This window comes from Panthera tigris, chromosome D3 (assembly GCF_018350195.1).
Source record: "Panthera tigris isolate Pti1 chromosome D3, P.tigris_Pti1_mat1.1, whole genome shotgun sequence".
Classification (NCBI taxonomy): domain Eukaryota; kingdom Metazoa; phylum Chordata; class Mammalia; order Carnivora; family Felidae; genus Panthera; species Panthera tigris.
In genome coordinates this window covers 68,904,591-69,048,769 of record NC_056671.1, presented here as the reverse complement: position 1 = coordinate 69,048,769, position 144,179 = coordinate 68,904,591, and the positions used below count along the sequence as shown (strand labels likewise).

At 47.0% G+C, this 144,179-nt stretch overlaps 1 protein-coding gene and 2 long non-coding RNA genes across 4 annotated transcripts; 1 reads left to right on the top strand and 2 right to left on the bottom strand.

Annotated features, from left to right (window-relative positions):
- Window positions 1-93,727: 93,727 nt before the first annotated feature.
- LOC122232777 lies at window positions 93,728-95,524 on the bottom strand. Its single transcript, XR_006210173.1, has 3 exons — window positions 95,411-95,524; window positions 94,630-94,764; window positions 93,728-93,873 (listed from the first exon to the last, which is right to left on the bottom strand). It is a non-coding gene; the product is annotated as an uncharacterized LOC122232777 (long non-coding RNA).
- A 195-nt stretch (window positions 95,525-95,719) lies between these two features.
- Window positions 95,720-99,595, top strand: LOC122232622. The gene is made up of 3 exons (XR_006209981.1): window positions 95,720-95,823; window positions 97,069-97,268; window positions 99,281-99,595. It is a non-coding gene; the product is annotated as an uncharacterized LOC122232622 (long non-coding RNA).
- Window positions 99,596-121,018: 21,423 nt separating this feature from the next.
- Window positions 121,019-143,457, bottom strand: LIPG (lipase G, endothelial type). Of its 2 annotated transcripts, XM_007080535.3 has the most exons (11): window positions 143,165-143,232; window positions 141,996-142,126; window positions 139,007-139,188; window positions 137,188-137,367; window positions 135,967-136,078; window positions 130,779-131,000; window positions 128,998-129,240; window positions 128,161-128,281; window positions 127,247-127,465; window positions 125,145-125,249; window positions 121,019-122,990 (listed from the first exon to the last, which is right to left on the bottom strand). In XM_007080535.3, exons 2-11 carry the CDS (start codon window positions 142,090-142,092, stop codon window positions 122,969-122,971), a joined length of 1,503 nt encoding a protein of 500 aa, XP_007080597.1. In that variant the 5' UTR covers window positions 142,093-142,126; window positions 143,165-143,232; the 3' UTR covers window positions 121,019-122,968. The 2 variants fall into 2 exon arrangements, with proteins under 2 accessions (XP_007080597.1, XP_042818723.1); XM_042962789.1 differs by lacking the exon at window positions 141,996-142,126 and having other exon boundaries at window positions 143,165-143,457.
- Between the last annotated feature and the right edge of the window lie 722 nt (window positions 143,458-144,179).

Sequence of the window (144,179 nt, the reverse complement as noted above, 5' to 3'; positions counted from 1 at the left end):
GAGACCTATAAGACTCGTGACTGATCTCTCTTTTGAAACTTGGCAGGCCAGAAAGGATTGGCACGATATCTTCAGTGTGCTAAACAGAAAAAATATGCAGCTGAGAATCCTTTATCCAGCAAGTCTGTCATTTAGAATAGAAGGAGAGATAAAGGTCTTCCCAAACAAACAAAAACTGAAGGAATTTGTCACCACTAAACCAGCCCTACAAGAGATCCTAAGGGGGATCCTGAGAGACAAAGTACCAGAGACATCACTACAAGCATAAAACATACAGACATCACAATGACTCTAAACCCATATCTTTCTATAATAACACTGAATGTAAATGGATTAAACGCACCAACCAAAAGACATAGGGTATCAGAATGGATAAAAAAACAAGACCCATCTATTTGCTGTCTACAAGAGACTCATTTTAGACCTGAGGACACCTTTAGATTGAGAGTGAGGGGATGGAGAACTATTTATCATGCTACTGGAAGCCAAAAGAAAGCTGGAGTAGCCATACTTATATCAGACAAACTAGACTTTAAAGGCTGTAACAAGAGATGAAGAAGGGCATTATATAATAATTACAGGGTCTATCCACCAGGAAGAGCTAACAATTATAAATGTCTATGCGCCGAATACCGGAGCCCCCAAATATATAAAACAATTACTCATAAACATAAGCAACCTTATTGATAAGAATGTGGTCATTGCAGGGGACTTTAACACCCCACTTACAGAAATGGATAGATCATCTAGACACACGGTCAATAAAGAAACAAGGGCCCTGAATGATACATTGGATCAGATGGACTTGACGGATATATTTAGAACTCTGCATCCCAAAGCAACAGAATATACTTTCTTCTCGAGTGCACATGGAACATTCTCCAAGATAGATCATATACTGGGTCACAAAACAGCCCTTCATAAGTTTACAAGAATTGAAATCATACCATGCATACTTTCAGACCACAATGCTATGAAGCTTGAAATCAACCAGAGGAAAAAGTCTGGAAAACCTCCAAAAGCATGGAGGTTAAAGAATACCCTACTAACGAATGAGTGGGTCAACCAGGCAATTAGAGAAGAAATTAAAAAATATATGGAAACAAACGAAAATGAAAATACAACAATCCAAACGCTTTGGGATGCAGCGAAGGCAGTCCTGAGAGGAAAATACATTGCAATCCAGGCCTATCTCAAGAAACAAGAAAAATCCCAAATACAAAATCTAACAGCACACCTAAAGGAAATAGAAGCAGAACAGCCAAGCAGCCTAAACCCAGCAGAAGAAGAGAAATAATAAAGATCAGAGAAGAAATAAACAATATAGAATCTAAAAAAACTGTAGAGCAGATCAACGAAACCAAGAGTTGGTTTTTTGAAAAAATAAGCAAAATTGACAAACCTCTAGCCAGGCTTCTCAAAAAGAAAAGGGAGATGACCCAGATAGATAAAATCATGAATGAAAATGGAATTATTACAACCAATCCCTCAGAGATACAAACAATTATCAGGGAATACTATGAAAAATTATATGCCAACAAATTGGACAACCTGGAAGAAATGGACAAATTCCTAAACACCCACACTCTTCCAAAACTCAATCAGGAGGAAATAGAAAGCTTGAACAGACCCATAACCAGAGAAGAAATTGAATCGGTTATCAAAAATCTCCCAACAAATAAGAGTCCAGGACCAGATGGCTTCTCAGGGGAGTTCTATCAGACGTTTATAGCAGAGATAATACCTATCCTTCTCAAGCTATTCCAAGAAATAGAAAGGGAAGGAAAACTTCCAGACTCATTCTATGAAGCCAGTATTACTTTGATTCCTAAACCAGACAGAGACCCAGTAAAAAAAGAGAACTACAGGCCAATATCCCTGATGAATATGGATGCAAAAATTCTCAATAAGATACTAGCAAATCGAATTCAACGGCATATAAAAAGAATTATTCACCATGATCAAGTGGGATTCATTCCTGGGATGCAGGGCTGGTTCAGCATTCGCAAATCAATCAACGTGATACATAACATTAACAAGAAAAAAAGAGAAGAACCATATGATCCTGTCAATCGATGCAGAAAAGACCTTTGACAAAATCCAGCACCCTTTCTTAATAAAAACCCTTGAGAAAGTCGGGATAGAAGGAACATACTTAAAGATCATAAAAGCCATTTATGAAAAGCCCACAGCTAACGTCATCCTCAACGGGGAAAAACTGAGAGCTTTTTCCCTGAGATCAGGAACACGACAGGGATGCCCACTCTCACCGCTGTTGTTTAACATAGTGCTGGAAGTTCTAGCATCAGCAATCAGACAACAAAAGGAAATCAAAGGCATCAAAATTGGCAAAGATGAAGTCAAGTTTTCACTTTTTGCAGACGACATGATATTATACATGGAAAACCCGATAGACTCCACCAAAAGTCTGCTAGAACTGATACATGAATTCAGCAAAGTTGCAGGATACAAAATCAATGTACAGAAATCAGTTGCATTCTTATACACTAACAATGAAGCAACAGAAAGACAAAGAAACTGATCCCATTCACAATTGCACCAAGAAGCATAAAATACCTAGGAATAAATCTAACCAAAGATGTAAAAGATCTGTATGCTGAAAACTATAGAAAGCTTATGAAGGTAATTGAAGAAGATATAAAGAAATGGAAAGACATTCCCTGCTCATGGATTAGAAGAATAAATATCGTCAAAATGTCAATACTACCCAAAGCTATCTACACATTCAATGCAATCCCAATCAAAATTGCACCAGCATTCTTCTCGAAACTAGAACAAGCAATCCTAAAATTCATATGGAACCACAAAAGGCCCCGAATAGCCAAAGTAATTTTGAAGAAGACCAAAGCAGGAGGCATCACAATCCCAGACTTTAGCCTCTACTACAAAGCTGTCATCATCAAGACAGCATGGTATTGGCACACAAACAGACACATCGACCAATGGAATAGAATAGAAACCCCAGAACTAGACCCACAAACGTATGGCCAATTCATCTTTGACAAAGCAGGAAAGAACATCCAATGGAAAAAAGACAGTCTCTTTAACAAATGGTACTGGGAGAACTGGACAGCAACATGCAGAAGGTTGAAACTAGACCACTTTCTCACACCATTCACAAAAATAAACTCAAAATGGATAAAGGACCTGAATGTGAGACAGGAAACCATCAAAACCTTAGAGGAGAAAGCAGGAAAAGACCTCTCTGACCTCAGCCGTAGCAATCTCTTACTCGACACATCCCCAAAGGCAAGGGAATTAAAAGCAAAAGTGAATTACTGGGACCTTATGAAGATAAAAAGCTTCTGCACAGCAAAGGAAACAACCAACAAAACGAAAAGGCAACCAACGGAATGGGAAAAGATATTTGCAAATGACATATCGGACAAAGGGCTAGTATCCAAAATCTATAAAGAGCTCACCAAACTCCACACCTGAAAAACAAATAACCCAGTGAAGAAATGGGCAGAAAACATGAATAGATACTTCTCTAAAGAAGACATCCAGATGGCCAACAGGCACATGAAAAGATGTTCAACGTCGCTCCTTATCAGGGAAATACAAATCAAAACCACACTCAGATATCACCTCACGCCAGTCAGAGTGGCCAAAATGAACAAATCAGGAGACTATAGATGCTGGCGAGGATGTGGAGAAACGGGAACCCTCTTGCACTGTTGGTGGGAATGCAAATTGGTGCAGCCGCTCTGGAAAGCAGTGTGGAGGTTCCTCAGAAAATTAAAAATAGACCTACCCTATGACCCAGCAATAGCACTGCTAGGAATTTACCCAAGGGATACAGGAGTACTGATGCATAGGGGCACTTGTACCCCAATGTTTATAGCAGCACTCTCAACAATAGCCAAATTATGGAAAGAGCCTAAATGTCCATCAACTGATGAATGGATAAAGAAATTGTGGTTTATATACACAATGGAATACTACGTGGCAATGAGAAAGAATGAAATATGGCCTTTTGTAGCAACGTGGATGGAATTGGAGAGTGTGATGCTAAGTGAAATAAGCCATACAGAGAAAGACAGATACCATATATTTTCACTCTTATGTGGATCCTGAGAAACTTAACAGAAACCCATGGGCGAGGGGAAGGAAAAAAAAAAAAAAGAGGTTAGAGTGGGAGAGAACCAAAGCATAAGAGACTGTTAAAAACTGAGAACAAACTGAGGGTTGATGGGGGGTGGGAGGGAGGGGAGGGTGGGTGATGGGTATTGAGGAGGGCACCTTTTGGGATGAGCACTGGGGGTTGTATGGAAACCAATTTGACAATAAATTTCATATATTAAAAAAAAATTTTAAAAAAATAAATAAAGCGGTTTGAGTGATCAAGATGTCTTTTGTTATGTTAATGAGGCTACTTTTACCTCCGGGCCACCAAAGGTTGGGAACAATTGTGATTGGAGAGTTGGAACCTTCAGTCCCACCCTGATTCCTGGTGAGAGGAGAGGGGCTGGAGGTGGAATCGGGTCACGAATGGCTGAAGATTTAATCAACTGTGCCTATGTAATGAAGCGGTCCGGAGAGCTTCTGAGTTGTCGAGCCCTTGGGAATTCTGGGAGTGGCTCAGAGAGGGCATGGAAGCTCTCTGCACCCTCTTTCCACATACCTTGTCCTATGTGTCTCTTCCATCTGGCTGTTCTGGGTCCTACCCTTTTATATGAATTGGTCATCCAGTAAGTAAAATGTTGCTTTGAGCTCTGGGAATCGCTCTGGCAAATTAATTGACTCCTAGGAGGGGGTCGTTGGAACTATGACGTATAGCCAGTCCATCAGAACCACAAGTAACAGCCTGGTTTTTTGACTGGCATCTGAAGGGCGGGGACAGGGGGAGGAGGCAGTTTCCAAGGACTGAACCCTGAACTTTGGCATTTGATATTATATCCAGGTAGGTAGTGTTAACATTGAGTTAAGTTGTAGGACATCTATCTTGCAATCGGGGTGCAGGGGTGCTAGAGCGCCTGGCTCTGGGGTCCCAAACAGACCAAGTTCGGCCACGCCCCGCTGACCAAATCCGAAGGCAGAGAAACCAGTGGAGGTGAAACAGGAAAGGAATTTCTCTCAGTGAGACCAACATCAGGAAGACAGCAAATTAGCATCTCAAAGACCGTCTCCCACGTGTTGAAATACTTCCAGGTTTATAAAAGAATGTGGGACAAAGGTCGATGGGTACGTGCAGCGGGGGCAGTGAAGTCAGGTCAGTTGCTGTCAATTGCGGTTGTGGGGGGGGACGAAGGGGGGGGTCTTGCTGGCGTCAGGACAGCCCTTATTACTTGAGGGGGCAGTTTCAGTTCCCATCACAGACACTTCGTCCGCTGGGTCTTTTACCTGAGTGAAGAGATAAGCTGGAAAGAACTTCATCAATTAGAAAGTGCAGGCTGAGGTCAAAATGGAGGTTGTTCACATCCTCTTTCAATCTGATGTCAAAGAATTGCAGGTTGGTGTGGGGAACCCCCTCCCCCTGCTCCCACAACACCCATACCGACAGGCTGAAATTGGTGACCAGAACCTTTAGCTGGCATCAGAGAAGTGGGATGCTAGTGATGTGGGAAATAAAGGCAAATGAAAAATTAAATTTCCTTGTAACTTACAGCCCATTGACAAGTCCTTGAGACAGGTAGGGTGACCTCCCTCTAGGAGCTCAGCTGCCTTGATGTCGACACTTTGCTAAGACCAAAGGCAATCTTAGCCCGATCCCCCAGGATCCCATACGTCTACTTTAACATATAAAAATTCCTTTGGAAAGTTCCTTTATCTCTACCCGCCCCAAGATATATGCTGGCAATCATACTCCGACCTTATGGCCCCCTGATACGCATCTGAAGGGTCTCATGACTGAGCTTTTGCTAAACAGTAATACATGACCTTTTCCTAACAGCAGCCAGTCCCTCAAGGTCCTGGAAACCTTGTTTCCAAAATACCTCAGAGACTTACACTGCCCCTAACCCCCCTCCCAACTTGGAAATATACAATCAGTCACAGTCACAACCCCAGTGCAGCTCTTTCTGCCCACGGGTCCTGTCCCCATGCTTTAATAAAAGCATCTTTTATTGTATAAAAAAGACATCTTTTTGCACCGAAGATGTCTCAAGAACTCTTTCTTGGCCATAGGCTCTGAACCCCAACATTTTCCACATCACTAGAGTGACCCTGGTTCACGGAAACAGGTGGTTTGGGAAAAGAAAGAGTGAGGGATAAAGCACCCTTGATCCGGGGGTGGCCATGTGGTCACCTGTGGTATGGAGGAGCTGCTGGGCTACAGTCGGTTGCTCTGTGACAGCTAAAGTGAAATTAAAAGTGTGCTGGCTCAGGCCTGGATGCTAGACCTGGCTTCGATTTTGGTCCATCTGAGCTTTGGCCACTAGCCTCACAGCTGCCCCCCCCCCCACCCCACCAACGTAAAAATTGTGGGAGACAACCTCTGGTCACCCAGAAGGTAGTCAGTAGTGGGAAGGGCAAAACCAAGAAACCATCGAAACCAGGGCATACGGTGTGAAGGAATTGTTTCATTCTGTGGCTCAGTGCCAGCTTCCTAAAGAACCTTTACTACAATGGACCATAAGAGTAATGAATGTGGGTTCAGTGTCGTGGCTCCGAATGGCGCAGAGTAGAGGAGCATGTTGGAATTGACTCAGGACCCACACATCACTGCTGAACAATCACAGATGGCTATACGTGGTCCAGACACACAAGACGTTACTGCCAAAAGAACAGCCACTGTCAAGTCCATTAACCTTAGAGGGGGTCCGTCCGTCTCCCCCTATACATGCTAAATCAAGTGCCAAGTCCCAATGCCAAGTGGAGTACCCCAGACAAAGCAGCTGATATGCTTTGTATGCAAGGTATGTGGGACTGTTTTATGGTGACCGGAATAGCCACCCATTGAATATGCCCGTGACCCCCTGTCACGGTCATGCTGTGGGTAAAGAAGCCCCTTTTACATGGCGGCTATATAACCCTATTATTGCAAAACCAAGTAACCGTCCAGGAAGCCTTACTGGTGTCTCATTTCTCCTCAGGGGCCTTCCAGATGCTAATAAAAATGCTAGGTTAATTAACAAGAGAACAGGAAGAGGCTGAAGGGACAGTCAAGAGACTCCCATTAAGTGGAAATTCTTAAACTGCTGTAAGGAAAAAAGGTGAATAAAGCAAAATTTGATAGGAATGAAAAAAAGAGGAAACAGAAAGGGGAGAGTCGTGAGACTTGTCCCTTCAGGTTACTAAAAAAAAAAAATGGGATGAATAAATGGATATTGAATAAAATGAATGAAATGGGATGAATAAAATGGATATCCAAAGGTTGGATAGACCAAAAAATCCCCCAGGTGGTCCCACCCCCTAAACCTTAAAGGGCCCCAAACAAGTCTTTTCTATTTACCCTATTCAGGAGAATTTTGAAAAGCCAGAAGGCAGAGATTACAAAGAGAAATCTGGCCAGTAAGTTCTTGGGGTAGCAGTTTTGCTGATTAATCAATAATGATTGACAAAAGGGTAAGGGTCCCTTCATTCAAACGATGCCTCACTGGAGACCTAAACCCTTTCGCACGAAAGTGAGTAAAATGGCCAGGGGTGGGGAAGTTTCCAGGACTTCTTGATACAGGAGTCCTGTGCACCGTGGTACCAAAACCAAATGACGAAGCCCTGACTCAGGCTGTAATCACTCTGAGAAAACGTAAAAATGGAAGGGTGGCTAGGACCATGAAATGTGGAATGGTTAAGCAGGTATGATGTAAAGAAATATGTCTCCTTTACCTGAATGTTTTATGGAAACGGATATGTCTGTCTGTCCAGGGAACACTTCCCCCACCCCGCTTTGAAAAACCAAAACCTGTTGATGAAATTCTGATGGAGGGTACAGGTAGAAACATTGGTGGAATGAAGGGAAAAGGCTGGACGAGAACTGCTGTGTCCGAACAGGCTTTATGGGAAGTGGTAACATCTCTTTCTCTTTGTATCTGGGGGATGTCCATGTCTGGCTGGGGAATGTTTCCCCTACCTAGTATTATGATTGCTTTTTAATGTTTATTTTTTGAGAGAGAGAGAGAGAGAGAGAGAGAGCACACCTGTGCGAGCGAGCAAGCAAGCAGGGGAAGAACGGAGAGAGAGGTGGACAGAGGATCTGACATGGGGGCTCGACTCAGGAACCATGTGAGATCATGACCTAAGCCGAAGTTAGCTGCTGAACTGACGGAGACACCCAGGTGCCTCTCCCTTACCTGGTATTATCAAACTATAATATGCAGTTTTGTACAAAACTATACAAGAAGGCTTGCACACCTGCCCTGGTAGCAATATTAGACATGCTAAATGGGAACCTGTAAGACCCCCTGCACGCCCACGATGTAGGGTAGAGCCAAGTGCCCGTAGGGACGAGCTCCTGTGCCACAGCCCTATCTGTGCGGCGTGTAGATGGGGGCTTACAGTGAGGACCACTGGGACTTGGGTCTAGAGAATTTCCATTGGAGGAATGTTTACTACCTTTTGCTATCGGACGTCATTAACTGAAGCTACTCCTATAGATGGAAAAACGTAAAATGATCTTGCGACTTAAAATACCCACAATGTCAGAGAAACGCCCTCATGGTGATGGCAGTTGCCCAGAAAAGTTCCATAGTAACATGGAAATGGTTTACACGGGATCCCGTTGTCTGCAGGATTCAAGGGGGAGATACTCAGAAGCAGGATGTCTCGGCTCCTCTAGGACTAACTCTGGAGCCACCTGAGGAGCTTCCAGAACTAACTGCCACGTGGACAGTGCTCCGTGAACAGCTCTTGACTGAACTACAAGGAGCAGATAGTGTCTTCTGCTGGTCTTGAAGAAGGAAGGTGCCCCACCGTGGGCCGCCTACGGAGCGGGTCCTTTGGCCAGAACGATGGGCGGCCCGTAGGAACGTAGGGCCCAGTCCCACGAGCACCAGGAACTGGATTCTGCCAACAACCAACCACGTGGACTTGGAAGAGGGCCCAGGCCTCAGGTGAAGCAGAGCTGGCCACCTGGCTATGGCTGCCGTATGACACCGACCTAGAGCAGAACAGCTAAACTGAGCTGATTTCTCTTTATTGTTTATTTTTTAAGTTTATGTATTTTGAGAGAGAGAGAGAATCCTAAGCAGCTTCCGTGCCGTCAGCACAGGGCCCAACTCAGCGCTCACAAACCACGAGATCATGATCTGAGCCAAAATCAAGACTCAGACACTTAACTGAGCCACCCCGGTGCCCCTATTGTATTGATTTCTGACCCATGGAAGCTGAGACATGTGCGTGTCATCTAAAATGCTGCATTTGTGCTCGTTGTTACCCAGCACTAGAAAACAAACAACTGGGCAAGTGCCAGCTTCCAGTATAAGGCTCCAGCTGGTAGGCTGGTTTGGGTATATGGGGTCTAGGGCTAATGGAGTTAAGGCTTTCCCGTGTGCCCCGCCCATTTTTCTGCTAGGATACTTTTCTTCCAATAAAGATGTTCTAACCTAACAAGCTCTTTACATATAAAACCCTCAAAAAATGGAACAGCTCCAAACACACGCTGTTCTCTCATGAGTGTCATCACCTTTGAGTCCTTAGAAATGCCAAGTTGCCCCAAATGGACAGTTCATTCCACGTTTCATCCAGTTGGACAGAAACTGGCTTTCCTCACCGGGAGACGTGGTTCTTAGAGACGGTTTGGCCCTTCAGTGTGGAGAAGCTGGTTTCCTGCTGTTTTGGTTATCTATCATCCTTCTCTGTCCTCATTTGACATTCAAAATATATGCCTTCCTATGAAATTTCCAGAAGAACAGCGAGGTGAGAGAGAAGAAATTATACTTGCCAATCTATGTAATGGTAACATCATCATGGAGGTGACACCCCATAATTTTTGCATATACTACTGGTTAGAAGCAAGTTGCACGTCATGCCTACCCCAAAAGGGAAGTGATTAAACAAGGCATGAACGTGGCAGGTGCCCTAGGGTCTGTCTGTCTGTCATACCACGCCTGTGATCCCCTAGCCCAGAGTTTCTCAAAGAGTATACCCGAAACACTAGTCCCACAAAAGTTAGTTTTAAAAAAAATTGTACTTCAGGTAAACAAGTTTGCAATTGCTGCCTATTCTGTTCTCCTCTTGGAGATTTAGAATACACACAAGCATATGAAATCTACTAAGAAGTCCTGGGTATCAGGTATGATTGCATTCAACTGCAAAAAGCAGAAAACTCAAATACAGGGCTTCTTCTTCTCCTCCTCCTCCTTCTTCTTCTTCTTCTTCTTCTTCTTCTTCTTCTTCTTCTTCTTCTTCTTCTTCTTCTTCTTCTTCTTCTTCTTTTCATAAGAAGCCTGGAGAGAGGTGGTTGTGGCCTTGGTTCAGTGGACTGGTCACACCAGAGCAGATGTCACTGAAATTTTCTTGGTCTTCCCTCACAATTACATGATGGCTGCTGCAGTTCCAGGCATCCCATCTGTATTTACAGCAGATAGAGGAGGAGCTCTCTGTTTTGTTTACCATAAAGGCATAAGATTTCTCAGAACCCCACAGTGTCTACCTTCCTAGGCTTCTTTTTATATCTCATGGGTTAGAACAAGGTCATATGCTCACCCTTATCTGGAAGAAAGACCACGGAAGTGAATATTTAACACATTTAGCATTGATAGTGAGAAATAACCAGGCAGAAGGGAGTTGGGAGAGCCTTGTGGGTAGCCAACTAATGGAATCTGCCACATGCAGCCTTAAAGAAATGTGCTTACCCTCTCCACTTGAAGTTCTAGCATCTAGCCACAGAAATACCCCTTCAAAAACATTGCTGTAGCCAAAATCTCTTGAGGAAAAAAAAACCAAAACAGGTAAGCTAAACTCCTCAGTTTTGAGCATGAACATCTATGTGACACTCAAGTCTTCTCTGGTTCTCCCCATTCTTTTTTAAAATTTTTTAAAAAATGTTTTTGTTTATTTTTAAAGAAAGAGAGAGAGAGCACAAGCAGGGGAGGGGCAGAGAGAGAGGGAGACACAGAATCCCAAGCAGGCTCCAGGCTCTGAGCTGTCAGCACAGAGCCCGACATGGGGCTCGAACCCACAGACCGTGAGATCATGACTTGAGCCGAGGTCGGACGCTCAACCGACTGAGCCACCCAGGCACCCCTGGTTCTCCCCATTCTTGAGAATAGCTCCTGGTCCCAACCATGAGGTGAAGAGCAGGACTCTTGGGACGCTGAAACTTATCCTGCATCAGCTGTCCACTGACATATTCTAGAATCTTTCCAGGGCAGCCAGACTTCCTCTTCCACCAGTTCTTCAACAGGGTGCAACGGAATTATGAATTCACATCGCCCGAGGCATAGCTTCCTTCCCTCTTTGAAACACAAGGACCCCAGACCCTCTAAGCCCAGCCTCCCTTCCTCTTGCGTTCAGCCAAGCAAGCCTCCTCAGCCAAGAGTCACTTTGTGCCATTGTTGCTGGCAAGAAACTGAGCAGGAAATTGACCCAGAGTCCAACTGGCCGGTTTCTAATAATAACCTCTTTTCAAACTCCTCCTATCTTTCATTTCCATTTCCCACATTCTCTCACTTCTTCTCACCCAAAATGGGTTCCAAGAAGTCTCAGGAGTCTCTTTCTTGGTTTTACATTTTCAATGAGCTCCATCGACTTCCCTTTATCCCCTCCAGTTATGGTCTCGTCTGTTGGTTGGCAATGGCACCAGTTTCTATGGAGTCATATGTGGCATGTTTTAAATGTCTGCAGCCCTCCAAGTATCATCATTGTAATGGGGCAATGTGCTCTTCTAGAATGAGGAATGGATGCAGTGTCCAGCTCTGCCCTAATTAGCGTGGGATCCTTAATACAAGGAGCGTTTGCATTAAGAAGGGTCTTGGGCAGGGGGCACCTGATTCTCCCGCCGCTGCACGATTCTGATGGGAATCCTCAGACAAAGGACCATTTCAAGAGGCAGCAGATTTCACTTGGGGAAACTTGACATTGTAAGAAAGTTCAGTGCTCTTAGGACTGACATTTTTGAGCATGGATGCGGGTGTCCACTATCCTCATTTTTTCAGATGGAAAAGGCAAGGCTTCTAAAGCCCATTGTTATGCTGATTGAAACCTTGTGTTCTCCTTTCTATCGCCACTCCCCATCCGTGGGAAGGATTTATTCATTCATTCATTCCTGCATTTATGCACTCACTGACTCATTCAGGATGCTTTTATTGAATGCTGCCTATGAGCTAAGCTCTGTGCCCTGCATCTAGGACAGAAAGATGAAAATACATAGTCCCGCTCCCAAGGAATTTATAAGCCAGAGGGGAGACATCCCTGATGCCAGTAACAACACAATCTAATGATGACCATGATGTTGGGGTGGCGGGTGGCTTACAGGTGGTTTCAGCAGTTAGGCAGGGGTTATCCAACTGGGCTAAGTCCTTCCAGAAGGGTTTTGACATCATCTCAGAGCACAGATAATGTCATTGTAAATAGGGCCCTCAATGGGTGACAGAGTTGACCACTGTCTCAATGGCAACAGAGAAAAGCACAATTCTATCTGACTGAGCGTCCCTGGCCTCGGCCCTGCAAAGCCTCCTATGTTCTCAATTTCACATTTTCCTGACTTTAGGTGTCACCTCCTCTTTACCTAACCACCCCCCGACACACACACACAGGGCGTGTATAATGGATTGTGGGAACAGAAGAGAAGGAATACATAGGTGTCCCAGGAAGGGGTGGGATGATTCTAGGTGGGGAGTAAAGGATGAGAAGTCACCATGTTGGTTAACAAGAAGGAGGCATTTCTGGAAGAGGGAGATGTGAAGGTAAGGGGGTCAGTGTATTCTGGAAACAGGAAGCAGTTAAGTACCATTCAAGCTCCATGTGTGGCTGGGATGGGGGAGCAGGGATGACAGGAGGGAAGGTGAAGCAGCTCACCAGGGTCTCAGGAAGGATCGAGTAAAGGCTACCATGCTTGGTCCTGTCTCAGTTCCTGAGACCCCCTCCCCCAGATAAATGCAATGCTTTCTTATTTTCCATGGATGAATCCTCAAGTACACTCACATAAATATCAAAGCTCCCCAAATATACATTGTAAAGTATTCACCAACCCGAAAACCCCAGAATGGTTCATATGGCCAAGGGGCTCTTAGCAAAGCACTGAGGCACTTGATCCAAACTTTTCTACAGGAGGCATCATGAGTTGGAAACAACTGACCCATTAGGAGGGGTGCTAATGACCCACAGTCCCTCACAGCTGCACCACGAGGACCTTGCCTCATTCGGAGTAGAAGACCCCCTCTGCTTCCCACGCAGAATTCCTACTCTCTAGGTACTGTTTCCAAGCCTTGCATGGACTTGCCTGAGTACACATATTACTGTGTGTTGTGGTTCCCTTAATAACAAGTTCTGAGTCTATAAATTTCTGGAAAGCAGGAACCGTGTCCTAATCGCTGTGTCTCTCCCAAAGCATAACACAGGGCCTGGCATACAGTAAAAGTCCAGGAAATGTTTGTCAAACTAAGCTGAACTTTGAGAGCATCACAGGAGGGCACTGGTGGGAGTACAAACCAGCATGAGTACTATGATCAAAAGAACCACAGCCAAAGAACGATGGTAGAAAATACCAGCATAGAGATGGCCAGTTTGGCACCCTAGTGCATGCTTAAAAGGATGGAAAAGCTGACTCAAAGTTGTTACGTGCAAAAGGGCTATTCCAGGAGAACTTCAGGTAAAACTGGATCCAGGAGCTCAAACAGTAGTACCGGGATTCAGTCTCTATCTCTTGTTCTCTGGCTGAATTCATTCACAGTCTGTATGTGAGGGAAGGGATTGATGGCAGGTCGAGACTCCCGCCGTCCAGGTCTGTGTACAGTTAGAAAGAACACACACTCTCAACTCTTCCAGCAAAAGTGGTGTTGATTATCATCAACTCTGACGGCACACTTCTCGCCCTGAACCAGTCACTGTGGCTGGGGAATAAGGTGCTTAGATTTTATAGTTATAAGATAAAGATAACTTCAGGGGTGCCTGGGTGGTTCAGTTGGTTGGGTGTCCAACTTCAGCTCAAGTCATGATCTCACAGCTCATGGCTTCACGCCCTGCGTCAGGATCTGTGCTAATGGCTCAGAGCCTGGAGCCGGCTTCGGATTCTGTGTCTCCCTCTCTCTCTGCCCCTCCCCCACTCACACTCTGTCTCTCTCTCTCTCTCTCTTTCTCTGTCAATTTCCTTTTCTGTAAAATGAAATTTTACATTAATTCTGTAAAATGAGATTTACATTCATCTCTGTGGGCCCCTCCAGCTCCAGCTCTCCCTCTTCAATCATCTCTCTTGGGTAAATTACCTCCCAAGTTTCGACCTTATGGTGACAGCACCCTGGAGACCTGTCCGCCCTGGTCCGTACCCCGGGCACAGCCATCCCCACCTCTAGGCACACGAATGTGATCCCAGGTGCCGTGACAAGCCTGAAGCCTGGATGTTTGGGTTGAGTTGGGTTGGGGGTTTTGCCCCCAGGGTTTCCCGGAAGCTGCTGCCAGTCCTGGGGGCCTTGAGGCCCAAGGAAGCATGGCTCCAAGTAGAGAATTTCCAGACTAAGGAGGTTTGCTGATGTTTGCACAAACATTGAAGCTGAGCCATTGGAAAATGTCTGAGGTTTTCTGACTCAGGAGCAGGCTGAGTAACTGGTAAGTTGGAGGATTTCAGGGTTGATCAAGGAAGACACAGGACCACAAGGGGCAGTGACACACAACAAGCCTTACTAGATGGCCCTGGGACAATGCTGAATGAGGAGGAGAGGTCATCCCAGCAAGAGACCTTCCAGAGACGGAGGCAAGAAGCGACCACCCAGAAGGGGACCAGACCATGAAAACTCCCAGGGGCAGAAGGGGTGCTTACATACCCAGATGACCTTACTCAGCAGTAAGGTGGGGGATGGCTCTGGGTGAGGGAGTTCCAGAAGGCAGCAGCGATGTGCTGGTCTTTCATAGGGTTTGTCTAATCTGTGGTGACCTGATGTTGAGTGCAGTTTCGAGGGGTATGCAAAGTAAGTAGGCCCTAAATAGCTAAAAATAGATGTATTTGGGTTATATTTTAAGCAATTGGATGTATAAAAATTTAAGTTTGGCATTGGCAGGCTCTGGGCTAACAGTCTTAGTCTGCTGTGAATAAACAACCAACTGGAAACATTTGGGGCCAATACGCTAAGGCCGTATTTGGCCCATTTACACAACAGTGAGATCCAGCTGAAAACGTCTCCTGGACCAGGATGTACTGACTAGCTAGGCCAGGCATAAAAGTCCCACTGGTTGATGTTGAAAGTATCCCCAGAAAACCTAGTCCTCCGGGGATAGTGAAAGTTCTCACTGTGATTTTCTTTCAAGGAATTAAGTAAATAATAATCCTTTAAGTAGGAGTGGAACTTTATCCTTTTCAAAGCGCTGGCATATTTGATTCTTGCAATACCCTCAGAAAGAATTAGAATAGGAATGCTCCCCTCTGTCCCCCCACCCCCACCCCTACCCCCAGGCATTTCACATGTGAGGACACAGGCTCAGACAGACTTGGGGACAGAGTGCCGTAATAGCCAGGACTGATCTCAGAACCCCTAAACTCCTGCCCACTCTGTTTTGCCAGAATGACAGGTTAGCACCCGGAAGACTGCTCATGGAGGCTGAGAGGGCAGCTCCGGACCTTTCTGCCCGGGGTTCCTGCCTTGCACAGACGGACAGATTCATCTCATGACTGTGGGCCATTTTGTCCACTGATCCGCCTGTTTTCCTGATAGAAATGAGCAATTTTACAACAGAAGTTGAAGGGAAAGTACCAGTGACACCTTTGCTTTGTCTCATTGAAGTTCTCGGCTGGACGAGTTCTTAAGATCAGTTAGGCACTTTACAGATGGGGACACTGAGGACCAAGAGAGGAAGCGTCCTGCCCAAGGCCAGGCGGCTCAGGGCCCTACAAAGCCTTTCCACGGCAGGCCACGATCCAGCCTTGAGCCCCGCCCTCGCTGAGCTGCTTTGGGACCTGCCTGCCAGGCCCAAGTTTTAAGATCCAAACCAGGAAGGGACTGCTTGCTACCTTGGAAAGGGAGATTTTATTGTGGGATTAAGAAGCCGGTCACACTTTTTCAATCACAATCAGGACTGACACCCCAGGATTGCCGGCTCATTTAAACCAGGTGCAGGCTTTGTGACCAGTTCTCCCAAGGAGCAGACACGCCCGGGCTATCCTATGACTGCCTTTCTCATTTTCCCAACCTCTTTCAAGCTTAGAAGTTTTAGGAGGCCATCCACACTGCCAGGGGCCAGGGAGAAGCGGAGAGGCCACGGGGGTAGCAATGCGCTGCGGCATCATCCGAGCCATGCAATTGCTGACGGCCCTGGGTCTGTTCCCTTCCAATGGGAGAAAGACCAGTTTTCCTCCAGCATCAGGAGATTCTCGCAGCCAATGCGAGGCCAGACCCCAGTGACTCACCCCACAGTGTGTAGTTTCTCAAGCAGATGTTCCGGGACCACATGAAAGCTGGCAGGGTATTACTATCTGGTTTAATGTTCCTTCTTTTGTTACCATTCCTGATATAAGGGGCGGGGGGGGGGGGGGGGACTGGGGCGGGGGTTGGGGATTGAAGGAAGCATCCGTTTACAGTCGGGGGTGGGGGGGGGCCTTCTCCCAGGCAGCTCGGCCCTTGTTGGCCCTCCTGGGGTGGCAGGAGACGGCAGTGCTTCCCAGGAGCAAATCTGGGGGCTCCCCCTCTTCTTCTTGCTTTTCCATCCAGAAGGTTAATTTTACTGGAACTCACTGCAGTTCAGTGTATGGGGCCAGCAGTGGAGAGGAAGGGAACAACTCCATGGCAACTAGCTTATAAACCTTCAGGCCCCCAGCGGCCTCCTGGGGACTCCTTGCCCTCTCAGGACCCTGAACATGAACCAAGTCTCACACTTCCAACCCCTGGGATGGAGACTCAGCCGGGAAATGTGGGTTAAGTCAGGAAATAGGATGGACCCTCTTTCCTCCACTTCAAGATACACTTCATAAGTTTTTCAAATTATTTTGTATATTCTTACTAAACTTTCAGATGTTAAAAAAAAAGAACAGTACAATGAATCTCCACATACACATCACCCAGCTTGCATAATTATCCATATTAAGCATTTCTGAAATTGGGACACATTTAGAGTCAGTAGATATGTTTAATGTACCTTTCCCCCCAACCAAAGTTATTTTTTAAATCAACGGAGGTGTTTGACAGCTGGTCAAGGACGAAGGAGTTGATGCAAATGAACGGGGAAGGAAGTCAATGGGGAAACAACCTTGCCCTTGAGCAAGTTTCCTTATACTATTAACCACCCAAGAGCCTTTTTGCTATTTTCTTCCCATTGGCTTTGGGCTTTGAAGGGTTTTTTCTACTAAATGGCATTTATTATCGTGCTCCCCGGTTTAAAAATAATTAAAAACGAATTGCAACATATACACAAATGTTCATAGCAATAGTGTGCACAATAGCCAGAAGCATAGTAACAACCCAAATGTCTGCTGACAGACGAATGGATAAAGGAAATGTGGTGAAGTCGTGCAATGGAAGAGGCTTAGAAAGGAAGGCCATTCTGACACATGCTAGAACAGAGATGAACCTCATTCAGGGAACCTCTGTTTCCCTCATTCAGAGAGAAACAAGCCAGACACAAAAGGAAATATATTGCATGATTCCACTTATGTGAGGTTTCCAGTATAGTTAAGTTCGTAGAGACAGAGGTGGGGTAGGGGCCCCTAGGGGCTGGGGGCAGGGGAGGATGGGGAGTTACTGGGTACAGAATTTCTGGTTGGGGTCACGAAAATATTCTGGAAATGGATAATGATGATCGCCATACAACATTGTGAATGTACTTAATGCTACTAAATATCCACTTAAAAATGGTAAATTTTATGTTCTGTGTGTTTTATCACAACACATTTCTTTTTTTTTTTTAATTTTTTTTAATGTTTATTCATTTTTTGAGAGACAGAGAGACACAGCATGAGTTGGGGAGGGGCAGAGAGAGAGGGAGACACAGAACCCAAAGCAAGTTCCAGACTTTGAACTGACAGTGCAGAGCCAGACGCAGGGCTCAAACCCAACCGTGAGATCATGACCTGAGCCGAAGTCGGACGCTTAACCGACTGAGGCACCCAGGCACCCCAATACATTTCCTTTTTTTTGTTTTTAAAGGCAAACTTATGGGGTGCCTGGGTGTCTCAGTCGGTTAAGCGTCCGACTTCGGCTCAGGTCATGATCTCACGGTCCGTGAGTTCAAGCCCCTCCCCGTTGCGCTCTGTGCTGACAGCTCAGAGCCTGGAGCCTGTTCAGATGCTGTGCACCCTCTCGGTCTGCCCCTACCCCTCTCACGCTCTGTCTCTGTCTCTGAAAAATGAATAAATCTTAAAAAAATTAAAATAAAAAAAGGGAAAATTATGAAGGATTTCTAAGTGGTGACAGCAGAGCGTTAAACCAAATGTGGGCCTTTCTGAGCACGTGACTGTGTGACCGCCCAGGTCATATGCCTGGGAAGCCGCTCTGACAGACTGGCACTGGAGACACAGAGGCAGATAGAACTGGGGTCTGCCGGCCAGGAGCGTGGGCAGCCTCAGACCCCGAGACTCCTCACTCTGACACTGGCGGCTAGAAGAGCTCCTGATGGGCATGTCCTAACTTGGGTTCGAGGCCTGGTTCCATCTCCTGTTCTAGGTCTTGTCCTTCCCTGCAGTGAAGGTCATCACGTTCAGCTGGCTTAACTTCCTCCCCGTTGATGCAAGAATCAAAAGAGAAAATGCCACGTCCTGGTCCCTACGAGAGCATCAGGGTGGCACAAATAGAAGCCATTGCGATCAGAGTGCAAATGGCACAGGGAGGTGTGCCCTGGTGCCCCTGCCCTTTGCAGGGTGACAACCGCTCTGGGCTGAGAGTGTTGGCGGTAGGAGAGTCAGAAGCAGAAATACTGATAAGGAGCAACGATCTCGGGATCAGCCCACCCCCTTCCCAGGAAGAGGGTCTGGAGTTTCTCGTTCCGGAATTACCCACGGTAAGGAAGAGCCTCTCGACTTCCAGACTTTTGTTTTCAGTCTCTGCTTGTAGACAGAGATGTCAGCTCTGTGGGCTGTCACAGCTCTGCCCAGACTGCCATTCGACCAGCCTTCCTCAAGGTGCCTAGCATGGGACAGGTTGCTGGCCGTTCCCTTTCAGCAATGGCCCTGAGAAAACCCCCCCAGCTGCAGGGGCCGATCCCTCTTGGCTTTCAATTTCTTTTTCTTCCTTTCGTTGTCCCTGGACCTTCTTGGGTGTGTATAGACACTCCTTGAGAAACTGTCAGGAAATATCACTATGTAAATAAAAACAAAAAACAGAGGCGCCTGGGTGGCTCAGTGGGTTAAGCGTCCGACTTTGGCTCAGGTCGTGATCTCGCGGTCCGTGAGTTCGAGCCCCGCGTTAGGCTCTGTGCTGACAGCTCAGAGCCTGGAGCCTGTTTCTGTGTCTCTCTCTCTCTCTCTCTGACCTTCCCCCGTTCATGCCCTGTCTCTCCCTGTCTCAAAAATAAATAAACGTTAAAAAAAATTTTTTTTAATAAATAAAAATAAAAACAAAAAACAAGGACAATGATAGCTCTTGTCCTAACTAAATGTAGAAATAGGTAAATTCCTAACAGACCATAGCCTTTGCTCATGTGACAGTGACATGCACATCACTGTCATCAAATAACTTTAATCTAATCACGTGCGTGGCTTTTGAGCCCTGGTTTCTCCTTGTGTCAAGCAGGGATAATATTTACTATTTGCTCAGAGGTGTTGTAGAGACCAAATGAAATTTGCTTTAGAAAATCCAAAAACCCCAGGCAGATGAAACTCACAAAGATGGACCCTGACAGCATATTGGGCACAGAGATCCCCTGAGTGTTGCTTATGCCACCCCACAGGACTGAAGGTTAACGGCTGAATGGATGCAGCAAGTCAGGAGGGCTCTTGGCAAAGCTACATTCTACTCCAGAATATTCTCAGTCTGTTTTCCTTCTAGATCTTCCAGCAAGATGTTTGTCCTATGGTTTTGAGCACCTGGCCCCCTGGTTTGAGAAGCCCTGCCTTCAAGTCACATCAGGATTGAGGGCCGCTGTCATACTGCCTGTGTTGGAATTGACTTTAAAATACTTTGGTGTAGGGGTACCTGGGTGGCCCAGTTGGTTAAGTGTCTGGCTCTTCATTTCAGCTCAGGTCACGATCTCACTGTTCATGGGTTCAGGCCCCGCGTCGGGCTCTGCGCTGACAGCTCAGAGCCCGGAGCCTGCTTCGGATTCTGTGTCTCCCTCTCTCTCTGCCCGCCCCCCCCCCCCCACTCATGCTCTGTCTCTCTGTCTCTCGAAAATGAATAAACTTTAAAAATAAAACAAAAAAAACCTTTGGTATAAACAGTATGCTGTATGTATGTGAAAATTAAGTTATATATGTATTTGCTTAGAATAGGTAATAGATTCACGTGGTTAAAAATCAAAACGGTAGGGGCGCCTGGGTGGCTCAGTTGGTTGAATGTCTGACTCTTGATATCAGCTCAGGTCATGATCAAGGTCATGGGATTAAGTCCCAAGACGGGCTCTTTGAAGAGCATAGAGCCTGCTTAAGATTCTTCCCAGGGGCACCCGGGTAGCTCAGTCGGTTAAGTGTCTGACTCTTAATTTCAGCTGAGGTCCTGATCTCACAGTTCATGGGTTCAAGCCCCAAAGCCAGGCTCTGCACTGACACAGAGGAGCCTGCATAGAATTCTCTCTCTCCTCTCTTTCTGCCCCTCCCATGGATATACACATGCTCTCTGTCAAAATAAATAAGTAAACATTAAAAAAAAAAAAAAGAGTCTCTCTCTCTCTCTCTCTCTCTCTCTCCCTCTGCCCCTCTTTCTTGCTGGCACCACTCTCCCCACCCACGCCCCCCCCCCCAAAAAAAATCAAAACACATTATAGTAAAAAGTTTATCTTCCACTCCTATCCTATTGGCCGCATTTCCAATCCCATTTCCCACCCCTACCTCTAGAGGTAACTCATTCGTGTCCGGTGTTTCCTTCCAAAGACTTTTTGCAATTAGAAGCAAGTGCACATATTAACTCTTATTCCGCTCTACCTCCATGTACACAAAACGTGGGCTACTAATGCCTCATACATCTGCACCTTGCTGCTTGCACTGAATCCTCCATCCTGGAAATTTTGCTTCACCAATTCCCAGACAGCGTCCTTATTTTTTTTATTTCGGCAGCAGAGGGGTTCGTTACACAATGGGGCCAAACTTTATGAAAACGGTCCCGTGCTGGTGGGTGTTTTGGTTGTTTCCAGGTGTAAGCAAGATTCAGAGGCTCAATCATTAACACATGAGATGTTAGAAATAAGTTTTAACTTTTCCTTGGGTAATTGAGCGTTGCTCAGTGTGGTTAGCTAGAAAGATGTTAGGGCATCCACCACCCTTGCAAGACCAGGCTTGGCCCCTCTGGAATACAGCCTGGGTGTTGAGTTCCACCCGGTCCTGGGTTTCCCCACTTCACGGAGGGCTCTGTTGCCGGACTCATGGAACGTCGGCCGATTCCATCCTTGACTTTACAAGAACAGGTTACCTAGACTGCTTTTATGCAGGCTTGCTCCTGGCAGAATTTGGTGGAAGACTTGCTTTTGTTGGAACACGCCGTCACACGGAGAAGTTGGAGGAACGGGTCGAATGACCTCTATCTTTTCCCCTTTCCTGGAGTTCACTGACAGAACATGACAGATGCTAGCAAAGCGACCAAATTAGCTTCAGCCGTTCCCAACAGTCATGGAGTCATGTCTTGCCCAAGAGTCAGAGTGCAAGTTAAAAATCAAATAAAAATTACCCTTGAAAATCCCTTAAACATTCCCAAAATTACCTCCCACGTGGTTTTGTGTATATAGCCCTTAATCAGTTCCTGTATTTGTTAGTCAAGAACGCTCTAAGACCCTTAGTTTATCCTTTCCTTTCCTCTTCAAGGACCTTGGCAAAAACCGTCATCCACCTACCTGGTCACACGCAGACAGGTTACGCTTTCTCTGCCACTGCTCAGAAACCACATAAAGTGGCCCACGCGTTGATCCCATGGGTCCGGCTGGCTCTGTTCCAGGCCGGACCACCTTCATCACTGCGCACCACGGCCGCCCAAGAGCAGGGAGGCCTACAGGGTTAGGGTGTAAGTCCCAGCAGTTACGTGGCACAAATTCTGTGCCTTCCATGCAGATTGGCAGGGACTCTCCAGGGACCTAGATACTAAAACCGAAATAAAGACAACTGAATGGGACATCCGGAGCTGGGAATGGGGAAAGAAAGCCAACACTCTAACTCTGCGAGAAGTAAAATTAAAAAAAAAATAAAGGTAAGGGACAGTTTCAAAGGTATGGCCATCTTTTAATATTCTAAAAATTCTAAAATGATGTGTGGGGAACATAGAGTTTCAAGGAAAAACTGCTAATGTAATGGCACAGTGTTAAGGGAGACAAAAACCCACAACGGATCACACAGTGTTTTATGTTCACTGACTTTAGCTAACCAAGACGCTCACCTAAGAGAGAACACACCGAAACAGTTATTACAATGATGGGATTACACGTAAGCAGGTTTCTTTCTCTTTTCTGTGCTTTCCAATTTTCTGGGTCCAGTTCTATTGCTCTGGTAGTTACAAAAAACTATAAAAGCATGAAAGGTACACGAACGAGTTAGACAAAAGATATAAAGAATAACAATGGCTGAATCAAAATTACTTAAAGGTACCACTGGACTTGTTAAAAGTTTTTGCTGAGGGGTGCCTGGGTGGCTCAGTCGGTTAAACGTCTTGATTTCAGCTCCAGTCATGACCTCACGGTGTGTGAGTTCGAGTCCCGCACGTCTCAGTCTCTGAGCTGACAGGGTGGAGCCTGCTTGGGATTCTCTCTCCCATTCTCTCTCTCTCTCTCTCTCTCTCTCTGCCCCTCCCCCATGCTCTCCCTCTCTCTCTCTCTCTCTCTCTCTCTCTCTCTCTGACTCTCTCTCTCTCTCTCTCTCAAAATAAATAAACTTAAGAAAAGTAAATTTTTTGCTGAATCTCTGTTCCAAATGCAGAGAGAGGGGGTGGGGTGGGGATCTTAGCCCTTTATATTCAAGCAAATGCATTGGAAGGAAACTAAAAGGGCCCAGGCTGCTGCCTCTTGGGCAGAAGGCTTGCCAACAGCTCCTGGTGGCCCAAGGCGCAGGAAACGGGCAGACCTCGGGGCAGACAGCCAGCAGGCATTCCACACGTGGGTGTTTCCTCCACCATCTGAACAGGGAAGGAGCTTGCACTTCAGCCGCTCCTCGGCCCCTTGGCAGTTTCCAGACCATGAGGCCCTGGCACCGGCAGCAGGGAGTCAGGAAGCCCCCAGGAAGTGCCAAGACTGGCTCTGGCCCCAGGGAAGCTTGGCAGGGTGCTATCCTGGGGTCAGGCTCAAGTTTCTGGGAAAGTGCCTAGAACTGCAGGTCTGTGGTTTTTCTCAGTAGAAAGCCCACACTTCCCTTCTGAGTATGGGAAGCCAAACGCGGCTGGCTGTGGGAGCAAGCATCTTCCTGAGGACTGGGGGCCGGAATACCCTGGGTCCCCTCCGTGACATTGCCGGTGGCCTCTCTCCGGTCTCCTGTGCTCAATAGAAACCAGGGTTGAAAACCGTGGAGCCCGGTCCAGCCTGGTTCCTACCTAAATGGGAAGCCATGGCATGAAGTGAAAATCTTCACAGGTTCCCGAAAGCCTGTCATGTGCCAGACTTTGCAAGGTTCAAGAACCTTGCAAGAACACTTTGCAAGGTTCTAGGCTAATGGGAGAGAGGAAATGTCTACACGGGACGTCACATGGATGTACTAAGTATCCTCAAAGGGGGGGCCTCTTCCAGCCTCTTTAATTGAATTGCAATCACATCAAGATTTTGAATAAGACTGTCTTTCAGGTCATTTTCCCCAGTTGCGAACCGCCCAGTACAGTGACATGCTTTTTCTAGGAACTTCAAGGAGACTTCGTCTATTTTTAAATTTTTTTTTAATGTTTATTTATTTTTGAGAGAGACAGAGACAGAATGCGAGTGGGTTAAGGGCAGAGAGAGAGGGAGACACAGAATCCGAAGCAGGCTCCAGGCTCTGAGCTGTCAGCACAGAGCCTGACGTGGGGCTCGAACTCACGAGCTGTGCGATCATGACCTGAGCCGAAGTCGGACGCTCAACCGACTGAGCCACCCAGGCGCCTCTACTTTGTCTATTTTTAAACTAATATACACTGCAATACCCCCAGGAAGATGAATTAGGCTTCAAAACAATGAGACAGGAAGGAGTGCCGGTGACAAATATTCTGGGTCAGAAAGCACATGACTGGAGCTAACAGAGATGAAGATGGGTGGATGTGCAGAAAAAACCATTGAGCTCACTCGGCAAATGGGAAGCTCGAGAAGGTGAAGACAGCCAGGCGGCCACAGCCTTTCAGAAACTCTTTTTAAGCTGTTCTGGATTAATTAACAACTGTTTGGGGGCATTTCCAGAAACTGTCCAGAGGTCAAACAAGTGTGAACCCAGCCACGACTGTGTCTTCACCACTACTTGGGACTGAGCAGGGTTTCTGCCTGCAAATTGCCCTTCACTTGTGCAGAGGCTGCCTTTCAACCACAAGGCAACTGGCCAGCCCTGTCTGGGGGCTATTTTCCGACCCATCCAGAAGCAAAATAGCTGTGTATTGCTCAGAGGGGGTGTAACTTCTTGATCTAATAAGCTGATTGGTAGGACTTTCCTTCCCTCTCTCCTCTACCTCCCCATGTCCCTGACCCCTACACTTCTGTCTGGCTACCAGCACAGACAGCCTCAAAGTCGTGCAGAAAGGTCGCATCTCAGGCTGACATCTTTTAAATGTTATATGACTTAAAACTTCACAGATTCACATGATGGGGTGCCCGGCTGGCTCAGTCAGAATTGCATGCAGCTCTTGATCTCAGGGTCATGAGTTCGAGCACCATGTTGGGTGTTTTATGGAAACGGATTACCATATGATCCAGCAATTCCACTTCTGGGTATATGCCTTAAAGAATTGAAAGCAAGATCTCAAAGAGATATGTGTACACCCACGTTCATAGCATTATTCATAGCGGCCAAAACGTGGCAACTACCCCAATGTCCCGGACGGATGAATGGGTAAACCAAACGTGGTCTATCCATTCAACATCATCTTAAAAGGGAATAAAATTTGGACTGGTGTTACAACTTGGACAACCTTCGGAAATATGCTCAGTGAGGGGCGCCAGCGTGGCTCAGTCAGTTGAGCGGCCCGCCTCAGCTCAGGTCATGATCTCACGGTTCGTGAGTTTGAGCCCCACATCGGGCTCACTGCTGTCAATGCTGAGCCCGCTTTGGATCCTCTGTCCCGCTCTGTCTCTGCTCCTCCCCTGCTCATTTTCTCTCCCACTCACTCATAAATAAATAAACATAAAGAAAGATGTTTTTGTTTTTAAAAGAAAATACGCTCAGTGAAATAAGCCAGACACAAAAGGACCACCATGGTATGATTCCACTTAAACACGGTACCTGGAGAGGTCAAATTCATGGAGACAGAAAATAGAACGGTGGCTACCGTGGCCTGGGAGATGTTATTGTTTAATGCATACGGAATTTCTGTTTGGGGATTTTAATGCATTTTTATGCATTTTAATGCATACAGAACTTCTGTTCTGGAGAAGGATGGTTACACAACAATGCGAATGCACTTAACGCTGTTCGAACTGCACACTTAGAAATAGCTAAGTTGATCAATTTTATGTTATGTATATTTTACTACCACAATAAAAAAAATGTTGAAAAACAAGTAACGAAAGAAAAATTCACAGACCTCTTGGGAACAGTGAATTATAAAATATTTAAACAATGTAGAAAACTCCCCCTTGATCACTCTGCACTCTAGTTGACGTTACCGTTGTTTGAGGTGTCTCTCCCTCCACACAGATTATGTGCATTTTCAGTGGTGTACAGAAACCTATGAATGAACATATTTCTGGGTTTTGTTTAATTTTTGCATAATTATCGTCATGTTCGGCATTGTGTCCAATCAAATTAAATTCCACTCTTTTTCTACATTTATCTTGTTTTATCATGGGACTTTCTCGCCATTTTTTCCTCTCTCTCCTGGTTTCCCCATTTCTTAAACCTCATTTCCTCCTTGCCTGACAATTCTGGGCCCAAAGAATCTCCCCTTTCTTTAATTCCTAACCATTTAGAGGCACAAAGAAATTTGGAGAGTCTCTGGTGTGGTCTCAAAGTAGTACATGACCGCTCTCACCCCCACACTGTACCTCATTCGACCTGTCTTGTCTCTGAGTGGATCATTGATCCCCTCATTTATAGCTTCCCGGTCATTTCCCAGCACTAACAGGTACTGAAAAAGCAGTAAAAAGCAAAGAATAAAACAATCAAAACAGAAAATTCTTGATTCGTACTTTTCTGGTCCATTTCTGAGGCCTGTCAGACCCTCAGAGGCCCTTGGCAGAGAAGGACATAAATAAGTGTCTGCTTTCTTCTCTATTTTGCACCTTGTGGTAGCACATGTGTGTTTTTTTAATTTCATTCCCATGTTTGGAAAATCCGTGAGCCTGCACCACACTCCACTGTGGACCACACGGTGATCCCTTTCCTGGGGGAGCGGCTCCCAGGATACAGGTCCTCACAAACCTGATGCCTGTCTTCAGCAAGCCCCCCGTGGGAAAGAGTCCTTCCAAGAAGATGATTTGAAGATAATCCAAGCTACAGCTCAGCAGCAGGGGGGGGGGGGGCCAGGGTTTTTTGGGAAAGGGTCTTTACGGGAGGCTCCCGGGCCTGCCCGTGAAGGCAGAGCAGGCAAGACTCTGGAACTCTACCTGGTGGCTACTTGCAAAACGAAAGTTGCAGGTTCTAATGTCATTTTCCAGCAAAAAGACAAACAGGTTTTCTCACGTGTCCTCCTGGAAACCTCTAGAGCCTCTCCCCAGCTGGGCCATTGAACACTAACATGATAGAGGTTGGGTTCAACATTGATCATGGGGCTCTGGAGAGAACAAGGTGCCAGGACTAGCGCTGGTGAGAATTTGGTGAGAATTTTTTTGCTTTTTAAGCTAGTTCTCTGAGGCACAACAATCTGATGGCTTTCCCCGCCACCCTCCCACCCCACCCATTTATAACTATATTGAGGTATAATCAACATACAATAAACTGTGCATATTTTTTAAGTTTATCTTTTATGTTTTTAAAAGGCATGTCCTTTCTGATGATTTTTTTTTTAAGTTTATTTACTTATTTTGAGATGGGGGAGGGGCAGAGAGAGAAGGAGAGAGAGAGAATCCCAAGCAGACCCTGCACTGTCAACACAGAGCCCGATGCAGGGCTCGAACCCATGAACTGTGAGATCATGACCTGGGCCAAAATCAACAGTCTGTCACTTAACCGACCGAGCCACCCAGGGGCCCCTATTTATTTATTTTGAATTAGAGAACACATGAGCAGGGGAGGAGCAGAGAGAGAGAGAGAATCCCAAGCTGGCTTCATGCTATCAACTCAGAGCTGGACTCTCATGAACCATGAAATCATGACCTGAGCCAAAACTAAGAGTTGGGCACTTAATGGACTGAGTCACCAAGGCGCCCCTAAACTGTACCTATTTAAAGTGTCCTATCTGATATGTCCTGATACATACAACATATATACCAATAAACCATCCCTTAATCAAGATCATGAACATTTCCATCACCCCTAAAAACTTGCTACTGCCCTTTGGGCCCCTTCCGTCCCTCTCCACCCCCACCCCCACCCCCAGGCACCCACCGATCTGCTCTTCATCAGATTAGTTTGCATTTTCTAGAGTTTCATACAAACAGAATTGTACAGGATATACTTTTTTTGGTCTGGCCTCTTTCGCCTCAGCATGATGATTTTGAGACTCATTCATGCTGCCGCACGTATCAATGGTTCGTTCATTCCTTTTCGTTGAAGCTTCCAGGTTGAAGCTGTTACCCACAAGGCCGCAAGGAACATTTGTGTACTAGGTTTTGTCGGGGCCTATTTGTGTTTCCCCTCGGGTAATACTTAGGAGTAGGATGGCGGAGTCATAGTAATGGTTTTTTGAACAGAGCCCTGGGGCTTCCGCTCTGGTACGGGGGGGGGGGGGGGGGGGGGGGGGGGGGGGAGTGTGGGAACAGAGGCCCAGTCCCCCATTTCAAATGCTCCAAGGGTATCTGCACACAGTCAGCTTCCTCCAACAGCCTTCCTTCAAAGATGCGTTGCCAGAGCCATGAGGAAGAAGTTTGAAAATCCAGCTCTCCTTTTAACTATGTTTTAGGTATTATTATTTACTCCATTAGTGTGTAGATGAAGAAACCGAAGTGGTAACAAGCACATGGCCAAGGTGCCACTAAAGTCTTCGTACTTACTTTCCTGGGCCTGGGATTCCAGACCAGTGATTACATCCGCTTCCAATTCATGACTTCCACCTCCCTGGGGACTGTGGACGCTGCTAGAAATATCAGGTTAGCATCAGATAGAATCATAACCCAAATATGTGAACATCTCCCTTTAGAAGCCTGTGAAGCCCAGACACAGCAGACCGTTTCCACCAAGGGTCCAGGAAGCATTACTAAGGGGACTTTCCACAGCTGCGGCGTGTTCTTCCAGAGAGTTCCTCTCAGAGGCCCTCCAGCCCATCTGAGCCACACAAAGCTGGAGGGGGAGGGTTTATTACGCCTGTGTGTCTTCCATACTCCAGGAAGTGGGGAGAGGAGAGACTTCTGTAGGGGCCCATCCTCAGCTCACTACTCCTGCAAGGAAAGTGCAAGTCTGTCCCTCCAGGCCACACCAGCCTAGCAGAGCAGGTACCCCGTGCAAAGGCCGGGGGCTGAGCTTGGTCATCTCTGTCTGCCCAGCTGTTTGGGATGAGTTACACACACTGTGGCCTCCTCTGGTCCCAGCTCTCATGGGGTTTACGGACAAGGTGGGAGAGGGAGGCCGGATCACATGGAGCCTCACAGGCTCGGATTTGATCTCCAGAGCAAAAGGGGGCCACAGAGGGGTTTCCGTAAGAAAGGCCTGGTCGTGTTTCAACAAACTGAGCACACCTGGGATTCAGGAAGAACAGTGATAATCCATTCTTCAAGAGCTGCCTCTAGTGAAAACAGACCCAACCAGGTTAAGTATGGAACAAAGGCACAAGCAATTCGATACGCGAGCCAAGAGACTAACATGGTTAATTCGATTAGAGGATTCAGAGAAGGCTTACTGGAGGAGGGGGCCTTTAAGGTGGACTTTGAAGGGCATGGTGGGTTTGGATGGGCAAAGGGGAGGAAGGAAGGCTTGGATGCCTGGAAGTGGAAGGCCAGTCTCAGGAATAGGGGGCCCAGCAGAGTGCCCCCCCCCCCCACCACCCGGGGTGGGGGGAGGCAGGAGAAACCGGTTAGGACAGAACCTCACAGTGTATTTAACAGCACGCTGAGGAACTGTGGCTTTTCATGGAGGGAGAAGTAGGCTCAAAGGCGAACCTTGCTCATGCCTCCAGCAGGGATCTGGTGCCAGGCCAGGCGCCCAGATAATATCAGGGCATTACTTCTCACTGGGGGCTCCAGAAAGCTGAGCCTCACTCACTTCTCACATGCAGGTCTTACTGGGGGTCGTCTCTGAGGAACTGAGGGCCACTCAGCTGCAGGCTTTGCCCACCCCCACCCCTTGCATTAAGGAAAATCAGGTTACAGGGTAGGGGGTGGCAATACCATCTATTGATAAAGAAATGAATGAATGAGTATGTAATTAAACTTTCTAGGGGAAGGAAGGCACAAAAGTGTGTGTGTGTGTGTGTGTGTGTGTGTGTGTGTAAAAGAACAGAGGTGCAAGCCCCCCCTCCCCCCGCACTTCTTGGAGTAACAGGCCTGGGGCACTTTCAAAGAAGAGGAGAGAGTTCTGCGTGGGCAGAGGTCTCAGAGCTGTTGTCCTGTGACCCGATTTTCATTACTGCCCTTCCCACGCACCCGCCCCCAACCCCGATCCCCAAGGCCTAGATTCCCCAACATTAGGACAAGCTCCACTCCTGCCCCAGTATAGGACCCACATTCCAAGGGCGTGAAGACTCCACTCTCTCTCATGTGGGCAGTAAAGGGAAAGCTCTTCCATATGTCTCCAGCCATTAGTACTCTTTCCCCCAAGACCTGCTTCTCACTGCACTGGACGTGTGAAGTCCGGCAGCTAGAGCCTCAGCCCACCCCAAGCCATGCCAGATCTTTCCTCTCGCCCCAAATGCCTTTGTCACTCCCCCTAGCCCCCTCAGTCCTTAATAGCTTTCCTTAGTACAGGCTGAGGACATGGGCAGTGCTGCCTCCTGATCCCCAATCTCACACTCATACTTTGCAGTCAGAAGGCAGCCCAGAGTTACAGTCGCAGCAATTAGGGAGGACCCAAATGGTACCCTGGCTCCTCTCCTCGTCTCTGAGTCTCATCTGTAAATGGGAATGGTAGTTACTTACCTCGCAGGATTACAAGAACCCAATGGCAATATGCTATATGAGAAGTGGTTATGAATTCAGTCCACAAGCATGAGTGCACAAAATGATTTCTTTTTCCCTTTTATCAGAAACCATGCAAGCGAGAAGATAATGGAGAGGCAGCTTTACTGAAGTGCTTAAAGGAAGGGAGAAAAAAAACCCAACATCAACCCAGGGCTCTACATCCAGCGAAACTATTTTTCAAAAATGAAGGAGAAATAAAGAATTTCTCAGACAAACAAAATGGAGAGAATTAATTGTCAGCAGACCTATACGACAAGACATTTTAAAAGAAGTTCTTCGGGCACAGAAATGTGATATTGAACTGAAACTTGGATTTACACAAAAGGTGTAGAGCAAGGAAATGGAATAAGTGATGGTTAAATAAAAGTATTTTTTCATGTGTAATTACTCTAAAAAAGAGATGACTGTCTAAAGCAAAAATAGTATCAATATATTTTATTTCTAGCATAACATTTAATATATGGCAACCCATGGGGGAGGGGAAGAAAAAAAAAAAGAGGTTGGGAGGTTTGGGAGAGAGCCAAGGAAAGACTCTTAAAAACTGACAACAAACTGAGGGTTGATGGGGGGTGGGAGGGAGGGGAAAGTTGGTGATGGGTACTGAGGAGGGCACCTGTTGGGATGAGCACTGGGGGTTGTATGGAAACCAATTTGACAATAAATTTCATATATTGAAAAAAAAATTTTTTTAATAAAAAAAATATATATATGGCAACAATAGCACAAAATTGGGAGGGAGGAATTAGGAATTAGGAATGTATTGTTATGAGGTCCTTTTACCACACACGAAGCAATATAATATTATTTGAAGGTACACTCTGACTAATTAAAAATGTATATTATAAATGCTAAAGCAACCACATAGGAAAATTTAAGAGATAAATAATGTCAATACATTATTAGACAAAATGGAAACATAAAATAGGTTCAATTAACCCAAAAGAAGACAGATAAAGGCAAAAAATAAATAACAGACAAAATAGAAATCTCTGAGCTATAAGGTAGATTTTAATCTAATCACGTAATCATCAATAACCAATTTCTGTATTTTAATTGGTATGGTTAGATAGTTCATTAAAAGACATAGATTGACAGGCTGAACATTAAGGCAAGGCCCAAATATATGCCTTCTACAAGAAATCTCCTGTAGGTATAAAGACATATATAAATTTAAAAATATGCCATGTGAACACTAACCAAAAGAAAGCTGGAATAGCTATATTAATACCAAACAAAGTAGACTTCAGAACAAGTAACATTATCAGGGATAAAAAGAGACCTTATATGATAACAAATGGGCCAAGTCTCCAAAAAGACATAACAGTTCTAAATAAATGTATATGTACCAAACGACAGAATGATACAACATGAAGCAAAAACTAATAGAACTAAAGGAGAAATAGAGAAATCTACAGTTAGAATTAAAAACCTCAGTACTTCTCAATCAGTAATTAAAAGAACAAGAAGAGAGAAAGCCAGTAAGAATATAAAAGATCTGAACAACACTATCAATCAACTTCACCTAAATGACATCCAAAATTAGCAGAATGCATTTTCTTCTCAAGTACACATAGGACAGTCACCAAAATAGATGATATTCTGGGTCATAAGATACACATTAACAAATTTAAAAGACTAGAAATCATACAAAAGATGTTTCAGACAAAAACAGAATTAACCAGACACCAAAAACCAAAAACTCTGGAAAATCCCTCAGATTTTTTAATTATACAGCATACTTCTCACAACTCATGAGTTAACCAGGAAGTCTTAAGGGAAATTACAAAATATTGTGACCTGAGTAAAAATTAAAATATAATATCACAATTTGTAGGATGCAACCAAAGCAATGCTTACAGGGATATTTATAAAACTAAATGCATGTACTAGAAAATCAACAGATTTCAAGTTAGTAGTCTAAGCTTCTTTTTTTTTTTTTTTAAGAAGTTTTCTGTTCTTTTTTCTTTTTTTTTTTAATGTTTATTTATTTTTGAGACAGAGAGAGACAGAGCATGAACGGGGGAGGGTCAGAGAGAGAGGGAGACACAGAATCGGAAGCAGGCTCCAGGCTCTGAGCCATCAGCCCAGAGCCCGACGCGGGGCTCGAACCCACGTACCGCGAGATCGTGACCTGAGCTGAAGTTGGACGCTCAACTGACTGAGCCACCCAGGCACCCCAAAGCTTCTATCTTAATAAACGGCAAAGAAAAAATTAAGCCCAAGGCAAGTATAAAAAAAGGAAATAATAAAGATCAGAGCATAAACAATGAAAATGAAAACAGAAAGACAATAAGAGAAACAAGATGAAACCAAAAGCTGTTTCTTTAAAGAGATCAGTAAAATTAATAAAACTTTAAGTCAGGCTGACCAAGAACAAAAGAGAAGAAACAAGGAACCAATATCAGGAATGAAAGAGGAGACATCACTACAGACCCCATGGACATTAAAAGGATAAAAGAGAATTCTACAAATAACTCTATTCTCATAAATTCAATAACTTTACAAAAAATAAAGCAATTCTTTGGAAAATGCAAATTACCAAAATTCACTCAATTCTATACAATCTCTTCCAGAAAACAGATGAGACAAGAACTCTTCCCAATTCATTTTGCAGGGTCAGTATTACCCTAATGTCAAAACCAGACAAAGATGTTGCAATAATATAGGCCAATATCAATCATAAACATAGAGTGCAAATAGTTGTCAAAAATATTAGCAAATAGAATCCAGCGCTATACAAAGTGGACAATATATTAGGGCTGAGGGAAGTTTAGTCAAGGAATAACTGGCTGTTTCAACATTTGAAAAACAATCAATGTATTTCACCATATTAACAGGACAAAACTATACGATCATCTGAAGAGATGCAGAAAAAGCATTTGGCAAAATTTGATGTTCATTCATGATAAAAACTTGGAAACTGGGGGAGAAGTATGGGCAGGAAAGTTCTTTAACCTAATAAAGGGCATGTATAAAAGACCTATACAGCAAATATCATTTTCAATGGTGAAAAATGAATATTTTTCCTCAAGATCAGGAATAAGGTAAGAATGTCTTCTCTTACCTCCATCATTCGACATCATACTGGAAGTTGTAGTCAATGCAATAAGGAAAGAGTGGGTGAGGAAGGAGGCAGGGGCGGGGGGGGGAGGGAAAAAGGAAGGAAGGAAGGAAAGAAAGAGAAAAGAAAGAAAAGGAAAGAAGAAATGAAAAGGCATATGATGAAAAGGAAGAAATAAATGAACTCAACTCTGAGTTCTCACTGAATTATAACAATAATCCAATTTCACTCATTACTGGATCTCTCCCCACACTTCCCTGCAGATTTTGCATAACTCCTGGGGTCTTAGGCTGCACGAGGACATCAGGGAGACCCCTCCCTTCATAAGTAATCTGTCTCCATGGATGACTGCCTAGACATCTATTATCATAGCTCACACATTCCCTTAAGGTCTAGCAGCACTTGTTCACTTGGGTGCATTAAACTCTAGAAAGGCTGGAGCTCTCAGTGCTTGCAGATCCACTTCCCTAGAGCACCATATTGCCAATTCAGTTCAGGCTTCACCACCTCCCTGAGCTTTTCTGAGTGGTGTGTGTTTCTGCTCTTAGACTCACTTCCACTCCCATTTTTGACCACTCTTATTCTGGGTAAAATACCTCTCTCTCCTCTGCTTAATCTCAAGGGCACTATCTTCTTTCACTTTTTCTTAAACAGCCACTCTCCATGGCTCATTAAATTCTAATGCGGAAAAATTAGCAATAGAAAAAAATTATTTCCCTACCTTGAGGGCAAGGAGATATTTAATCTTCCAATTGTTCAAGGAGGTGAGAGAAAATGAATTACATCCAGTCTTCCACTGCTGTAGGAAAAATAAAACAAAGTTGTGAACTTTCCAACTGATTGTGGATTTGTCTTTTTCTCCTTCAGTTCTATCAATTTAATCATATATTTTGAAGTTCTGTTGTTAGGTACACATCTACTTAGGATAGATCCTCCTGGGCAGACATCTGGTTCCCCTTCTTTTGGTAATAGTACCCCTCCTCCATGCCTCGTCTCTTTTGTTGAGTGGGTCTAATCCCTCCTCCTGACTACCAGACTGGTTCATGACCCAAGCATGGCCACGGGGAATACCACCACCACTACTCACATCCTGGTGGCAATGACTGGCTTAGGAGTATACCCATGGCACCAGATGGACTGATCAGAGCCAGTAAGCACATCTCAGGGACTCTCACTGAACTCTTCAACCAAGTCTGAATTCCTTTGAGCATGAGGGGATAGAAAGACCTATACAACTCTACCCAACTCAACATACATCACAGAGGAAAAAGATAGAAAATAAAGAAAAAGTGGGTAGTAAACAGAAAACAAAAATAATAAAAGAATATACAATAAATGTAATGGATTTAGTCCAATTACATTTAAAGACAGAATGATCCAATTGAACAAAAAAGAAAACAATCCAGCTACATGCTATGGCCAAGAGACTTGGTTTAAACAAACCCATTCAGAAAAGTTTGAAAAGAAAGAATGGGAAAAGTATGTCATGCAAATGCTAACCAAAAGACATTTAGTACAACAATATTAATATTAAAACAAAATAAAATTTGTAGCAAAAATAGTGATAAAAACCACTCTTCCACAACAAAGGGAAGCATGCTATTTTTTTCCATAGTAATTGATATTTTTAGCAGAACACATGGCCACCCAGATGAAACACTATATCCCAGACTCTCACACAGACAAGTGTGGTCTAAGTTTGGGTGAATGGGATGTTATCCAAACCATCATGTGGCAGATATCAGAAACTTTCCTTGAGAGGCAGGTGGTATATACCTTTGGCCCCTTCCTAGTCTCGTGTGTGTGCGTGTGTGTGCGTGTGTTCTTGGGATGGTGCAGATCTGGAGGTCACTATTATTAATATCGATATGGCCACATAATGCATCTCTCTCCTGCTTAGCCTTTACACATGTGCTTAAAACTGAGCTCATTTACAACATGAATGCCTATATAGGATGGTAATCAGGGCGCTGTGCTAATTTAGATACTATGTTTTAGAGAAAACAAAAAAAATGTCAATATTTTATTCATTTTCCAATTAACAGTAAACTGGGCATCCTCCTGTGGCTCCCCTTCAGGCAAATGAGGAGATCTCAGATGTTAAAATTAATGTATAAAAATCAGTATGCATTTTTTTTTTCCTGGCACCCTGCTTGATGTCACACAGTTACAATCAATGGCAAAATCACCCTTAAACACAAGTTTTTATTTCCTTCCACTGGATGGTCAGAACCTATGTGAGCATTTGCTTTCACCCCTTCGAACTTCCCACTTCCTTTCTCTTGTTCCCTCTCCCTCTGATTCTCATGCCCATGCAAATATTTCAGTTGCCCTGATCACTTTCACTTCTGCTGGGAAATTACAACAGGCTTCCTTTCTTTTTTTAATATGAAATTTATTGGCAAATTGGTTTCCAATTTGGCTGGTGTTGTAACACCCAGTGCTCATCCCAACAGGTGCCCTCCTCAATGCCCATCACCCACTTTCCCCTCCCTCCCACCCCTCACCAACCTTCAGTTTATCCTCAGTTTTTAAGAGTCTCTTATGGTTTGCCTCCTTCCCTCTCTGTAACTTTTTTCCCCCTTCCCCTCCCCCATGGTCTTCTGTTAAGTTTCTCAGGATCCACATAAGAGTGAAAACATATGGTATCTGTCTTTCTCTGTATGACTTATTTCACTTAGCATCACACTCTCCAGTTCCATCCACGTTGCTACAAAAGGCCATATTTCATTCTTTCTCATTGCCAAGTAGTATTCCATTGTATATATAAACCACAACTTCTTTATCCATTCATCAGTTGATGGACATTTAGGCTCTTTCCATAATTTGGCTATTGTTGAACATGCTACTATAAACATTGGGGGACAAATGTCCCTCTGCATCAGCACTCCTGTATCCCTTGGGTAAATTCCTAACAACATGCTTCCTTAAAAGAGAAAGGAGAGGCGCCTGGGTTGCCCAGTTGGTTAAGCATCCAACTTTGGCCCAGGTCATGATCTCACCGTTCCTGAGTTCGAGCCCCACGTCCGAGCTCTGTGGTGACAGCTCAGAGCCTGGAGTCGCTTCAGATTCCGTGTCTCCCTCTCTCTCTGCTCCTCCCCCACTCACGCTCTGTCTCTCTGTCTCTCTCAAAAATAAATAAACATTAAAAAAAATTTAAAAGATAAAGGAGAAAACTTAGATTTTCTGATACCAAGTCATTGGGCTTTGGAATCTTTCAAGCCCAGCGGGACCATAAAACGCCCATGTGTCTGAGAAAGAACTGGGCATAAGTGGGGAAGGAAGAAGAAGGAGTCAGAAAGGGAATCAGGGAAGAAAAAGAAAGAGGTGGAGACAGAAACACTGCTTACTGTGAATATTCATGCATTCATCTATTCTATAGATTCTCGTTGAGCATTGGAAAGTGCCCAGTGTTTTCATTTTCTTCAGATAAATACCCAGAAATGGAATTGCTAGAGGATATGACAGTTCACAGTGTATGCAAGTTCCCTCTTCTCCACATCCTCGCCAACACTTGCTGTTTCTTGTGTTTTTAATAATAGCCACAATACTCATTCCTAGTTTCTTCCTCTTTCTTGCTGCTTCCATTGCAGCTGTGCCTTGGGCCAAGAGGATGGGGGCCACACCCTAGAGATGGCGGCAGGCTAAGTGGCCTATGGAACAGAGCTGCCCACCAGCTGCAGGAGGCATACCTGTGGGCTTTCTATCTTGTCTTGAGGTTTTTAGTTACCCTCAGCTGAACCTAATCTCCCGTATATGCCCTCATGCTGTGCTATCTTCTCATGGACACATCTCCTTTTTTAGCCAGATTATAGGTCTCTTGAGGGGGAAGTGATGTCTTAGAACTCGACACCTAGCTCAACCTATGCCCAGTCTAGGGCCAAGGACTGACAGAATGCGAGTGGGGAAGGGGCAGAGAGAGAGAGAGACACAGAATACGAAGCAGGCTCTGGGCTCCAAGCTGTCAGCACAGAGCCCGACGCGGGGCTCGAACTCACGAGCCGCGAGATCATGACCTGAGCCGAAGTCGGATGCTCAACAGACTGAGCCACCCAGGCGCCCCAAAAAGACTAAGTGTTTGTATTCTAAGTCCCCAGTGGCTACTTAAGGCTGGAATAATTTACCCCTGTCAAAGCCACCAGGTCTAATTTAGAAAGAGCTTGCAGTGTGTGGAAGCCTAATCCCTTTTGAGGACTCTGACACAGTTCAGCACTATCCAAAACTCCCAAGTCCGCTGCTCGACATCCTAGATCGCCTCTTCCCTTCCTAGCCCTTTACCTCCTGCCTGGGACTCTGGGCATTCCCAGAAATAGACAATTCACTCGCACCGAGGATCTGTCTGCAATGGGTTACTGTTAGCAAAAGTTGTCACTCTGAGGGGGAAATCACATTTATTTGGAGACTGAAAATAGTACCTGTCCACTGGCAGTTACCCAGAATTCTCACCATTAAACCCATTCCTCTTATTCTTCCTCTCTCTTTTGTTGACCTCCACCCCCCAAAGTGTCCTCAGTGATGGCTCTATTTTCGGTCCCCGTGTGGAGGGATTAGTGCTCACAGAAATGATGTGACTTCTCCAGACGCCTGGGTGGCTCAGTTGGTTGAGCACCCGGCCTTGGGTCAGGTCATGATCTCACGGCTGGTGAGTTCGAGCCCCACGTCCGGCTCTGTGCTGACAGCTCAGAGCCTGGAGCCTGCTTCAGATTCTGTGTCCCCCCACCCCCACCCTCCCGCCTCTCTGCCCCACCCCTACTTGTGCTCTGTCTCTCTTTCAAAAATGAATAAACATTAAAAAAATGTAAAAATAAAAAAAAAAGAAATGATGTGACTTCTTGGGAGCTGGAAGAAAATGTGGAGTCTTGGTCATTAGACTCTACCCAACAGTCAAAACAGAATCCAGGCTCGGTGGGGGAGTTGGGTGTCTCAGTCCGTTAAGCATCTGACTTGGTTTCAGCTCAGGTCATGATCTCACAGATGTCACAGGCTCTGCCTGCTTAGGATTCTCTCTCTCTCTGCCCCTCCCCAACCCTCGTGGTCTCTCTCAAAATAAATAAACTTAGAAAAATACCAGAATCGGAAGTATCTTCTGAGATATCTGAGAATCTGAGGTATCTAAGGGGGGGCGGGTTCTTTTGAGAGGGCGTTTTATCTTTTTAGAAAGCACAGACAGAACCCAATATGTCCTGGACCAGGGGCCAGGAGCCAGCACAGCTTTCCTATAAAGACCCAGATGATAAATATTATAACCTCTGCAGGCCATGCAGTCTCTGTCACAACTACTTCACAGCCACTGAAGGACGAAACCAGCCACAGACAGCACACACAAGAATAGGTGTGACTGAGTGCCAGTAAAACTATCTACAAACACAGGCAGGGAGGCGAAATAGGCCTGTGGAGCTATGTTGTTGCTGAACCCTGCCCACCAGTTTCCAGAACCTCTCGGCCTCCCCTGTAATTAAACGGCACTTTCTATTTCCTTTGCCCAAGCTGGTAGTCTGGCTCTGCTGTGCCACCCTACCCCGCCCCGCAGAGGCATCCTGGCTGGAAAAGCCTGCCAGCGTCTGACAATTTTAACTGTCACAGACCTGGGCCAATTTGTCCTTGTCAGCACCCTCCCTCCCAGTCCAGCTCCTTCCTGAAGGTCTCTTGCCTGCAGGCTGCCCAGGTATGCACTTCAGGGCTCACCCAGGATGCACCCCCCTCTCCCGGACAGCCCTTGTGTTCCACTGACCTTGTCCCCCTCTCCCACTAAAACTGACCTATTAGAAGGAAAGATACCTTAGCCACCTCGTAACCCAGAATAGCCATCATCCATCATCCATCCGTGCCCTACTGGACAAAGCCGTAATATGGAATCTCAGGTTTTCTGATGAGCAAGAGAAGCACGTAGCTGGCCACCTCGAGTGCTGTGCGTAAGGCTGGTGGGCCTGACTTGTATTAGGAGACAGACTTGGGCTGGGTTGCTGTGACCTGCCTTTGAGAGCAAAACAGAGGCTCCCCTCAGGCTGGAGCTCATTTAATGGCCCCATCCGTGGTGACTTTTTTTTTTTTTTTTGCCTTGTAAAGCTCCTGGTCGGTTCCTTATCAGACCAATCCCCAGGTAGGACACTGACACCCTCTGTCTGTCTGGCTCAAGAGCCATTAGTAAAGGTACATGAAATGCTGACCAGAAATGCTCCAGAAAAACAGGCTTACGTGTGCCCAAAGTTTTGTTTTCTTCAAAGACATCCTTGACCAGCTGGTGGCAGCCCCTCCATCCCACCCCTTCCCGCCATCCCTCCAGTCCACAGAACTTCTGCAGGAGGGGTTAAGGACCTTGCCAGGTTCCCGTGAGGGAGTCTGCCAGCACCATCAACTCTCCATCAGGTCCTTCTGGTTCTCTACCCTGGCTCTTCTCTGACTTTACTTCCCACCCTAGCTACAGCCAACTGATTCTGACAAAGCTGCTCTCCGTGTGATGTGGATAGTAAATTCACCAGGGGAGGTGAGGCCACGGGGCGGGGTTGGAGTAATTATTTAGCTCAGGAAGCAGGGATTGGTTATGCAAAAGGGTTTGGGAAACCAAGCTCATTCAGATGATTCAGAAGGGATTCCTTTCTTCTCATTCCATGTCTCTTGGTTTTCTAAAGCACTGTAGCCCTGAAATGCAGAAGCCCTTTTTCTTTTTATGCTGACCTTCAAAGAAGTTAAAAGTCACTTTTTCCCCCAAATTTCTTATTCTGCTTTCCTTCAGGGTGTTTTCACTGCTAATGGGTAAAATCTTTTCATGCGGGATCATATCTTAGCTTTTGTCTTCTAGGACTGGGTCCATAGAGGGTACAAACTGGACATATAATCAAAAAATGAACTAAATGTGCAGTAGTTCAGCAAAGCTATGATAGGAACAGGTCTAAGGGGAGCCATGGGGCGTCTATCTTTCTTTGACTCTGGATTTTTGGTATAGCAAATATATAGGAGGCAAATCTCTTTTTTTTTTTTTAAGTTTATTTATTTATATTGAAAGAGAGAGAGAGCAAGCTGGGGAGGGGCAGAGAGAGAAGGAGAGAGAAATCCCAAGCAGGCTCTGCACTGTCAACACAGAGCCCGATGCGGGGCTTGAACTCACAAACTGTGAGATCATGACCTGAGCTGAAATCAAGAGTTGGACACTTAAACAACTGAGCCACCCAGGCGCCCCTCAAAACTTCTTCTTTTTTTTTTTTTTTTTTTTTTTTTTGAGTAATTTCAGGTTATGGAAAACTTGTAAAAATAACATAGCATCCATATACCCTTCACCCAGCTTCCTCTGATGCTAATAATTTACGTAGGACAAACACTCCTATTAGCAAAAGCAGGAAACAGACAGTGGTTCCTTACTATTAACTGATCTATAGTTGAATCGCAACACGTGTCTCACTAATGTCCTTGTGCTCCTGTCCGGGATTCCATTCAGAGTCCCACAATGCATGTAATCAATCATGGTGCCTGCACAAGTCTGGGACAGTTCTTCAGCCTGGGGGTTTGTCTGATGCTTTCTTACGATTGGATGGAGATTACGCATTTGGGGCAAGAACCCCACAGAAACGATGCCATGCCTTTCTCTGTGCATGATGTCAAAGATACATGATGTCAATATGTGTCATCACTGGTGATGTTAACCTTGACCACTTGGTTAAGGTAGTAAGTTGCTGCACTATGAAGTTACCATTTTCTCCTTTGCAATTAATGGATATCCTATGGGGAGATACTTACAGACTATGTAAACATTCTGTTTCTCATTACACTTGCCCACTGATTTAAGCACCCACTAATGGTTCTTGCTTTTAACAGTTATTAGTGTGATGTTGGCTCACTGGTAATTTTCTATTTTCCTTGTTCCTTCTGCAGGTATTAATTGGAATCCTGTGAAGCAGAACTGTCCTTTCTCCTCCAATATTTCTTTATTTAGTTGTTTATTTATAACAGTATGAACTAATGTATATTTATTTAGTTGATGGGTTATAATATAATATTATCATTGTTGATATTGTTACCCAACTTATTCCACCTTGGGCATTAGAAATTCCTTCTGGTGGGCTCCTGTGTCTTTTGACATGCCTTATCTTTTTCTTTTTCTTTTCTTTCCTTTTTTTTTTTTTTTAATTTCTTTACTTTCTGTCACTGTAAGATGTTTTAGGCTCATGTTGTATTTTTCTAGCCTCAGCCCTGAAATCAACCATTTCTCCAGGGAGCTCTGGTTCCTTTTATTTGAAAATGGTCTTTAGAAACCAGACTTGACACTACGTGTTCTCATGGCAAATGGAGTGTCATTTCTTCTAGGCCCCTCCACAGACAGACCTAGGAACCGCCCCCCCCCCCGACACACACACACAATTTCTGTATCCACCTATCTGTATGTGTTTTATTCTAACCCTCCACCTGTCCTTATTTGTAACTTTTCTTGACTAGCAAAAAACCTGGCTCTCATTACCCACAATATATTCACTTAATTGTTCAATCCTAGTATAGACATAGAGTAGTTTCAGAATTTCTAACCCATGTCCCATGAGACACTAAGTTCACTGTTTGTATATAGTTATATATATGAAGGTCTGTTGGTGACCCCTCCCCCCCCCCCATTTTTCTATAAACTTTTTGGTCCTTTGCCTCTTCAGGAGTTCTTCATGTATTAGGATTATTAACCTGTTATCTGTGGTATATATTGCAAATATTTTCTCCCTTGTTAGTTGTCTTTTGAGTTGTCTGTGGTGATTTTTTGCCATGCAGTTGTTTGTTTTGTTTGCTTAGTCAAGTTGATCAGTATTTTCTTTTGTCTCTGGGTTTTGAGTCAGGGTTGAGTTGACTTCTTTACTGAGGTTAAGAGGAATTCACCTTTGTTTTTTTCTAGTACTTTTATGATCTCCTATTTTTCATTTCGATCTCAAATCCATTTGGAATTTATTCTTGTGTATGGAGTGAGACGTGGATCTAATTTTATTGCTTTTAGTTGTCCCAGCACCATTTATTAAAAGATCATCTTTGCTCTAATAATATGAGGTGTTACTTCTCTCATGTACTAAATTCGTATGCATACTTGGGTCTAGATGAGCTTTCTGTTCTCTTCCAATAGGTTAATTGTCTACTGCTACACCAATACCATGGTGTTTTAATTATGGATACTTTGCAATATGTTTTAGTGCCTCATGGACCTATCCCGCTCAAAAGTTTGGTTGTTTTTTTTTTAATGTTTTCCTGTCTGTTTTTGTATGCTTGTTTTTCTATATGAATTTTATTATCAAGTTTTTAAGACTTCAGTGGGAAGCCTTTTAAAAATAAAAATGCCTTGGGGCTCCTCGGTGGCTCAGTTAGTTAAGCGTCCGACTTTACTCAGTTAGTTAAGTGTCTGACTTTTCGTGGGTTCCAGCCCCGCGTCGGGCTCTGTGCTGACAGCTCAGAGCTTGGAGCCTGCTTCGGATTCTGTGTCTCCCTCTCTCTCTGCCCCTCCCCATTTGTGCTCTCTTTCTCTTTCTCTCTCTCAAAATAAACAACAATTAAAAATATTGAAAAAAAATAAAAATAAAAATGCCTTGGTGCCACTCCTGAAGATCTCTATTCAGCGGGTCTGAAGTGGGACTTCATAATTTGTAATTTTTCAAATTCCTTGAGTAACTCTAATGGTCAAAAAAAAAGTTTGTTGTGGTTTTTTTTGTTGGGATCGCATTAAATTTATAAATCAACACAGGGAGAACTGACATCTTTATAAAGTTGAGTCATTCTATCCAGCAACAACAAATGTCTTTTCCATTTGCTAAAGTCTATTTTTGTGTTTTTCAGAAGTATTTAAAAATTTTCCCCACTTAGACTTTGCATGCTTCTAACAAGAATAAACTTAACAAAGTTTATCCTGAAGTATTTAGTTTTCCCTTATGCTATTACACATAGAATTTCCTCCACCATTATGGCTTTTATCTCTCGCCACCTTACTGAATTCTTTCATTGTTTGCGTTAGTTTTATCATTGATTTTCTAGAATTTTCCAAGTACCCAAGCATATCATCAAAAAAGAAATCATTTTTATGCCTTCAATTGATTTCTCTCATCTAGCTGCATGGTTAACTGACTAATACAATGTTGAATAGTTGTGGAGACAATTCTCTGTTAATGATCTTAGAGAAACGATTCATTCTAGTGTTTTCTAGGGGGGGACATTATTGCATGGCTCAAAGCTAAAGGAATAAAAATTATAATTGATAAATTTATTGACCCTTGTCATTTACATATGCCTCTTCACAGAGCAAAAACCCATTTCATTCATCCCCAAAGAAGGAAAAGCAGCTTCATGTCATTCCAATGGGGGATTGGATGTTAGTACCCCTGGTTTCCTTAAATCAGTGAAGTTGTCTTCATACCCTGTCATCAAATTTGGCCCTAGGTTTCATTCTCAGAAAAATCCATGCAAGGCAGCCCACTGGGTGAACTTTGGATATGGCGGACCATCCGCCTTGGGAAAATTTTATAGCACTACCTAGTAGAAGAACAATGTTAGCTATAAATGTAATCTAAAACTTTCTAGCTTCCACATTTAAAAAAAGTAATAGGGGCGCCTGGGTGACTCAATTGGTTGAGCATTCGACTCTTGATTTTGGCTCAAGTCATGGTCCCAGGGTCGTGAATCAATCCCCACATCGGGCTCTGAGCTAGTGTAAAGCCTACTTAAGATGTTCTCTCCCTCTGCCCCTCTCCCCTGCTTGCATGCTCCCTCTCTGTCAAAAAAATAAATAAAAATTAAAAAGAAACTTTAAATTACTTTGATAGTATTTTTTATTTAACCCAGTATATCCAAAATATTATCATCTCAACATGTAATCAATATTTTATATATTTTTTCATACCAACCCCTTTACATTTATAGCAGATCTTAATTCATACTAATCACCTTTCAAGTGCTCCACGGCCACATGTCCCTAGCACTGCTGGGCTATTCCTGCGTATGAAGTGATGTATGTATCTAATTTTACCTCTTTCCAAGTAGCTGCTTAGGTATCCCAGCACCACTTAGTTAAAAGATCTTTGCTCCGGTGATTTGATATGTCATCTCTATCATACGCTGAGTTTCCATACGGACGTGTGTCTACTGGTGGGCTTTCTATTCTCATCTGCTAATCTATTCATCAGTGTTCAAATACAGACTGTTTGGACAGTGTGGGTTTAGGGGAATTCGCATCCCTATTCCTTCATGGAAACGTGTAATTATATTTATTGAGTGCCAAAACACCATTTGGTCCTTTAATATACATTAGCTCGTTTAAACCTCATCACGGTTCTCTGAGGTTGGTATGATTATCTACTGTTTTTACTCTCCAGAAAACTGAAGCTCAGAGACATTAAGAAACTTCCCCACGCTCACACAGCTGTTTGGCTCCAAAACTGACTCTAAGAACGATCTAACCACATGGGGGAGGCTAGCTGAGCCTGCAGGTAGTGGGAGGGTAAAGGCAGGAACAGCTCCAGAACAGGATCTCCTAACCAGAGAAGGAAACCACAGTTAGAACTAGGTAGGAGCACAGTCTCCCCTCTCCATATGGAAGAGTTTCCAAAGACTTCTAGCCCCCCTGCAGCGCTCCCTCTCTGCACGCACACTGCACACCTGATTCTATCCTGCCTCACTTCATTCTCTCAGTAAAAATGTGGTGTCCATAAACCTTGACTGTCTCAAGAGCAGGGACCTAAATTTATATTTCTTTCTTCTTCTGCCCCCTCGATTGAGACTGTTGATACAACTAATTTGGTGAAACAGTTTGGAGCCTCCATATCTGACCTTGAACCTTATCCCACCAACCTAGTTTAGAAACAAAAGGGTGTTTCCTCTTCATCTTCCCCAGATGATGCCCCGGCTGCAGTCTATGTGTGGAGACAGCTTTCTTCCTGTCTAACACGGACAAGTCTTCCTGGTGGGAATCGGGGTTTGGTTATATAGTGTTGCCTGCACAGGCATCTTTTCCAGAGTTGAGCCAATGGTCAGAGACTAAATATTCAGAAACTCTCTTGCTTCAAATTTATCCAGAGTCAGCTTCGTGAGTATCAAAGTTTACAAGAACCAGAGTCCACAGCTTACTGGTAAATGGCCATCTAGGAGTGCCCCTCAGTCACCTGGGGACAGCCAATCCTCAGCTTGCCCTTGGTTGCTGCCACCATGGTGGCTAGAACACTGTCCAGCACACACAGTGGGTGCTTGACAGATTTTCTGGAATGCGATGGATGGATGGATATCTTGGCAATGGACTGACAAAAGGATTGGTGAAAGAATGATGGGTAGGTACATGGATGGTTTTTAAATGTCCATAAATCATCCCTTACATAACTAGCGAGCATTTAGTGTATGAGTGTCCGAAAGCAGTCTTTCTCAATGTGTAAACTGTGAAATGAACCTCTTGTATCACAGTCTTCTGGGAAGCCTTTTAAAAAATATTTTTAATGTTTATTTATTTTTTTTGAGAGAGAGAGAGATAGAGTGTGAGCGGGGGAGGGGCAGAGAGGGAGGGAGACACAGAATCTAAAGCAGGCTCCAGGCTCTGAGCCATCAGCACAGATCCCGACGCAGGGCTCGAAGCCATGAGCTGTGAGATCATGACCTGAGCTGAAGTCGGCCACCCAACCGACTGAGCCACCCAGACACAGAGCCCGACACAGGGCTCAAACTCCCAAACCGTAATATCATGACCTGAGCTGAAGTTGGATGCCTAACCAAATGAGCCACCCAGGTGCCCCATGGGAAGGCTTTTAAAAATAAAAACGCCTTGGTGCCACTCCTGAAGATCTCTAATCAGTGAGTCTGAAGTGGGACTTCATAATCTGTAATTTTGCAAATTCCTTGAGTAACTCTGATGGTCAGCCAGTGGTGGAGACTTCAGCCCCTTCCTCTGGCCTCACAGTTGCCAAACCTTTACCTTTAAAACTAGGAAGGGAAACAGAATCTCTCTTCTTACGATGAGTGAACATTATCTAAAAAACCACAGGCTGCTTACTGAGAGGGGCCTTCTGGATCCTTCCATTCTGAGATGATAGGCTGTTGACTCTCAGTTTGAGCTGTGTCTGGCTTGTAGCACTTTTAAAAAATCTGAATTAGTTGCCAACATTTAAAAATCAGATGATTTTTTTTTCAAATCTGACTTTCTGAATTTCTTTGGAAAAAAAAAAAAAGTGTTCTGGTAAAAGCAGGTCCTTAATCTTGCAAGATGTTGACATCTGGAACCCAGTAGTCACCACCCCTTAGACAGGCAGAGCCGCTCCAGCCAGACACGGTCCCCACCAGTATTGTTTCACTCACTCACTTCGTTTTACCCCTGCAGGCATCCAATTTGGTGTCATTTTAACATGAGGGAACCAAGACCCAGAAAGAAGAAATAATCTAGATGGATTTAAGCTGTTTGGGGGAGGGCAGGGGCAGGTGGACCCATTCTTCACCTGCTCTGTGTTATCAAAGAAGGTCAAGGAGAATGAGATAGAAAACTTGTTTAAAGAAAATTGTGGCTCAGTCAGTTGAGCGTCCAACTTCAGCTCAGGTCATGGTCTCATAGTTCAGGAGTTTGAGCCCCACATCGGGCTCTCTGTTGTCAGTGCAAAGCCTGCTTTGGATCCTCTGCTCCCCTCTCTCTGCCCTCTCCCCCACTTGGGTGCACACTCTCTCTCTCTCTCAAAAATAAATAAAAAACATTATAAAAATTAAAAGTTAAAAAAAAAAGAAAACTTGTTTAAGGAAAATAAATGAGGAAGTTGGCTAATTAATGCACCATTAATGTCATCGTCATCACCATCATCATGATTATTGCCTTAAAAAATTAAAGAATATTGGGCGCCTCGGTGGCTCAGTCGGTTATGCATCCGACTTCGGCTCAGGTCATGATCTCATAGATCGTGAGTTCCAGCCCGCATCAGGCTCTGTGCTGACAGCTCACAGCCTGGAACCTGCTTCACATTCTGTGTCTCCCTCTCTCTCTACCCCTCCCCCACTCTCACTCTGTCTCTCTCTGTCTCAAAAATAAATAAACGTTAAAAAAAATTTTTTTAATCCTAGAATATGTATTATTTATGAAACACCCTTCCAGGGAATCGAACAAGAAAACCCACAAAAACCTGGCAAGGGGGTCACGAAAGAAAGTATTTGGGAATTATTGCAAAATGTGTGATGAGGCAATATGCTATCACACTTGCTAAAATACCATGCATGCACCAAATGCACAGATCATTTAGTAGGAGAAAATGCATTTGATGTTCCCTCAAAATTGGTAAAAATACATCTTGGAAACTAAATTATTAATTGGGAAATAGCAAAACATCAAAATAAATTCAATCAACCCCATACTGGTAGATCCAAAGGAGAAAGGAGAACTTAGCCGTTTTCAAGCCCTAGGCAATCCCCAAACCTTATTTTAGGCAAGAAACTTACTAACCTTTGTAACTGCATAATCCTATCCTGTATCCTTGGTCTGAATTTCAGACCCCCTCTCTCCCTTCCCTGCTCTTCCTTCCTCCCCAGCTATCAGATTTTTGGTCCAGAAGAGAGCTGGGAAACTCACTAACTTTGAAATGTATGAGTCATACTAGTATCAGATTACCTCCTTGGAAGGAATTTATGCTTCCAGGGAATTAAGGACTGCATTTTTAGCAGGCCATTTTCAAAGTATATCAAGCCAGATAGAAGACCTATGTGGAGGTGGGTCTCTACCCCACCCCACATTCTTCTCTGTGGTCAATACCCTCCCAGTAGGTATAGCACCAGCCAGTATGTAACACAAAGCTGCCCAGTGTCTTGCTCTCCTGGTCAGAAACTTTAACCTACCTGACCAGTGCCCAGGGATCCGGATTCCAACGGGACAGTCCTGCTCCACGCTGTTAAGTTTTTGGGAATGACAACAAACCTTTCACTTGCAAGATAGCTCCTGGCAGAAGCTAACAGGCTTTATCTCTGCCCACCGCTAAGTCACCTCATGGGAGGCAGAACAGCGGACAGAACAGAGCTGCCAGCCCATCCAGCTTGCTGGCACTTACTCTTTTCCAGGCATTTCTCCATCAGTTCCTCACTTGGTCCTTCCACAAGCCATAACTATCATAAGTTCCAGTGTTCAGAGAACACTGTAGCCCAGAGAGGTTATGCCACTAAACTTAGACCACACAGCCCAGCCATGGTAGACCCTGGCAGGGATTCTGGGTCAGCCTCAGACCACCTGCCCATCAGCCTGCCTGCTCTGGAGGATGCTCCCAACCAAGAGAGGCACATACAGCTAGAAAATTCCAAGCAGGTCGGCAGCCCAAGAATTTGCCCAATTTTGAACGTGGTCAATATCCACACAAGAATACATGTCTCAGAAGTGGACAGCGGACAAGACTAATCCAAGCACAAGCCAGCACATGGTCCTCTCTCGTGTATGATTTTGAATTTCAAGTGGCTATTGTTTTGGGGCCCCTCGAAGTCAACACTGTTAGATGAGGTCTGAGAATGAGTCTAGGACAGATTAGATGCAGGTGGACCCGGTAGCACATGCCCAGACTGGCTCTTCTCTCTTTTTCCATCCAAAGTCACCTAACGGCAATGCTTTGACCTTGTCAAAGTTTAAGCAAAGAAGTAGGAGTGTAGAGATGGTGGTACTTGGTGTAGATAAAACGCATGGAACCTGACCTTGGGAACATCTGAATTCTAACCCTAGCCCTGCCTCAGAACCACCAGTCCTTCCCCTCTCCAGGCTTCAGTCTCCCTATCAATGAAGTAATAAAGCTGGAGTTGGCGACCCTTGAATTTCCTTCCGGCTCTGACATTTTATGGTTCTGAGATCTGATAATCAGTTGCACTATAACCCGACACGCTGGAGCATACCCAGGAACAGGCCTGGGGGTGCCGGTGAGAGAAGAGTCATGAGTTTAACCACAGACTTGCTATCACCTCAAGCATGTCCCTTCCGCCTAAGAATGTCATCCTCTGGCTCAAATACAGATGCCATCATAGGGAAAAACTCACCCCAAAGACTCCCTGGGATTCCCTAGGAGCTCTGAGAAGTAGGAAATAAACATGCCTTCTCCAGACTAAACAAATTACAGAGGGGAGGAAATTCCCTGTTGGCTTTCCCTGAAAAGAAAGTGCCAGAGAATTAACACATGCCTGCAGATCGGCAGGTGCATCAGGAGCTGTGTTCAGTGCCGGAAAGAACATACTGGAACTAGAAGATATGCCTCTGCTGTCATAAAGGCTCCTGTGTAATTAGAGAGAGAAACTGTACAGTGCCTGACTCACAGCAGGCCCTCAGTGATATCTGTGGGTGAATGAATGAATAAACCCTTCAGGAAATAGGATTTTAATTTAGCGAATTTTAATGTCAGCTTTCTCTTTTTTTTAAGTTTTTTTTTTAAGTTTATTTTATTTATTTAGAGAGACACAGAGACAGTGTGAGGGAGGGGCAGGACAGAGAGGGAGAGAGAGAGAGAATCCTAAGCAGGCTCTGCACTGCCAGTACAGAGCCCAACGTGGGGCTTGAACCCACGACACCATGAGATCATGACCTCAACCAAAACCGAGAGTCGGACGCTTAGCTGGCTGAGTCAACCAGGCGCCCCAATGCCAACTTTCTTAAAGGGTAGTGATGCTTCTCTGCGGATGAGGTTTTCTAGAAAGATTTGGGACCTGGCATCAGGAAATGATGCTAACTCTATGACCTTGTGCGAGGTGCAGGACTTCCTCTGCAAAACAATGATATATCGTCTGCACTGCACGGGGCTGTGATGAGGAGGAAGTGAGACAATGCACTCAGAAGCTCTGTGCAAACTGCAAAGTGCTACACACAGGTTGTTATCCTATCCTTCTCTGGGTAGGATCAACACAGAAAACAATCTTCTGAGAGCTCGAGAGCATCTTTGCCAGGATCTGCCCTCACGGTGTTCTCTAGCTACAGGTGGACGTGTGGACGGCGTCCTGTGTAGCAGGAATGCCCTCACCCCAATCCCACCGATGGCACAGAGATTCAAGGGGTCGGCGAGTTGGGACACAACCCAAGGATCATCTCCTAAAAACGCCATGGGTGATTCTGATGTTTCATAGAGGCTGTACTTAGGCCTCAAACTTCTCTCCTTCCCTAGGTGAAGGGCAGCACAGGTAACAGTTCATCCCCTTTCTCTCTAAATCAGTGGAATCACTAGGTTTTCTGTCCCATTATCCTCAAGTGTCATCTACTTCGCCTTAGGACTCTTTGCTGCTCGCCACCTGAGCACCTGTCTCATTGCTGCTTCTGCTGAGGACCACAGTTGTTCTTACTCCTTGGTGGCCCCACCTCTGGACCCCATGCTCTTCTTCTCCAGTTCCCGTGGCTTCTCATTTACTCCACGGCTTTTGTAAGTGAAGACCGGCCTTTGGTGGATCATGCCAGCCTATCCCAAGCTCCTTCTGCTTCTGTCTGCAGAACCCCACCTCGGCCTGGGCCAGTCTGGCTCAATGGCAGCTCCTTCTAGTCCCTGGGGGTTTTGTTTATTTGTGTTATGGACCGAATGTTCGTGTCCCCACAAAATTCCTATGTTGAAACCCTAACCCCCGATGTGACGGCATTAGGAGGTGGGCCTTTGGGAGGTGATCAGCTCATGATGGTAGGGCCCTCAGGAATGGGAACAGCGCCCTTATAAAAGGGGCCCCACAGAGCTCTCTCACCCCTCGGATCACGTGAGGACACAGCGAGAAGTTGACAGTTTGACCCTTGGTAGTGGGTTCTCACCAGAACTCAGCCACACGGCACCCTGCTCTCAGACGGTCAGCCTCCAGGACCGAGAGAAATAAATTTCTGCTGTTGATAAGCCACTCCGACTATGGTATTCTGTTACAATGACCCGACCTGACGGAGACTATTTGGCTGGTTGGATTTTTCTGGAAGGCTTTGACACAAACAGTACTTGTGAATGGATGCCTGAGAGACTCAGAGGAAAGAACTTGTGTGGGGGTTTCCCATCCGGGGGGTTCACGAGGGAGACCTCTTGGAGAAGGGAGAATCAGAACGGGGTTTCCATAGTGTTTGAGCGGTTGGCCTAACAAATTTGGGCTCCACTTCCTCTAGGAAAAACGCAAAAGGACGCGCACTTGATGTTGCCAACTCTTCACCAGCTCCTAAGAATACCAGGGAGTCATGTTGCTCCCATAAATTAGCTGTCTTCTTCCATTCCAGTTTTTGCCAGAGACACGAAGAGCCCCCAGGGGACAGAGGCTGTCGTTATAGGCAGAGCAGGTCCGAGAGAGCAGAGGAGCGAAGCCTCTGGAGACGCTGCCCTGTCCCTGTCGCCTGCTCCTGGTTTCTCTGTGGGCACCTGCTGAGGGCCCGCACCGTCCTCTCCCAGTGTCCCTCTGTCTCGCTGATGGCTTCACTGCGACTCCCACACGGCAGGACTGGCTCGGGGCGCTTGGGTCCTGGGGATCAGATCTGGTGCCATTTCATGGGATATGTGGAAAAGGCAGTCTGTTTTCTTTATGTGTTTGTTTGCTAGGTCTGTCACTTCCATGCACCACACACCGGGTGCCTAACCGACCGAAACGTGCGGTCTCTTGCTTCTGGACAAGTCCGAGGGCTGCGTTCCTCAGGGCTGGTTCCTTCTGCCAGGGATGAGGGAGAGTCTGTTCCATGCTGCCCCCCAGTTTTGTGTGGTGCGCTGGCGATCTTCCGTTGCCAAAGTTCTAAGCCAATGTTCCTTGGCCTCTGGAAGCTTCACCCTGACCTCCGCTTTCAGTTTCACAAGGTGTTCTCCCTGCATGGGTGTCTGTGTCCAAATTTCCCTTTTTTGAAAGGACACCAGTCACGCTGGACGAGGGGCCCTGCCTAGTCCAGTATGATTTCGCCTCACTTACTTACATCGGCAATGATCCGGTTTCAAAATAAGGTCATTTTGACATAGGTACCGGGGCTTAGAACTTCCATCTAGGAATCTGGGGAGACGCAATTGGACCCCCAGCTCCAGTTAAATGATTCGCTCCTCCTCGTGAACGTGCACCTAGCGGCACAGGGTATGATGCGGAGGGGGCAGCGGGTACTAGATGCTAGGTGGCAGCCGGGTCCGATAAAATCTTTCACACAGACTCTCCCGGGAAGACAGTCACGTCTCAGACTTCGCCCCTCCCAACCCATTTCTCCCCAAGACGACGGAGGGGTCTGTGGCACACGAGGCAACACAGGCCACCCAACGGCTGCAGGAAGAGTCGGGCGAGGCTAGTGGCGCGACATCCCATGCCGCTCTCCCTTCGGGGCGGTGTCCCTTCTCTCGCTGTTGCTGACACTTGAGGCTTAGGGCAGCGCGGCTGGCACTCAGCGTCCATGTCCTTGCCTTCTCGGGGGCCAGGAGGTCCACCCTAGGCCCTTCCTCCACATTCGCTCCTCCTGGAGCTACAGACCCTCTCGGGCTGGGCTGCAACTTCCGTCTGGTCCTTCCAGCTGCCCAAAGCTGCAGGGCTGCTTGCCCATTCCCTTCTCCACTTGAACTTGTTTTTTAAATACCTGCTGTCTAATTCTTTTTTAAGATTTTATGTTTTTAAGTTTGTTTATTAAAAAAAATGTTTAGTGTCTTCATTTTGAGAGCCAGACAGAAACAGCACGGGTAGGGAAGAGGCACAGAGAGAGAGAGAGGGAGACAGAGAATCCCAAGCAGGCTCCACCACCCAGCTCAGAGCCCGACGTGGGGCTCGAACTCACGAAACTTCGAGATCATGACCTGAGCCAGAACCGAGAGTGGGATGTTTTAACCGACTGAGCCACCCGGGTGCACCTATTTATTTATTTTTGAGACAGAGAGAGAGAGACAGAGAGAGAGAGAGAATGAGCTGAGGAAGGGCAGAGAGAGAGAAAGAGACACGGAATCCAAAGCAGGCTCCAGGCTCCGGGCCGTCAGCACAGAGCCCGACGCAGGGCTTAGACCCACGAATCGTGAGATCATGACCTGAGCCAAAGTCAGACACTCAACCAACTGAGCCACCCAGGTGCCCCTTCGAGATTTTACTTTTAAGAAATCTCTATTCCCAACGTGGAGCTCAAACTCATGACCCAGAGATCAAGAGTCACACACTCCACCAGCCGAGCCAGCCAGCTGCCCTCTTAGATTTAAATAACACTGAAAGGCTCTGTGACCAGGACGGGGGCCACGTTTTTAGTTCACCGCTCAGCCACATCCAAGGGGAGAAATAACCAGTCTCTGGAGGTTTTAATACTCCAGGAAAAATCTACTATGGTCTCTGAAGCCTTGGGGAATTCTGAGAGAAAACTTTCCGAGAGTTGGAAACAGCTACGCTTTGTTGGCAGGGTGCTAGAACAGCTTGGCCTTGCTCCTCCCCTTCCTCTTTCCTGATCCAAACGCCTGTTGCTTACTTTCTGCTGCCTCCTCTGGTTCATTTTGCCTTCCCGGACAGGCTCAGGGTGGCAAACCAAACGAAAAGGAACCAAGAGAAGAGGTAACATCTTCCCGATTGCTCTTGGGGCTGGGCAAGAGGCCACTGCTGGTTTCCCCGGGACAACCAGCGGGACAGGAAGAGGGCAGAGGAGGAGTTTCTGACCCTCAGGGTCCCTCCATCAGACCTGCTGCCGTCCCTGGTATCTGTAACTGGGGAAGTAACTGGGAGAATCCCGTGTTTGCCGAGCCAGGGATTTACAGTATCAGCAAGGAAACCAAACATTCTGTGTGCGGATGAATTAATGAAGACACCAATGAACACTCAAACTTCAAAGGAGGATTAATCGAGAAGTTCTAGAGGCAAATAGTATGAATGACTGCTCAGAGGCAGGAGGGAACTAGGTGTGTCCCCTCACTGCCCATCTCCCACAGTCCAGCTTTCTATCTTCACCCCATTACCAGCCTTCAAAACTGTTGCCTGGCTTGGACCCTGATAGGAACAAATCCCATGGCCACGTCTCATTGTTCTTTCTCCTCCAATTCTTTGCAACACTGAACACTCCTGGTCACAATCTTACAAGCTAACAATTATCCTAAGTTTATTATGCCAGGCAGCCTACTAAGGTCTTTTCACTTTTTACCTCAGTTGGTCATCCAAAACATGCTGTGAGGGAAGTACTATTTTTAGCCTAGTTTTGCAGGAAGGACGGAGGCACAGAGAGGTGGGGTAACACCCCCAAGGGCACACAGGCTACGGTAGAGGCAAGTATTGCACTTGGGAATTCATCTCCAGAGCTCAGGCTCTCTTTGACCAGGTCATATTTCCCAGAAAGAGGGAAAGGTGTTTAGGTCTTTGATGCAAACTTGGAAAGGAAAATTGGGGGTGGGGGTAGAAAATGTGTTTCCATATGTGCAAAGTCGAAATTTTTAAAGAAGTTCTTGGCGGATCTTGCTTCGTTTCATGGTGAGATAAAATATGACTCATGTGGTTATGTCCTCCCTTGTGGTAAAAAAAAAAAATCTCGGGGTGTCTGGGTGGCTCAGTGCATTAAGTGTCCGATTCTTGATTTCGGCTCAGGTCATGATCTTTCAGTTCATGAGTTTGAGCCCCTTGTCTGGCTCTACACTGACAGTGTGGATGGAGCCTGCTTGGAACCTCTCTCTCTCTCTCTCTCTCTCTCTCTCTCTCTCCTTCCCTGTTTGCTCTCTATCTCTCTCTCAAAATAAATAAAATGAAATTTTTTTTAAAAAATCTTGGTCCTGGATCCCTGGTCTTCCTTTCCCTGTGTATATAATGGAGACTCCTTAGGGCTCCATTTGCCAAGTATACAGTGGGTGCTTTGGAGGCCACTATAGGCACAGGCCAGCAGCACCCTCCTCTTCACTGAGACCCATGCTCTCTGAAGTCCTGGATTACCTGACACCTGCCCCAGGGTGTCTGCATCCCCTGCCCAGGATGTCACCATGTCATATTGCTATGATCAAAAGGCAAAGGCTTTTAAAAAACATAAGTGACTTTTTGGTGACAATATTTACACAGCATTTAGTGTTTCCCAGCCCCTTAGGCATTCTACATGATCAACTCATTTTATCTCCACAATAGCCTAGGAGAAAAGTTCAATTATGATTCCTATCCCCATTTTACTTATGAGGAAACTGAGATACAGAGAGGCTAAGTAGCTTGGCCAGGGCCACACCGCTAGTAGGTGGCAGAGACAGGACTCGACCACAGTGCGTGGGCTCTGAGCCACTGCACTGTATGAGTAGCTTTTTGCCTGTAGGCATTTGCTCAATCTATGGATACCACAAACACAAAGATCCTGTCATCACATGGCTGGGGAAAAGCCTGCAAAGCTAGAAAGTTCCAAAACCTTAGCTTTAAGGAACATGCCTTCTTTTTCTTAATAAGCTTTTTATTTTGGTATCGTGTTCGATTTACGGAAGAGTTGCAAAGATAGTACAGAGAGTTCCCATGCCCTGCTTGCCCCGTTTTGGATTCCCTAATATTATCATCCTCCACCAAAACATTTGTCAAAACGGAGAAACCCACACTGGTGTATCACTCTTAACTAAACTCCAAATTTTGTTTCGGATCCACTGGTTTTTCCATTAATGTTCTTTCTTCTGTGCTCCAGGACCAGTCCTGGGTCCCACACTGCACTAGCCGTCCTGCCTCCTTCAGATCCTCTGGTCTCTGCTGGTTTCTCAGACACCTCCTGTTTTTCATGACCCTGATGTCTTGAGGAGTTCTGGCCAGGTTTTTAACAGAATATCCTTCAGTGTGGGATTATCTGATGCTCTCCCGTAATTAGACTGGGGTTACAGGTTTTTTGAAAAGAATACCACAGAAATGAAGTGTCTTTCTCTGCACATCATATCATATCAGGTATGATGGTTAATTTTATGTGTCAACCTGACTGAGCCAAGGGTGGCCCAGAGAGCTGGGAAAGCACTATTTCTGGATGTGTCCGTGAGAGTGTTTCTGGGAGAGATTAGCGTTTGAATCAGTAGATCGAGTAAACCAGTGTGGGTGCACCTCATCCAATCTGTGGAGGGACCAAATAGAACCACAAAGCAGAGGAAGGACATGTTTGCTTTTTACTTGAGTTGGGACATCCGTCTTCCCCTGCTCTCAGACATTGGCACTCCTGGTCTCAGTCTTTTGGACTCAGACTGGAACTCACACCGTCAGACCCTGATTATCAATGCCTTTGGACTGACCGAATTACACCATTGCTTTCCTAGTTCTCGAGCCTGTGATGGTAGATCATGGAATTCTCAGCCTCCATAACCGTGTGAGACAGTAAAAAAAATCTCCTTCCTATAATAAATCTTCCTCTCTCTCTCATATATATATATATATATATATATATATATATATACATATATTTCTATATCTCTCTTTCTCTGGAGAGCCCTAATATAAAGAGAGGGGGGTACATGACATCAACGTCACCAGTGATGTCAACCTTGGTCACTTGGTTAAGGTGGTGTTTGCAAGATTTCCCATTGTGAATCTACAATTTTCCCCTTTCTGTGTTCTGTCTTTGGAAACAAGTCCCTAAGTCTGGCCCACACATGGGGTAGGGACAAGAATATGTTAAGGTCCCCCTGCCCTCAGAGGTGGGAGTATCGACACATATTGTTTGGAATTCTCGTGTAAAGATTTGTCTCTTCTCTTGCAGGTGCTCAATATTAGATCACTTATTTATATCACTGTGGACTCATGTATAAGTGCCACTTTTCACATTCAGTTTTGCTGTCTCTCCAGAAAGTCCTTGGTGTATCTCTACATCTGCTGGCCTGGCTCACCCGCCCTCCACACTTGGGCTTGCACTGTTTGCTAAGTCTAGGGCATCTTGCCCATGCCTTTCCCCCATCTAGGCCCTGCATGTTTTTCAATGACCAGCTCAAAAGTCACGTCTTCGATAAAACAGTCCCCCAGCCCCAAGCTTCTCTCTCTTTCTCTGTCTTTAACTGCCAGTGAACACCAAGTGCCTGCATTATCCAAACTGGCACTTTTGTTGCTCTTGACTATGTCTCCAGTTTACCTCTTATAATTCTATCAGCTCCTTAAGGAAAAACACATATTCTCTTTTCTTTCTTTTTGTCTCCTCCAAATAGCAGGTGTCCAACAATTCAAGTCACTGAACTGAACAGAATCAGAAGACCAAATTCAAACGGAAGAAATCCAGAAAGACCTGGATACGTTTTTTAAACCATCTATTTCCCAAGAACAAAGGAGCAGTTTTATTTCATGGTCAGTTTAGAACTTTCCTGTAATCAAGCACAATCAACCTGAAGGCCCGCGTCCTCCTCTGGGCCAAATGCAGTCTCGTCTTATTCATGATCAAAAATAGCTAATCCTTTTCTTTTCTTTTGCAGATTTTTGTAGCCAGTCTGTCTGAGCAAAATTCATAATCAGGGAATTAGCTGACTGATTGCAAAATGCGCGTCTATTTATAAGGCATGCGTGAGTCCTTGGCTCTGGCGAGCTGTGTGTAAGAAGCAGAATTGTTTCCCTAGTGCTCCGTATGAAGAAACAACCTTTGGAGTGTAACACTCCAGGATTGTAAACGCTGGTTTGAGACAGAAAACAATGGGAAGTGACCAAGAGGGGCGTGCGGCCTATCCTCTGACTTCACATAGCACATTGCTGTTACAACAATCCCCTGGTCCTCAAGGCACCTGTCACTCTTGAAATATAGCCCTGTCCTAGAAGTGCCTGATCTAATGGAATTGCCAATTAAAGCAGGAGGCAGGCTTGCTCCCCGTACCAGCCTTGAAGAAGAACTTCCTAGTGGCCCAACCAAACCTGTTTGGTGTGTTTCAGTGGAAGGGTTGGTGGGAAAGGGTCTCTTCCTCTACCTGGAAAACTTAAGACTGAAGGACCCTGCTGAAAGCTGAGTCTCTGTGTTCACTGAAATGACCATTTGGTGAAACCATCAGCCAGATGCTTGTCTCCCAGCTACATGACGAGCTCCTGAAGTGATAGGATGTTCATTACTTCAGTGCCTCTCACATGCAGCTTTTAGCCTTCTTGGGGGACTTTATGATTAGCCAGGAACCTGCCCAGTATGAAATTGCCTGCCTGGCTCCCCAAGGTTCTCAGGCAACACTGAAGGAGGTCATTCCAAGCCAGTTTCAGAAGCTATAAGGTCATGAGAACCTCCTTCATATGGTGTTTCCTTCTATTGATGATGTTTCCACTCTCGCCTCTGTGAGTAGAATTGCTAAGAATGTTCCCCTATGTCTGCTCCAAAGAAGGGCTCCTTTTCCCATGCTTGGGAACTGGGCATTGGGCAGTTATAGCACCAGAGTTTCTATTCATGAGTTCATAACACTGACCACATTGTTCACAGTTAAGCTGGACATAAGCATAAAATTATTGTACAATGGTTGCCAAGTGTTGCATTGGCAGAGAAAGTCTGCCCCAAATATCTTGATGCCAAATGACCAAGTTACCTCATTAGGACTCTACCTTTCAAGTTCTGGAAAGAGACGGAAACTTTACAGACAACTTACTAAGCAAATTCAGGTTTCTCTTCCTATCCTAAGTCAAGAGGAAAGAACATGAACTTGAATATGCAAGAGGCAGGAGACTAAACTCTGTCCCAGGAAATGTGCTCCTACCTCCCACCCCGTGAAAGCTTTCTGGAAGCTTGACCATGAGGCTTCCTGGAAGTCCCTCAGAGGCTCCTCCTATGTCTCCAAGCCTCACACAGTCAACAGAGGGCCAATAGTTTCAGCCTTGCATTTTCAGTTTGTGGCAATTGATTTTATGTGTCAACTTGGCTGGGCCAGCATGCCCAGTTAGTCAAACATTATTCAGATGTTTCTATGAATGTGGTTTTTGAATAAAATTAACACTTAAATTGGTGGGTTTGGTATAAAGCAAATTGCCCTCCATAATGTGACTGGGCTTCATCCAATCAATTGAAGGCCTTAATAAAATAAGGACTGACCTCCATCAAGCAAGAAGGAATTCTGACAGCAAACAGCCTTTGAACTCCAATTGCATCCCTTCCCCGGGCCGCCAGTCTGCTGCTGGTCTATGCTGCAGATTTTGGACTCATCAGGCTCCACAACTGCCTGAGGCAATTCCTTAAAATAAATCTCCCTCTTGTAGGTTGATAGACACAGAAATAGAGACAGAGATAGAGTCATCCCATTGGTACCGTTTCTCTGAAAACCCTGACTAATTCATAGTTAGCTCCTATTTTCATGAGGGCTCCAGAATTTTGTCGTGGTGGGTTTCCAAAAATGTCAACTAAGCTAAACCCCCAAAGCCTCTGATTCACCGCTTTAATTCCAAAGCACTGCTCTTGTCCCACACAAAGTCTCACTCACCCCAAATCCTGCTATTCCATGTACTTTTTCAGCTAGGCTCCACATTCTGCTGGTTTCATAAAGTAGGATCTCCTTCATTCTTGGGTGTCAGGTCAAGTCTAGACTAGTTGCGGACAAGACAAGAGGGGACGTACTCTACAAATCTCCCCTTGGATCTTCAAGGCGTTGGATTCCCAGACACTCTGTGTTCTCATCCCACCCAAGGAGGTAGATGGTATCATTCTGATTCCAGATTAGAAGGATACGGCTGATTCATTCAAGGCTATCGCATTAATCTCTGGGCTGGCATGATCATGAGAACATAAGCTTTGCTTTCTGGTCGTAGGCATCAAATGATGCCGCCCCCAGCTTCCCTAAGTCTGAGGTGAGAATATACTCATTTTATTACCACACTTTCCTGCTTATCCAATTCCTTTACCTCTGAAATGGGCACAATCACATCAGCTATGTCTGCACAGTATAGTCTCAAGTGCTACAGTCTTCAGCCCAGATGGAACATCTCATTTTTGGTAGATGTTCTACCTGGGAGACACTGTGCCAAAAACTTTGCATGCGTCACCTCATTTTTTTCCTCACAAGAACCTTAGTATTAGCCCTGTAAGTCACTCGGTTCACACACAGCAGGGCTGGCCTGGTCCTGGAGACTTCCCTGGATATGGAGCTCGCTTGGGCAGAAGAGTGAGGGAAGAACAACTTAGGACCCAATTCGCAACCAAGGATGCCCCCGGTGTTGACACGTGGAGTTTACCTGAAGACATTATGGCGCAAGGTCCACAGCCCAAAGTCATCCAGGAGCAGGAAGAGAAGGCAACGGGGTAAAACGAGCTAGAGATTGAACCTTTGAGGAGAACCCTTGGTAAAACTTGGAGGCTCATGGGGGGTGCCTCCCCCACGCCCCCTGCTGTGCCTTTTCTCCCATGGGACCCCCCCACCCCCTACCCCCCCGTCCTCCTCTGCCTCCCAAGCTTTCATTCTTGTTGCATCCTGTGCTCAAGCCAGCTTTCAGGAAACTCTCCTCGATGAACATTCACCCTCTCCTGTCTTTTTAAACGAAATATGTCCAGCATTACATTAGCATATCCTTGATGAATATACATTCCTGTGCTGGTCTGGGACACAGGGCTGCCCTCAGGGTTGATGCCACACCTACACTAACTGGCCCAGATCTCTCTGCCTTTTTAGGCCTGTTTTCCTAGACCTGCTGCCACTACCCCACTCCTTGGCTGTGCCCCATCTCCTCTCCTTACCACGCAACCTGCCTGCTGTGCACTCACCCACCACGTGGTCTCCTGCAGGCTGGAGACCCCGCTACCAGCTTCCAACAACCACAGAAGCAATGTTGAAGGAATCCAGGCGGCACTGACGGGTCTTTTCCTGTAACTGAATGCACTGTACCCGTGGGCTCCGGAACGCCTGTTTGTAACCTGGATTCAAGCCTTCATTTCCTCTCCTATAAATGGTGCTAAGACTTACAAGATCACAGATGGGAAGCTCATATGCAAAGAGCTTGTCATACGTAAATGTGTATTTGCATATGTGTAAAATATGTACAGCAGCTAACACATGAAAAGCACTCAGCAAATGGCAGCCTTAATGTTCTTATTTTGACTGCCTTACAATTACTTGAAGCATTTTTTTTCCTTCGTCTCTTCTGTAGCACTAAGGTTGTCAGAGAAGCTAACACCGTATGCTATCTGATCTCTGTATTATTCTAGAGGCACCTTTGACGCCACCATGGAAAAACTATCTTTTTACATCTAGGGTCTCTTTGGATCCTAACAACCTTCCTGAGGTTGTTCCCAGTCACATTGCCCTAATTTCCCATGGGGGGAAAGGTAGCCTAACAAGCATCGCATAGCTTCCTTGTCCTGTGTAAGGTGCCACAGACCTATTACGTGGATCCAGAAAACTGGAAGAAGAGCCAGGCTCTATTTGGGCGTTTAATAAGTGCTGGTTGAGGATGGTGATGCTGTTGGAAGCTGAAGTGGCCTGACTCTTCCCACTTGTAAAGAACATAGTACAATGGAACAATTAGATGAAAATCATACCCTTCTAGGGGCGCCTGGGTGGTTCAGTCGGTTAAGCGTCCGACTTCAGCCCCAGGTCATGATCCCACGCTTCGTGGGTTCGAGCCCCGCGTCGGGCTCCCCTGATGACAGCTCGGAGCCTGGAGCCCGCTTCGGATTCTGTGTCTCCCTCTCTCTCTCTGCCCCTCCCCTGCTTGCAGTCTCTCTGCCTCCCAAAAATAAAAAAATATTTGAAAAAAATCATACCCTTCTAACTGTTAGGAAGCTGTCTTTAAAAACCTTTTAGTGACTCCTTTCCTACTAGTAAAGCTTAAACTGTGAAGCAAGCAATCGCACCTTCAGTCACCCATTTTGTAAATCCAGATTGCCCCGTGCCCACATGAACCGACTGCATCACGGAGAGAAAAGCCCTGCCTGGATTGTTAAAGCAAAAGTGGGGGTGCAGAGAATCATAGTGCCAGCTGCCTTGAACAGACACCCCCGCTAGCTTTCCAGTCCACATCTGTCTTTCTTCCGTCTTGATGCCTTACAAATGCTTCAGGTATAGACTCACACTGGAGGGATCAGTCTTTCTAATCCATCCCCTAAGGCAGAAGTGGGAGGAAAGGGTGGGGGTGGGGGGACGGGCAAGAGCCTTGACAATGGTAGGTGCTTTCCATCCGTCCTCTCGCTGTAGGAACAGGCTGCTGGAACATTCCAGCGCCAAGCCTCTGGAGCTCCAATCCTTAGGGAAAGACCTACACCGGCCGATAGTGTTTGAATCAAGTTCCTCTTCTCATCCTACTTGACATTCATTCATTTAAACTAGGACGTGGCCAGAAAACTTCTGAGTGCCTGGGTCTTCTTTCCCTTTTCTCCACTCCTAGTCTAGTGTAAATGAAGGTGCAGATTTGATTTGGGAGGGGAGCAGATCTCCTTGGTTAAGAGCCAAGTTCTTGATGGGAAACTCTGAGTATTCAGTCTGATCGCATGGCATGGAAAGACCAAGGGCTGAGCCTGGCTGAGGTCACGGAATAGAACAAGTTCATCCTCCACCCCAGCAGCAACATAAATATTAGCTCTCCAACAGAGTGGTCTTGGGCAAGAAGCTGTTGGCATCTCTGGCTCTGCCTAGCATGACAAGGACTAGACCACCAGCAAGGAAGGGGCACGAACAAAGCCAGCATCGGACCAAGGACACCCTCGTCCTGTGTCTTCTCAGTCACACTCCTCCTCCCTCCCTCCCACTCACCCATTGCCATGTGCACCCAGCTTGGAGGGGCCGAAGGGAGAACTGGCAGGGAGCAGCTGGCTGTTTGGAGAGTATACACATAATTTCCAGGAAAAGAGAAAAAGCCCCTGCGGTCACCAACATGGGAGAGAAGGAAGAGGCTTTGTGGAGGGAGTGAGGGGGGGTTGGTTGAGGCAAAGGGTTATCAAAAACGCTCAGAGGGAAAAACCAGTGAGCTTCCCGTGGTGATCAGAGGAACTTGTCGCTCATCTAAAAATCACCTCCCACCCCCTGCCTGGACCCAGAGCAGACACTAGCATACCCTCGGAGCTAGAAAGGGCTCCAGACCAGTGGCTTTGACTTTGGCGTCACGGACTGCTTTGGTCCACTGATAAAAACTGGGGGTCTCTCCTAAGAAAAATGCATTCATGAGCTCCTTCATGTGCATCACACACATGCACAAGTTCACATACAGATTTCAGGAGGTTCGCAGACTTCTCAAAACTCGCCGTCGGGATCTCTAGCCTAGGGACTCTGCTCCTTCTCCAGGGCAACTGCGCCCCTGCATCTAGCAAGTAGAGGCCAAACATTCCACGATGCACAGGACCACCACCCACTGAAAACGTTATCTGGCCCGAAATATCAAGAGTGCCAATGCGGAGAACCCCTCTGGACTCGCCGTCGAACACGTCATCACAGGAATGTGAAGTCATCTGCCTGAGGTCACACAAGTCGTTACAGTGAGGCCAGGACTACTGTGCCAGATGACAGTGAGAGAGCCGATTTCCTGAGCACTTACTGAGCGCCAGCCACTGTCCTGAGTACTTTACGTGAATGAATCTGCTTACTTCTCTGACATGGGTGTAGTTATGCCCATCTCACAGAAAAGGGAATGGAGGCGAAGAGAGGCTAAGTGTCCCACCCAAGGTCGCACCGCTGATGAGCAGTGCAACTGGGGTCTGAGTTGAGCAGTCAGGGCTCTGGGAGCTGTCCAGGCCATTAACCCTTGCAGCACACTGCCTGAAGCCTGGTAACTACTCACATCCCCACGCTTCAGCGAAAAGCACATCTCGGGGTGCGCAATCTGCCTCCGAATCCTCCTGAAGTCCCCCTCTCTCACCCAGATCCCAGCTTTGGTTTCTTGTTATTTCAGGCTGTGTAGTTTCCCTCCTTCTTTGTAAGGTCTATTTAAGGGCGATTCCTGATTAGGTCTCAAGTTATTTACCGTTTTCAAGATACATTATCGTTACCCACTATTTCATCCTTTAAAACACCGCAGGGGCGCCCGGGTGGCTCAGTCAGTTGCGCGACCGACTTCGGCTCAGGTCATGATCTCACGGTTTGTGGGTTCGAGCCCCGTGTCGGGCTCTGTGCTGACAGCTCGGAGCCTGGAGCCTGCTTCGGATTCTGTGTCTCCCTCTCTCTCTGCCCCTTCCCCACTCATGCTCTGTCTCAGAAATAAATAAACATTAAAAAATTAAAAAAAAAAAACACAGCAAACAGGGCACTTGGCAGGTGAGGAAAATGGAGAATGAGGCCACCGGGCAGCCAAGGGATCCAAGCCAGAACTGGAAGCCTCAGAGAGCCACACACCGCAACGCTGTCTTCCTCTTCTGACAGCGGCCACCAGAGGCCTCAGCCTGCAGGAGAGCAGATGGGCGTCCACAGCCTCTGTGACATACGCCTATTGTACAGGCGTTCCTCACTTTACCACACTTCACTGCCTTGTGCTTCGCCCATAGCATGTTTCCTACAAATTGAAGGTTTTGGGGGCGCCTGGGTGGCTCAGTCGGTTAAGCATCTGACTTCGGCTCAGGTAGCGATCTCGCTGTTCATGAGTTCAAGCCCTGCGTCGGGCTCTGTGCTGACAGCTCAGAGCCTGGAGCCTCCTTTGGATTCTGTGACTCCTCTCTCTCTACTCCTCCCCTGCTCATGCTCTGTCTCTCTCCCCATCTCCCCACCCCTCTCAAAAATAAATAAACATTTAAAAAAAATTTTTTTTGAAAAAGAAACAAATTGAAGGTTTTGTGGTGACCCTGCATTGAGCAAGACTGTCTGCCCACCTCCTGTCTCTGTGTCACACTTTGGTGATTCTCAACATTTCCATTCGCAATATTTCAAACTTTTATTATTATTATATACATTAGGGTAGTCTGTGATCAGTGATTACAATTCACTAAAAGCTCAGACAATGGTTAGCATATCTTAGTAACAAGTATTAAGTATATTAAGTCCTGAGCATTTTTAAATTAATGTATGTGCTTTTTAAATGAAGGTTAATAATGCCTGTCTTTAATTGAGATGTATTTATTTAATCTTTACTAGCAGGGTGAACAATCTAAAATTTCCAAGCATCATCCTAGCTCCTAAATTACTTACTTCATCTATCTCCCTTCATGCTCCTTGCCACACTTTCTTGCTCAAGATCATGTTATGTTTTTGTTGGTGGTAGCGACCCATTTTGATTTTTCTAAAAATGGACGGTGCTGGGCTTCCTGCCAGCTGGTGCCCCCGGTCCCACCCAGACGCCACACCCTTCTGCGTGTCCTCTGGGTGTCCTCAGATTCCATATTCCATTCAAATGATCCAAAGTACAGTTCACATCTTATTTTGGCAGAAATCTCTTTGGCAAAGAATGGTTGCCAGTATCTGGGTAAGACCCAGTCATTTTAAACGACATTCAGAACAAGATCCCAGAACAGGAAAAGAAGTTCCAATTTCCTTCACCTTTTTCCTGAAGCACATAGGCCTTCACTCTTGAGTCTGTGCAGTGAACACAATTGCCTCTAGTTGGACACTCAGTTTCCCTTAATTTAATTACAAATATATTCCCTGACTCATCCAGTGACATAAACTTCACATCTATTATGTATTACCTTTTATACTTCAACGTATTCTGAAAAGAATGGAAGGCCAGTGCAGGCTTTATTGGTAAAAATTACCAATCCAGTTCAGTTTCATGTGCTAAATATGTCTTCATGGTCTGCAGACTACCCTGTGTCAAGTCAAAGCCTCCTGCCCGTGAGACATGTCAAATCTCTTTGAAGAAGGAAGATATTGCTACGTGATATTCCTCCATGAAGTAGGAGACGATTCATAGCCACCTTCAACTCAGAAATGGGTTAACTTGTGTTAACAGGATTCTTTCAGATGTGAGACAAAGAGTCTCTTGTAGCAGAAGAGACTGTTTATTCTCAGGAAAGCACAGGGACAGTGGCTGTCCCAGGGACAGAGACCAGGGGCACCAGTGATGCACTGGGAGCCTCTCTCCTACTCTGGCCTTGGGTCCCTAAGGGTCAATTCCGAGACTGGCCTTACTCTTTCCTAGCAGAAGGTTTCCTCCAAGTGGCCATGGGAAGCAGGATAGGGTAAAACAAGACTGTCAATGGCTCGTATCACCCCAGCTCAGCAACCCCCAGAGGAAGGAAAGGGCCTTTCTCAATGCTTTAGTATGTCAAAATGCCAAGGAAGAATGGTGATTGACCAGACTTTGGTCATGCATCCCATGGACCAATCACGGAGGGCAGGGGGAGGGGCTACTGTGATTGTCCAAGCCTGGGTCACATGTCCATCCCTGTGGCCTGGCACTAGACTGATGTAATGGCGGCCCCAGCAGTATAGCAAGTTTGGGGTTGAGGAGGCACACTTCTCCGGAGGACAAGGGTTGTTAGCGGAAGGGGAACGGGCCACTGGACAGACCAAAACAATAGATGTGCAATATAATTACGTTCCAAGAGTTCATTCGAAAGTGGTTGTTTGGAACTCAGATTACATTTCCCAGTAAAAGCCATTTTATAGCAAGCTCTTATATTTGTGTGGTGTTTTATGAGATACTTCTTTATCTACTATATCATTTAACCCTTCAATAGCCCTGTGAGTAAAGAGAAGGGGGATCTCCCCTTCCATCAGCCTATACACATCCTTTATTGGGGCAGCACCATGAGACTTCAGATTCTGAGCAGGGAGGGAGCTTCCTTGGAAGCATTTCCGGGATGGGGGCATTGTATCACTGTCCTCCAGGCCAGAATGTTTCCTCTCCTTTCTCCCCTGACCTTGTCATGGGTCCCTCAGAGGCCATCTAATGTGGACAGAAACTCGAGGCTGTTGTCCAGCATTGTGTGAAACCTCATGGAACAAAGGATACAGAGATGAAGGAAGCTGTTACCTGCTATCACCAAACTTCTTCACAAAAATCTAGGGTATAAGGGTGCCTGGGTGGCTCGGTCGGTTAAATGTCCGACTTCTACCCCCCCAGTTCGTGGGGTTCGAGCCCCACATCAGGCTCTGCACTGACAGTGCGGAGCCTGGAGCCTGCTTCAGATTCTGTGTCTCTCTCTCTCTCTCTCTGCACCTCCCATGCTTGTGTTCTCTGTCTCTCAAAAATAAACATTAAAAACATATTTTAAAAAATCTAGGGGATAATCTGAGGCTGTCGAATGTAATAAGAGGAGGGGCAGGGGAAAGAGAAAGGTGAGGGGGGGCAGAGAGAGAGAGGGAGACAGGGAGACAGAGAGACAGAGAGAGAAGGAGGGAGAGTTGAAGAGGAGAGTGAGTGGTGTGGGGCTGGAGAGGCGTGGGAAGTGGATGGAGGAGGTGGGAACAGGGAGGACTTAAAGACAAGAATATTCAGCTTTAATTTATTTACTGTCTGAACTTGCAATGAAACTCTCCTAATATAAATCCCTGAATTGCCAGTTGCATTTTTCAAGACCAGACACTCAGCGTCCCCTGGGCAGTAGAGTGGGCGGTGAGAGTAAAAGAGAAAGGACAGGAAAAAGGGAAGATTTAGAGCCAGAGTGACTCAAGGACACGTAAGCCCAGGGATTCACAGAAATTGGGGGGGGGGGGGAGGGGGGGGGGTGGCGGGGAGGGCAGGGAATATCAGACATCCTAGGATATGGAAGGAGTGAGGATCTTGTCAATGGGCCAGGAGAGCTCTGCTCAGCAAGCATGTGACACACCCACCCAGCCTCAGTTCTCTGTGGAATCAACCCCTACCATGTAAGTCATAGCCATCCCCTAAGCCCTGTAAGTCATGACCAGGGACAGGGAAGATGGGGGGGTGGCGGGGGGTGGAACATGTGTGGCCAAGGTTAGGGAGGTTGGAGTGGGGGTAGATGTGTGTAGCGGGAACATGGAGGGGAGGGCCCCTCTTCATTGGTGCTCTGCATGCTGGATCATTCTTGAAAAGGAGTCCAGGCCAGGCAGGAGCCCCTGGACTGTCTTCCACAAAGAAGAAGAAAGTGATCAGCACCCATGGAAAAAAAAAGACCTTTCCCAGATCACTCTTCTACTCAGAAACTTGTAGTCATTCCCTAGGACCTGAGGCACCAAAGACCTTTGAAATCGGCAGAACCTTAGACCTAGTAATTCTGTTTCTAGAAATTTAGTCTTAAGAAATAATCAGAGATGCACATAAATATGTATATACAAGAGTCTCATCAAGGCATTATTTATAATTTGAAAAAATCGACAAAGTGCCTGGGTGGCTCCATCGGGTTGTCCAACTCTTGATCTCAGCTCAGGTCTTGATTTCAGGGTAGTGAGTTCAAACCCTCGTTAGGCTTTGTGCTGGGCATGAAGCCTACTTGAAAAAAAATTGACAACAGATACCATTAACAGGGAATTGTTTAAATAAATTTTAGATAGAATTCTATGTAGCCTTTTAAAATCATGCTTTAAAAGATTGCTTCATGGAGAAATGCTCACAATATATTAATTACTTTTTTTTTTAAAACACATTCTTGTCTTTTTTTTTTAGTTTTTATTATTTTAACTCCACTTAGTTAACACAGTATTATATTAGTTTCAAGTGTACAATATACTGATTCAACACTTCCATAAAACACCCTGTGCTCATCACAACAGGTGCACTCCTTAATCCCCATCACCTAATTAACCTATCCCCTACTCTCCTCCCCTCTAACAACCATCAGTTTGTTCTCTATAAGAGAACTGTTTCTTGGTTTCTCTCTCTTTTTCCTTTGTTCATTTGTTTTGTTTCTTAAATTTCACATATTAGAGAAATCGCATGGTATTTGTCTTTCTCTGACTTTGCTTAGCGTTATACTCTCCAGCTCCAACCATGCTGCTGCGAATGGCAAGATTTCATTCTTCTTATGATTGAATAATATTCCGTTGCGCATATATATATATATATATATATATACATACCACATTTTCTTTATCCATTCATCTATGATGGACACTTAGGCTGCCTCCATAATTTAGCTATTGTAAACAATGCCGCAATAAACATAGGGGTGCATGTATCCCTTTGAATTAGTGTTTTTGCATTTTTTAGGTAAATATCCATGATTGATTAAATCTCTGACCATTTGTTATTCATTTAATCTCCAGCCCCTCTTCCCTCTCTGAAGGTTGGGAAGGAGCACTTAAAGTTCCAACCCTCTAACCATGCCTGGGTCTCTCTGGTGATAAGCCCTCATCCTGAAGCTATCTAGGGGCCCACCAAGAGTGGCCTCATTAGAATAAGAAACAATCCTATTTATTACCCAGGAAATTCCAAGGGATTTAGGAGCTGTGTGCCAGGAGCCAGGGGAAAAGACCAAATATTTACTTTTCATATCATAGGGGCCTTTTATATTTCAACTCCAAACAAAAGAAAGGAGAAAGCGATGTTTTAACATAGTACCAAACAATCATTGGGCTAAGAGTTTGTCTTCCAGTCGTGTGAAGTCCTGGGCGAACATATGAAAAGACAGAGAAATGAAAGCAAGTTCAGTGAGGCTTGAATGCAGCCTCCAAGTTGGGGTGATGGGAAAACATAAGGCTGGAGGGGTGGGCATGGGCCAGGTCAGGAAGAGGGTTTTACACTGTGCAGAGCAGTTTGAATTTTAACCTGAGAGCTGTGGTGTCCATTAGACTCTTGACATGATCAGATTTATGACCCTGCCTGCAGAGGGAAGAATGGAGGAGGATGAATAGAAAACTGTAGAAGCAGTACCACGAGTGGTGGGCAGGTTGTCACTAAGGGAGGTGGTGGTCTAGACAAGGACCCAGCCTGAGGAAATGCTGAGGGGGATTTGGAGTACATTTGCACTTCTTGGTTTCCAATACTATTCTCCAGTAAAAGGAACCAGGGCTCTTTAGAGATATTATGACTGGGGCAGGAAATAAACAAGATGAGCCTAGAGCATCTGATAGTACCAAAAAATCAGGAAATGCTAAAAACAAAAACAAAAACAAACCACAAACAAACAAAATGAAATCCACATGCATGGATGGGAATATATCCAAGGGGCACAGAACCCAACTGAAAGAGTTCCCAATGGCCAAAGTTTAAGCAATTTGATTAATAAAGTATGATTGGATTATAATCCAGAGTATTTTATGTATATATACACACACACACACACACACACACACATCCATGAGTCCATGCTGATAAAAAAAAATGATTGAATAAGTTAATAAATGAGGGAGAAGAAACAAATCTTGGCAGAAGAATTCTTGGCAGAATAAATTATGCAGACAATATTCAGCCCCCAGGGAGGTAGACGGTAGCTTCCTGCCTTAAGGATGAGTTGCACACAGGGACTTCCTTCCAATGAGTGAAGAACAGAAAAGGGGGGAAAACCCAGTAACTTTGCAGTGGAGAAACCCGACAAACCCACCTCAGTCAGGTGCTCAAGGTCAACATCAATAGTGCTAAATCATGTTGATAGTATGCACCCTGATATGAAGTGATGGGGTATATTTAAAGAGGTAAGGTTTCCTTCTTTCAATAAATATTTAATGCATATAGGCTATTCATTCGTTTGAAAAATATCAGGTGCCTTCTATGCACCACACACTGGTCTAAATGCTGGGGGTTCATTCTACTGTAGAGAGACAGACAAAAATAAAGAATATACAACATTTCAGGTATCATAAGTGCTATGCAGAAAAGTAAAGCAGGACAAGAATGTTAGGAGGGTAGGCGTGTTATTTTATAAGGGATGGTCTATAAAGGCCTCTTTTACATTACTTTTACATTTCCTTAAGATCTTTGATAAGGAACATATGAACAAAGATCTTAAGGAAATATAAAAGTTAGCCCTGAAGTTATTGAAGCACAGCAGGCAGAGATACTGGCGTCATGGTAGCCTCCAACATGGCCCCCAATGATCCATGCCTCCTGGTCTCCCACTCCTATGAAGCTCTGTGGTACCAACCGAACACATCAGAAGTGATAGTGCGTAGCCAACTGAGGCTGTTGTAGAAGGCATCGCAGCTTACCCCTTGCTCTCTTGGCTATTTCACTCTGAAGGGATCCAACCTTCGTATCCTCAAGGCATCCTACAAATCCATGGAGAGGTCCACATGTCAAGGAACTGAGGCTTCTTGCCAACAGCCAGCACTAACTGGCCAGCCATATGGGTGAACCCCCTGAGAAGTAGATTCCCCCATCGCAATCAAGCTTCAGATTATTTGGCTCTTGCCAACATCTGGCTATAACCTCATGAAATAGCATAAGCCAAAATCACCCAGCTAAGCTGCTCCTAGTTTCCATCCCACAGAATCCATAAGAGATAATGGATGATTATTATGGTTTAAAGCCACTAAGTGTCGGGTGATCTGTTAAACAACTTTAGATAACTGAAGCCACCAGCAAGTACAAAAACCTCAGGCAATAATACTCTTGTTGTGCTGAAAGACTAGTAGGATGGGGATAGGAGACGGTGTGGCTGCCACAGGAGAAACAGGGAGGAGAAGTGTGGAAATGAAGGTAGACAGTAGCCAGGAGCCACGTTAAGGACAATGGATTTACTCCATTGACAAACTATGGAGGGATTTGAGCAGAGGAACATGACCTCACTTATATTTAAAAATTTTTTTTTCAACGTTTTTTATTTATTTTTGGGACAGAGAGAGACAGAACATGAACGGGGGAGGGGCAGAGAGAGAGGGAGACACAGAATCGGAAACAGGCTCCAGGCTCCGAGCCATCAGCCCAGAGCCTGACGCGGGGCTCGAACTCACGGACCGCGAGATCGTGACCTGGCTGAAGTCGGACGCTTAACCGACGGCGCCACCCAGGTGCCCCCCTCACTTATATTTTAATAAAGTGGCAGCTTTGGGAGCACCTGGGTACCTCAGTCAAGAGTCCAACTCTTGGTTTCAGCTCAGGTCATGATCTCACAGTTCATGGTTTCAAGCCCCACATTGGGGTTCTGCACTGACAGCACGGAGCCTGCTCAGGATTCTCTCTGTCCCCCTCTCTCTGCCCCTCCCCTGTGTACACTCTCTCTCTCTCTCTCAAAATAAATAAACTTTTAAATAAATAAATAAAATAAAGTGACAGCTTTTGAGGAAAGATTGCAGCAGTGGTCCAAGTAAGCGCAAGGTGGTCTGCTTGAACACAGTAGAAGTAGGCAGTTTCAGGATTTATTTCTAAGGTAGAGCCAAGGTTTGCTGTGGTGGGGTATGAGAGAGGCAAGGATGACTCCACAGTTTGGGGCTGGAGCAACTTTAAGAATGGAGTTGCCATTTACAGAAGGAAAATACTAACTGGGAAAAAAAATCAGAAGTTCAGTTTATGACTTGACAGATTAGATGGCAGATAGAGACTGTGATGACAAAGGGGCAGAAGTCAAGGACAGCATCTAGATTCCTGGAGAAGGATATGCACAAGGCCTGCCTTAGTAGGCATGGTCATTCCTATATGCATCCTGGATCCTTTGAAACAACCCGGGAAGAGAAATCTTGGAGACCTGAGGCAACTTGTAACCGCAAGCCTTCTTACACTGGACATGCTATCTTTACTGTCTGGTCTTTGTTTTGATGCCTCAGGTAACCTAGGTCAGGACGTTTCTGGAAATGAAACAACTGGAGAGTCAATGCCTCGTCTAAAGTGACATCCATTATTGAGAACTCGGGGATATCACATCTTCCATTTTGTCAAGAGGAACCAGAAATCCAGATTCTTATGCGAAATCTCTATGTGAAATCTTTAAATGTCATCCTGGAATTCAATTATTTAGAAAATTCTGCAGACCACACAACACAGCAGTGGCCTTTGTATGACCTGAAAACCCTATATACAATCATGGCTATATACAATCATGGCTTTAGATCATAAGTTGTGGGTCCTTTCTGACTCACTACTTTCCTTGCCTATAAAATGGGGCTTTGCATGTCTCCTTTGCTTATCTCCCATGTCTGTTTGGAGTCAGAGGAATGAGATCATGTGAGTGAGAAGCTTAAAAATTATAGGACCTTCTAAAGCAGAGTGGTGTAACTGCTGTGGGTCCCACTGCTGTTATTACAGACATCAAGCCTGTGAGGCAACATCTTCTATTAATTTTTGTTGATGTCACTAACAGCACAGCCCCCTCCCCCAGTGTGTAATGCAATTATTCTCATTACTATATTCTTTATATAGTTAAAATTCATTTACTCATTTCCCACAGCACCTCACCATGCCTGACTCATAACAAATGCTCTGCAAGTATTTGCTTAAGGTGATGTTAATAATTCATTCACCCATTAATTCCACTAGGATTTTTTTCCTTTGGTACTAATTATGTACCCATTGTTGCCCTAAGCACTACGGAACACATCCAGCCTCAATGGCAGCCGGGTGGGCACTGAAGACATCCACGTGTGAAGAACACATTTATCACTGAGTGCTTAGTGGGAAGAGATCTATAAATGCCAAAGGAGCTCCCAAAGGGAGCTGGCAGGTCAGGGAGGCCTTCAGAGAAGAGGAAAGACATGAAATGGGCTTTAGACTGATAGGATTTGGATTGGAGGAGAGAAAGGAGAGCAGCTCAGGTGACCAACCATCTGGGTTTGCCTGGGATGGAGGGGCTGCTCAAGATGTGCGACTTTAGGGATGCCTGGGTGGCCCAGTTGGTTAAGCGTCTGACTTCAGCTCAGGTCATGATCTCACAGTTCATGAGGTTGAGCCCCGCATCGGGCTCTCTGCTGTCAGCACAGAGCCCACTCGGATCCTCTGTCTCCCTCTCTCTCTGTCCCTCCTCCACTTGCTCTACACCCCCCGCCCCAAAATAAATAAACATTTTTAAAAAAAGGAAGTTAAAAAAAAAAGACGTAGGACTTTAAATGCTAAAACCAGGATAGTCCAGAGCAAACCAGGTGGTTGGTCACCTCAGGAGAAGCACAGCATAATAATTATAAATATAGACTCCAGAACCAGACAACCTTCAGTCATTCTCTCCTACTTTCTTGGCTGTGAGATCTTGGACAAGTTACTAAGCCTTGGTTTTCTTATTTATAAGCACCTACCTTGTGAAGTGGTTTTAAGGACTGAATGAGAAAATATAGCAAACATTTAGTAAATGGTTGCCATCATCATCCACATAATCCCAGGTAAAAGGGATGAATTGTGCTTCTCTGAGTTCCCAGCACATTGTGTCTCTCCCTCTGTGGCCAGAATCTCAAGACCAAGCAGCTGCTATGGTGCTAATGGCCATATGACCATTGGTGTGCATTCTGAGGCTAGATACAACACTATGGAGGTCTCAGCACATTGTCAACCAACTAAAGAGCTGAAAGGAGAAGTCAGACACAGTATCAAATAGCTACCTAGGTGTTAGCAAAATCTACACATAATCAAAATATTCTGGATTCATAAACAGGGAAGCCTATACCAGTGATAGAATTCTAGCTCCTGCTCTGTAAATTCCAAGTAGGTCTATGTAGGCAGCATCTTTAAGACACCAAGCAGCATTTGACTGTCCCTAAATTAAAAGCTAAGGAAACAACAACCCAGCAAGAACAACCAGAATGCCCTGCAAACCATAGTCGCCATGTCTCCATCAACTCTCCTCATCCCCCACTCCTGAGGTATTTTGGTTCCCTGTTTCTCACAGCTCCTCTGGCACCAAGCCTGGTTTGGTCCTAATGCCACCATGTGCCATTCCATACTAACAACCGTAACCTCTTTTAAATGATTTTTTCTTTTTATAAAAAATAATATATCTTCACTAGAAATAAATTTAGAATATCTAATATGCAAAAATAAGAAAGCAAAAACCACCTTTCAAATTCTTCCAAATAGGTATGAATAACCATCAGAAGAATTTATGTCTATCCTTCAAGAAGCAGATAGATAGATGATTGATAGATGACTGATGATAGATACATAGATGATAGATTATAGATAGATAGACAGATAGATAGATAGACAAAAGGCAGGCAGATAAAGTAGGTAGAGTAGGTAGGTCGGTGGGTGGATGGATGGATGGATGGACAGATGAACAGATGGACAGATTGACGGACACTAGAGTTTCCATCCCTCCCTTCTTTTGTACTAAGAAAACCCTTGGTCTTGTACCCAAATAAAAATTCAACCTTTCCCAGTTTCCCTTATAATGAGGGGTGGCCAGAGATGTGGTTGGACCCAGGAGTCCTAAGCCCTTATTTGCTGGGAATTTTTCAGAAAGTTTTCCTTTCCTGACATAAGTGCTTCCCCTTCTTTTTTTTTTTCTTTTTTCTTCTTCTTGCCTGGAATATTTAAACAGTTTATAATTTTTGGAAATGCTATGCTAAGACAAACATCCTTCAAGCTGGAATTTTGCACACATCCATGATGCTTTCAATAGGGTAAATTCCCAGAGATGGAATTACTGTTGCCAAATTCCCTTGGGAATTGATGTGTCTGTTTAGAGTTCTATCGATAGCGCCTGAGTCCTTCCTTCATCCTCACTTATGCCCTTGTTATCTTTGCCATTGTGACAGGGAGATATTGTGCTATAGAAACATCCATTTCTGGTAGTGCAGCAGACTTGAAAACTTAGAAAGGGTTCTAAGTTGCTAAGGGTTCTGCACCCAGTTCCAACCTGGGAGGTAGTTCTCCACACAGCTAAGCAATGCTCCAACACCACCTGGGTGTCTTGCAATTCAACTCAATTCTGACACAGTCTACCCAGAGATAGCCTCTGATCCCACAGGTGAAGGGCTCAGTCCTACAAGATTACCTTCCCCCTCAGAAGCCAATTGCAAGACCAGGTTGTTACCTGAGCTTCTTGACCTACAGGCTATAAATCAGAGGTTTTCATGACCCCCTTCTTGAGTTCAACTGATTTACTAGAGTGGCTCAGAGAACTCAGGAAACCCATTTACTCACTAGATTACCAGCTTATTACAAAGGATATTAAAGGATGTGAATCAACATCCAGATGAAGAGATACCTAGGGCAAGGTAGCAAGCAAAGGAGCTTCTGTCCTCATGGAGTTCAGGGGCTGGTTTGGTGGCATTGGGAAGCATACTGGTTCACCAACCTGGATGCTCTCCAACCCCCTCCTTTAGGTTTCATGGGGGCTTTATTACATACACATGGTTGAATAAATCATCGGCCATTGGTGATTGATTCAACCTCCATCACTCCCTCTCCTCTGCAGGAATCAGGGGATGAGACGTAAAGCTCCACCTCTCCATTCATGGTTGATTCCCCTGGCAACCAGCACTCCCATCTTTAGGTTCTTTCCAAAAGTCATCTCATTAATATAAACCCAGTTGCGGTGGGGAAGCTCTTTTTATGGATAACAAGACACCCCTGTCACTTTCATGGCTCTAAAGTGATTTCAGAAAGTGAGGATAGAGACTGAATATTATGACAAAAGAGGCTTCCATTGCTCTGCTTGCTCAGGAAAATCCAAGGGTTTTGGGAGCTGTGAGCCAGGAACCACTAAATAAAGATAAAGACCAAATATGTATTTATTATAAAGCACAACAGAACCTCCTGCTGTAAAAACACCTAGAAATGCTAGATAAAAGATAATGAATACCTTTCACTTGTATTAACTGAGCGTTTGCTATAGGAAGGAAAATCTTGCAACCAAAAACTAAAAGGAGAAAATTCAAGCCAAAGAAGGAAGCCTGCTGATGCTGTGGCGGCTCTGGTTAGAGAAGAGGTGGGATGGGAGAGCTGCCAGTCTTGATACCCAGAGAGCTCCAGAGTTAATGCCACAGCAGGGTCTGAGGCAAGCTTGCACCAGAACTGTGATCCCTCCATCAAGCCAGGATTTTCTGAGACTTATACCCTTGATTAAAGGTGATAGGCAAAATATCTGCTCCCTTGCAAAGAGAGATGGTAGCTTGTCTATCTTGTCCAGATAGAAAACATATCTCCCCTGATCATTTATAATGAGGGTTCTGCCTTTATCTAGATTTTATATTATCTGCATGATCCAGGAAGCCCCCCACCTCCCCCTCGTAAGAGATTAATACCCCAGGCTGAAAGCACCATGAGACTCAAATGCAGTATCACTCTTCAGAGACCACCCAGGAATCTCAGAGGCAAAATCCTGCAAAACATGCATTTACTCTCCAAAATTTAAAATAGGCAAGGAAATAAGCTACCATGAGTGAGAGTCAACAGAACGAGTAACACAGACTTAAATTCCCGGTCACTCCAGATAATACAATGATTCGCATACACATCACAGGGTTGTTTTAATTTCCAAAACACATTTTATGAAGGTAAAATGCCTCATTCTGCCCATGACCAATTTTCATTCAATGTTTTTTCATCAATGTCTTAGCAAAAGATACACATTTGTCAAATTTATAGATATTATGTAATATATATCTTGAGGAGGTCTCTTTCACTGACAAAAATCACATGTTCAAGATTTTGTAAGGATAGAAATGTGAACTAATTTTTTTTTTTTTCAGTAAACTCTATGCCCAGTCTGAGGCTTGACCTTGTGACCTTGAGATCAGCAGTCTCATGCTCTAGGGACTGAGCCAGCCAGGCACCCCAAGATGAGCTAAATTAACAAGAAGACATATAACAAGAGCAAAATAAATTTCTGCCACTTTAAAGACAATCAACTGCAGAGTACAGAATAGAGATACTTGGCTTGAGGTAATGCAGTTGAAAAAAGACGAAGGAGGGAGTGGAAAGGTATGGTAGGCAGGGGCAAAAAGTCACTTGATAGCTCCTTATTTTTATTGAGGTGTAATGCACATACCATAAAATTGACCCTTTTAAAGGGTACAGTTCCGTGGTTTTTATGATATTTGCCAGGTTGTGCAATCATCATCACTACTACGTTCCAGATAATTTTCATCATCATAAAGGAACCGCGGACCCACTGGCAGTCACTCCGCACCCCTCCCCTGCCCCGGCCTCTGCAACTGCCAATCCACTTTCTGTCTATGTTGGCCTATTCTGGACATTATACAAAAATGGAATCATATAATATGTGCCCTTTTTTGCCTGGCTTTTTACACTTAGCATGACGTTCTCAAAGTTCATCCATGTGGCAGCACTTCATTCCTTTTTTAAAAAACAGTTAAATTATATCCCATCCTTTGATGAATATTCCACATTTTGTTTACCCACTGCTCAGTGAATGGGCATTTGGTCTATTTCCACTTTTTGGCTGTTAGAAACAATGCTGCTGCAAGAAAATGAACACATTTTCTCCTAGCCAGTGGGCTGTCTTTTTACTTTCTTGATAGCATCCTTTGAGGCACATTTTTAATTTTAACATTTTTAACATTTTTAATTTTGATAATATCCAATTTATCTATTTTTTTCTTTTGTCACTTGTGCATTTGGTGTCACAGTGAAAAAGCCATTGCCCCATTTTTTTTAAGACATTTATCTATTTTTGAGACACAGAGAGACAGGGCGTGAACTGGGGAGGGGCAGAGAGAGAGGAAGACACAGACTCTGAAGCGGGATCCAGGCTCTGAGCTGTCAGCACAGAGCCCAACACGGGGCTCGAACCCTCAAACCGTGAGATCATGACCTGAGCCGAAGTCGGATGCTTAACTGACTGAGCCATCCAGGCACCCCCTTATGCTTTCTTCTAAGAGTTTTATAATTTCAGATCATGCATTTAGACCTTTGATCCTATTTAATTCTTATATATGGTGTGAAGTAGGATCCAATGTCATCTGTCACATGTGCTATTGAGTTGTCCCAGCACAATTTGTTGACAAGACTGTCCTTTGCCCCATTAATTGTCTTGGCACTTGATAGTTACATTCAATGAAGAGCCAAAAGAAAGCCCAAAGTCCAGAGAAATTTAGGATTCATCAGTTACCTGGACGTACCAATGCCCCTTCTCAGGGACCAGCAAGTCTGTTGGTGAACTGGCCATTAGGCTCAGTTCTGTCAGTTCTCCAGATTTGAGGTGTTTGAGCTGTGCCTGGTGTGAAAGACGTTATGACTTTGCGTTCACTAAGATCGTACAGAAATTTCAGGTCTTTTCAGCACGAGTAATAGATATTATTTCTCAGAATCATTGGTCATTTGTTCACCATAAACAATTAAAATGCTAGGAAATTCCATCATTTCAACATACAGCTGACTTTTCCCTGAAAGCAGCTGTTCCCAGCTGCATTAGTCTAGAGTGACCCAAAGAGAGCCTGAGCTCAGGCCACGGTGGGGAGGACACATCAGAGAGCCAAGCTTCCCCACCTCTGGACAATAGCCCGCTGGCTCAGGCAAAGCCACATGGGACGCTGGGAAACTGGGTTTGCTTGACTGTTGCTGGTTTCTGAGTCTTTTCCTTTGTTAGGGTCACAGCGCTGCACACAGTCTATTCTTCCTGGATTGCCCAGGTAGCATTCCTCACTTAGGCCTCCCAAGAATTGTTTATGCTTTTGCTATGAGGTTGACCACGCTGCATTGTAGTAAGGTTAATAGCTTATTGGTAATGGAAATTCATTATGTGGCAGGCGTTGTTCTAAGGACATTACTCATTTTGTGACTAAGTACTATGGTTATGTCCATCTTATGGACAAGGAAACTGAGTACTTAAATAACTCTGGGAAGGTCACACAGCTTATGAGGACACAGACTCCCGGAATCTGGCCCTAAATCCTTAGTGTTTTATGCATCCAGATTGTGTGCTCTTGGGGGACACCATCTGCCTGCACCACTTCCTGGGTGCCCACAATACATGAGCGTTGAAAGCTGTTCAAGCATCATGGACATGACCAGAAATAGAGAAGGTCAAAGCTAAAAGCAGACTCAGAAGTCGCGTTGTCCAAGTCTATCACGTTACGCACAAGAAAAGCGAGATCCAGAGAAGGGAAATGGTGAAGTTGGGACTGGATCTCAAGTTCTTGACTCATGGTAAAGTGCTTTTTCCCTTCACTCACGAACCATTTAATGCAAGAATGTCTGTAATATAAGGAAGGTCTACAATGAGCGGGACCTGTTGAGGGTCTTTGGCGGACGCAAGTATGAGCCTCTTGTCTATTTAGAATCCACATCACCCGGTGCCTTGGCACAGGAGGCTGGCAGGGCCAGAGCCTTACCGCCGGACTGTACCTCGCAGGGAAGGATACCAAAAGCAACACACCAGGTCCAACAAAGGCTGCTCACGTTGCTCCTGGGGGTGACAGGCAGGCTGAGAAACACCAATTTGGGATTCCTGGGATAGTTCAAAGCTGTGTGGGAACAATACGACAGAATATTTGAACTCAGGTTTTCCATGGAGATCTTGCCTGTATCCGTACGTTCCTAGACCAACAGCTTGATTTATTGAAGCCTCCGATAAAAGGAAAGTAAAAACATTCCATGGGCCTTACCACACTGCAAATTCCCCTCCAAAGAGCTCTCCTCGCTGGCTGGCGTTTTATCGTCCTTATCTTCAGAGCACAGCTGCCGTTAACAGAAGCCTCTGCCGTTTTGCTGTACTTTTGGTTAGCAATTATAAGCCTCCAGAAGGACGGTTAGCCTGCCCTGGGCTGCGGAACCGGTAAGCTGGTCTTATCATGCCCCGTTCAACACGCAATGTGCGAGACACCGCTTGCTAGATCCCATTCAACATATCATTTGCGATCTTGAATCGAAATTGGGCCAGTAGTTGAAAACTTTGACACGTGGCATTAAAGCTTTGAAACTTTGACACGTGGCATTAAAGGCTTTAAGCGTCTATACTGTAGCTCAGTGGTACTCACTAGGGGCAGTTCTGTGCCCCAGGGGATTCTTGGCACTGTCCATAGACATTTTTAGCTACCATAACTCAGGAGGTGCAACTGGCATCCAGTGGGTGGAGCCCAGAGATACCGCTAAACATCCTACAGTGTGCAGAAAGCCTCCCTCCACGAAGAATTTGTCCAACCCGTAGGGCGAATAGTGCTGAGGCTCTAGGTTCTAGAGAATGTTGGAGGAATGAGGGTAAGAGGGGATCTAGGGGGAGTTATTCCAGATTAACCCGAGAAGGCAGAAAGTCCAGACGGCTGCCTTGGGTCCAGACCAAGGGGACAGTTAGAAGCCCAGCTTTTGTTTGCTTCAGTGTTTGTGTAAAGGGGGCGGGGGGTTGTTTATTGTTTATATTCATTCGAAGTCCAGTGCAATGGACTCATTCTCAGGGAGGCCTGTCAGCCCAGAGCAAGCACATTCCTCATGAAGGAAGTAAACCTTGGCTGCATTCTTGCCCAGCCCCACCTGGGCTAATGAGTCATCCAAGTGAAAGTGCCAGGGTTTTCTCAGCGCCCCTGGGCTCCCAGTGAGACTGCACACTGAGGGATCCCCCTTTCCTTCTTCTTTAGTGCTGCTGTCCCCGGGGACAAAGGTGTGATCTCTCAGACTCCACTGGATCCTGGCCCAGCAGGCTGCCCACAAGCCCACTCAGTGGGGGAGGAGGAGTGGCCGATGTCCTAATTCCCCAGCAGTGAAGATCTCCTGTGGAAAACACACGCTTCCTATACCCGGTTTCTAGCCTCACACCCTTTGTTTCTGACCCAGTTCCCCTACTTTTGACCTACTTCCTGAAGCTGGGAGAGACACAAAGATAGAAAAGGGGCATCAGGTGGGGGGGGAGCAGAGGTTGCATTTTGGACTCCTAGGCAAAGAGGCTTCTACGTGGCCAAGGCTTTGCCCATCACCCAGGCGCAAGACCACGTTCTGCTTGAAGCCTGTTGTGAGCAGGGATCCCTTGGGAGACTCCAGGTCTGGCTGCTCCTAGATTCCTCATCAGAACAGACTGGAAGGGTGTCATTCCGGTCAGGGTGGCCAGCTCAGAGGCTACCGCAAAAATTCAGGCAAAAGGAGAAAGTGATTCATGGTGGGACCAATCCGCAAGTGACTGAGCAAATAACACCCGAGGAAGTAGATGGCTGATTGGAAGACGCACTCAGGGATCTCCCCTGTCCTGACTTGGAGAAGTGGTAAAAGCACCTGTCTCCATGGGGTGCTGTCCCCATGCAAACGTTCCAAAACAGTTTTGGGAAAGAAGAGGTGAGGTCAGACAGGGTCCCATGGGACGCTTAGGATGCCATAAAGCCGGCACCAGGTCCACACAAAGTCAGCTTTGAGCTCAAAAGCCAGGACCTGGCTGGAGAGGGGGGAGGAGGTGGCCGCCTCAGGAATCAGACCACCTGGGTTCCACCTGCCGCCCATCATCCCCTGCCGTGTCACCTGCCTGGGTCTCAGGCTCCCGGTCTCTGAAATGGGGGTAATACTAAGACCCGCTGCCCCGGTAGCTACGAGGATCAGAGAAGGCACGTGCAGGGCACGGCCTGGCACGGGTGGTGCCCAAAGAAGGTACCTCATAGATGCTGAATGAGGCCAGGACCGAGGAAGTGTAACTGAACCAACGGTAAGAGTTGATGGCCCACAACAGGAAAATACGGCATGATTCCACTTACACAAACTACCTGGAGGGTCAAATCCATGAGGACAGAAAAGTAGAGCTGTGGTTGCCAGGGGCTGGGGGGAGGGGCACAGGGAGATCGTGTGCGCTGGGGACAGAGCTTCTGTTGCGGAAGAGAAAAAAAAAAAAGTTCTGGAGATGGGTGGTGACGATGTTTGCACCACAATGTGAATGTACTTAATGCCACTGAACTGGACACTTAAAGATAGTTCGAATGGTAAATTTTATGTTAGGCATTTTTTTTTATCATAATAAAAATCAATTAAAAGCAAAAAAAAAAAAGAGAGTAAGCAGGACAGACTGAGGAGGGGAATGGGATGAGAAGAGGTAGTTGAGAAGAAGGTGCTTTAAAAACACTAACGCTCTGTGCAGATAAAATTTATAATTCAGAGCAGGGTCAGGTTCTGACTCTAGAACATCATTGCAAAACTCTGGGGGGTTCCTGGCTCCGCCTACCTGCTGTCTTCCAAACTCAGCTGATCGTTCGTGAGGCTCTGGGCCAATCCCCGTGTCAGGCATGTCAGCAACCCCAGGACCTACGAGCAGCAGCCCTGCCCTCAAGAAGCCACGGTCTTTGCACAGATGAGATAATATAAGGAAGGGGAAAGTGCTTCGGGATCCATAAAGCATCATGGCAATCGTTAATGCAGCTAGGCTCCTGGGAGAGACTTCCATTTCTTCTCTCTCTGTCTGAAGCCTGGGACACGGGGCTCCCTGCGCCAGAGCCCCAGCCCGGCTGGTCTTTCAGGGGCCCTATCTGCAGAACTGGATGGGGGGAGGGTGCCCTCTGCTGCCACACTCTGTGAGCTTAATGCCCCTGCCCCCCCTCCCGACATCGTCAGTGACACTTGTCCTCTCTCTCTGATCCCAGCTGAGCCTCCAGAGAACCCTCCCCGAAGCCCCCTCCAGCCACCCAAACATGCACCTGCCTTCATCCTTCCCTTCAATCCAAAAGCTTCAATGTGCATTTCTATACTGCTCCTGATAACTTGCTCTCTTCTCACATCAAACAGCAGTTGCTGGTGTGGATGGCGATATGGTCACCTGCCTAGGTCACCACTGACCATTTTGAACTCAGGTGGTGACAGGGTACAGGCTGGGTCTCATTCAATGTGCATTTCTGTGCAGCCAGACACAGACACGAATTTCATCACCAGATCAAAGCACCTTCTTTCCTTCCTTCCTCTTTCCTCACTTGACACTCCCCTGCCCCCACGCAAAGCCTCGAAGCTTTACTCTGGCCCTGGAGGCCATGCGAGGGGCTGAGCTGGCCACAGAAGGGGCCCTGGGCACACAGACACCCCAGAACACCAGCCCAGCTGGGTGAAGGGGGAGCAGAAGAAAGGAAGCAAAACATCAGCTCGCCACTCAGGAGGGAGAGGGGGACAAGGTGGAGACTGGAGGGGCCCTGGGAGACATTTCTAGATCCCGCCTCCCTCCCCTGCAGCCTCATTCATTGGCTCACTCTTTCCAGCTCTTGCTTCAGCCCAGGACTGGCTGCCTTTCCCCCTTTCTCAGCTCCCACCATCCACAGCTTCCAGTTGATGTGTCGCCCCCAAAGACGACCACTCTCTCTTGGGAACAGAATGGCTGCACCCCTCAGCTGAGGCTGAGAACTGTGGGAGGGGCGCTTTGGGCACCCCTGTTCCCCAGACACCACTCATCATGTGACACGGCCAGTACCTGAGAGGGAAAGAAGTTGGTGATTCTGTTTGGGTGCGAAGATAGAGCCATCTTTTATGTTCGGAATAAAATTTGAAGTGGGGGGGGGTACCCCCATGAAATTATTTCTGCAACTCTGACCAAAACCTGGGAAGCCCGTTCAGTGAACTGAAAATGTGTCACTAACTTCCTCGGCTGCCTGCCATTGGCTCCGGAAGCCAGGTCCCAGCCTGGTCATGGCAGCTTGACAATTCCACGTGCTTCCTGTCAGGGCCTGCAGGTGAAAGAACCAAGCACCCAGCACCGGCCCCATCTCCCACTCCGTGAGGCCCCACGGCACCTTTCTGGGTTCTCCTTTCTGGAGTCGAAGCCTCCAGCTGACCCGCCATCGGTGTGGCCTCAGGCCAGTCCGAGCAGAAGCACAAGGGGATCCTGTCTCCTCCGTGTCTTTCCAGAAAGGTCCCAACACCAACACACCCCCTACTCCTCCTCCCTCTCCCTCGTCAGCTCCACCCCTTTCCTATAACATGTACCATCACGAAACACGTGATGTTCCAGACCTTGGTGGCAGCCCTGACCTCAGGCGTGAAGAGGACCAAGGGGGAAAAGGAGGCAGGGAGTGTGTGGCTGGCCCCAGCGCTGCCCCACATGATCAGGATTGTAGCACGTGCGATAACAGGATATCACATCAAAACATGACACAGCCCAGCACCTTTGCAAAGGGCCAGAGTCGCAGCTGTCAGGCCCTACAATTCCCCTGGCAGCTGGGCACACCAGCCAAGCTTTCCAACCTTGACTTCAGTTCAAAAAGACCCTTGTTAAAATCAAACACAGCAGAATACCAGACTTGAAAATTCCCCGAGCAGACACAAGCAGTTTCGTCACACAGGCAAAGCTTAGTTTAGCTTATTTTGCAAGACAAGGGAGGCTAACTTTATCTAGGTCACTTCTTGCTTCTGCCTCTGAGAATTGTAGGTGAGATTTATATTGTTCTCTAGAATCGATATGAGGCAACCACCAACCAATTCCTTCTTCATTTAAGAAAATTCTAGGGGCACCTGTGTGGCTCAGTCAGTGAAGCATCGGACTCTTGGTTTCAGCTCAGGTCATGATCTCACGGTTTGTGAGTTCAAGCCCCACATCAAGATCTGTGCTGAGAGCGTGAAGCCTGCTTGGGATTCTCTCTCTCCCTCTCTCGCTGCCCCTCCCCTGCCCTCTCTCTCTCTCTCTCTCTCTCAGAAATATATAAATAAACTTAAAAATTTTTTTTTAAAAAGAAAGTTCTAATATTGTAACTCATCACTGTGAAGAAGAACCAGTCCCTGCTTCCACACTATATAAGCTGCTGGATAGCAATACGTCTCTGAGCCTCATTCCATGTTTTGGTTTGAGCGCTCCTGGTTTGCCAACTGTCTTTCTGGTGTGTGCACAATAAACTTCTACCGATTACTATTTCAGTGACTTATTGGTTTTACTTCAGTTTGGGCGGGGAATCTTTTGACACTCTGGAGGGAGCCTATTGAACTAGGACTATGCTTTCAGCCCAGGAGCAGAGGCAGAACAGGGACAGTTGTCCCCATGCCCTTTATACCCACCCAAGGAGTAATGGGATAGAAAAAGCAGAGAATCTAAGGGGAGAAGCTGTCAGGACACCACAAGTGTGCCTCTCAGGCGCAGTGTGCCTTGAGTGCTGGACGGCTGGTCTGAATCTCATTTTCCCTGTCTGCAAAATGACACTAATGAACACCCACAGGTCAACTGTATTAAAAGGGAAAACAAGAAAGTGCTCCTGGTCTTGGTTGGAACCATGGCAATGATTATCCGGTCTCTTGGTTAATCAACATGGTTTTATCACTCTCCTGCTGCATGCCAAGGACGTGCTACACATTGCCTCATATTATCTTCACAAGAACCCTAAGAGGAGGGTATCATTCCCATTTTATGGACAAGGAAATGGAGGCTGGGCTGTGAAGTTAATCATTTGCTCAAAGTTGCTTTGCTAAGTGATCATTCGCTTGCAAGTGTTGGGCTTCCGAAGCCCATGCTCTTTGCACTACAGGACTCTGCCCCCACCCTCTAGGGCAGGAGACATACACGAGAGATACAACGCATGTGCATGGAACCTGTAGAACGAGGGTAATGATATCGGGTGTACGACTCACGCTGAAGGAGTTTAGCCTCCAGGGGATCAGTGGAGCCAAGGTGCAGGGAAGATTTGTGCAAGAGATGAGAGCTGCCTGGGCCTCACATGGAAGGTGGAAGACACAGGTGGGCAGACAGCAGAAACCGTGGCCCGGTGGCCATCGAGGCCTGGAGCCTACTGGGGCCAAGAAGAGGGCTGGGCACGGTGAGAAAAGGGCACCTGATTTGGGGACCTGCAGCATTGGGTGCAGGCCGGGCATCGTCTGGGCGTGGCGGGCATAATGGTTGTGTCTCTAGGATGTCCCTGTCACCACAGGACTCCCAGTCCAGTGGGGGATTCAGGCAAATAGAGAAGCCACTGGTACACAGACAGCCATGTACTCTGAAACACAGAGGAGACGCACCTCACCCAGCTGGGAACACACATCAAGAGGCTTCCAGGAGTCAGGCTGAGGCAGAAGGGAGGCAGGGCAGGAAAATGGGTTTCCAAGAGCCGCCATAACACATTACCACAAACGTGGTGAATTAAAGCAACAGGAATGTGTCCCCTCACAGTTATGCCAGCTAGAAATCCAAACTCAAGGTGTCACAAGGTGTCACCAAGGCCATACTCCCTCTGCAGGCTCGAAGGGAGAATCTGCTCTCACTTCTTCCTAGCTTCCGGTGGCTCCAACAATCCTGGGCGTCCGTCGCTGTGTCACCCAATCGCTGCCTCTCTCTTCACATGGACTTCGTGTTTATGTGCCTCTCTGTGTCTTCTCTTCTCATAAGGACCCTTGTCCCTGGATTTAGGGCCCACCCCTTGCAGAATGAACTCATCTCCATCTTTAATTATACCTGCAAGGATCTTACCTCCAAAGAAAGTCCCCATTCTGAGGTTTCAGGTAGACGTGAATCTGGGGGCTCACTCTTCAACCCACTGCAGAAGGTCAGGATGGAAGTGGAGGGAGACAAGGTCACAGCCACGGGCTAGGGGACGCACACAGACTCTGGACTTCATCCAGGGACATTGGTGACAGGTGGATGTGTTTAGGCCAAAAAGTTATAGGACAGAATTTAAGCTTTAGAAAGATACGCTGGCTGCAAGGTGGAGAGCAGACTGGGTTCAGGCAAAATTAAATGCACAAGAACCAATTAGAACAGTATGGCAGCAACACAACGAGAAGTCTCTCTGACATTTAATCGCTCTTTGGGGACAGAACTGACAAGCTTCGGTGGTGATTTGGAAGTAGGAGGAAGGAAAGGAATCACATTTTGTTCTCGAGTTTCTGACTCAGGCAACTGAAAGGAGGAGAGGGAACATGGGAGGAGGGACAAGCATGGGGAGGCAGGAGAGGGCAGGTCCGGTGGGGATTCGGGGAAGACTCTGGACTCAGTGCAGTAGACTTTAGCTCAGGGGACCTGTCAGGGCTGGAGAGAGAGAGCCCATGGATGGGCCTGGTGCCATGAGGCGTGAGCCTTGTACAGCGTGAGGGGACAGGAAGGCTCAGAACAAGATTGGAGGGGCACCACCATTCAGGGCTCGGGCAGACAAAGCACTTCCCACAAAGACTGAGAAGGAAGGGAGAGAGCCTAGGAGAGCGGGCGACAGGGAAGTCACCCAAATTTGACAGTGCCCAGATCTTTCCCTGCCCTGCCCCCTGTCCTTGCTTCCCCTCCAGTTCCCTTTCTACTTCGCCACCGCAGTGAAAGCACTTTACCTTTCTCGGGGTGATGGGAGGACAGCCTCACAGGACAGAGTGTTCAGCCCCTTATTTATTTACTCAAGAATGTTCTGTGCTTTTGTTTTCTAATCACAGCCTGCACTGGACAAACCTGGGTTCCCCTCTGTCACTTTCCTCCTTTAAGCTCCAGCCCCAGGCTCCTGGGTTATCTGGAACCTTCCGCTGTGTCATTCCTGGCAAAGAGCCCACACCTTCCAGCTGCTCTCCACAGTAAGGCAGCTATTAGCCCCAGGTGGCTATTAACCAGAGGAGGTCCAAATAGAGCTGGTCGAAATTGATTAAAATACACACACTTTCACAGACTCAGTATGAAAAAAAAAACGTGCTATCCTGGGAAAGATTTTATGTTGATTACCCCCAAATTATATTTTAAACATACTGGGCTGGGGCGCCTGGATGGGCTCAGTCGGTCGAGCCTCGGACTTCGGCTTAGGCCACGATCTTACCATCACTGAGTTTGAGCCCCATGTCAGGCTCTGTGCTGACAGCTCAGAGCCTGGAGCCTGCTTTGGATTCTGTGTCTCCCTCTCTCTCTGCCCCTCCTCCACTCATGCTCTGTCTCTCTCTCTCTCTCTCTCAAAAATAAACATTAATTAATTAATTAATTGGGTTAATTTAAACAGTTTTTAAATTAATGTCACCTGTTTCTTTGTGCTTTTTTTTAAAAAAGAAACTATGGTTCTTTTTTTTTTTTAAGTTTATTTATGTATTTTGAGAGAGAGAGAAAGAGCATAAGTGGGGGAGGTGCAGGGAGAGGGAGACAGAGAATCCCAAGCAGGTTCCTCCCTGTCAGCACAGAGCCCCACACGGAGCTCAATCTCACAAACTGTGAGATCATGACGTCAGGCGCGATCAGTTGGACACTTAACCGACTGAACCACCCAGGCACCCCCGTGCTTTTTTTTTTTTTAATGTGGTCACTAGAAAACCTAAAAGTACATATATGGCTTGCATTGCATTTCTATTGGACACTGCTGCCTTAGAGATCTTATCTGATGTCAAAACTTACTTGAGGGGCGCCTAGGTGGTTCAGTCGGTTAAGCGGCCGACTTCGGCTCAGGTCATGATCTCTCGGTCTGTGAGTTCGAGCCCCGCGTTGGCCTCTGTGCTGACAGCTCAGAGCCTGGAGCCTGTTTCGGATTCTGTGTCTCCCTCTCTCTGACCCTCCCCCGTTCATGCTCTGTCTCTCCTTGTCTCAAAAATAAATAAACGTTAAAAAAAATTTTAATAAAAAAACCCAAAACTTACTTGAAACACAGAACACTTTTCCATTTCCCAGAGTCCTGCTGGCACAGTCATGGGAAGGGAGAAAGGCGTGTCCAATGTTGCATCTGTGTTTCACATTTTCATTGTATTTCTTTTTTTTTTTTTAATTTTTTAAATGTTTTTATTTATTTTTGAGACAGAGCACGAGCAGAGGAGGGGCAGAGAGAGAGGAAGACGCAGAATCCCAAGCAGGCTCCAGGCTCTGGGCTGTCAGCACAGAGCCTGACGTGGGGCTCAAACTCATCAACTGTGAGATCATGAGCTAAGCCGAAGTTGGACACTTAACCGACTGAGCCACCCAGGTACCCCTCGTTGTATTTCTTATAACTCATAAGAATACTTCTTTCTTGGGGCGCCTGGGTGGCTCAGTGGTTGAGCGTCTGACCTCAGCTCAGGTCACCATCTCTGATTTGTGAATTCAAGCCCCGCGTCAGGCTCTGTGCTGACAGTTCGGATTCTGTGTCTCCCTCTCTCTCTGCTCCTCCCCTACTCGCACTCTGTCTCTCTCTCAAAAATAAATACACATTAAAAAAAGTTTATAAAAAAAAATACTTCTTTCTCCCCCAGATTTTTAGATGACAAAACCTGAGGCAAAGTTTAACTAATGTCCGTTCAACTCCTAAGGCCATAATTTTCCCAATACACAATGTTGTCAAGTCTAATGGTTGATAATAGTCTTTAAAGTACCTCCTCAGATAGTAATAATCCCTTTATGCACATAAAGCATCTCATATCATTTACATCATCCCATTGGCTCCAAAAGAAAACCTTACAACCTTCAATATAAAATACATTTATTTTTAAGTTTTGTTTATACACGGCAGAAAATTAAAAGGTACAAAGATATGTGGAGAAAAGTCAGCCTCCCACCCACCCATGACTTCCTCCCTCCTACCACCCTCCGTCCACACCCATCTCCTTCCCCGACCCCTGCCAACAACATGCTCTGTATATTCAGCCACGGATGTTGATGCACAAATCCAACGAGGTATGTGGGTGGATATATAGCCATTTTTTTCTTAGACTCAAATGGTAGCAGGTTATACCCACATTCCACATTACTCTGTACTTAGCACCTTATCTTGGATACCCTTCCATATCAGTGTATACGGTCTGCCTCTAACATACGTCATATTTAGGGGTGCCTGGGTGGCTCAGTCAGTTAAGCGTTCAGTTTGGCTCAGGTCATAATCTCCAAGTTCGTGGGTTCAAGCCCCACATCGGGCTCTGCTTTCAGCTCAGAGCCTGGAACCTGCTTCGGATTCTGTATCTCCCTCTCTCTCTCTGCCCCTCTCCCTCTTGCGCTCTGTCTCTCTCTCTCTCTCAAAAATAAATAAACGTTAAAAAAAAAAAAAGTTGTTTAACTGGTATGTCATATTTAAATGAAAAGAATTTTATAAATCACAAAATACAGTAAAACCTTGGACGGCAAGTAAGTTGGTGTGCGATGAGCAAACATTTCTAGTAAATTTTAACTTGATAAATGAGCAATGGCTTGCCATACGAGTGGTACCTGATGCCAAACAGCACGTGTTCACAAGTGAGCCAGTGGTTCTTGAACTTCTCTTTGATATACAGGCGCTTTGGATTACAAGCATGTTGCTGGAATGACTTATGCTCACAAACCAAGGTTTTATTGTATATTCAAATTAGGAAACGAAGTTTGGAGAGTCATTGGTTCTTTGACAGCGACTGTGAGAGAATGAAGATAGGACTCAGGCCACCCGACCCCTGACCAGAACCTGCTTCTTCTCCTTGAGGCTCCCAGGGTCCCTATCTGTAACATAGTGGAAATAATTCCTGGCCCACCTACTGTGAGCCTGACATGGAGACCAAACAAGCTGTCGAAATCTGGAAAGTGTGATCCAAGCAAGAAACGCTGTCATTATTATGACTGTAACTTTTTTATCTGAGTCACACCTAGGTAGAATCTTGAGTAACCCCGGGGAGAATAGGTCTATCTGAACAGGGGACTCCCCCTTGAATCACAGCCCAAGGAAATTATCCACTGAACCCATTGTATCGTCCCCCACCCAGTGTTGCTCTAGCCCAAGACAGATCCTGGCTGTCCTTCCCAAAAAGTTTGCAACGTTCTGAGGGACTCAGGTGTGATCGTCCAGCCCCTTGTCTTATGGGGGATAGGTGGCCACCGTTCTTGGGCCCTGAGAACAGGCCTCCCCTGAGGGAGACTCTATTCACAGGACCAAGACAGAAACACAGACAGACGTAGACCTGGAAATCTGGAGCCAGGTGAATGGAAAACTGTCCTCCGCTCAGGAGTGGCTGGTTGTTTATGTATGGGCAGCCACAGCCTGACATTTTCCAGGCCCAGGCCCAGCACAGGGAGCTGAGCAGCCTCACAACCACAGCTTTGGCCTCCACGCAGGGAGCAATGTAAACGGGATTAATCACAGCAAAATTAGCCAAGCCAAGGGGTCTGGCTTGTGCCATCGGGTGAGTAACTGACTGGTTAAAGAAACGCAACCTTATTTCCCTTGGTGGTCATGCCCACAGCCTTGGTGTCTGGGACTTGCTTCTTGCTTCTTCCTGGGTCTCCCCTGGCTCAGGGTTTGAGGAGAAAGAAAAGGGAAAAGTAAATCTCCAGGGAAGAAAAAAGCAAACCCAGACTTACCCAGGCGAAACCCAGGCCACTGGCCACCTAGCCTAGATACAGTCCACATGTCCTCCTAGCTTTTCTAAGATGGTCCCAAGGTGCCCAGACTTGCAGGGGAACTGTTTCTGTTGTGTGAGTGTGAGGACCAAGCTTCCAGGAGCTCCCTAGAGCCTAGGAGAAGTGCCCACAAAGCACAGGGCTTCCAGAAAGTGTGCCTTCCTTTACCTTGGCAAATATCCACATTGCCTTCACCCAGGGAGGTGGAAGGCAAATCCACCCATCCTGTTTATAGAAAAGGTGTGGGGAGAGTGAAAAGACACCTCCTACAGAAGACATGAATAGACACTTCTCCAAAGAAGACATCCAGATGGCTAATAGACACATGAAAGAGATGCTTAACATCATTCATTATCAGGGAAATACAAATCAAAACCACAATGAGATACCACCTTCCACCTGTCAGAATGCCTAACATTAACGACTCAGGCAACAACGGATGTTGGCGAGGATGCGGAGAAAGAGGATCTCTTTGGCATTGTTGGTGGGGATGCAAGCTGGTGCAGCCACTCTGGAAAACAGTATGGAGGTTCCTCAAAAACTAAAAATAGAACTACCCTACGACCCGAAAATTGCACTAGTAGGTATTTATCCATGAGATACAGGTGTGCTGTTTTGAAGGGACACATGCACCCCCATGTTTATAGCAGCACTATCAACAACAGCCAAAGTATGGAAAGAGCCCAAATGTCCATCGGTGGATGAATAGATGAAGAAGAAGTGGTAGGGAGATAGATAGATAGATTTATATAGAGAGATAGATAGATATAGATATAGATATAGATATAGATATAGATATAGATATATAATGGAATATTACTTGGCCATCAAAAAGAATGAAATCTTGCCATTTGCAACAACGTAGATGGAACTAGAGAGTATTATGCTAAGTGAAACAGACATTCTCCCTGATCCATGCTGCCCGGCCATGGCTGAGACAGTCGTGTTTCTCAAACTGCCAAAACCCCGTTGTTACATTTCTACCTGCACTGTCTACAGAAAGCAGAGGAAATGTTACCAGGGCCTGGGGTGAGGGGCGGATGGAGGGTTATTATTCAAAGGTGTACAATTTCTGTTTGGGATAATGACAAAGTTCTGGAAATTGATGGTAGGGATAGTTGCACAGTATTGCAAATGTACTTAATGCCACTAGATTATACACTTAAAAATGGCTAAAAAGGTAAATTTTATGTTATGTATAAATATATGGCATATGTTTTACCAAAATAAAAAGATTAAAATTTAAAACCATACCATAAAACTGACCCATGGCCCAAAGGTGATCTGAAAGACGCAGAGCGGTAGATCCAGAGAGTCGGCACCTGTTGGGTGGGGGCATTGCCACTGTGAGACATATGGACTAGTGACTCATGGCGGGAGTGGCCTGGGGCCTTTATCCAACCCAGTAGGGGATCACATAGTGGCCAAAGAAATATTTGGATTGAATTGTCTCACAGTCCAGTAGGCTGAGGAGATGAAATCAACATTAAACTGTGTTATTAGTCATGGTTCTCCAGAGAAACAGAACCAGTAGGATGTATATGAGAGAGAGAGAGAGAGAGAGAGAGAGAGAGAGAGAGAGAAGATTTATTGTAAGAATTGGCTCACATAATTACGGAGGCCAAGAAGTCCCAGGATCTGCTGTCAGTAAGCCAGAGAACCAGCAAAGCTGATGGTGTAATGCAGCTCAAGGCTAAAGGCCTGAGGATCGGGGTAGATGGTCTAAGTCCCAGGCTGAGTCCAAAGGCCCGAGAAGCAGGAACACTGGTGTCTGAGGGCAGGAAAAGATGGACATCTCAGTTCAGGCAGAGTGAATTTCCCTCCCCTGATCTTTTCGTTCTTTTCAAGCCCTCAATACATTGGGTGATTCCTACCCAATATTGGTGAGAGGCTCCATTTTCCTCAGCCTACCGATTGAAATGCAACCCTCGTCTGGAGGCATCCTCACAGGCACACTCAGAAATAATGTTTTACCAGCTCTCTGGTCATCCTTTAGCCCAGTCAAGTTGACCCATAAAATGAACTGAAACAAGCTGTTTTAGAAATTAAGAACTATGCCATTGCTTGCAGACCAAAGTTGGTGAACCGGGTCTTCCCAGTCATGAGAGATCTAGAGGTGGTTACTATGGGTGAGGTGGGGTTCAAGCGCACCTTGGGAACAACGGGAAGGGCTTGGGGCAACAAAGAGAGGGACTGGAGAACAGAAAGAGCAAACACGTGACAGCCCAGGTGAGCAGGGAGTGGGTGGCAGGGACGGTGAAGAAATGGCCTTGGCGGAAAGAGTGTCCAAATTAGGGAGCAGGAAGGAAGCCACTTTGAATGTCTCTCTTCCTCAGTATCAAAACACATCTGTCACTGAACACCTCCATGTCCCAGCTTCTGGGCCGTGTGCTGCCGAGTGCAGAGAGAAGTGAATTGCAAGACCTGTGCCTTCTTGAGCTTCGAACTTAGATGATGTATGTACATGGAGTTACACGCTCAAGGCAGAGTGCCAAATTAGTGACATGGGTCATCGAGGCATACTTACTTGTCAACCCGGTCCTATTCAGCTTCTTCGTACCATGCTATACTCTAGGGATATGGAGACAGATAATACAAAGCGCCATTCTGGAGAAATGCAGATAAATCACTCCCAGTTGAGGGAGATCTTCCAGAACTGGACCTGCATGGGCCAGTAGACTTTGATGAGTATCTAAGGAGGAAGTAGGTATTCCGCACCTATGGTGCAATGGACACAGGGACAATGGCCTGTGAAACGTCCCAGAGGAGGTGGAGGTGAGGTGGGCAGAGTGGGTCGGTCTGAGAATATCTGAGGTGAGAGCAAAGAGACAGATAGTTGGAAGGTTGGAAGGACAGGAGAGGTTGGAAGCTGACGATAAAGTGTTCTGGATGGCGTTCCAAAGACCTCTGGGCTTCAGACTCTGAGCGCCTGGTGCTACCGAGGACCCCTGATGTGGGGTGGGGTCCTGAACGTGTGTGATGCGCAAAACCTCCCTCTGCTTTCAAAGTGAGTGGCCAATGGACCCAAGTGGGGCTCGGTGTTTTCATGTGGGGAACGTGGCCCAGTAAAGATGATTTGTGGTGCCGACCTCTGAGTAACTCCTCTCCCAGGCTCCTGCCAGCTGTAGGCAGTCACCAGAGCCTGGAGGGGCCCACATGTTCTCGAACAGCTCTGGATTTCCCTGTTTCTTCCAGTCAGACTGGAAGAGACAACAGAGCGTCCCTGTCACATCAACCTCTGTTCCACATTGCTAGCTGAAAGGGGAGGATAAGGAATTCCCGAGGCCCACAGCAGAACCTAAGCTCACTTCCTGAGTCCCAAGAATGCTTAGATGGAGTCAGGGCCAGCCAGGCCTCGCTGACCACAAACTTAGCTATAGGATACACAGAATGTTTCTTCAGGTGCCTGAGGCAGGTCTGTGTGCGGGCACGCACGGGGCTCCTGGGTCCAGGGTGTTGGATAACCCACATCTGATGTCCCAGCCCAACAAGCAGCCAAGGGATTGTGACAGGCTTTACCTCTGAGGGTGCTGACAAACAAGTCTCCTTGTGAGGTCATTGTCCCCAGGAGCCTTGATGTCATGAACACATTGTACCATATGCTCCCTCTTCTCACGGACAGTACAACTGAAACCAAACACCCAAGCAGTGTAGATTTTAAGCGACCAGGCTACGCTTTCACCAACACCCAGGTTCCCAGTGGATGTGTGTTGATTAAAAGGTAAAGCGGTCACAAAAAGACCAACCCACGGTGCTGTAGTGAGTTGGAACTTGTCTGTCCCTTTTCCTCAGGATGGTGGGCATGGCGGTGGAGGCAGTGGGATTGATGGGGAAAGAGAGGGGGGTAGAGATTTGCTGCATCAGAATCTCCGGGGAGTTGGAAACCAGGCACGAATATTTCCTAAAGTACCCCAGATGAGGTCAAAGACTGAGAAACCAGTGTCCCCCAAGAGAGACCCTTGCCCCAAGCGGGATCACGTGCCGGGAATAAACCAGCCCACCACGTCTGGAGAATCCCCCGCCAGATCTCCGTGGTCACCCAGATCCTTGCCTCAACCTATGGGCCACATTACAGGCGGGGCTCGAACACCCTGCTGCCGCTGATAGCTGCTCCCCTAGGAATTTCATCCAGTCCCAGTTCAGAAGAACACAGGATCACCACCTTCCAGACCCCACCATCGCCCACACTGCACATTCAGAGACCCTTCCCCCCTATCCTGGAAGAAGCACAAAGAGTTTGGGAATTTTTTATTTATTTATTTACTTATTTATTTTTTGTCCCCACAAGCAAGCGGGGGTCCGGATATGGGCAAAATACGAGCAAACTTGGTGTGTGACTTCTGGACGCTGGGATGAACAGTCAGGCCAGACTGCTGCCCTGCCAGGGTACCAAGCGAGCACTTAGATTCTTTAAATGCAAATTTCCCCTGGGGCAGCCCTGGCTTCCTCCTACAGGGACAGCAGCCACCCTGGGAGGAGAGATGAGATTTAAATTGGTAATAAAGCACTGTACCAAATTGGACTTTGACCTCGTTCAGAATTCCACTGGCCCACGTTCCCTGACCTGCCACCCACCCCCTTTCTGCCCAATTGTTCCCTTGAGTAGCTGTCTAAGGCAGTCGGGCAGGCTGTCACCGGCTTCTGCTTCTCTGGCTGCCTTCCACCTGGCGGGCTTGGAAAGGCTTGGAAATCAAACAGCTCTGCCTTTCCAGCCTTTCTTGCTACCTCTGAGCCTGGAATGAGGCACGAGTGGTCTGGCTGAGGCCTCCGGCCCCGGCTGGGCCTGCTTGTGGGGCATGGGAAGAAGCGAGGACGGCCCCAGCAGGCGACTGTCACACATTCTTGGTTACCAGAGCGATTCCCAGACAAGGCCTGGAATGGCCCGAGTGGGCCCATTCACCTGCTACGTCCATGGAAGCAGCACAGAACCCTCATTTAGTTTTTTCTGCTCCCTCCACTGCCCCAGAACACCTTCCGCTTCCTGCAAAACACCAACTTTCTTCTGCCTTGTGTCCTTCGCCCGGAAGGTCTCCCACATTCTCTTCCGCGTGTGTAAATTCTGCTCTTCCTTCCACGGCCTGGGAAACCACTTCGCACCACAGAGCCTACACCGCCCTGCAGTCCTGGCGCCCTTCTCTGACCTCCTCAATTCAAGATTCGAATCAAGTATGTGAGGCACCTAGTCACATGCTGATTTGCCTTGTTGTCTAACTGTTTTAAGCCTCATTGTCCCAGTGCGATGGTAAATTCCCCGGGAGCGTGTATTACCTGGAATTGGACCTGGTAGTTCTCCTGAGAAGGAGTAAATCAAAGGACAAATGAATGAGGAAATGGATTGCTTTGGTCAGAGCAATGTTTTCTTTAGACACCCAGAATTCTCCCCAACAAAAGAGCTGTTCTTTCCATTGTCTAAGCCACCGGTGGAAACAGTTGCCAATGCCTCATATAGCACAGGAAGCCAGGCGTGTTTCACCGGGAGTCAGTTACCCAGAATAGCTGGACCTCCATCAGCGTGCAGGGCACTAGTGAGTCCTGGGAGCCTATTTCCTGCCCTCCTTGATCTAATCGGGGTGATAGAATGCGCTCACATGAAGACGTGGCTTCCGGTTGTGCCCATGTATATAAGGTCTTGGAGAGGGACTCAGGCTAGGCTGTCCTAATCAGAGAGCATGTAGAGGATATAGAAAGTAGGGCTGTTGAGTGGAGGCAGAGAGGAGGCAAAGTCTAAGGTGGGGGGGGGGGTTGCGGCACAGGGAAGAGCACCCCCTCCTCCGTCTTAAAAAAAATAAACTTAAATAAACAAAGGAAAAGAGTCCAAATACACACGTGTGTGTGCAGGGAAACTTCCTTTCCCATTCTAGCCGGAGACACAGACATCAAGAAAGCAATCAATTAACTAATAATTCTGTAATTATTAATTAGTTAAACAAGTTATTAAATATTTTTATGATTTTTAATGAATGATTGAATCATAATTGTTATTAAACAATTAAATAATAATTGTTCATGGTTAGTCACTAACCGTGATTACCTGGGGGGAGGAAGGGGTTGTGTGAGAATGTCTTTTATTATGAGGAGGGTGGGTTAAACTCCTAGAACATCTGATAACTACATATTCTTGAGAGCACACACCCACACATATTATAGTGTTGAGGCCAAGAAACAGTGGAAAAGCACAGTCAGAGAGGGAACAGAAAGGGGGCTGATATGGAAGTACATGTTCCATCTCCAATCAGTCTACACCGAGTTAAGACTATGGTTCCCACACCGGGCCCTGCGGCAGAATCGCCTGGCAAGGTCAGTGAACATGCAGGTTCTTGGCCCCACTGCTGTCCTGCCAAGTCAAACCCACATGGGGTGGGGAAATTTGGGTGTGTGTGTGTGTGTGTGTGTGTGTGTGTTCAATGAGGTCCCCTGGGATTCTAATGCCACATGCCTCAACCCTGAGTTTGGAATTGTTTGATTGGTGAGCAAATTCCACGCAAATTGGTGATGCTCTCACTCAAGGCCACAGGCAGCCCTCCAAGGACAGACCCTGAACCCAGAACGTGGAACGGGCAGGCCAGGTCGACTCCCAGGGAAGCACTGCACAGCCTGAGCATGTGCTCACCTTAGGTTGGTTGGGCTTCCATTACTCCGCAGAACCTCTTTTCTAGCACTTCGTGGTTTTCTTTGACAAAATCAACTATAGCTGAACGACTTTAAACTGCACAGGCACACATATTGGTGGTGGGTCTTTTTCAGTAAATACGGCATAGTGCTACAAATGTATTTTCTCTTTCTCATGGTTTTCTTAACATTTTCTTTCCCCTAGCTTACTTTATCTTGAGAATACAGTATATGATATATTTAATGTATAAAATATGGGTGAATCTACTGTGCATGCTATTGGTAAGGCTTCTGATCAACAGTAGGCTATTACCAGTTAAGTTTTGGGGGAGTCAAAAGTTAGGTATGAAGTTTTGACTGAGCTATGGGTCAGTGCCCCTAACCCCTCTGTTGTTCAAGGGTCAGCTATATTACAAATATTTGATGATAGAAACTTGAATGTTGACTTCCTTCCTGTTTAACATACTTGTCAACCAATCTTACCTATCAGAGGTAAGTGGAAACTTATCAGCCCCTGGCTCATTCAAGACAAGCCTGGGGTCACTAAACCATTATCTTATTTACTTTAGAGTTTCTGTTTGCCTGATCTGTTTTACCTTCCACTGCAAAGTGATCTGGAAAGTCGGGATTAGACCACTACCCCTGAGAGAAACGGCTTGGGCAGATGAGACAGTGCCTCTGTTTCTTTGGGCTTTGTTTGCTCCTAAGGTAAGTATAAGGTCACAGAAGAAAGAACACTCCTTCCACGTTGATGGTGCCAAACCCTTGTAATTTACCGGTGATGTCTTACTCACTCATGAACTATCCTGGGTCTGAGTCACACACAGTGGGGCCGTTAAGAGGAGGGGAAAAAAAAAAAAATTCTTGAAATAAATGAGTTACCTTCTGGCCAGTGAGGCAAGACAACAGAAGCACTCACTCTCCCCACACAATGGGTACTGATAGCTGGTGGGGATTGGTGGAAAAGGTTGTGAAGTTGGGGAATATGGAAACAACGCCTAAGGCTGTCCCGAGGGTGTGTAGTCGAATAGGACACTGTACTGGATCCCCAAAGGGCTACATGCAAGTGGAAAGAGGGAACTAGAAAAATATCTGCCCACAAAGCAAGGAAGATTACTTGTCTCAATCCTTGTCACTGGGTCCAAGGAAAATCATCTCCCCTGGGAAATGAAGGAGGGAGGCAGGGAAGAAAGAGACAAGAACACTGACACCTATGGAGTGTCGTTTATGTGACATCTGTTATATGATAGGCACTCACATCTTATTAGCATAGTCAGTCCCACAAATTGTCACCTTCTTAATGGAAGAGGAAACTGAGACACAAAGGCCATGACCTACAACATGAGCTTGCAGATCCTATGATCACTGGTGTTGTGGAAGACGCTTTGCTGGGACACCAGCTACCACTGCCAACCACTGCCCGGGATTGGGTTCTGCACATGCACTCCCAGAACAACACCTTCTTTCCATTCATTTGGGATACATGTTTTGCTCTCAGTGGGAGGATCTTGGCATACCAGCCTCCAAGACCAGGAACAAACACCTAGGCCAGTGGGGAACTTCATAGAAAAGCAAGATAACCAGTCTGTGATGGTTAATTTTAGGTATTAACTTGGTTGGCCCACAGTACCCAGATATTTGGCCAAACGTTAGTTGTTTCTGTGAACGTATTTTTTTAGATGAGATTAACATTTTAATCAGTAGACACCAGTAAAGCAGATTATCCTCTTAATGTGGGTGGGCTTCATCCAATGAGTTGAAGAACTTGATAGAAAACAAAGACTAACAACCTCCCCCAGGAAGAAGGGATTGTGTCAGCAGATTGCCTTTGGACTTGAACTGCAACTCCTCCTCTGGGCCTTCGGCCGGCAGCCTAGCCTGTGGATTTTGTGCTTGCCGATCTCCACAATGACATAAGCCAATTCCTTAAAATAATCTATATGTATACACATCCTGTTGGGTAATACGCAGTCCAAGAGACAAGGGCATCCACACCACACTGTAGACCCATGCCAGCAAGGAGACCTTTGGCCCTTGCAGTGAGGCCGGCTGTCACAGTCACAAACTCAACACGGACTTAGCCATGGTTTCCGTGTTGCTGCTATCAGGGGCACAGAGATGTACGGGGGGGCAGAATGTCTGTCCTCCAGTGGCTTGCTAACTCGTCACAAAGTTCAAGAGTTGCAGTGCTGAAAGGGACCCCGGTGAAACTCATCTAGTTCAACCTGTTTAGTGGACGGAAAACCTGAAGGGAAAAGTCGGGATTAGAGCCTAAGGGGAGCTTAGATGAGAGTGAGATGTGAGAGATGCTCACATGAGAGTGAGCATGAGCGATTACATGTGCATATGACACCCGCACTGAAGGTGGTGGGAAGAGAGTTAGCCGAAGGAGGGGAAGCTTTGTGGGATCTCTTTTCTTTTTTTTTATTTTCAAAAAAAATTTTTTTTAACGTTTATTTATTTTTGAGACAGAGAGAGACAGACCATGAACGGGGGAGGGTCAGAGAGAGAGGGAGACACAGAATCTGAAACAGGCTCCAGGCTCTGAGCAGTCAGCACAGAGCCCGACGCGGGGCTCGAACTCCCGAACCGCGAGATCATGACCTGAGCCAAAGTCAGCCGCTCAACCGACCAAGCCACCCAGGCGCCCCTGTGGGATCTCTTTTCAACAGCGCTGATCCCATCCCCGAGGGCTCCACCCCCATGACCTCATCACTTCCTGAAGTCCCCAGCTCCTAACACTGCCACTTTGGAGATAAGGCCTCAACATAGGAATCTGGGGGAGACACAAACATTCAGACCAGAGCAATACACACAACACGCATCACACTGTGTTGGCACCTCCCTCATAGCGGTTGTCACAATCCGCTGCGGGTCGTAACGACATGTGACTGTATTTAACACCCTTTCTTGTAGATTCCTGACGAGGAAGCATCCTATGTCGTTGATTCTTACATGCCTGTTCAAAATTGCTCTTGGTGTGAAACTGATCATTTTTTTTTTAACTAAATTCCACAGTCCTGATGCTAACGTTTGGGTTCAGCCACCACTCAGAGATAGCCCCCCAGAAAGCCACCACCCCCTCCTCTGGCACTGACTTGCTTCCCATAAGAGGTGGGGTTTTTTGTGGGTTTTTTTTTAAGTTTGATTATTTACTTATTTTGAGAAAGAGAGCACAAGCGAGAGGGAGAGAGAGAGCAGAAGGGAGAGAGAGAGAGAATTCCAAGCAGGCTCCGCACTGCCAGTGTGGAGATCATGACCTGAGCTGAAGTCAGACATTTAACGACTGAGCCCCCCGGGCGCCCTTCCCATGAGAGGGTTTCAATGAGATGCTGCCCAAGGGCTCATAAGCGACACCTGCCCCTTATCCAGATCTTCAGCCCTTCTCAACCCAGCTGCCTCTCAACCACAAGAGAATTTCTGGGACTGTCTGACATTCCAAGCGCACAGTTGTCATTGTCCTGTGCGTGATTCCTGGTCTTCTCGCGTATTCATTCAACACCGGGGTGTGCGACAGAGAGGTGGGCTGGGCTCCAGTCGTGTCGTCACTGAGGGGAGCAGCAAAAGGCCTGCCTGGCCATGAAGGTTATCATTGTCCCAGAGATGAAGGCCAGGCTTTCATCCTTTCCAGCAATGCCCTTCTGGGGGAGCTCAGAGTGTGGCCCTGGGGAGGCTCGGTTTGCTCATGGCAGGAACCAGGAAGACATTTCTGGCTCTAAAGCCCCCACTGCCTCTCCCTTGTGGGGCAAAATGGGCAAGAGATTCAAGACAACAGGTTGTGCTGCCAGTTAGACGGTCCTGGATGGGGTGGAGCGAGCCTCATGCCACATGCAGCCCACACATCCTGCGAGCCCGTGTGGTCTGATCTAGCAGATACCTGGAGGAGGCAGAGCCAGCCGGATCCCAATCAGAAGAACCATCTCTTTCCTCAGGATTGCACGTGGCAGCTTCTAAGGCTCCTTCCTATTTTCATCTCATCGGGTCCTCAAAACTAGCCTGGGAGGGGCAAGGATAATTATTCTTATCCCCACTTTACAGATGAGAAAACTGAGGCCCAGGTTGTGACGTATCCATGGATCTCGAGGGGCAGCACTACTCAGTCTTCTGACTCCAAGTTCATTGCCTCCCCTTTTCAGGGTGTAGTGAAAAACAGACTCCACAGAGGCTGGAATTACTTCACCCTCTCAAGCCAACTTGACGACAAGGCATCAGAAAGGGTCTCCTCAACTTCAAGCTGTAAAGACCACTTCTTAGAGCAAACCCTGCCTGACCAAGTCACAAAACACGCTCTGGCTACCTGATCAGAACCAGAAGGTGACCGAGGCTGCTTTGGGGTGTCCCCACTCTGTGGGGCAGTGGGTGCAGCTGATCCGGGAGTACATCCCACTGTGGGAGAAGGACCCAGGGCACAAAAGTTCCCACCGTTCAAACAGCTAACTTGAACTTCCTCCTTCGGGATGAGGTTGAAATGGCAGATTTCAACGTATATAAGTACAGAAATGCGAAAAACTGCCTCGCTTTTGCACTTTACAATTGATTTAGTCAATCAGCAAGTATTTTCAGGGCAACACCTGTTTGCCCAGCCCGATGCGAGGCGCGGGGAGAGCTACAAGCACAGCAGAAACACAGGCTCCGTGCAAAGTTAAGGACAGCAGAGCCCTGGGAGGCATCCTCCTATCTGCTTTTCCTGCCTCAAACCTCAAGGTCAAAGAGAAGAAAGAACAAAGCTCTCTCAGAATCTCCGCTCTATCCACTCAGACTCAAAACCAGGCCTTCATGGGCCAGCATCGTCAAGGGCAGAGGGACATTCCTTGCGTGCTTTCGCTGTAGCGGAGGGAGAAGACTGTGCCAAGATGTTCCATCCCCACAGGCTGGGTCTGCTCTGGCCCTGGCTTACCTGGAGAGGTTGATTATGGCACTGGGTAGAACCGGAAGCTGTCCAGGACAGAGCAGATCCAATGAGAAGGCCCTAGAAAGAATGGTCCCAGGGAGTCCTGAGACCACCTCATGGACCCTTGGGTTTCTTCCAGGGCAGGTCTGACCTCCTCTGATCCAAACTACTGTTTCCCATTGGATCCCACGTGTATCACTTTGCCCGAACTTGCCGTCACCAAGAACTTGCCTTGACCGTCAGGGTATCTCATGGCTGCTGTCATCCTGACTCCTCAGCTGGATGGGAAGTGACACGAGGGAGGTTGGCAGCTGCTCTCCCAAAGCCATAATCTCCCATCTCTCAGCCTGTCACCCTTCTTTCCTCCCAAACGCTTACCATCCTTCCGGGCTCTTCCTACCAAAACCCAATCTCCAGAAAGCATCTCAAACTGAATCAGAGGCAACAGGAGCTGAAATGACTTGCTGACTTCCCCAGGTGAGGAGGCTGAGGTTACTACGTCGTTCTGCGTCCCTACCCCTGCAGGCCACACTTAGAACAGGACAACTGCAGGCACCAGTGAGGAGTGGGACACTGAGTGGTCAGAGCCTTTCCTCCACAGCACCCATTTATGAAATCAGCGCTAGGACCCTGCTTCCCATGAAGACTTTTCATGACCCAGGAAGGACAAGACTTAGCACATCCTTGGCACCACAAACCCCAGTTCCGGGAACAAAGGAGTGAGCCACTCTGGGTCTACGCAGCCGACATGGGCATGCTTGAGCTTGCACTGGCCTCAGTAGGTGATCAGAGCAACCTCAGAGGTTTTGCTCTTTTGTCATTTTTCGCGGTCACGCTAGAGTCACTAGCTGCCTTGAGGCTCCAACCCCCAGACACGCGCAGCCCTTCAGGCTCTAAAATACTTACCGATTGACTGAATTCATCGTAAACTGCAAAAGCGAAGCGGGCAGCGTCTGGAAGCAGGAGCCTCCATCCGATATCTCGTTCCCACAAGCTGGTTCAGGACGCATTTATGGAGCACCTATGTTGTTCCAGGCACTGGCAGGGGCGCTGGGAAACCCACACCACACGCTTCCTCCTGGTCTGATGGGAAGACACATAGGCAACCAACAACCTCAGTTCCTCTCGGGGTGAGGGGAGGCTGAGAGAAGGGTGGGGAGGCAGATGTCCATCTGCACAGATCATTTCGGTAAAATGTGGAAAGTGAAAGGAAAGAGAGATGTACAAAATCTGTCTTAAAAGGGAAGTCTTGGGGCTCCTGGGTGGCTCCGTTGGTTAAGCATCTGACTCTCGGTTTCGACTCAGGTGGTGATCTCACAGTTCGTGAGTTCAAGCCGCACGTCAGGCTCCAGGCTGAGAGCGCCGAGCCTGCTCGCGGTTTTCTCTCCCTTCTCTCTCTGCCCCTCCTCTGCTCATGTGCTCTCTCTCTCTCTCTTTCAAAATAAATGTTAAAGAGAGAGAGAAGTCTTCCCCGGACCTGTTTCCCTTTTGCTTCGTTTTATTATCTCCTACCCTTCACAAAAATGTTTTTGCAAATATTATGCACACTCATTTCCCACTCCGCTGAAAGTGCTCTAAAATGACTAGGAACCTCGGGACGGATGAGCTGCAGTCTCCCCCTTCATTCCGTAAGCCCCTGTGATGTCTGGCCTCTTGGACACTCCCTCCTCCCATCTGGGTCCCCCTCACCCCTCTCTCCTAGCTGGCCGGCTGCTGGCTCCTTGGAGATTGTGTTCTTGACTCTCTCCTTTGCACAAGGCTCATGCTCCCCAGGGCCATTTTACCCACACCCGGCTTCAACTTCTCCCTGGTGACTTAAAACGACCAAGTGTCTCGGCGGCCCAGATGCCGTGCCAGGCACCCTCCACATATTCCCTGATGCAGTCCTCCTGCAGCCTGGCAAAGTAGGACTTTGATTCCTTTTCCGCCAAAGTGGAAAGCAACGCACAGACGGCTTGTAGATCGCGTCTTCCTCCGGTTTACGCGACTAGTAAGAGGCAAAGCCAGGATGCAAACTCAGCCAGCCTCCTTGCCTTTCTTCTCAAAGATGGTGACACCACCTCTGATGTCAGATCTCTCCATCCCCTTCCCTCTCCTTCACTCCGGGCCCCTCCCATGGGGCAGGTCCTCCCTCGGGCACCGCAGACGTTCTGTGTCCGGGACAGAACTTGTCCTCATCCCTGTCCTGATTCCCGTGGCAACATCACAGACACATGACCCTGGGCTGTGTCACCCCAGACGCCCCCCTCCCTCACTGTCTGCTTCCTCTCCCCGCTCCCCCTGCCTGGGTCTCATTCCTCAGCACTTTGATATCTTCCTGGTACCCCCAATTCCAGGGCGCCCTCCGAGTCCATCCTCAGCACTATGGCCCTCGCTTTCTGAAACACAAACCCCTTACTGGTTGCCCAGTGCCCTCAACCTCCAAACAATTTAGCTTGGAACATCAAATCTTCCAGGACTCAGCCACTCACCTCTCCGTTTTGTCTCCTGTCCCTCTCACAGTGGGCCCACAGTCCAGCCACCTCAGCTGCCTATGGTCCTAGGAAAGCCCAAACTCTGTCCCGCCGTGGACTTCATAGATGCCTTTCCCTGTCTGGGACACCTATGTGATAAAATGCTACTCATTCTTTTTTTTTTTTTTAATTTTTTTTTTTAAACATTTATGTATTATTGAGAGACAGAGCGTGAACAGGGGAGGGGCAGAGAGAGAAGGAGACACAGAATCGGAAGTAGGCTCCGGGCTCTGAGCTGTCAGCACAGAGCCCAAGGCGGGGCTCGAACTCACAAACCGCAAGATCATGACCTGAGCCGAAGTCAGACACTTAACTGACTGAGCCACCCAGGCGCCCCATACTCATTCTTAATAATGTTCCAATGTCACCGCCTCCAGGAAGGCTTCCCCCACACCTCCCCCCCCCACCCCACACCACCACACCTTCCCAGGCACATTTCCAGACCCCTTCCTCAATGTCCCCAGAGCATCCGATGCATTTCTCTACTCACCACTGGTATGTCACTGTTCACTCAACTGTGTACCCCTATCCCGGGCTGCACCCCCCTCCTTCCGGATGGTGGTGCCTTATTGATCTTGGCACAGTGCTGGGCAAAGAGTTTCTTTAATAAACACTGATTGGTTGATTGGCTGATTAGTGAGTTAAGTGTAAACCAAGGTCCCCTATAAAGGAACTGCAGCCCAGATGGGGAGGAAGGCCAATCTGGGTGAAGTGAAGGCCAATCTGGGCAAAGTCCTACTTTGCCAGGCTGCAGGATGGACACACTCATGCCAAGAACAAGCAGGTTGTCCTGACCACAAAGGACAGGGACCTCGAGTGGCTGGAGGGGCAGCAGTCTTCCTGGATGAGAAAGGGGTTAATCAGTGCACAAGCCTGGGCCGTGGATCCACCTACACCTGGTTTATTTTCCAGCAGCAGCAACATTTGAGCAAGGGTTGGCACCAAGAGGCACCCGGGGTCCCTTCTACACAATTAACATGTCTCTCGGGGAGGCCTGAATCCCACAGTCTGGAATGTAGACAAAGCGTTTCTGTTCCAGTTATGCTAATTGCTGCCGCTCTCCCACAGAGGATGGGGCTGTGAGAGATTCCAGGAGGCGGCCCAGCAGATGGGGAATTCCTCGGCTCACTTCTCCCGGCCGCACCCAGGGAGGGGGCCCTCCCAGCCGAGCAGGCTGAAAGCTGGAGGCAGAGCCACATTCATAAGCCCCCTACACTTTCACTGAGGAAGTGCGGTTTGAAGACCCGGCAGTCTCCTATCCGGGAACCCCAAAGCTTAAAATTCCACTTTAGAATTAGTGCTTTCTCCTGGAAGCCACTTTTTAAATGCAGACGACCCTGGAAGAAGTAACACATTAAGTCCCTAGCACCTCAGTGTAAATGAGGGGGGAGGGGGTACGGCTCTCCCAAGGGGCCTGGAGGCCTGGGAAGGCAGGTGCCCTGCATTGTAGCAGGAATGAAGAGAAGACACGAGGCCCTGGGTCACAGACCCCGTCCTGCCACAAATGCACCCCCAGCCCCCACCGTTATTGCCCAGCAACCCCCTTCGGAACCGGCCCTTCTTTCTGCCACCACCCGGGGCTGAGGACCTCATGAATCCTTGGGAGCACCCACCATCCCTCTCCTACACCCCCTTTTCAAAGCCTTCCTCTCCTCAGAATCAGCCTTCTCCCGAGGCCACAGGCCGTCTCACGGGTTTACAGCCCTCAGCTACTCTACTGAGGTGTTAGTCCATGTTGGGGAAGCATTCATGGGGGGGTGAGAGCATTTGATACATATCTAGCAATGGTTCTCAAACTCCAGTGTGCGGAGAGCTTGTTAGAACAGATCACTGTGGGGGGGCCCCTGGGGGGCCCGGTCAGTTAAGTGCCCAACTCTTGATTTCGGCTCAGGTCATGATCTCACGGTTCGCGAGATGGACCCCCACATCAAGCCCTGCACTGGCAGCATGGAGCCAACTTGAAATTCTCTCTCTCTCTCTCTCTCTCTCTCTCTCTCTCTCTCACACACACACACACACACACACACAAAACAGATCATTGGGTCCCATCCCCGGTGGGTGGAGCAAATCTGAGGTGGAACCTGAGAATTTTGCATCTCTAACAAGTTCCCAGGTGATGCTAATGCCTGTCCAGGCACCCCAGTTTGAGAACCATGGCTCTATAGCCTTGAGACTCAAATGGTGGTCGATGGACCAGTATCCCAGGCATCATCTGAGAGCTGCTTAGAAACGCAGAACCAAAAGCTGCATTTTAATAAGGTCCCAGGTGACTTGTATGCACATTAAATTTTGAGAGGCCTCCTCCAAAGCAGGGTTTCTCAAAGTGTGGTCCAGACCACCTACAGCAGTAACACCAGGGGAGCTTATTAATAATAAAGACTCCCAGGCCCCACTCCAGGCCTCCTGAACCAGAATCTCTGTGGGCAGATTTCAGAAAAGGGCATTTAACAACCCTCGCGGTGATCCTCTGGACCCTAATATTTAGAAACAACATGGTCTCTACTTTGCCCATTAGAATATCCTGTGGAGTCTGTCCAGGCTGCACCCAGAATATTCAAATCAGACTCTTTTGGTAGGGGGGTGGGGGGAACCAGGCATCGGCATTTTTAAAGTTCCCCAAGTCATTCCCAATGTGCATTTGAAGTTGAGAACTCCTGGTCAACCACGTCATCGTCTCAAGGGCAAATGTGGGAGCACATACCCTAGGTTATCTGACACCAGAAGTTCTCAAACCTGCCTGCAAATCAGAATCTCCTGGGAGGCTTTCAAGTTTGTTTGTTTTTTTAAGATACTATTCACAAAACTTAGAATCCATCATTGTGACCATTTTAAAGTGGAAAATTCAGTGGCTTTTAGCATAGTTGCAACGTCCCACCACTATCACCACTATCTAATTCTAAAATATTGTTATGGGGCACCTGGCTGCCCAGCCCATTAAGCATCCGACTTTTGATTTTGGCTCAGGTTATGATCTCATGGTTCATGAGATTGAGCCCCAAGTTGGGCTCAGAACTGGGTGTGGAACCTGCTTAGGATTCTCTCTTCCTTTTCCTCTGTCCCTCCCCCACTCATGCTCACTCTCAATAAATAAATAAATAAATAAATAAATAAAATATTACTATCATCCTGAAAGGAAAGCCCATAACTCTCATTTCCACCCTCCCCCATTCCCTGGCAACCATTAATCCACAAAGATGGATTTGCATATTCTGGAGATTTCATATAAATGGAGCCATACAATATGTGGCCTTTGGCTTCTTTCACTTAGCACAATGTTTTTGAAGTTCATCCACACATATAACAGCCACTTCGTTCCTTTTTATGGCTGGGCAATATTCCATTGTATGGCTATACCACATTTGATGTATCTGGTCATCAGTTGATGAACATTTGGGTTGTTTCCACTTTCCAGCAATAATGAATAATGCTACTATGAACATTCACGTACAAGTTTGTGTGGGAATATACGTTTTCTGTTCTCTGGGTCCTATTCCTAGGAATGAAATTGCTGTGTCATGCGACAACTCTGTTTTTAACTTGTTGAGAAATTGCCAAGCTGTTTTCCAAAGCAGCCGCACCATTTTACATTCTCTCCAGCAGTGTTTAAGGGTTCTGATTTCACCTCATCTTCGCCAACGCTTATCTTTTGTTCTTTATTTTTTTAATGTGTTCTGAATGTTTATTGAATTTTGAGAGAGAGAGAGGCAGACCGCAAGGGGGGGAGGGGCAGAGAGCGAAGGAGAGAGAGAATCGGAAGCAGGATCCAGGCTCCGAGCTGTCAGCACAGAGCCTGACATGGGGTTCGAACCCATGAAGTGTGGGATCATGACCCGAGCCGAAGTTGGACGCCCAACCGACTGAGCCACCCGGGGGGCCCCTCTTTATTTTTTATTACAGCTATCCTATTAGATGTGAAGTACTAGCTCATTGTGGCTTTGATTTGCCTTTCCCTAATGACTAATGAGTTTGCACATCTCTTCATGCACTTACTGGCCATTTGTATACCTTCTTTGAAAAAACGTCTGGCCCAATCTTTTGCCCACGTTTTAGTTGGGTATCGGTCTTTTTGTTGTTGAGTTTTAAGGGCCCAGAAGGCTTTTAAAATCTTCCAGACATAGGCCCCCAAACAGTTCAATGAAATCGGAACCTGGAGTGCACCTGGGCATCGGTATTTTTTCAATTCCCCTAATCTGCATCCAGGGTGGAAAAGCACTGGATGACACCACATGGCCAAGTGGAAACAAAAGCACCGTGTAAGAGTTTATGCCCTCCTCCACTCACCTCCAGAGCCATGTCTGCTCATCACCCAGCACTAAGTGCCTTCTTCGTGCCAAGCACGGCGCTAAGATGGGGAGAGGCACAGTCCAAGACGAAGTGGATAAGACATGGCTGCTGCGGTGTGAGAATTCTCAGGGCAACAGAGAGGCTGAGCCCGAAGCAAACAATTATAGTCCAATGTTTTAAGTGCTGTGATGGAGGGATGTAGAGTGCATCAAAGGGGCTTCAAGAAAGAGCAACTCAGCTCCTTCCTGACTGCATTAGTATTGCTGATTGTGGGTCGGTGGTCATGCAGGCCCTCTACTCAAAGGTAGTCCCCCGTGAGTTGTGTTAGCACCCCATGGCGGCTTGTTAGAAATGCAGAATCTCGGGCCCCATGCCAGCCCCACTGAATTACAGTCAAGTTTAACAAGATACCCAGGGGGTTCCTATGTACATTAAAGTATGGGATGCGTTGATCTATTTAACTAGGTCAGTTAAGAAGCATTCAGAAAGTCCACCCACCTAAAACAAAATAAAGCAAAAAGATTCTACCACAATGAGGTATGGGGTCATTAAATTGTTCCTTAAGATAATTGACTTGCTCTTTGCAAATGCAACATGTTAAATAACAGTCAAATATGTCTCAGCATGAATTTGCTTCTCAGAATGGTTTAGCCTGAGCCATTGTCTTTCTGCGGCCTCTGCCAGCCATATTGCTAAGGCCCAGGAGTTGAGACCAGACTGGAACAACACTGGTTCTTGGGCTCCAGGCACAGTTGAACTGAAGGACGGAAGTGACAGGGAAAATGAAAGGTGACTGCACAATTTTTTTCCAAACCCATCCCTACGGACACTTTGACACCAGGTTTACAGAGGCAAAAGGCTTGCCCCAGCCTAACACAAGAGATTAGTGTAGCGGGAGATGGTTTAAGACTTGATTGAAATGACACAGTTGACTGTGTTCAACCGACCAGATTACTTACATCTGAACTTGATCTTGGGACAGGTGAGATTCCAGCCTCCCCTGGTTGCGGGCTTCCCAGAAGTCAAATAATCCATATCCCAGTCCCATAACTAGTTGCATCTTACTCCCAGGTGCCCTCATACGTGAAAGTTTCCATGTCTTCCAGAGGTGACTTGGTGCACTGTTTTGGGAATTTTGCTGCTAGAAAAAACCTTCATGGTTCTTTTAAATGCCACCTGCTACAATGGGAGATTACATCTTTTAGAGCCATGCAGTTTCCTTATCCATTCCAGGTTTCCACGCTGAGTGCCGGACAAGAGACACCCACTCTCAACCCCTCCATCTAAAAGCACCCAAGCCCCCAATGAGACCCCAGATACAGTGCTCTCTGAGGGATAAGAGGCATACAAATATACCCCCATAGTGTTGGTTCTATGAAAGCCTTAATACAAAATCTCTTTGGGCCACCATCCAAAGCCCTTCCTGGATCCACATCCTGAGACATAAACTTTTTTCTCTCCCTCCTCACTAACTGGGTGTTAACAAAGAAGTAGGAATTCCAGTATCTATTTAGTCATTTATTGAATGCCTCCCGGCTTTAGCCCCTAGTTATCCAGTACAGGAAACTTCTGTCACCGCTTGTCCTGACACTCAGGTCTGGTCCCAGGACTACACCAAGAGGCGCAAACACAGTTGAGGCTTCCCATCTACAGCACCTCAAGTCTTAGTAGAGGTCTCTCCTTATTCCATTTCAACCATTTTATTGAGATATAATTAACATATCGTACAATTCACCTATTTGGAACGTACTATTCAAAGGCTGCTAGTATATCCACAGAGTTGTACAACCATCACCACAGCCAATTTTAAGACTTTTCCATCACCTCTAAAAGAAACCCCATACCGTTTAGCAGCCACACTCCATCCTCTCTGCTCTAGGTCCCTCAGCCCAAGGCAACCATTAATCAACTACATCTGTAGACTTGCCTATATTCTGTATGGTTTCTTTTCCACATAGATGGAATCATACAATATGTTGTCTTTGGGAACTGGCTTCCTGATCTTAGCATATCTTAGCATGTGTCAGAACTTTATTCCTTTTTGTGGCTGAGTGATATTTCATTGTATGGACATACCACATTTTGTTTAATCATTCTTAAGTTGATGGACATTTTAATTGGTTCTCCTTTTTGGCTATTATGAATAATATTATTATGAACATTCATGTACCCAAAGAAAAAGTACCTTTTGCTTTCTGAAAAGACCAGAAGGAAAAAAACAAGGATCTTGTTGGTCACCCCAATATTTTGGGCAGAAAGAAACCAGTACAGGAGGAAAGACAACAGACTACATCTCCTTGGACCATTTACTGGCATCAGAAACCTCAGGTTAGGTGCCCCTGAGCCGTGAGCTCTTGACTAAGCTATTTGCTTTATCTGTGCTTTTTTTTTCCTTCTTTAATTAAGTACTTCCTACCTTTCCTAAGGGAATCAGAAGACTATGCATTAAATCATTATTGGAGTACTTACTTGATATGCATGAGAGACTTATTCCAGAACAAAAGAAGGGAAAATTGACATCATCATGAATAACCTAGTATCAATCAGTCAGATGTTACATCCATTGCCAAATGTTCTAAACCTTCGTGCCTGTCCTTGTCGTGGCCAGACCCACTCTACCAGGATCTTCCCCGGGGCCCTCATGACACTCCCGGATGGTGTTAGCCAATACACGATCATGGAATTTGGGCAAACTCACCAGTCATCACGGGGAAGTTATGCACACAACTGCAGGGCAGGGTGATCCATGGCCTGGAACATCCTCTAGGAAACGAAAACTTTCCAAATACCCCCTGAGTATTCTTCCAGAGTCTTTCATTCATAGAATAATCTGCACATCTTTACAGCTCAGGTTAATCTTGTGAATACCGGGTGATAGCCCTTCCTGGCTTTGCACAGATTAGGACAGGCTTCTTGGCACCTCTAGACTGGCTTAAGCCCTAGCCCTATAACATGTGTCTTTTATATTCATTTTCTTCTAAAAATTGTCAGGATTCTGATGAGCACATTGTGTAGCAGGTGCAGGCTTTCCTTGCGTCTTCCTTCCTGGCCAGCCACTTCTGGTTATCTTTGCCCATTTCTGTACCTCTCTTTTATTCCCACTTCTCATATATAATTATTTGTGTACAAGCTTTTAGATTTATCTTTTCCTAAGTGTTGAAATTGGATTGGGCAAAGTAAAGATTTGCCACACTGTGGACTGAATTCTTGGTAGACTACAATCTCCTTGATAAAAATAGGTCTAAATTACACAAAATCACCGTTTTTAGCAATATTCCGTTTGAATCATTTTTGACTGGAATGCCACGGACTTCAACCCCAGTAAAGTCTATCGACAATTACAGGGAGTAAATAAAAAGGAGAGAATAGGTTATTTATCACCATGTGCACATCCTGGGGCAGGCTTCCCAGAAAACGGTCTTTCTATAAGCCCAACTTTCTTCAGATTAATGTGGCTAGATGGGGCCACATTGTTTGGGGCTGTTGACATTCTGAAGGGAAGCAGGGGATGTAGTCTGAGAGAAAGCCACCCAAGCGGGTGACAATTACCTGAAATGATCACCAGGCCCCCTCCCCTCCTGCTCTCCCACTAGGGACGACAGTGTCCGGAACCCTGCTACAAAACAGTGTGGCATGGCCCAGAGGAGGAGGGACACAGTAGAGCCATTTGGCCCGCGGGGGCCCCGCGTTTCCAAGCAGGCTGCCAACCTGGGACAGAGCAGAGAAGGAAGTCATACTGAGCAAAGTCAGAAAAGTACGAGACTTCTTTGAAGTATCCACAGATGTGGTCTGTGGTGTGACCGCACGGGGGACAGTGGCAGTGCCTGAAGAGCCCGTCTTCGGCACCGCGACCACCCTGGCCACCTCTCAGGGTTTAAACTGCTTATGCTTGTAAGGGATACTCCGATGGGCTTCAGAATGGGGAAGAAGATACCGCTCAATGCGGAGCTCAGGCGAGCACAGTTTCCCCAATGTGCCTTATAAGGTAGAAGGAGGTGGTAACCACGGTATTTTGTCTGCTGAGTGAAGGAGGCCGGACGCTGCCTGCTCCCCCGCAACCCATCAACCCTTCCCCTTCTCGGTCTTAATCTTTCCACTAACTAAATGTTGAAGAAATATTTTAAATAGGGGGTCTGAAGGTACGCAATATAATTCCTTATCCCGCTTGCTTCATACACAGTGTAACTCAGTGTTTAAAAACAACCGATTTGGGGGCACCTGGGCCGCTCAGTCAGTTGAGCATCTGACTTCGGCTCAGGTCATGATCTCACGGCTCGTGAGTTCGAGCCCCACGTGCTGACAGCTCAGAGCCTGGAGTCGGCTTCGGATTCTGTGCCCCTCTCTTGCTGTGCCCCTCCCTCGCTCATGCTCTGTCCCTCTTTCACTCAAGAATAAATAAAACATTTAAAAAAACAAACAAACAAAAAAACCGATTTGGTGTCAGTGAGACCTGGGCTCGAAATTTAATTCCAACCTCCACTTATTGCCCTGATATTTGACGATTCAGTCTCTCCAGATCTCAAGGTCCACATTTGAAATAAAGGATGGGAAAATCCATTTCATAGCAGTGCAGTGAAGATTAAATGGAATGGAACTGAAAAGGGCCTAGTTCCACACTGGGTCCTCTACTACTTCCAGACCTTTCCATGCCTGCCTTACTGAGCCATAGCTGGAGCCCTTCTCCTCTTCCTGTAGCTGCTCCTTCCCTTGGGTAGCATCCCCTCCCACCACACTAAGGTGGTTCTGCTGGTAAAACATCTCCAGGCCATTCTTCTGGAATGTGATATCCCACAGCGAGCCAGTTGGGCAAGTTTGGAAATCCTGGTGACATCTCATCTCTCACTCACCTGGAGCACTGAAGAGACTATTTCCTCATTGTCCATTTTCTTATGAGAAAATCGTAGAATGGGTGTTCCCTCACAGAAAGCAGGTGGCCCCACCTCGCAATAAGTGAACATCCAGATTTATACAGAGGACAGACTCCCTCTTCGGAAAGGTAAAGTCTTCTAGTGCTTTTAAGGGAAGGAAATAACACAGGCTTTAATATCTGTGGACCCAAGTTAAATCCAAGTTCATCCACTGACTGAGAGGCCCTGTACCAGCCGCTGACCTCTGGGGACTTCAGTTTGCCCCTCTGCTAAGAGAAGGCATTGTTATGGGCATAACAAAACCTACAGCAGAGATGGTTGTAAGGGAACATAGGCGAGAGGACTTATTAGTCATTATATAATTAAATTTACAAAAACGTAAGTCTGTTGTATAAGGAAAACTCACTTACGTGAGCCAGCCCAAGGTTGTTTTTAAAGACCCCATTCTAACTCTTCAAACATGTGGGGGGATTCCATGAGGCACATATTATTGCGACAGAATAGGACAAGATTTAGGTCAAGGTGAATGTTGCCTGAATAGCAAAGACCACTTAGGAAATCCGTTCGTTAGGATACTGGTTGCCCACCTGTCACCTCGGATAGCTCTGGTTTTCATTCGCATCAGCAGCAGGTGAATAAAAACATGTTTGAGTATCACAGTCGTATAGTAGTTTTTGGTGCCATTTCCTCCGACTTCCCATCTCACATGCCTGCCCCTGTTGAAAGGGAGTTGAGGAAAGTTACGAAGTGAGTCTTCACCTTCCACAAGTGCTCCCCGAACGCCCCAGCTCTGTGATACCCTGTTCCCCGCGAGCAAGCCTCTCTTCAGCTTCACTTGGCCTTGACTCAAAGCCTCCCTCTTTCCCTGTCTCTCCCACTGCATCATCCCTGTCCCTGCCAGATGCTTCCTCCTCCTCCTCCCCAAATCAGGGCAGCTTCAAAGGGTGCCATGTGAAAGAGAAAGCATGCCTGGGTGATGTAAGTGACTTTGGCCATAAGCAGTCATAACAGGCCAGTGATAATTGGCTTCCTATTTGGCCCAGTCTCATCTCTGAGCCTCAGGGGCTGACCTTATTTTCTCTGTCTACACTCCTCAAAGCTCGGAACTAATTGGAAGCTGGTTAGGAAATAATCTGGCCTCAGCTGAATTCCCAGGAGACAGTTGTCTGCGTGAGGTGGAGATCTGCATGCAAAACTTTTGCTGGGGACTGCTCTCGGGATCACACCTGTGGTGGGGAGGGGATGGGGGGGGGGAGTTCAAGGGCAGCAGGAAGGGCTGGTCCCACCAGGAGATCTGCAGGGGGCGGGGGTGCTAATCACCAGTCAATGGCCAAGTACTGCCCCCCAGGGGAGGAACTGTGCCTTCGAGCTCCTTGGTTGGCTGAGGCCAATTCCTGGAGAGAGGCTCATCTAAGAGCCCTCAACTGCCAACACTCCCAGCAGCCTGGGAAGGAGAGTGGCAGTTCCCCCTGCACCATGCAAAGTGGCATCTCGACATTTTTGGCCAAATTTTAAATTTTAAAAATAAAAATGCCACTGTAAGTAAGTGATTGCATATTGCTTAACATGGTTCTACTCAAAAGTAGTTTTTTTGTGCATTCAGAAAGAGTAAGCCAAGCCCCCTGAAGAAATAATGCCGTCTGTCATCGATAGTCAAGCTATAAAACACTGAATTCAATCTAAAAAGTGTTCCGTGTGGAGGTGGAAGGGGGTTACATGGGTGACAGACATAAAAGAGGATACTTTTCTGGATGAGCACTGGGTGTCATATGTAAGAGATGAATCACCGGGTTCTACTCTTGAAGCCAAGACTACACTGTATGTTAAGTAACTTGAATTTAAATAAATTTTTTGAAAAGATGTTGAGGTGCCTGGGTGGTTCAGTCAGTTAAGCGTCCTTCAGCTCAGGTCATGATCTCACGATTCGTGAATTCGAGCCCCACTTGGGGCTCTGTGCTGACAGCTCAGAGCCTGGAGCCTGCTTCACATTCTGGGTCTGCCTCCCTCTGCCCCTCCCCTGCTCACGCTCTGTCTCACTCTTTCTCTCAAAAATAAACCATTAAAAATTGTTTTACACAAAGAAAAAAGACATCAATTCTCAAACAGACCTCTAGATTCAATGCAATCTTACTAAAATCTCAGCCGGCTTTTTGTAGAAATTGGCAGCTGATTCTAAAATGTATATAAAAATGCATATGACCTAGAATAACTAAAACAACTTGGGAACAAAGTGGGAAAACTATCAGGGTGCAATTTCAAGACTTATTATAAAGCTACAGTGATGGAGAGAGTGTGCCGTTGACATCAAAACAAATGAATAGATCAGTGAAACAGAGAGTCTAGAAACAAAGTCACACACACACAGACGACAGCGTTTGACAAAGGTGCTAACACAGTTGTCTAGAGAAAATATGGTATTTCCAAAAATGGTACTGAAACAAATATCTGTATGCAAAAAAAAATGAACTTCGATCAATACCTCACACCATGTAAAACAATTAACCTAAAATGAATCATAGACTTAAATGTAAAACCTAAAACTATAAAACTCCTAGATAAGACAGAAGAGAAAATCTTTGTATCCTTGAGTTAGGTCAATTTTTCTTACAGATGATACTAAAGGCAACATCCATAAAAGAACAAATTGATAAACTGTATTGCGTCAAAATTTTAAACATCGTGCGTCAAAATTTTAAACATCGTTCCTCAGAAGACTCCGTTAGGTGACTAAAAAGATAAACCATAGCCTGGGAGAAAGTATATGAAAGTCATATGTCTAATAATTTATATCCAGAACATGTAAAGAACCTCCAGAGTTCAATGATAGGAAAACAAACAACTTCCCCTAAAAGGGAGAAAAGAGTTGAGCAGATACTTCACCAAAGATACAGGAATGGAGGAGGGAGGGGGAGATGGGGAGAAAGGGGAGGGGGAGGAGGAGGAGAGGGGAGAAGAGGGAGGGAAGAAGGGAGAGGGAGGAAGAGGAGGGAAGAGGAGAAGGGGGGAGGAAGGGGAAGGGGAAGGGGAAGGGGAGAGGAAGCAAGGGAGAGGGAGAAGCAGGAGCACAGCTAATGAAGAAGCCCGCCTTGGAGGGAGAGACAAGAGTTGCCTGATCACCAGGAAGATGGCTGTAGGGTTTATGAAGCCACCCTTCTGAGGGTCTCTTTTTGACAGGCCAGAAGAAGCCTGCATGGAGAGTTTAGGGTAGCTCAGTCAGAAAGAGGAAAGCTGTGTTTATCTTTAAAAAAGACCCAGGACAGACAGTAGGACTGATATCTCTGACCAAAAAATAAATAAATAAATAAATAGATTGTTGAGCTCACAATACGATGGTGTCCCTCCCAATAAATCGCTGAGGCTTTGACTTCACAACCATCGCACTGAAGTTGTCTTGAGATACTGACCAGGGCAGCAGGCAAGATATCTTTACTTTTAAAGTGTGTTCCAGGGGCGCCTGGGGGGCTCAGTTGGTTAGGCCGTCGGTTCTTGGTTGCAACTCAGGTCATGATCTCATTCTGAGAATCTAGCCCTGCGTCCAGGCTCCGCACTGACAGCACGGGACCTGCTTAGGATTCTCTCTCTCTCTCTCTCTCTCTCTCTCTCTCTCTTTCTCTGTCCCTCCCCCACTTGAATGCACCCATGCTCTCTCTCTCTCAAAATAAACAAATAAACTTTAAAAATAAAATAAAAATACAAAAATAAAGGGTACTCCCCCAAAAAGGGTGGGGGAACTGAGTGGCTCAGTTGGTTAAGCTCACCGATGCTCACCGAAGCAGACCCTTCGGCTCCAGTCACGATCTCACAATTTGTGAGTTCAAGCCCCTCATTGGGCTTTCTGCCATCAGCACAGAGCCCACTTCAGATACTCTGTCCCCCTCTTTCTGCCCCTTCCCAACTCTCTCTCTGTCTCTCAAAAATAAATCAACACTTAAAAATCATAATAAAGTGTACTCCCACCTTCCACACCCCAGTGAAATAACCCCAGCCTCTGTTCCTGGCCTCAACACTTGCAAGGTTCACATATGGCATCTGACCATGACCACCCACCTCCCGTGAAAGTATAGACAGGTAGAGTGTGCATTCTTTTGGGCTGCCATAACTAACGCTGGGCCAGTTAACTACTCCTTGCTGCTCTCTGGGCCTGAGCCCTTGCCTGCTTAGACCTGTCCTAGCTTCCAGACTCTTTCAGAAGCCCTTCCCCGTCACAACACATACATACATGGGCACGCTATAAAGAAAGTCAAGGTTAAATGATATTGCTAACCACAGGTGTTTAGAACAAGTGACGTGAACACTAGTTTGTTTTACCTTTATTCCTTTACTTATTCATCTTTTTAGGAGAACCCATCCCTAATTTGTAGATAAACCCGCAGTTACAAAAGATAGCTTCGACACCTCTCGCCACTTCTCATGGCAACTACTGCCCCCATGGAAACTATTGGGGAGGAGGGGGAGGGAAAAAACAAATACAGGTGCTCCCGGGAGCTATAGGTCAGGAGTGAAGGCAGGGGATCAACTGCGCAAAACAGCAATATTTTTTGGAGGAAAGATTCCCAAGCAGGACCACCACCCTGACCCAATATTTTCCTGCCCTAACAGGAAACCTTCCTTTTGATTTTCCCTGCCACCTCAGTGCAAATCAAAGATTAATTTGGGTTAACAAGCATCCTATTTTGACAATGGGAGTGACTCTGGACTGGCTAAAACCTTACTAGCCATTGATACATTAGCATGACTGAGTTGAAAGCTTCCAACAATCCCTCTTGGGAGTTAGCTACACCGAATAAACAAGGGCTTGGGTTGAGGGAGTAGAAACTCAAGTAAATTTGGAAAAGGGAACGTCCGAGGGGCAGGGGAGGGGAAGTGCTTGCAGCCACATGAGAGTGTGCAGTAGGAAAGGAGGCACCAGGGGAACGCAGGGGGCAGGGAAGGAACGTGGACCTGATGACCAGCCATGGAGGGACAGCTAAGGAAAAGATGATGGTCCCCTCACTGTACGGACATTTCTGTGGCCATTTACAAAATGACCATTAAGCTCTATTGCAACAAGAGAAGTGCCCTTGACATTGTGTAGTGAAGAAAGCAAGAGGCATAAGAAAGAGATGTCAGAGTTTGACAAATATGAACTTCATCTAGTTCAATATTTTCAATATTGAAATAGTTCAAGAATAATAGCTCAAGAATATTTCAATATTCTTCTCCTCTTCCTTCTCATGGGCTGGAAGGGGACCTGACGGGGGACACTTTGGATTGTGGGGATGAAGCGAACACCCTGGGGTTGGAACAGCAAAAACTTAGAGCCTGGACCCTGCTTTAAGGAGCCGAGCCTCAATACCAACTGAGACTTTAATAAAATAGAGAATTCAGTTTCTACCTGCATAGTTACAGCATAAGTTACTGTTATCTGGGTCCCATGCAATGTGCACCAACGTGCAGCCACCCCTCCTTTTTCCTAACATATACTTCAGGCACTTCTGCCATTCAAACAGTTTTCCTTCTTGTTCTTTAGTGAAAGAAGCTGTTGCCCAATTCCTACCAATAATTAGTACCAAATAGAGATCATAGCTTATATGTAGGTCACTTTTCGTCAAACTCTAGGCTTGGGCAGCCATAATTCTTTCAAATGTTAAGAACTGAGAGGCCAGACCACAAAGAGTTATATAGATTTTTATTATTTTCCTATTAAAAATGTTTAATCTTGAAATTGGTTAATTTTAAAATAAAAACTAACCATATATTTGGTTTTATACATTATATACACTGGAGAAATAAATAGTACTCTAAGTGTTAAAAAAAAAAAAAAGCATCATTATATACAACTAAGGCTTCAAGTCAAATGTATAAATACAGGACCCACTGAGGATTTGATTCCCGAGGCTTCCATTCCTAAAAACAGAAGGCAGAAGTAATCAGGAGGCATGGCCAATAACAGAAGCTCCACTTTGGCTAGAAAGCATTCACAGAAGCAACAGAAGAAGCACACAATTTAAGAAAACACCTTGAACTAAGACTTGACTGGTTACGTCTTCAAAAGTTTGGCATTGAAAATCACACAACTTTGGCACAACACAGGTTAAAACAACATCTTTCGAAAAACCTAAGTACAAAGAAAAATCACTCTTCTCCCCAATTTGACATCACACCTCCTTCCAAATAAATCTCGTCCATAAAAAGCCCAACCTCTTATTCTCCTGGCTATATACTAATATAAGGGTTTATGGTTTAATGGATGCCTCCAAAAACCAGCTCCTTGTTTGTCACCTCTGAGGCATATCGGGGTGAAAAGGCTGTAGACATCTTGAGGAAGTCACAGGAATGAACATACCACGGACTTTGCCTCCAGGAAATCTGGGTCCTCACTGGGCTCCACCACCGACCTGGGATATAAATCTAGGCATGTGGCTGAACCTCATTAAGCCTGCGTGTTGTAAAACAGACATTAGCTGCCTTGCGCTCCTCTTGTGAGTCTCCAGCGAAGTGATGCACATGCAAATCTTTTGAAAAGTATAAACCAGTTTCTCAGATATCGCATATATTCATTTATGTCAAGATCTACAATTGGAGGCTTTTCTAAGTTCAACACAGAGAAGGCACTGCTATTAGAGCAAGATATTCCACAGAGGAAAAGGCATTCCATTGAATCTTAGCGCCAGCTCTGTTTGACAGGTGCTGGTTTCTGTATGAACAGATACGTATAACAGATATATGATGCCTTCTACCTCCCCAAGCAGAAGAGATTTTGCTCTGAAGCAATCGCATTTGGAGATGGGCCACTGTTCCATCCCCAGCACGTGTGGCACTCTGCTCGTTTCCATGCAAGTGATCAAACATGTCGCTCTTACAGGGAGTGTGTACGTTAACTAACAAGAAATAGCTGAAACCACTTCAAGCCTCGGATCCCCGAGGCTTACACCCTGTAGCCCTCCCGGTGTCCATTGTGCCCTTCATCCCATGTATATTCCTGGATCACCTAAACTGGAAGGGAGACTAGAAATCCCAGCTCCATTAGATTCCGAGTCTGGAAAGGTTTACTAATACGTCTACTGCCTTGTGCTAATCAAGTTTAAGTGCTTAATAAACATCTGTCCAATCAAACAATAAGCAACTGGAAAACCAAGACACCCAATGATGTGTGCTTTAGAGAGTAAGCTGGGGAGCAGGACGGAATGCCTGCAATGTAATGATTATTGATCAATGCAGCCCACCGAACCCCAACAGTGAGGGCCTCGCCACCTCCCCACATCTATACTGCCCTCCCTCTGGGCAAATGAGATCATGGGTCTGCCCATCCTGACACGAGTCAGCTCCCAGTGGAAAGACCTCTCCCCGCCATTCAGATCAGGCAGCTGACAGTCCTCCATGCGCTTTCACAAGTGTCCCCTGTCAGGCGAAGCACAGGCTCATCCAGTCACCCAGAAACCAGTGCAGTGTGCGCAGGAGGCCCGGGCGTCCGACCCTTTGCACACAGGTCTGGAGTTAGAGCAATTCTAGAGCGGCAGGAACAGCAGGAACAGCAGCGTATGGTCCCCTCCGGCGAGAAGTCCCAACAGTCATAGGAGGTAAGGTCCTGGGCCCAGCAAACAGTCTCTTGCCAGTGCCTGAGGGTCAAGGCCAAGAGGGGTCCTTCCATCAGGTGGGTCCTCAGCAGTAACTTTCCTCCATGTGTCTGGAAGGCGGGTGTGAGTGGGCCTCGCTGGCCCCTCAGGAAAGCTCCACAGTTGGGCTGAAAGGAACCATGTAAGAGATATTTGGCACCTTCACCTGGCTTGCTCGGCAAACGTGCAGCCTGTACTGAGGGTGTGCTCTGTTTGCCACAAGTTCAAGCTTTCTTACACACCTATCACACACACACACACAAACACACACACAAATGCAGGGAAAACTATCCATGATCCTCTTTGCCTTGATCCAGAAATACGAGAGCAACTGTAGGGTGGCAGGAAGGGGGCAAGACAGAATCCAGAGATCTTGATTCTAGTCTCAGCTACATGAACATGCAATTGAACCTCTTGGAACCTCAGTCTCTTTATCGGTGAATAGGTGAACCGTATCCACATCAGGTGAGAGGATACCGAAGGCATAACCTATGTCTAGGGATTGTCACAACTTCCTAGTGTCGATGCATGACTCAGTCTTCTATTGCATTATGTTCTTTTGAGGGTAATGACCGGCTTTCTCAATGAGGTGGGATGAGGTACTAACATTACATAAGTATCAACATAACATCCTCAGCTGTTACAAAGTTCCCGAGCGGAAAAGAAGAAGAAAATGTTTTATCATAAGATATGTTATCATAACAATAATGATAAGAACAGTGATCCTTCCTGGGTGTGTACCATCTACACAGCTATTCTGAGGGTCAATGAAATTGATGCACGGGGGAGCACTTTGGAAAGGTAATAATCTGAATACGAACGTAAAGAACTAAAGTTATTATTATAGCAGAATATCCTATGAGCCTGCACTAGACTGAGCCATTCGATGGGCAGTTTTCAGAATCCTGCACGTCCTGTGATCACCAAGCTTGTGATCAGGCTGGTGATCCTGAACAGGACACAGAGCAGCCAGGATGAAGCCTGGTCCCCAGGGTTGGCAGAGGGCTCATCACACGGGCCCCCCGAATGGGTGCAGCTGCTTGATAATTGATACCCAGATCAAAATGAGGTGATTTATCTGAGTAAGTGAACCCTCCATGCTCAAGAAAGAGTACAGACGGGGCACCTGGGTGGCTCAGTCAGTTGAGCTTCCAACTTCAGCTCAGGTCACGATTTCACATCCTGAATGTTCGAGCCCCATGTCAGTCTCTGTGTTGACAGCTCAGAGCCTGGAACCTGCTTTGGATTCTGTGTGTCTCTCTCTCTCTCTGATCCTTCCCCCCCACTCATGCTCTGTCTCTCTCTCAAAAATAAACATAAAAAAAATTTTTTAATTAAAAAAAAAAGAAAGAGTACGGGCTTTAAAATAAACCAACATCAAATCTTCACTCTACCATTGCCTGCTGGGGGAGCTGGAAAGAGTGACCTAACTTCCCTGAGCCTCAGGGTCCACAATAGTACACAGGGTTAACAGCACCAATGTCATGGGGCTGGTGATACAAGTAAATGAGCTAACATAGAAAAGGCACTAAACACAGGTGGGCACATGTCGTGTGCTCGGTGTATGGAGGCTGCATTATTATACAGAATCTCAGTTGGGGCAAGTGGTGGAAGCCATCGAGGGGCCCATCTCCGTCCTCCAGAAGCAGGTGTTTAGGCTCAGAGACTCTGTGATGAATTTCCCTTTTGGATGCACCTGCCGCCTCACACCATGAGATCTGCCTTCCTCAAATCTGAAATAATGGGACTCCGGCATGGGGTCATGGGACACAGAATCAAGACGTGCCTTTTGTCTGGTTCAGTGTCATACACATGAGCACTCCTGCTTCTCCAAAAGGGGGAGAGCTGATCACTATCCCTGACACCCACCCAGGCTCCAGAAAACCTAAAAATGGGGATTATACCATGCTCTTCCCCTTTCCCTCCCACCTGGGTCCCCACTCCAAACTGGCACCCAGAAGGAAGCTAGGAACCCTGGAATCTTCCTGTAGCCCCTGTCACTATGGAGAAGTTCAACCTAAGATGGCCTGACTCCAGCAGGACCATGGTCTGTGAACATCTTGAAGGGGAGTTGGACCAAGGGGCAAAGGGACACAAACGCCCTCCGATGTCCTGCATATTCCATGGATTGGTCTATCTCTTCCCAACAGGTCAGCTTCACGAAAGAGGAGATCTGTATCTGGTCTGTTCACTGCTACATCCCAAGCGCCCAGACCCATATCCAGCACATGCTAGGTGACCTAACAGGTACCGCATGACCCTATGAGAAAGTCCCTGGTTACCTGGTTTCATTTTTCATCCTCCAGCCATCCCGACACTTGTGAAACCAGAGCTCTTGGCCGGGGGATATGCTGGTGTGGTCGAGGTCTTCCACACAAAAGGTCAACCTAGGAGGAAGAAGAAACCACTAATGTAGCCAAAACTCAAGTGGGGGAGGCACATTGCCGTGCCTTAGCCAGACGGTGCTTTCTGGATCCAAAGTGGACCAAGTGAGGAGAAAAGGGCTTTCATCATGCCACACCTTGACTCAGAATCTTCAGAACCCCTCATTGCTGCTGCCGTGTCCCACTCTGACATCTCCCGTGGTTTGGTTCATGCAGCCCTTTGATCACACCTTCCACCTGTCTGTCCATCCAAAAGGCTGCCTGCCTTTCAAGGCATAGCCTCTCTGAAGTCTCCCTGACTGCCCAAGCCCTTGACCTTAATAGAAAAGCATATTGTTTTATAGGTGTTGCCTTTGCTGTTGTCATTCCTATGCACGGCATGGAGTTAATAATAAATGTGTCGTCTTATTTTACGCATCATACACTGCCTTGAATTGTTCATGGATTCCCGTATCTATGGTGGACCACAGTCTCCTCAAATGGAGGAATTCAATGTACCTCCAGTGGGGTGCTCATGAGCACCCATCAACAAGCATAACTGGATGCAGCTGTGAGTCAGAAAATGCTCAACCAAGGTCGCAGAAAAAAATCACTAGTCTAATAACCATTTCAACTCTAACGTACAGCCAAACCACGTGGGTTACCGCAGCCTCTGTGGTGTGGCGTTCGTATGACCCCACGACTGACCGATGTATGGGATACCTGATCCTGATGCCGATGGGAAGGACGAACGCCACCTGCAGAACAGGTTTAAGAACCTTTACCAGAGGGGCGCCTGGGTGGCTCAGTTAAGTGTCTGGCTCTTGGTTTTGGCTCAGGTCATGATCTCACGGTTCATGAGTTCAAGCCCCGCCTCAGGCTCTGTGCTGATGGTGCAGAGCCTGTTTGGGATTGTCCCTCCCCCTCTCTGCTCCTTCCCTGCCTGTGTTGGAGCTCTCTCTCTCTCTCTCTCTGTCTCCTCCCACTCTCTCTCTTTCTCAAAATAAATAAATAGACATTTAAAAACAAAAGAACCTTTACCAGAAAGCCCAAATGGCCCATAAACATATAAAGAGGTGAGCCATCTCATCTCAACCAGGAAATTAAAACATGTTAAAGCAACAGTAAGGGACCAGTTCACACCCAACAGAATGGCAAGAGTGTCCCCTCCAGTGTAGGTGAGGAGGAAAGGAAAAGGGGGCTCTCACTTTTAGATTGTATTGGTCTAAACACTTTGGACGGAGATTCCATAATATCTAGTCAAGTTGGAGAATACATCTACTGTAACCCAGCGACAGGGGTAGGGTGCAAAGAGGCCTCAGCTCTCCCCAGTTCACAGACTTCTAGACCAGAATCACTCAGACAAGGGACCCCCGCCTCTCTCCCCCTAAGGCCACACTATGCCGCAGGCGATGGATGGAAACAGGACACATGAAGAACCGTGATGGGGAAAATACCAGATGAGGTACAAGGAGGGTGGTGCCTGCCTCCTATCATCCCCAGGCTGGCGGTGACCTCCTAGCGGTCTGCAGAAAGATATGGCTGAGGAAACCCTCCTCTTTTGACAAAGGTCCCACAGACTTCCTTGGCTTCTGCTTAGAAGTTTGCTCAGAGAGTCAAGGCGCCATTTTAGGGGATGATACATAAAGGTCTAGAGTTTTCACTCTAAGCCTGAGGTTAAAACTCGTTGGGGAACTGCCCGCTGGCAGGGCATAGAGCATTCTCTGTGACTTGACGTCAGGGCCCCACCCCATACCCTTGACTCAGAGCTTTGGAAGGAAGGATATAATGCTCAAAGGGTCTGGGGAAATCAGGGCCTCTTGCAGACTTCAGCAGTGGGGGCTCCGTAGGCCTGACACTCTGGTATGCTCGGCACAGGGGCAAGCGAAGGCTTTGGTTGTGTGGACCCCACAGCAAACAGGTCATCAGGGCAGTGCTCGTAGGGAGCCCCGTCCAGGAGAAGCCCCCCGTCCTCCAAGCCAAGACAAGGTGCGGCAAAAGAAAGGTCGCGAAGCCCTTACCTCCGCTGGGTCTCCCCAGACTTGACCCGGATGCGCCTGATGTTCAGCTGCCGCTCAGAGCTGCGGGGCTGGGACAGGTAGCTGCGAAGCTCCTTCCACAGGTTGTACCAGGACTGAGCTGCCCCCTCCCAAGTGAGTTTGATCTTCAAGAGGTCTCCAAGGTCCTCCTCGGTGTAGACCAGGAAGGTGTTGGTGGCATTCAGCCCGATCTGCTCCACTCTACAAGGGGAGATAGAAGCAGGTCTCACCACCTGGCCACCTGGAAAACTGCCCCACCGTGAGGGGTGACACGGTGGCAGCACCTGCCACATGGTGACTGCAGAGAAATGAGCCCACAGACGCTCACCTCCCTCTGAACTCCCAGCCCCTTCCTGCCTGTCCCCATCATGTGACCCTTGGGGGGACCTGTCCCATCCCATTTATGGAGGTGAGTGTGTGCATACATACCTGGTCCCCCAGCTAGACCCTGAGCCCTGGGAAGTGAGTACTTTGAGGACATTACTTTGCAGTCCCAACATGACTTGGCATGGCGCCTTGTACCTCGCGTGCGCTTAACAAACATATACCGGTCGCCATGTGCCCCTCCCACAGATCATTAGAAACGGTGCAGGGATAACATTTATGTTCCAAATTTCCCAGAGCCCCAGGTGTCAGGCGTTGCCTGAAACGAAGCAACAGTTTCTGTCCAGCTGACCCAGCAGTTTCTCATGCTGCTGATTCATCCTGGAGCATCCTTCCCAGAAAGGGTCTGAGTCAAGGGCTTGGCGGAGAGTGTGGACCACAGAGCCACCCAGCCCCTCCCGCAGGCACTCAGGCTGCACTCCCCTGCACTGGCTCGCACGCTCCCACGCTCGCTCATTCTTAGCCGGACTCGTTCTCGGTCCTGAACTCATTAAAGGGAGCCCGGGACTCACATTTCCAAAGGCAGGATCTGGGAGTCTGCGTTGGTGCCATAAAGGGTGACGTAAAAGTTGGGTTCGATGTCTCCCATATTCTTGTAGCTGAAGATGTGGATTTTCATCTGATAATGGTAAACTGCACAGACAGTGGGACAAAGGCATTTGTGAACTTTGCCGGTCATCTCAGGACACGCTGACCCAAACTGAGTCACTCACGACACTGAGTTTTTAGGGGCTAATGTCCCTTTGGTCCAGCCCAGCCTCCCTCTTGTCATCTTCAGTCCAATGGCATAAGGGATCACCTCAGTATAGGAGGAGCCCCAAACTTGGAGTCCAGTGACTCTTTCGGGGATTCCAACCTAGCAACTTTCTAGCTGTGTGACCTTGAATTAAGGACCAAGGTATTAACCGCTTTGGGCCCCAGCCTCCTCACATGTAAAATACCATCGGCAAAACCCTATGGTTTTCTCACATGTTGTAAAAATGCAAGACCTCATTTTGATGCCCTATCGGTCCTCCCTCAGATTTGCTGTGACGATCATGAGAAAAATATGAAATAGCTTTGCAAAAGTTAATTGCAAAGAAATGACAATTTTCCGTCTCAATACAAATTTAAGATACTGATGTTGCGACCATGGAGCGATGGTTTTCATCACAAAAGGAGTCCTCACCATTTATTTTTAAAGATTGACTTTCCTAGGGCACGCACAACATCGTTGATTTGCAATGATTTGGTTTAACTGTGCCCTGCCACACTCCTGGGCTGGGACGTGCCCTGCTCCACAACATGGTATTAGACAAAGGGAAAGGACGAAGGTCCCTCCTCAGGACACTGTGGGGACAGAGGGTTACCTCTGAAGGGCATGCCTGCCCGGGTTTTGAGGTACATTTTGCTGTTCCTCTTACTCCTGGTTTTCTTGGCATTGTAGCCAATGCTGTTACAACGGTTCTTGCGGCAGCTGAGACAGATCCCCTTTTTGAAGCGATTTGAGTCCGTGCACTGGAACGCAAAACTCGGCTTGTCCTGATTCACCAGGGAGTCAACAAAGAGGTGTACGGCCCGCTCGTGCTCACATTTCACCACTTCCGTGATTGCTGGGGGAGGGGGGGACCGGCAGGATGAGCCTCTCATCAAATATACATTGTGCCCTCAAAGCCCACAGAGATGAAGCCATTTGCTCAGAGTCACATGATCGGTTGGTTACGAAGTTAGGAGCGTAACTGGGATTTCCATGCCCACGGTACGTCCTATCTCTTGTAACCGGAAGCTACAGCCAACAGCCCGGTAAATCCCAGGACCTTAGGAAAAATTTGACAAAGCCACCCCCTCCTCAGTAACACTACTAGTCTTAAGGAATGCCAGCATCTGACAGAGGTCCTTGCTGGACCTCCAAGCTTTGCAGGGGCTACTTGAATATTATCACATTGGGAGAGGGCTACAGTCTTAAGACTGAATGACAGGGCGGGACATCCAAAGGGCGGAGCATCAGAGTAGAGGGAGCCAATAGGGGCCAAGACTTAGCAATACAGCCGAGACCAGAGGGAGTGAGAAAATGGGAAATCCAGAAAGGGGTTGGTCACTCCAGCCACACATGGGTTTCGGCAGCAGATTCAGTTCAATCCAAGTCTGCTGGGAACAGGCTCAGGCATCCGGAAGGTAAATCGTAAGTGAATGGAGACCTCATCTTGGTTTTAATTCTCTAAAATGTCACAAAAAATTAAATTATAGAGCATCCATGCTGTAGAATATTGTACAGCCTTTAAAAAGAATAAGGGGGGGGTGGTGGCGGATGGCGCCTGGGTGGCTCAGTTAAGCATCCGACTCTCGATTTCAGCTCGGGTCATGATCTCGTGGGTTCGTGGGTTTGAGCCCCGAACTGGGCTCTGCATAGACAGTGTGGGGCCTGGTTGGGATTCTCTCTCTCCCTTTCTCTGCCCCTCCCCTGCTCACTTGCCTCCCCCCTCTCAAAATAAATAAATAAATGTAAAAATACCTTTCTTTTAAAATAAAAAGAATAAGATAAGTAAATCTATGTGTTCTGATGTTTAAGAATATTCACTATATATATATTATAGATATACTATATATATAATATATCTATATATTATATATATAGTCACTATATATAGTGACTATATATATAATATATATAGTGACCGAAAAAGGAAAATTACAGGACAATGTGATTTTAAAAAATATAATCTTACACACACACACATACACACACACACAAATGAATTTGCAAAGAAAAAAGACCAGGAGGATACACACAAAATTGTTCATACTGCCTACCTTTAAAGAGTAAAAGAGGCAGCTGGAGGAAGAGGCTTACTGTTTGCTCTAGGCGATTCTACAGTGCTTTTCCCAGCAGCTATATATTCCTTTTCTTATAAAAAGAAATTAGCCAATAACAACTGGGTCCTCAGTGCATGAGAGGGCAAAGCAGAAACCAACAGATGGCTGTTAGTAGACTTGCAGGAAGATAAACTGCACACGGGATCGGCCGCCCCCGTGGGGGGAGTGGGCATCGCGAAATGAACATTGTTGGGAGTACTACGTGCTCTGGCTGACTTAGGAGGAGATGCGATAACCGAGTCAAACCACTGTATGAAGCAGAAAGTAAGGAACTCACTTCCATACGCAATTGACCCCAAGACATCATTGAGTCCACAGCCCGGCTGGAAGTCACCCCCGTTGGGGTAGATGTCGATGTGGCCCACGGGCATCTGAATTCCGATGCTCAAGCCGAAGGAACGTGTGTAGGTGTGGAGGACATCCACAAAGTCCGCGTCGTCGGGGGACAGCCTCCTGTGGATGTCCACCCCTTCAAACAGCGGCCCGGCAGGATCCAAACCTACAGCAGCAGAGCAAGCCAAGAGCAGCTGCATCACGTGTGCAAAGTCCTGGAGTTTTGATTGAAAAGTAAATCTAAGTGTGCACAGAGAAGCCATCCTCAGAGCCAAGCCCCGTAAATCTGGAACCGTGGGATGCCTGCGGTTGGAGGAACTTTTGCTTTCTTCTGAAGCCCTCACCTATCCTGACAACTCAACTGAGTCACAATGACATACAGCTCCAAGGAACCACAGACTGTCAGACTGGAGCACTCCTAGAAAGAACTCGGGCTGGCTGTGGCTGAACTAAGCCAGCCGTCCCATCTATTCTGCCACTGGGAGCCTTCTGCAGCCTTAATGTAGCAGCCCCTTTACAGAATAACTAAGCTACCTGCAACTTCTGGAGGGAGGACTCAGTTTCCCCAAACCGAGCTATTTGCATTTGGACTTCCTTTTCCCCTTCCTTTAGTTATGAATCAGGCCCAAAGGTGGATCGATGAGATTGAGGCAACGTGGGGGGGGGGGGGGGAGAGCAGACACGAGATGCACTGAGGATCCATATCCCAGGCCTCCAAATTCCTCTGTTTTGCAGCAAGAAGGAGAAATCTTTTTGCCTGCACACTTTCTGCATTAGACAGGCAAGCGGCAACGTAGAGAGAATCGGTTCTCACATTTGAAACAGCACAAATATCTCTGGGAGCTTGTTGAAAATTCAAATTCTATCATGTAGCTACAGAAAACTCTGGAAGGACACACAAGCCCCTGGCTAGCTGTGTGTATGTGTGTTGGGCGAGACGGCAGGGAAGGGAACCGAGCAGATGGTAACAACAATAAAAGACTTTCACCATCTTTTAATTTTGGAACCGCATGAATGTAAAACCATTAAAAAAAAAAAAAAAAGAATTTGCAAAGCATGAAATGCAGATTCCCCAGCCCCGCAGAGATCCTGACTGGCAAGCACCCCCAGGTGATGCTGAAAGGAGGTGAACTAGAGTGGAAAAAACTTCTCCCACCTTCAGCATCGTCAGTCAAATTAAACCTGAACGTCGTAATCCATACAGCGCATGTGAGATATACCAGCTGCTATTGCCAAGCTCGAGTAATTATGGGAGCCGAGTTCATGCCCGCATAGAAGGCTTTCCGCCCTATGGACACAGAAAGAGGACCTGGAAAAAGCTGAGAATACAGTGCACTATAAGGGGTGGGGGGGGTCTGTTGAGCCTGGAACAGGGGTGCCCAGCTAGGTGTGATTTTGCTCCTAAGGGGACACTTGGCAATGTCTGGAGACACTTTTGGTTGTCGCAGTTGCGGGGGGGGGGGGAGAAGGACGAGGACGAGAAGCCGTTAGCGTCTAGTGGGCAGAGGCCAGGGTGGCTGATAAACATCCAGCAATGCTCAGGTCAGCTCCCACAACAAAGCATTAACAGTGCTGAGGTCGAGGCACCCTGATCTAGAAACACCACGTGGGAGAGGAGTTTAGACGGAGAACAGAGTCATTAAAGGAGGAGATGGGTAAAAGAACCCACCAGATCCCAGTGCATTAGAACCAGGGAGCACCCTGTGAGGCCTGACGGGGGTGATTTTAAGCCAAGCAATAGGCCAAGCTATTGGCTGGAGTGGACGGTAAGCTTATGAAATCCGTCACTCACGAGAGCTGCGGCGGCTGGTGGAAGCAAGCGGGCTCCAGAAGAAGTTGAGATAAATGCATATGCATGGCCAAGGCAGAAAAGAAGCCCGAGCTGCCTGGCGGTTCATCCCCAGCCCAGGGCCCACAAGAAGGATGGTACAAAAGCAGTGACCCCCCCGGCACAGCCCACGATGACTCATTTCAGAGGCTGCCAAGGGCTACAGGACTGACACAGGCAGCCTCCCCCTGCCTCTTGCTATGTTTTCTGGAAGGAAAAAAAGAGGGAGGGAGAGAGAGAGAGAGAGAGAGAGAGAGGAACATTCTGCTTTGCAACCAATACAAGAGAGGGGCTCTTTGCCTGATGTGAACAAAAGTCTCCACCAGACGGTCAGTGCCATGGAAACCAAGCTGTGCTGTAGGAATGCAGGCAGCTGACAGGGCTTCTCGAAAGGATGGCTGGGGGGGCAGGCTGAGCCTTCACCCACCCAGACTGACCCAGCCTGACACAGAGCCAGGGCTCACAGACTCTGGGGAAAAGTGGTACGATTTACTTTTTTTCAACTAGGGATGGGAGGGAGAGCTTGTCCCCTCCAAAAAAAGAAAAGGTGGAGAGCCAGCCCTTCTTCCATTCGGTCAGACACCTTCCAAGATGTTCCGTCCAGCAAATGGAAACCACACACGGGTGCACACGCGCACACGCCCGGGAAAGCCTCTGCACTCTGGTCCGGCAGGGCAGGTCCCGCTCGGTTCCCACTGCTGGTTTATCTTCACCAACCAAGAAGAGGCAGTGTGGCACAGTGGCCAGGGCAGGCTCTGCAACCCCACAGCCTGGGTCTGAATCCTGGCTCTGCTACTAAGGGTGTAAAATGTTGCACCTGTCATTTAAGCACTGGTTCCTACTACCCCATCCGCAAAATGAAGCCAAAAGGCCCCCTTTGCCCCACCGCAGCGTGTCTTGGAGAAGTAAATAAACATTAAAAAATTTAAGAAAAAGAGAGAGAAGTATAGGACCTCTTTCCTAGTGAGGCACAGAATTCTCTCAAAAGCCTAAGAAGGTAAAACTCTGGCAAACCCCCGTCCACAGCCCTAACCCAAGCAAGACTAGGGTTCAGGTGTCTCCCTGCTGGCCTCTGCATAGCAGCATCATGGGCCTTAGGACCCCACGAGAGCTACAGTCTGGTCCTACTACCAGTTGGGACCACGTGGTTCCCAGACCCAGGGGAAGTCTGCGGACTGAGCGAGAAGAACATCCATGCCCCTCCCCCACACCGGACATGCACAACAGCACCCGTCAGGTGAGCCACATGCCCTCTGAGGTGCTGCTGGGCAACTGGACAGAGGGTACTTCTTCCCGCCGGGCTCACTCAGGCCCCTGCCCGCAGAGAAGGGCTGGAGGAGAGGACCATGCTTGGGACACGCAGGCCCCATGCTGCGTGCAGACAGCACGGAGCACTGATTAGCATTCGGTCAGCAAAGCCCCCATCTCAGCAGCTGCCACCCAAAGAGACAGGGGGAAAGAACTGGAAAACTCTTCCCCAGCTCATTGCAGCTTTAGAAAGAGAATAAGGAAAGATCTGCAACCTGTCCTTGCTGCCCATGACCCCGGGCTGGCGGGGAGGGGGAGGGGTGGCTGGGGATTTGAATGAGCTGCAGTCTGAACACGGCTGGCCTGGTTCTGCAGCATCAGGCCTCTCACTGGGGGCCAGGAGGAGTCGCTCGGACCGTGGAACCCAGAGCGGCTCACAGCCCAACAGGGCTGTGCCAGCAACGGGTTAACGAGCAGTCGTGTGCGGCCACACTATCACTGTCCACCGGGATGATTAGGCCCCACAGTCTTGGTAAACAAAAATGAGGCTCTCAAGCTGTGCTAAATCAAGGAATTGGATCTAAAGGAGAGTGTGTGTATACGTGTGTGTGTGTGTACCTTAGACTGAAGCCCCGGGATGATTTGAGGTGAGCCAATAAAATTTTACAAATATCCATATATATTTAAATCTACCCCACTTGCTTGCTGCTAAAACCTGAAATTCTCCCTTTACTAAATTATTTCTTAGCTAAGGACTCCCTTCTTCCCAAGTCCTGTTTTAAAATAAAAACACTGCCAGGAAAGAAATTGACCAAATCTCTCCTTCGAGGTGAGCAGCTGGGCCTTGGTACCTCGGAGGTGAGAGGGAAGCTGGGAGTAAAGACAAATAAAAGAATTCTGGAAGGAAGATAAAGGTTTAGGACAACAAATCTGCCATTAACTTCAGCCTAGAGGTAGCTCTGTTTACAGATTTGAGGAAGCATAAAAATGGGAAGGAAAATCTTTCACACTTTTTAAATCATTAAATGATTTAATCCAAACACACATCAAAAGCTCAGCAAAAGGGAAACACAATTTTTTGTTGACAACCTGGGTGCCAATATCAGAAAGCCCCCTTTTTTTTTTTTTTAATTTTTTTAACGTTTATTTATTTTTGAAAGAGAGAGACAGAAAACGAGCAGGGGAGGGGCAGAGAGAGAGGGAGACACAGAATCCAAAGCAGGGTCCAGGCCCTGAGCTGTCGGCACAGAGCCCATCGTGGGGCTTGAAACCACAAACCATGAAATCGCGACCTGAGCCGAAGTCAGATGCTTCACCGACTGAGCCACCCAGGCACCCCAAGCCCTCTTTTTTTTTTTTATGTTTATTTATTTATTTTGAGAGAGAGAGAGAGAGAGACCATGAGTGGGAGAGGGACAGAGAGGAAGAGAATCTCAAGCGGCACATTCCAAACAGATAATTATCACTAATAAATGTGCCAGCTAAACATCGGAAAGAGGCTCTTGGTGGATGAAACAGAAATAAGGCAGAATTCAAACTCGACTCCACCACCCGTTCATTTCCCTTGAGGTCCTAAGCATCACTGGTGGAGAAAAGAGTGAGCCTCAAAGGCTGATAGGTCAGGACCCACTGCGGTTCTGTACTTTTCAGTTATTAGCTGTTTGCCTCTCGGTGTTTCCTTGCCTGTCAGACCAGGCCAGCGGTTTTCAAAGTGGGTTCCCTGGTGCTCTGGGATCCTGAGATTTCTCTGGGGATGGGGAAGGCCCAAGAGCAAAGCTAACACTACCCACCATATATCCAGCTTCGACCAGAACATCCCTTCTGTCTGTTTCATTTATCAGGGTCCCACACAAGCTCAACTTGAAAGAGGGATTCTGCGACTGAAAAGAACTTTTCAAAGTTCTGGATTCCATATCCCCAGGGTCCCTTCCAAAGCTAACCCTGTATGGCTCCCTCATGCTGCCTCTTTGGGAACACTCCAGTTCAGAAAAGCCAGCTTGGCCAAGGAGCCGGGGGAGCTCGGGGGTCAGCCGTCAGCGCAGGAAGCAGACCCTACCTGTGATTCTGCCCACCGTGCCTTTCACGAAGTTGCCAGCATACCCTGCCACGTGGGCTCCAAGGCTGTAGCCGATCAAGTGAACATTCCCAAGAGAAAAATCATCCTTCTCCTGCAGAAAACCACAAAAGTGTGTGAGCGCAGCCAGTGGTCCCGAGCCCACCGGTCACCAACCATTCAATGGCGATGAGGAAGAGCCACGGGAACCAGGGACAGAGACTTCCCAGGGCATGGCCCTCATTGCCGGCAATGAGACAAGGAAGGGATGTAGCCAGGTGAGGGGAAGGCCAATTTAAATGCCAAGTGCTGGGGGCAGGGTGGAGGTTATGACTAGAAACCACATACCTGACCCTTTGGCTACGTTCCCATTCTCTCTGGCACTGCAGGAGGTGGGGGTGGCCATGTGGAAATCAAAGCCACCAGACTCACTGGAGACTAAGTGCCAGCCACAGCCTGCAGCAGCCTACTCTTTCCTCGCTTCTTAGGCCCCAGGAGCTGCTGATCTGCTCACCACAAGCCCACCCAGGACCCCAGAGCTGAAGCACCATACCCTGAGAGGGCACTTCCTGGCAGGGGTGCCGAGGTGGGACTTTGGTCCCACAGCTCAGACACCAAGCTCTACAAAACGACCTAGGCAGAAAAATGAGGTAATGCTAGAGTACCCCTGACCAGATGCTGCCAGAATTCATCAGATTCCAGGGGCAAAAGGAAAGTCAGGCTGGAATTGCCCAGATAATGGGGTCACTTTGCCAGCGCACCCTTGCCCCCAGGAAAGTCTGTGATCTCAGGCAAATCATTAACCTATAGAGAGTAAATCTAAGACCTCAAGACATATTTTCCACACTTAATATTTTAAGTGTGGCATTAGGCTGCATTTGTGGGAACCAACCTTCTCCTCACCCCTGAGGACAGCCACCCTTCAGAGGCAAGAACAGACTCCAGGAAGTTTTTCATTCCCAACCTGAGGGCATCAGCAAGTAACAACCCATAAGGCAGATATTCTTCCGGCGAATAAAAGAACAGAAAAGAATCCAGAGGTATATCAATAACTAAAAAGCTTTCCCAAAGCGCCAGCCTTCAAGTATTTCAAGCAATACTTAATTCAGTAAAAATTTGCATCCCAGAGATATTCTCAGACGCCTGAAGTTCACTGGAACACAGTCTGAACTGTGTTTTCTCAAGAAGGTTCAGGTTCAAGATCCTGCTCTTAAAAGCCCTTACCTGCAGCCAATCGAGCATCCTTGCAACACTGTGTCCCACCACCCTCGTGTTATTGACCGCGTCTGTGTAGAGCTGATGGGCCAGGGGAAGCCAGTCAACCACCACAACATTGGCTTCTTTCTCTCTCATCTGCAGGGCGGACACAAGCTTGTATAGCCAATTTTCAAACATGCCACTCATCTGCAAAGAAAAAAGGACTTTTTTAAAAATTCTTCTTGTCGGTTTCAGGAATCCTGATGAATATGGAATTCAGTTCCATGACCCTCTCCCCAGCCAATTCCAGAACGTTCGCAATGGCTGCTCAGGCACCAGACATTTGTACCTGAGCAGGGCCCGCCACAGACAGGACTGCTGCATGAGTGTTTGTCTTCCATTGCTCTTTATATCTTTTTTTTTTTTTCCCATCAGAATTTTCATAGCTGGTGTCTTAGGCTGCTACCCACTGTCCAACAGGACCATTACGAGATAAACATTGGTGGCGATACTGGCCTGAGGTTAACCTGAGTCCCTGTCACAGACAAGCAAGAGGCCTCAAAGGTAGGTAGAAAGGGTAACCCTGGAGAATTAGCTTTTCTCTTGGAGACGCAAGGAGACGCGGTCTCCTAGGCAGATGCACAGTTAACAAATGACCCCTTCCTACAACCGATCTCTGCCATCCCTCTTGACCCCAGAGTAGGGAAGATCTGTCCCTGGAATCCCAAATTAGAACTCAGAACACATTTTCCCACAGAAACAAAGTTATAAATAGTGACTAGGTCCAGTTGTAAACCTATCCACATGTACATTATTAGATAAATAGGTTTTCTGTGCGTGGCCTGGGAACCCAAACGCCATTTACAATCCTGCTTCTATGGGAAAAAGCTCTTCCAAGTTCCAGATTACAAAAGAACTTTCTGGAATGCAACCCATTTGGAAGTTGCAGGCAGTTTGTATTTGCATTTTGACAGGGGGGCTTAAAAAGGTTCAATTGCATGATTCTAATTGTAGGCTGTGGGATCAGGATGGATAGACAAGCCCCTGACCACCTCTTCAGTCACATTAGGTAGACAGGCGCCCCCACCCACAAGGCCTGACCCCAGCAGTTGGTGATAGACCTAAAGACCCAGAAAGCATGTAACGGATATGAATTTCTCATCATTAAAAGAAGGAATGTCCCCCCCTCAATTAGCCCAGGCAGAAACCTGCTCACTTAATAGTGTCATTTTCCTACAGACCATCATTATAGGAATGAATAAACCCCTCGCTGGTCAAAAGCTTCTAAAGCTGAGCGTTAAAGCCCTTTTTTGTTGAAGTTTGTCATGGGCCTTTCAATGTGAATTGCTCAGCTAGGGCGCATAAAGAGCCCCAGTGCCTTTAAACGGAGCCATCTCTATGCAAACAGGAGGGCACCATGCCAACGGCGGCCAGCGATCTGGGCCAGCTGGCTCTTCATAGACTCTCGGAGCCAGTCAAGTTGCTGCAGTTCAGCTCAGCTCTTAGGGAGGGAAGGCCCCCGCGAGGCAGTGGTTGACCAATGTAATTAAGTGTAATTAGAGGGCCCCTTAAGAGCCAGTGGAACTGGGCCGCTGCCTTCAGGAGAGCCACTTTCTGAAAGCCCGCTGCGTGCCAGCATTAAATACCACCCTGCTGGCGTCCATATAGCCCCCTCAGCGAAGTGCCCATTACATTCTTCACAGCTGTCTGAAACACAAGCAGCCCACAAGAAAAGAGAGAGAGCGAGAGACAGTAGAATCTGGAAGTACCAGCCTTCTTTTTAATTGACCAAAACAAAGGCAACCAAATCTGTGTCAAGCTGCCGAGCTCCCTCCACTGGGCTCACCGTCCATCCGTGAATGATGAAAAAGGTTTTGGCTGTCATGTTGAAGCCACAGTCTTCCAAGGGCTGGTTGTGGCCGAGGGAGAGGTAGCATCCTTCGTGTTCTGAGTCCCCAGAGGTGCGGAGGTTAAATCTCACAAGAGGTTTGGCAACAATCTGTACATTCCTGGGCGTACGGAGCTCATCTGGGGGAAAGAAACAGAGCGTGGGTGCATCTAGTAGGCTCGGGTAGTTAGAGATCTGGAGTCTAGTTCTAGTTCAATCTTGAGCACATTACCTAATCCTCTGGGTTTCAGCTTTTATACCTGCTGAATGTTTTCTCCTCATTTCCCGGAAGAGTTGCAAAGATATTATAAAGGGACATCTCAGAATTTAAGAATATTAGCCATCGGTACTAATTACTGTGACTCTGAAATAAATAGGTTCTCTTACCTTTCTTTCCTCTTCCTTACCAAAACGAGTTCTCCTTCCTACGCTCAAGTGGCTACTTTTAGAGAGTATGCGTCCTCGATTCTTTTGCTGAAATGCTGGGGACCAGCCGAGTTTCAAAATTCAGCTCTTTTCAGATTTTAGAAAGGCATCATGGCACATAAGCCACACAGTACATGACATCCCCAGTAGGGTCTGGGGGCATTCCCCAGTAATCAAACACACTAAAATTTCTGCAGGGAAATACGAAACTACTCACGCTCAAGGGCAGAAATCAAGTCTATCGATAGCCTCGTGTCAGTTCTGATCAGTTTTTGCTGCCACATGAGTTCAGGGCCGGTGAGGCCAAGTCTCGCTGCCAAACAAATTACCAAACAAATTTTCCAATTTTGAGAGATTCTGGATTTTGGAATTAGAGGTAAAAAGCCATCCGCTATCATACAATGGGCTTCCTCTAGCGTTGCCAGCTAGATTCCAGCACTTACTTCAAACACCTCCTGCATCAGGGCTCTTGCAGTGCTAAACATGGGCCAGACGTTCTTTTAGTTTGTTAAGTAAGTGACTGAGCCATGAGGAAATTCATAAAAGCAGCAAAATCGTAACTTTCAATGCATACAGTGCCCTTATGCCCTTTTAACACGAAGCACTATCATCACCACATTATTATGGACAGTCATAAAGGAACCCCATCCAGCATTCTTTCAGCCATCCAGGAAACTACCTCTTGATAACAGGCTGGGAAATTAGAAAAATCAAACTCTCCTGTCACCCAGAAATCAAGGGAAAAAATACCAAATGACCAAACCAGGAGCTTCATTTATCCCAGAGTGGGTGGGCAAATGGCATCATGGAAAGAGACAGCAAAACAGTAGAGAAGGTGGTGGTGAAGAGGGCAGTGGGGAGGAAAAGAATACACCAGATGTACAAAGGGTAAGGTTCCAGAAAATGCAACTAAATATACATGAGCAGACCTCGGGTTAACTGCCATTAAAGTAATGAACAAAAGCCCCAACCAGCAGAAATTTGAACCATGGACAAAAATAGTGTCCCTCCCCAGTTATCACCCAGATAGCTACTCACAGAGACCAGATGGGGAATTCTAGGAGAAAAGGAGAGAAGTCTGCTGGCTTCCTGGGACAGATTTGTGGATAAACCCACATACTGACATAAAAGTTCCACCTTAGCATCCGGCCTTTTCTGACCCCAGAGTTCTCCGGCTTCATTCTTACCGCTTCCAGCCTGGGGCACTTCAACCTCTGGGAATTTGTGATTATTCTTACCCATGTGCTCTCATGGCTCATTCTCTCACCTCCTTCGGTTCCTTGCTCCGTGGTCAACTTCTCAGTGAGGGAAACCAGACCACAGATTAAAACTGTGCCACCTTCTCCCCTAGCACCCTGTTCCTTCCTCCTCTGCTTTACTTTTCTCCCACCGAGTATCATTACATATCTTAATTAGTTCTGCCGTCTGTCTTCCCACCACTGAAATGCAAGCTCCGTGAGGCAGGGGTCTTCATCTGTCTTGTTCCACATCACATCCCCTGATCCTAGAACAGTGCCTGGCACTGAGCAGGCATACTTTCTCGACGGAGAGAATGGCCCACAAATATTCGGAATCACAGAACACGTGACACGGAAGGAGTGTTACCGATTTACAGGACAGGAGCTAGAGACCTGACCTACCCCAGGTCTCAGTTCCAGTTAGCATTGGAACATGTTAAGTAAAGCAAGGCTTTCCCGTTCATTCAAATTACCCCTCCCACAAGTACATAAACTGACATGGACCAGCATCGTTGGCCCAACCTCAGCAGAGTAGAAGAAGGTGAAATAATGGGGTGGAGTTTGGGAGATCTCCCTTCTCCACTGCTTAGCTAATAGATTTGGCACCCGGATGGGTGATCCTACCCTCACTCCACCAGGGCAAGGCTTCCTCTGATGAAAGGAATTTGGAAGAAAAGCTAGCAGCTACAAGGAGGAAGGTGAAGAGAGGTAGGAAGAGGAAGAGCGGGGATGGGAAAGGGTGTTGGGGAGGGGGAGGCTGGCAACCTGGGGGAATGGGCCCAGCAGCTTCTGGGCACAAGTTACTCACCGAACGCTCTCGGCAAGCGCTAATCACACCAGAGCCAGCTACTACCCCTGCCGCCCAACTTTGCCAACACCTACACCCAGACTAGAAGGAAGGGCACCAAGCCACTTAGCTCTAACAACCTTCTCGCCTCGCAAAGGACACGGTTAAAGAGCAGCCGGCAGCCGACTCGGCTGGCTGGACAGCACCGATCCAGGGAATCTTATCAAGGAAGGGGGTGGGGCGAGAGGGCGAGCGCGGGCCAGCGCACACACTCGCCTGCGGCTTCTCGGATGCTTTGCTGGGGATGTGCACGCCCGGAGCGCCAAGAAACAAGTGAACTGCAAGGCTGATTGAGGAAGAGCGAATGGGCAGTGGGAAAGGAAAGCGGATTTCGCAGGCACCGGGAGGGGCTGGAAAAGCGTCGGCGAGACAGAGAGGGGGCATGGCCCGGAGAAGCTGGGGTGGGGGGCGGGTAATAAGGGTAAGTGCACGTTACCTTGCAGCCGTCCCTCCGGACCGGGGGGTGTGGGGCTTCCCGCCGCAAAGCAACAATGGACGCTCCAGAGGCAGAGCAGAGGAACGGAGTTTCGCATCCTTCCCCGCCACACCCCCTCTCCCGAAACAGGACTGAAAAGAAGAAGAAGAGGAAGAAGACCTCTCGGGGTTTCCAGCAGTCCGCGCTGGTAAGACCCGGAGTGGGCAGCCCTCTCTCGCCCAGGGAGAGAGTGGTGGCCTTAGCCAGCTGAAGGTGAAGGTGGAGGGGAAAACTTGGCTAAAGTGAGCCGTGAGGAGGGGACGGGGAGTATGAAGGGGCTTGAACTAGAGGTGCCTTCACCCGGGCCGCCCGCCCGCCGGGGAAGCCAGGACTCGCCGCTGTCACTCCTGGAGCTCCCGGCGAGGTAGTTTTTAAAGTATGGGAGTCATCTGACCCATCGCCAGATGGTGATTTGCATAATTTATTCCCGTCCCCGGACTCTGATTGGTTACACCTTCGCTGACGCTGGAACCTAGGCTCCCCAAAGTTTGAATGAAAGCGCCGCACACACCCACCGCGTGGACGCGCGCCTCGCGCCCAGCCCCGCCCGCCCTGCTGGCAGCCGAGCCCCCACCACCCCACTTCCTGCTAGTGTCCACTCTCAGACCCCAGATTCTCCTCGCCCCTGCCGCCCCAGGGGGGACATTGCCCCGAAAAGCCGCGCCCGCTGGGGACGCGATCCCCGGAGAAGGAGGGTTACCCTCTCCAAAGTGCGCCCTAAGTGAGCTTTCCGCGCCGCGAGCCAAGGGTCAGGATGGAGGAGAGTCATCTGGGCACCCTTTTGGTCCTTCTCCTCTCGAGCCCCCACCCCCACCCCCAGCGAGGCCCGCGACAGGTGCATACGGAGTGACTTGACAAGGACGCGGCAGAGCTGAGGGGCTGTGGGCTGTGGCCTGGGCTTTTCAGGATCGCACAGTCCCTTCTGGAGTCTTTGCTCCGCCACTAGCAGTAAAACTCTAGCAAAGCCCCCTCCACCCCCCCCCCCAGCTTCTCTAAGGTTGTTCCGTCATCCGCAATACTCGGGTGTTAACAGTGCCCCAAGCTTATGGCACTCGGGGAAATAAAAAGAGATAATGGGGTACAGCGCTCAGCGCGGGGCCTGCCAAGTGACGGGGTAGGCTCTCTCTTACCTTGGGAATTCAGCGCTAGAGGGATACCAGGCGACACTCTCCAAAGGGAACAGTGAGTCAAACTTGGGGTTCTCAGACACGTGGCCATTGCCAAGTCTCGGCCGACGCACGCAACCACCTGTTGAGTGGAATTAAGCAACTTGTTCCTTCGTCATTTTTTCCCTCCAGTCCTTCCCTTTATTGATTCCGGGTCCCTGTTCCTCCCTCCTGCGCTGGCTCCGGCTCCCTGCCCGAAGCGACCTCGGGACTACGAGCGGAGAGCGCCCGAGACCTTGGCCGTGAGTCTGCGTCTGGCGCGCGCAAGCAGAGCTGCGCCTGGGGCATCCGCGGCACCAACCTCCCCTGGGGACGCAGAGCTGCGAGAGGAGGTGGCAAGAGGGGCCGCGGGGCGGGGCTGCGCTCCGCGGTCCCAGCGGGTCCAGCCAGCCAAAGCAGGTTCGGCAAGACTGCACCTTTGACCTCTAGTAACCCCACCATCGCAGGGAACCGGTCCCACCCCCGCCTGGGGAGGAAAAGCGCCCGGGCAGCTTCGCGCCCCTTTCTCCCTGGTGTTGGGGCCCCAGCCGAGGAGATCAGAGTGGGGAAACCAGTCCCGAGGAGCAGGTATTGTTCCGGCCTATCGTTGTTACTTTTGTTACTCCAGCCGCCAACGGAGCAAGCTTTGTCCTTCCCGTGTGCCGTGATTCATTAACAAGAAGTCGACTGGCTTTATTTTTCAGTATAAAACCCCGTGCACTTTATGGGATGGTAAATGGTACCCCTAGATATGTTGCTTCCGTTCCCCTCCAGCTCTCCTCCGTTGGTGAACAATGCAGACATAAGTCAGGTATTACTTACACATGAGGGCAGGCCCCCAGTAAGTCATGGGGGCAGGCTGCAGATTTGAAGGACATTTGACAACTAGGTCTCTCTCCTCTGCTCTCTGTTTCTTTTGGGCGGTTGACCTCTAACATATGAGCTCTTGGGAACCCTGTCTCCATCTGTCATGCCTCAGGGATGAGGCAGTGGGTAACCT

Excerpts from the sequence above, each read along its gene's own strand:
- LIPG (XM_007080535.3), bottom strand. The coding sequence starts at position 142,092 with ATGCGAAACTCCGTTCCTCTGCTCTGCCTCTGGAGCGTCCATTGTTGC. Across the intron at positions 129,241-130,778 it reads GGGGTCAATTGCGTATGGAA|CAATCACGGAAGTGGTGAAA; the intron begins GTGAGTTCCTTA and ends CCCCTCCCCCAG. Across the intron at positions 125,250-127,246 it reads TCTGGGGAGACCCAGCGGAG|GTTGACCTTTTGTGTGGAAG; the intron begins GTAAGGGCTTCG and ends TCTTCCTCCTAG.